We start from the raw sequence: 144179 nt of genomic DNA on the forward strand, positions 1-144179 counted from the left end.
TCTGTCTTTAAAGTCTACTTTTATAGTAGCCATTATTAGGATAGGTTCTTCAAATATTTCCAGGATACTATCATATCTAGAAACTCCTTTTTATTACAGGAAATTATTCCTTACGTCCCTGTAGTCTTTTAATCTAAATAGCTCCAAGCTCAAAGTCATTCATTACCTGGAACTTTCAAAGGTTTACCTTATAAAACTCTGTCCTGTTGATACAAGTCTTCTGCTAGTCTTTCACTCCTTTGTAGATTTTATTCCTTCATGCAATTTGTTGTTGTTTTCTCAGTATGCAATAGGGGTAGGTTATCTCCATGTGCAGACTGTATCTTCTTTTTCTTTTCTTCCTTTTTTTTTTTTTTCTTTTGAAACAGGGTCTCTGTATATGAAGCACTGGCTGTACTGGAACTCTTTATGAATCAGACTGGCATCAAACTCTCAGAGATCTACCTGCTTCTGGGCTCAAAGACATGCACCATTACCCCTGCTTCTTATTTTTTAAACATTTTCTTACTATGCATTCCATCCAACATCTCACTTTCTGAAAACACACACCCACCCATTATCTTTTGTTGAATGAGGTGTCTTAATTGTTTTTCTCTAATCTTATGCAAACAGTGCCTATATATTGACCTTACAGGCTATAAAACATGTTAAGTCTCTGACTTATGTTTATCCCTTCCATTTAGTTCAAAAAAACACCCAACCTCAGCTCTGTTGAGATTACTTGTGTGGTATCTGTGGCTTCTAACGCAAGCCAGGTTCTGCTATACAACAGTGGACAAAGAAACAGAGTTCTGACCTTCTAAACGAACTTTGTAGCAGATAAAGAAAATTAAGAATAAAAATAACGAATGTCCAGCATGATAGAGTCTGCAGCTGTAGCTTTCTGATTAGGCTCACAGCTTTTTGCTCAGACAGTGATGGGATCTTACAGTGTAACTTGGGAATTTTCCTGAATCCTACCTTCATTATGTTTCTTCTGCTCCCTTATGATTCTCTACAGTAACCTGTATTAAACATAATGTATGAAATTATTTTTATTTTCTGTAAAATCACTGCAGGTGAACTGGATTGTTGCAATATTAACAAAAACTGTAAAAGGGTTTATTTAAGTGGGAACCTCTTTGTGAGATTTCCTTCCCTGGAAATCAAACTGCAGGATCAATCCTCATCTGAAGTCTTCTGCACAGCTTCTATCAGTTTTTTATGTAATCACTGAAGTATTCCTAATACTTCCTATCTAGGGTAGAAAACTGAACTGATGGTTTAATTCCAGCATCATGGTACCAAGAAGGGTCAATGGCCTTGATGATAACAAATTTGAAAGCATCTCCAGCTTCAAGTTAATAAAACAATGCCCTTTCTAGAATCTTTCCTGGAATGAATATTTTGTGATCAAGTTATTGGTTTTTCTGACACTGCCCATTTCCATGTTTGCCCGGAGTACACAAAATCAAACTGTTTGTTTTGAATGATTAAAAAACTTGTTTGTAGAAAATGCAAAAACATACTATCTTGGCTCCAGCTGCAAAACAATAATACCACAGGTTAGATGGCTTAAACACTAGGTTTGTTTTCTCACAGATTTGACACATTCAAAATGTTATGGAGTGGAGAGAGAGCACAGAACTATGAAGAACATTAAGGGGCTCCCACCACCACAAATTGGGTGACAACTCCCAATTGCCAACAACTTCAGCTCCAGGGGAGTCCCACGCCCTCTTATGGTTTCTGTAGGCATCTACACTAATGTACTCATTCTGGCCCTGCTCATCCTGTGCATCAGTGATTTAAAAGTGTTCTTTTAAAAATAACATTAAATACAAACCAAAGTAAAATTGAAATCTGATGTACCCATTTTATTTTTCTGCAACTATTGAAAAGCAAAAATTCCTACAATATAAAATGAAGCCATAAAGGAAAAATGTATAATAGGACAATGGTATGAATATTAGAAGCATAATCTTATATGTTACAACACTGATGTAAAAAAAAAAAAAAAAAAAAAAAAAAAAAACACATCTTTCCTCTTAAAGGAAATAAGAGGAAATTTTTGAGGAGCTATTTTGAGTGGCCTGGGAACACAGATTTAAATGACCTCAAATTTCATGTTCCAATTGGAAGCAATTTTGTGAAGTTTTACAGAACAAAGAAATCAAGGAAATTCAAAATACACTGGTATGTTTTACTAAAGTACAGCAGAGAGGCAGGTATAGCAAGATGAGGGATGCTTCACTATAGTCTCAGGATGGTATCCTAGCTAATGGTCTTAGCATTCTTAGCTAGTGGTCTGCCAAGTTAATAGATTCCAAAAGGTATTTTATCTACTAGTCACAAGATGTTAGTTTACACATAGAGATGACCAAGTAATGGCTATTCTGTAATTCTAGAACTAGCGTTACAAGATAAAGTAATTAGTTTCTGGACCTGCAACATTCCAAGCTTTCCACTATTCTGCAGTTACAGTCTCTGCAGACACAGCTTCCTTCCAGAAACTCTCCTTCACAACTGCTAACACATTAAAAGTAAAATGAACTGCCATACTGCAATCATTCCAAAGAGGAGAAAGACATAGATTAAAAAAAAAAAAAAGAAAAAAAAGAAAAAAAAACTGGTGAATACATTTTTAGATATGGAATCCTAGAGGCAGGCTGACTTCTTTTTATTTTTATTTTATGAGACCGGGTCTCTCATAAAGCCCTGGATGTCCTATGTAGACCAGGCTGGACTTGAACTCATGGCGATTCACCTGCCTCTGCCTGCCCAGTGCTGGGATTAATGGCTTTGGCCACTATGCTCTGCAAGGATGATTCTCTTAAAAATATAGACTCCAACATTCTGAAAAATTTAGCGAGTAGTTCTTTCAAAGACATAAACATACCCGTGTTTTAACTCTCCCAAACAATGATGACTGTGAGGAGAAACATTGTCTACGAAGAGCAAGCAGGTACCGTCAACTATTTCTAAGGTGTTTACCCCCATCTTAACTTTGGACCACTACCAAATAGGACGCGCTCCCTATTCAGAATTTCCCAGCCTGCCAATGGAATCTCAGACACCTGGAAGGACTGAAAATATTTTCTGGCCCTGCCCCTTCCCCCAAATGTCTCTGCAGGGCTGAGGCCTTCGCCGCCCTGGGGAGTGTGGGGGCCGCGCTCTTTAAGGAGGGAGGCTGAAGGCGGCCAGGAGCAGCGGCAGGCATGCCGGCCGGAGCACCTGTGGTTTGCAGAGCTCTCAGGGTGACCGCGATGCGGGCGGGGGCCGAGGCCCGACGCACCCGAGGTAGTGCGAGGACGAGAGCTCAGGTGGGTTCCCCGGACAAGACTCTCTCGCAGGCCGGAGGGAGCAACCTCTTCTCTTCTGTTTTCCACCCCCCCCCCCTCCCCGGGCACAGACAGCGCGCGCCCACTCCAGGCCCGGACCATAGGCCTCGCGACGACCCGGCTCCCAGCGCCTCCGCCGTACGCATTCTCCCCGTGGGCCCGCCCCCGGCGCGGCGCTCATCACCGCGGCTCCACCAATCGGCGGCCTCGTCTACGCGCCGCACCTGGTGGGCGGAGCCGTGCGGCGCCGTCGCAGCGCCCGACCCCGACCCCGCCCCCGGCGCGGCGCTCATCACCCGCTGCGCCCGCCCTGCCGGCGGCGGGGAGGAGCGGAAGCCGCTGTGCGGGGACGGACTCCCGCGCCCGGTGCAGGCGAGGCGCGCGCCGGGACGAGCCTGAGACAGCCAGCCGGGAGGACCGCAGCCTCTCTCCATGCCTGTGTGGTGCTGCCGCTGCTCCCTGGCCGGTCATTTCAGGTGACTTTTCCCCTCCAACCCTCGGGACGGGTCGGAGCCCGCTCCGCCGCGTGTGCTCCTCGGCCGCCGCCCGCTGGGCCGGCGCTGCTCAGAGCTGGGGACCCCTCTTCTTGTCCCTGGACCACGAGAGTGGCTAGGCCAAAGTCGGAACATAAGTTACTGGCTTGAAGGGAAGTAGAGAAGAATGTGTCGTGTGTGGTGACCACGAATTGTGACTAAATTAATAAATTGTTAGCCTTTTTAAACTGTTGGGATGGAGAAAATTGGGAGGTGAACGTTTTATACTCAGATTATAATGAAAGTTTCTCAAGGTGAGGAGAATATTTTTTTTTAGAACTAGTGTGTGTTCTAGATCCATTATAGTTGACCAGCACTGCAGAGAATTACAGAAAAAAGTCACAAGTACTAGAAACTGAGTATCGACAGTGGGGTGAAGAAATGTTATGTTTAGTAAGAACTCCAGAACCCGGTTTTACATGTATGAACATTGCTGAATAAGGATGTGTAATACTTGGGTTTTGTTTTTTAATATTGTTTTGTCTTGTTTTTGCAAAAAAAAAAAAAGATTAAGAATTGTTTAATAGAGGCTCATAGAATTTAGGTGAACCATTAACTTGGGTGAAAGGGTTTTATTATCACTAACATAAAAATATTGACATTTCCTTCATTACAAATATGAGCCCCAAGTCCCAGTATTTGTCACTGTCATCAACACAAATCACAGAGCTTGTTATTTAATATAGGTAAGTACTATGTGTATTTAATAACAGTAATAGAAGAGGTTAGGTCTGTTTCAACTTAGTGAGTTTGTAATAAGTCTTTTAAGTTCTAGATAGATCCTAAAAGTCTTACGTTATAGGCTGCTGGATAACTAACTTCTAGACAGATTGCAACAAAGTATTCATTCTGAGTGTTGTACAAAGCAGGCTTAGTGAACATTTGAAACCCCTTGGGAAACTACATTCTTCTTAGAAAATATCCCTTTGGAAGCCTACTGACACCTTTGGTATAATGTTGAACTGGGAGGAGAAAGCTAGGGGAATTCACACTCTTATGGCTATGTGGTAAATACCACATGCTTTTCTCTGTGAAAAGAAACTTAGGGGAGAGAGTGGAAAGTATTTGCTGGAGACAACACAGCTTGCCTACTACTTTATCATTGTTAAATGTATCATTGTTAAAATACTTCTGTTAGGTCCAGGATTTTTTATTTTTTAAGATTGTTTGCCAGCTCCTTCAGGAATGTTTCTGGTCTTGTGTGTCATCATTCATTTATTTTTGTGTTGCTGGCTATGAAGTGCAGGGCCTTGCTAATGAAGCAAGTGTTGCACTGGGTTGACATCTTCAGCACAAATGCTGTCTTTTGGGACGCTTTTTAAAACAGTTTGTGATTATAACTACATTTGGGGGTTTCTCCAAAGTCTGCATTAATAGGCACTGTGATAGAATTTCACATGAATTTTTCAAGGGGGAAAACTTCACACTTCTATTATGGAAAATAAAATGTGAGACTGACTATTTGGCACATTAGAACCTTTTTTTAATGTGGGAGTTCAGATTTCCTTAGAATTGAGGCACAAAGGCATTTCATTTGTATTTGATTGATGAAAACATTGTTGCTGTAGTAAAAAGTCTTTTTATTACCAAATAGCTTCCAAAATCATAACAAATGATCTTTAATGTCTTGACAGTGTGGTAACATTTTTGCTTGCATGCAAAATGCTGTTTACTGGATTCTAAATGTAGTTTATATAATTTGCACTTTATTGGTGTTCTGAATAAAGAAACAGTCTTTCTTTTTTTTTCTTTACCTCAAAATAGTTTACATGACATAGAATATTCATCAAGTTGGAAATTTAAGTGCACATGAATACTGGTCATAGTCCTGAACTGCACATATGTACTGTAAAACATCTACCAACAGCAACTTCCTAACTTAGGTGGTGCATAGGTACTAATGCTTTTGGAAAATGTATTGCCTATAGTTTGCCACACAGAATGATTATAGTAGTGACTGTGAAATGAGAAGAAGTGTAATTCAGGTAAGCTAATGTACAGAAAATTAGAGCTGCTAAACCTTTGGTTCTTTTTATCTTCAAGTCTTAGGACATTTCTGAGTCAAACTTCTTGTGACACACACCAAATTCAGCAATATTTCAGAATGTAAGATTAATGTACAAGAGTGAATATTGGTATAAAGCAATACTAGGTAATCAGAAAGTGAAATTAACAAAGTATTTCCATAGGCCAGGTGGTGGTAGCATATGCCTTTAATCTCAGCACTTGGGAGGAAGAGGAAGGTGGTATCTTTGATGAGGCCTGGTCTACAGATAGTTGCAAGACAGCCAGGGCTACACAGTGAAACCCTACCAAAAATAAAATAAAATAAAATAAAATAAAATGATAAATAAATAAAATAAAAAAGAAAAACAACCCCAAACCAAAATAGTCCCACTCACACAATGAAACACTAAGAAAATAATTTAACCAAAAAATGCACAACTACACATTGAAAAGCAGGAAGCCTTAGAAGAAATTAGGATTTAATGTGCTGTGCTGCACGATGAAGTTACAGGCAGTGACAGATTGAATATAGGTGGGACTTCCCTCAAATCTTCATTTTGTAGTAGTGTAGCTGTCCTAATTTGCATATCATACACTCAATGTTATTGTAGGGATGGAAATACCTGGTGCATTTCTCAGACCATCTTCTCTCAGAGCATGACTGTACGTGGAAAGGCGTTTAATCTTCATAGATTGAAAACCTGCATATTCTTAAAATAATAATCCTATGGTTGATCTTCAGATCAGTGCAGTATCATAAAGATAAACTGCCTGTTTTGCACCAGTTGATATGTGGGGAATAAAGGGACCCAGAATAGTCTTACAAAGGTTAAAAAAGCAAACAGACCACTAACCTTTTTTGGTTTCAAAATTTACTACAAAGAAACAATAATCAAGAAAACTTGCTGCTGGCATAAACATAGCATAAATCGGGGGAATGAAATTGAAAGACCAGAAATGTTTCATTTTTGGTGAATTAAGTCTTTGATGCGTGCCCCCCAAAACAGGAAATGGACATTAGTTTCAGCAGTTGTAGTTCAGTCAGAGTCCCACAAAGATGTGCAAAATAGAAGAATGAACTTGCCTACTTGTTCACATTGCACAAAAATGAAATCAGAAAAGTCTTAAATGGAAGCATATAAATATTTGTAGTCATCTATTACATATGATATTAAAAGCACAGCAAGAGAAGAAAAAAATACATTGGGGGTGGTCAGAACTTAGAATAGCTGTAAAGGACACCAAGAAAGTGAAGAAATAAGAAATAGACCAACCATCAAGATGATAATGTGCTTGCTGTTGAGCCTGTTGATTGCAGGGATCCCACAAGGTAGAAGAAAATAGACTCTCAGAAATTGTTTTCAGATACACCCCCCCACACACACACATCATGACACACACAAAAGCAAAACAAAACCCTACAAAATAGGTCAAAATGTTCACAAACTATGTATCTGAAGAATTTGAATCCTGATTACCTATGCCAAATATAAAACCAGGCAAAGGATTTGGAGAAAGAGACAGACAGGTAAAGACAGAGACAATAAATGACAAATACATGGAATGATGGTTAATATTATTAGGGGAATATAAATTAAAGCTACCATGTGATGCTGCTGGGATAATGAAGAGCTAAGGGCTGTGTATTTAGTTGCTAGGGATGATAGTTTTCTGGAGGGTTGGAGAGATGGCTCAGTGGTTGAGTGCTTTCTATGCAATAATGAAGACTTGAGTGCAAATCTCCAGCAATCTTGTTAAAACCAATGTGTAAAAGACAAGTGTCTGTGTGTGCCTATAACCTTTGGATTTGGGGAGCAGAGATAGGACGGTTGCTGGGGCTTGCTGGCTGCCAGTGTAGCTCAAGATTCATGAATCCCTGAATCAGGGTAATAAGGCAGAGTGATAGAGCAGGATGTCTTCCTCTCTAACCTCCAAGCTGCACATGGGCATACCATCACACAGCAAGTATACATACACTTTGGACACATAAATAGTAAAAACTAATAATGAAATATTTTTCTGAAATTGAATATATTGGAAACCATGTATGCTAAGCATGCCATTGTGCACTGGTATGTGGGTGAGGACGCAGAGGAAGGGGAGTTCTCTGAGAGCAGTGAGGACATGGCTGCCTTAGAGAAGGATGATGAGGAAGCTGGTGTGGATTCTGTTGAGGGAGAGGGTGAGGAAGAAAGAGAAGAATACTAGATTAAATGTCACAAAAGTGCTGCTTTTACAGGGAAGATTATTCTGAACCAACATAGAAAGTTGTGATCTGATCAGTTAATTTGTATGTACAGTTACTGACTTATGCTTTAAAGATGATTTGTCATAGACCCAAGCCATCCATTTCACTGATAGATTTTAAATAAAACATTTCCCTGTCTTTAAAAAAAAAAAAAAATGGACTATAAGCATTTAGGGGCAATCTTTTCTTTTTAGAGCTCAGGAAAGCTTAGTATATCTAACTTTGTACTATCCTGGGCTAGTGTATTGGAGTTCTCTAAAGGAATAGAACTTATAAAATGGATATATTAAAAGGGGATTTAGTAGATTGACTTACATGGTTCAGGTAGTCCAACAATGGCTGTTTTAGACTGGATAGAATCAGCGGAGAATAGTTCAGTCCATGATGCTGGATATCTTAGCAGTCCCTCTCTGGCATTGAAGTCCTGGAAGATTCCTGGAGAGCTGCTGGACTTCAAACTGTTAGGACCCCAAGGAAGCTGGTGTAATATCAGTGAAGGAATGCGGTGACAAAGGATAGTAGATGAACTTGCCAGCACAATGTTAAAATGCAAGTTTCCATCATCTCCTTTTATCTGGGCTCCTTCTAGAAGGTGTGGCCCACATTTACAGTGGGTCATCATGCTTCAAATAATCTGATCAAGAAAACTTCCTCAGGTCCAGTCAGATTCCTAGTATAGATTAGTTATCACAAGTAGGATGAGGTCTCTGAAGGTTACAGGGAAGTGAAAAGTTCTGTCTGGAATTCTTCCATTTATCAAACCCTAGTGTATGTGTTACAGTTCTGAAGAAAAAGGTATCTTGGCAATCAGGAGCCAAGGAATACCACAGAGTCACAGAGGAAATTTGTTGAGAAGAAATGACCCAGGAGGGTGGCTGGGTTTTTGTATAGTTGCAGGGGGCAGATGAGGGTACTTTTCAGGATGCTTGAGATCAAGGTATTTATTTATTTATTTATGGCTTGATCTTGAGGGCCCCCCCCCCGTTGGGCTGTACCTGGCCACTGTCCTGCTTCCAGGGGCTGGGAACACAGCTAGTGGAGCAGGGAGAGGGCCTTTGCAGTTCCTCAGCCTGGGGCCTGGCCCCTCTGGTTCCTAGTTGTCTCAAGGGAGGAGGTAAGTAGGCCATAGTAGTCTTGGGTGAAGCTTGATCTTAGTGGCCTGAGGTCTCAAGGGATGGGGCTTACAAGGAATCTCTGAGTGGGCAGGTACAGCCATCCTGCTGCCCAAGTTGGTGTGAGCAGCCAACATCTAGGATTAACAATTTTGTCTTAGTCCTGTGAAATAACAGCCATCATTTAGAAAGTCGTAATGACACAGCTAGTGTGTACTACATTAGCCCTTCCAAGACGAAACTGTTGATGACTAAAGATGAAAACCAATTCGATGATTTTATTTTGAAGTAAACTAAAAATAACTGCATTAACTGAGTTTATTGAATGAACATGTCAGTATACTGAAACTAATTTCTAGAGAGGCAATTGGGAAATAAAGATTGGAAGTCAATGTTAAGGTTTTTCCTTACTTGAAAACATGTAGACCTCATTTCTTTTACCAAAAGGCCCAGTTTTGTACAATAATATTTTCTTAACATGTCTGACTAGGGCAGGAGAGATGGCTCAGCTGTTAAGGGCAATGGCTGTTCTTCAGAGGACCCAGGTTCAATTCCCAGCACCTACTTGGCAGCTCACAACTCCAGTTCTGGGGGATCTGACACCCTCACACAGACATGAATGCAGGCAAAGCACCAATGCACATGAAATAAAAATAATAATAAAACTATGAGTAGTTCTGCTATACATGGTTTATCTGTGTAGCCCTGGACCACTCTGTACTTAAATTCAGAGATCTGCTTGCCTGTGCCTCCTGAGTGTTGGGATTGAGATTAAAGGTGTACAGCTGGCTGGGGGAGGGGAGGATATATGAGAAACTAGCCCTTCCTAGGCATCTCAAAAGAATTATAACATTTCAAGTATAATTCTGTGTGTTTGGTTGTCAGAAGAAGCTCTGTGTTTGTGTGTGTGTATATGTGTCTCGGTCAGATAGCCTTGGGTGTTACTTCTTAGAAACCATCAACCTATTTATTCTAGATGGGATCATCCACTGGGATGGAGCTTGCCAATTAGACTAGACTGGCTTGCCATTGAGCCCCAGAGATCTGACAGTGCTCATCCTTTTTATGTGGTTCTGGTAAATGAACTCAGGTCCTCATGCAGGCAGGCACTTTACTATTTCCCTAGCCTGGAAAAAAAGTTTACTCAAGTAGTTAACTTGCTTATAAGATATTTATATGAGATAAATAGCCACTTCAGATTTATGGATTTAAATGTTATACTATGGAAAGCATTATGCAACTGCTGGATATTTTATTGCCTAAATAAAATGTGACCAAAAAAATGGGTTTTATAAACCTAAATTAACTATACTTTTTTTTCTTTTTAAAGAGACTATAGTGATACTGAAACTGAAGGAGAGATTTTTAATTCTTTAGTGCAATATTTTGGTGATAATTTGGGGCCAAAAGTTAAAGGGATGCCATTGGTTGAAGAAACTTCTTTACTTGAAGATTCATCAGTGACTTTACCTGTGGTAATAATTGGTAAGTTACTGTATTTTATTTCTTTAAAGCTAGTTATTACTTTTATAATTCTAAGGTGTATATGTTTTTACATTGTATTGAAAAGGCTCCCCAGCTAAACATAGTAGCAGTTAGAATGTTCCTACCACAAATAATGGTATCTGAAGTGATGTATATGTTACCTTGATCTGATCACTATACATTGTATACATGCATTAAAATGCCAGGTTTTGCCTCACAAATATATTCAACTACCATGTGGCAATTAAGAAGTATCTTAAAAGGACAAAAATATAAGGAGATGATTCTGTGAATGGAGGCACATAATAAAGGACAAAATTATAAAGTATTAAGTTGTTTGATACATTAAAATAGTAATTACCAAACCTTGGGAGAAGGATTGGCTTATAGGATAGAGTCCATGTTGGAATGTGATAGCTTTTCATTGAATTACAGATATAGCCATTAATGATGACCAGTATTATTAGAGTTCTATGGAGATCATTCTGTGAATTATTAGATTTCAACCTCATATTGGTTAGACACCTGTAGGCATACTCATGAACTGAATGACAGCTGTCAATAACTCATGCTATTTTAGCAGTGGAATTATAGTGCTCTGCTGTAATATTTATAATTACTTAAAATATAATTTCACCCTATCCTTTGTACATTAACAGGATTTACAACTATTAAAATTAAGGTATTTAATAAATCACTTTTGCTTTTTGAGGCAGGGTTTTTCTGTATTGCTTTGAAGCCTGTCCTGGAACTCACTCTGTAGACCAGGTTGGGCTCAAACTCACAGTGATCCACATGCCTCTGTCTCCCGAGTGCTGGGATTAAAGACGAACACCACCAATGCCTGGCTAATAATTCACATTTTTAAAGCTTAATAAGTATATTCATTTAATTAACTGCTATTTATATTTTGTATTTAGTAGTCAAACTTGAGAAAGTCAGATCAGACAAGACTTGTATGGTGGCTGCTCTGAACCTTTTACTTTTCTAAATAGTTTTAGAATAGATATTGAAATATTTATCTTTATTAATAAGTCTATTGATAAGTCTATAGATCAAGTTAAAAATAACTTATAATAGCTTTGAGGTTTCTTATCTATGAACTTGGAATACATTCTCATCTATTTAGACCTTTTTAAAATTATTTTTTCTTTAAGTATATTTTGTGGTTTTCTTTATTAGTTCTTATACATATTTTGTTAAAATTATGCTAAAGATGTATCTCTTTTTATGTAAATGTAATTGACAGTGTGGTTTTTATTTCAACATCTTTTTTCTTTAGTTTAAGAAAGTACTTGACCTTTGTGTATTGACTTGTGTCCTACATTCTTGCCTTAATTGCTGTTCTGGGTCTTGTGGGGTCAATTTGAGGAATTTTCTATGTAGATAATCATGTCATTAGCAAACAATGTTTTTATTCCCTCCTGTTCCCCAATCTTTGTATCTTCTATTTCATTCCTTCAGGCCTTCCTTCATGGTGATGAATGTCTGTTTTGTTGTTTTAAACACATATGTTTGTTTTAAACACATTACCTTTATCATGTTGAAGTTTTCCTCTTTTGAATTGGTTTCATATTTTTAAACTCCTGGATACATGCTGGTTTTTGTCAAATGACTTTTCTTGTATTTGTGGATATTACCAGATATATTTTCTTGACTTTTAAAATGTCACTCATTTATTTATTTATTTATTTTTATTTTTAATGTGTGTGTGTGTCCCTGAATGTATGTGCAAGGACAACTTATAAGAATTGGTTCTCCTTCTACTGTGTGAGTTCCAGAGATTTAATTCAGATTGTTAAGGGTGGCAAGCATCTTTCCCTGCCGAGCCATCTCTCCTGCCCATTGTCTAACTACGCATCAGTTGTAATGAAGAAGTAACTATAAAAATGTTTATTTCTCAAGAACTAATTTTGGAAGTCAGTGGCACAGAGTTGAAGCCTTAACTAGATGAGATATACTGAAAGATACTGAGAGAGAAGCAGAGGTCAGAAGTTTGTGAGCACCAGCTTTTAGTTGATTAGAGAAGGAAGAACAGGTAAGGTTATGTACATGCCAAATCATAAAGGGGATCAACTTACATTATATTCCTTTTTTAAAAATAAAATAGGAAATGGACCTTCAGGAATATGCCTTTCGTATATGCTATCAGGCTACAGACCGTATTTATCATCTGAAGCAATACATCCAAATACAATCTTACATAGTAAACTAGAAGAAGCAAGACATCTCTCCATTGTCGACCAGGTATTGTTTGTTATACCAGTTTTAAAAAGTATTTTAATGCTCCAACCAGGTTAGCTTGTTGTAAATCCTTCGTTCTAAGTAATGCTATTTGTTTTAGCTTTATAAATATATTCGGATGTCCTATCTAAGTTATATTGAATATTTGAGCAAAAATTCCCAATTAATTTCCTAGTAGGGTTTTTAAAAAAAAAAATTATATGACTGTGGGTACAGCTTTATGTGGGAGCATGAGTGTTTATGCCTGCAATGTAGGCCACAATTTAACCTTGGGTGTTAATTCTTAATCTGTCCAACATGTTTTCTGAAGCCAGATGTCTCTCATTCCTTAATCTCACCTAGTAGACTAGGCTGCCTAGCCATGAGTGGGACAAATCCTCCTGTGGCCACCACCTGCACAGTGCTGTGTTTACAAGTATGGTCCACCATGGCTTTCTTTTAAGTGTCAGGCCCTCGTGCTTATGAGGACAGCCCTTTCCTGACTCAGCCATCTTTGCAGCCCTGCCGGTGAGGGTTTGGGAAGTGCTACCTTTTACACCCTGGTTGACATTTGTATGCCAAATGTATTTCAGATCTTATAAGGACTTTTTTTTAAAGCTTTGTTTATAATCTAAGTGTTGCCTACATTTATTTTGCCAGGGACTCTATTATGAATGAGCTCAAGGAAAACACATGTTCTCTAGCTCACTCTGTGGAGACTACTGAGTTGGCATATCCTTTCTTAACGTAATTGTGTTGACTTTTTTTAGGCTCACTTTTTTTTCTTTCATTCAGGACTTGGAATACTTGTCTGAGGGTCTGGAGGGCCGATCATCCAATCCAGTGGCAGTGCTTTTTGACACACTTCTTCATCCAGATGCTGACTTTGGGTATGAATATCCATCCATTCTGCACTGGAAATTGGAACAGCATCATTATATCCCCCACTTAGTTCTTGGTAAAGGCCCACCTGGTGGGGCATGGAATGTAAGTATGTTACTCATGTTTTAGTGTATATTAGATATTTGTTACATTTTGCCTTAATAAAACCAACTTGATATTTGTTTGTTTGTTTCCAGATAAGGTTTCTCTTGTGTATTTCTGGCTGTCTTGGAACTTATTCTGTAGATCAGGCTGGCCTGGAACGTAGAGATCCACGTGCCTCTTCCCAAATGCTGGGATTAAAGGCCTATGCCATCATGCCTGGCTTCCAACTTGAGTCTTTAGCATATACTGACTGTAGGTAGTTAAGCCAGAGTTTTATTAATGATATAGTCTTTGAATACCTATTACAGATTGTACAGAAAAAAATTAAAGGGGACAGTCTTCATAGTAAATTAAAATTCTTAATTTAGAGCTTAGAAAAATCTTGCAGTGTATTTTGAAAAACAATGTCTATTATTTCCATGTATTTTTTTTAAAGGAATATTTATTTTATTTTGTGTCTATGAGTATTTTGTCTGCATGTACAGCTGTGCACCATGCAGGTCTCAGGTGCCCACAGAAGCTAGAAGAGCACTTGCAGATAGTTGGAATCAAACCCAGGTCCTTTGGAAGAATATCTTGTGCTCTTAACCACTGAGCTGTGTCTTCAGCCACTATTTCCATATATTTGCAAGATTTTAAATGAGAAGTATTGTAAACAAAAGATTTAATGTGAACAAAAGACATTTCTCTCACTTCCAAAGTCTATAAAGCCGTGGCTTGAACCCCATTTCGTGATTGTCTTAGTGTTCTATGCTGTGAAGAGACACATGACTATTATCTTATTGGGGGCCTGCTTACAGTTTCAGAAGTTTTATATATTATGATCATGGTGAGGAGCATGACAGATTTGGGGTGGCATAGTGATAGAGAAATAGCTGAGAGCTATATCGGTATCCATAGGTTGCAGGCAGAAAGAGTGACATTGGGTCCACCGTGGACTTTTAAAACCTCAGAACCCAATCACAGTGATATACCTCCTTCAACCAGGCCATATCTCCTAATCCTTCCAAACTGTTAAGCCAGTTGACTACTAAGCATGCAAATGTGTGAGCCTATGGGGGCTATTCTCATGTAGACCAACACAGTGACATAGTTCTCCTACAGTTTAACCATGTGTTCTGTGCTGCTGCTCTGGCCCTTGAAATCTTGCTGTTTGCTGAAGATGTGTTGAAATCTCCCAATAGTGAATGGTAATGGTGTTTGAAAATCTTCAAGGAGAACTGTCTAGCAACAAAACTTGTTTATGCTTGGTATCCACATATAGATGGATAATCAGCCTAGGCTGGTCTTAAACTCCCAGTGTACCATAGATTTGAGCTTCCCTTCTTCCCACCTTTACCTCCCAAGTGTTGGAATTACAGGTGTGTTCCACCATGCCCAGTTTTTGAGGTGCTGGGAACAGAGCACAGCTCTGTGTATGTTAGGCAAGTACTTTATCAACTGGGCTAAAGCCCCAATCCCTATTTAGATTTTGTGTGTGTATGTGACAGCAAGCAATGTCTGACCTCAGCCCCCCAGACTTCTGTCTCAGGGGCACTAGTAATCACCATAAATCATATCGTTAGGATAAACTTACACAGTCACAAGGGTACAGCATTACTCAAGGCTTGGGTATGCAAATAATACCCTCATTAAGTAGAAGATACCCAAAGGCTTAGAGATCATCTAAGAGGCCTCTTTTAGAAATGTGAAACCTTGATGTAACCCCTTCTTGCTTCTTGGAGAGTCCCACACGTCTTATACAAGGTTCAGTTTAATTCCTTGAAGGACTTTTTTTTTTTTTTTTTTTTTTTTTTTCATTATTAGGCTGTCATATCAGTTTTTATTTTGCCTGGAATATTCTCCCTTTCTAATAGGTACACTCCTCAAAATTCATTTGCATCTTTGAAGAAGTACCATTTTACATTTGCTTGGATAATACTTCTGTCACTATTCCTCCTTTCAGAACAATATTATCCTAATAACAGCAGGCATTCGTGGTATATACGTTACATACGGAAGTTGGAGGTCAGAGTGGCAAATATAGGCGCTGGAGAAGTGGTTCAGCAGTTAAGAGCACTGGCTGTTCTTCCACAGGACATGAGTTCAGTTTCCAGCAATCACATGGTGACTCACACCTATCTGTAATGAGATCTGATTTGATCTTCGGGTATGCGTGAAGACAGTTTGCTCATATATATTAAATAAATAAATACTTAAAATTATGGATAATATCTCTAAAAAATACATAAGTAAACCAGTTATATGAGACCCTATCTCAAAAATTTTATGTGACTGAATAAAATGTACTATAATATGCACTTTCTCAGCCTGTCCTGTGTGATGAAAACAGAGCCATTGTCTACAAAAGCTTGTTGGTGATTGGATAGATAGGTACCTTGGCCCTTGGCTTTTTGCTTTGTTTTGATCGAAGCAGAAGTAGGTTGAGGAAGCTTGAGATGTTTGCTTCTTTGATGATAACACTAACCTCAGTGTGAAGTATGTTTCTTAGGCAACTGCTGCTTATTTTTCTATTTGTAGAAGTGATTATATTATATTCTGCCTAGTGCAGATTTCAAGATTATAACTGATAGAGAAAAGCCGTTCTTTAATTTAATAAAATCTATTAAAAAATACCAAAATGAAAAAACAAAATTTTGGAAATTAGTGACCATTTTTTTCTTTTGTTTAAAAAGTAAAAGAAAAGAAAAGAAAAATGCTGATCTGTTCTTTAACAACTATGTCTTAGTATATTGATCATAGACCAAAGCTAGTGATATAATTTGTTTCATAAATGTATAACTAAGGGTAGTACCAAATGGTGAAAATGTATAAAAGTCTTATTAGAAAGGAATTTCAGAGAAAATATGTAGAAAATAAGAAAACATAAGTTTTTTTTGTTTCTAAGTTTTTTTTTTTTTTCCTGGAAGTGGGTTAATTCACTTAATAGGATTCACTCCAGTTGCACCATTTTTCTGTGTGTAATTGCTATTATGTCTGAAAACAAAATCCATAGTGTTTATATATCACTCTTTTGGACTCTAGTGAACATATACATCTGAATTTGTATATAAATAAGGTGAATTTGGCTTCAAAAGGAAAATTGCTTCATTGTATTTTTTAACTGTACTTTCAAACTAGAATATGGAAGGCTCTATGTTGACAATCAGCTTTGGAAATTGGATGGAGCTACCTGGACTTAATTTTAAAGATTGGATGTCTAGCAAACGAAGGTAAAGATCAAATTGTTAAAATTCTTTGATGTGTGAAGAAAGGTGCCTGAGAAATTTTTGCAGTATTTGTGAATCCTGTGTTAGATGAATAGAAATACACTTGTTAAATAAAAGTTTTTTTGTGATACAATGATTATGAGCTAGTTTCCACTTGGGATGCTGTAAAGCTATGTGTACATAAAGGACTGTTTACAGGGGCCTTCCTGTAATCTTTTTTTTTATGAAGATTTATCTTTCATATTAAATCACTGTTACATTCAATCTATGAATTACTTCTACCTATTTATCTACCTATGCATTATTTCTCATACTCCTGTCAGTTTTTTAGTGGTATTTATTTATACTTAATGTTTACTATGGTTTGGTTTGGTATTTTGAGACAAAGACTCTCTACATACCCTTGGCTGATTGGAACTTACTATGTAGCCCAGGTTGGCCTGGACCCCACAGAAATTTGTCTGCCTCTGCCAGGATTAAATCCACTGGAATTAAAGGTGGACACCACCACATTAGCAAAGGGTTTGTTTTTGAGTAGTGTATTATGATTGATCATTTAGAATGATATTCTAAAACTTGGGATGTAGTTGGCTACTTGGACATGAAGGTAAATATTTAATTATAAATACTTTAAGTAGGACTGGGTTTCTTCTTGGAAGAATATAAGTCTTACTCATTTTTGGAGAAAGAACATAAAATTCAAAAGGAGGAATGTGAAAAGTCCTGTCATTTTGATGTGCATGTATAAACTAGATATATATTACTAATGCAGACAATCTAATTTTACTAATGGAAGTGAGTTAAAGCAGGAATTTACTTAATATTTGTTAGGATAGAGATGTAACATTTGAGTAATTTACTTCCTGCTAGGTAGCAACCATGGTAAATCTGTAGAAATAATTCTTAATTTTAAAAAATTTAAGGACATAAGTTTTAAATCTAGGTCATGATGATGGGGCTGGAGAGATGGCTCCATTATTAAGAGCATTTGCTGCTTTTACAGAGGACTCAGGTTCAGTTCCCAGCACATGGTGGCTCACAACCTTCCATTACTCAAGTTACAGAGGATCTGATACCCTTCTCTGACACTCATGTGCACTGTACATATTTGGTGTACATAGATACACACAGGTGAAACACTTATACATAGAAGATAAATAGATGGAGCAAAAGCTAAATCTTTAAACATTCGCTTTTGGCCTTTGTAAAATGGAAATATATAGAGGTTGAAAATTTGAGTTTGCAAAATCAGTCAAGTTGTTTGAATTCATTTGATAAGCAAGTGAAATTGTTCAGCATATTCTTAGATTTGTTAAAATGAGTAGCAAAATGGAAAGGTTTTCACTAACCAGAAGCATTTAATTTTCTAAATTACACAGAAGATTAAAGGTATGTGCCATTGTACCCAGCTGTGTGCTGGGATCTTAACCTAGGCACAATTAATTGCTGTCAAATGTCTAGTCTCTCTGAACAGTTAGTTAATGATGCAATCTAAATTATTACAGTTGCAAGGTAAAGTAAGCTGATTTTTCAAATATCTATATTTTAATCTATTTATTAATTTGAAGTTTATCAAGATGTTCCCTTTTCACTTGCTTCCTTTGATCCTCTAGATGTTTTCTTTTCATATACATATGCATAAATAACTTGTTTATTTAAGTAAAATCTAGAAACCACAAATGAGAGAAAACATTTGTACTTCTAAGATTGGCGTAGTTCACTTAATATGGTATTTCCATTGCATCTGTTTTCCTGTTGCATGACTTAACCCTTTATGTCTGGAGGCGGGGTTGGTGTTGTTTTAAAATGCTGTTTCCTTTACATGATTTCTGTGCTAGACACAGGTTGGTTCCATATTTTGAGAACCTTACATATGGATTTCCATGTGACTAGACTAGTTTGTATTCTTTACCACCAGTGATTCATTTTACCCAACCCTTGCTAGCATTTGGCTTATGTTTTGTTAATAACTGCTATTCTGGCTAGGATAAGAAAACATGGGAACAAATTTTATAAAACATGAGGGTAATTTTTAACTAAAACAACCTAAAAAAAAAAAAAAAAAAAAAAAAAAAAAAAAAAAAACTAAGATATAAAGGCTTACTAGCTAGGAAAGTAATCTGAAACTGAAAGTACTCTCCTCATAGGGTATTTTTCCTTTACATCTTATAGGAACTTAAAGGGGGACCGGGTTATGCCAGAGGAAATATCACGTTACTACAAACACTATGTAAACATCATGGGTCTTCAGAAGAATTTCAGAGAGAATACTTACATAACCTCTGTATCAAGACTCTACAGAGATCAAGGTGATAATGGTAGTCAAGACAAAGATATTTCAACAAAGCATTTACAGAACCAGAAGTCAAAATTTGTCAAAAGAAACTGGGAAATCAGAGGCTATCAGCGAATAGCAGGTGGTTCTCATGTTCCGTTTTGCCTCTTTGCTGAGAATGTAGCTCTTGCAACTGGAACATTGGATTCTCCCGCCCATCTGGAAGTTGAAGGGGAAGAGTTACCTTTTGTGTTTCATTCAATGCCTGAATTTGGAGCAGCTATAAACAAAAGAAAGCTGTGTGGCAGAGCAGATCCAGTGCTGATTGTAGGCTCTGGTCTTACTGCAGCCGATGCAGTACTGTGTGCTTACAACAATAATATCCCTGTGATCCACGTATTTCGCAGACGAGTAACTGATCCAAGCTTAATTTTCAAACAGCTTCCACAAAAGCTGTATCCTGAGTATCACAAAGTCTATCATATGATGTGTACTCAGACATACTCTGCAGACTCAGATTCTTTATCTGATTATACCAGCTTTCCTGAGCACCGTGTGCTTTCCTTTAAGTCAGACATGAAATGCATTCTTCAAAGTGTCTCTGGATTGAAGAAGATATTTAAGCTGTCTGCAGCTGTAGTCTTGATAGGTTCTCATCCTAACCTGTCTTTTCTGAAAGAACAAGGGTGTTACCTAGGCCATAACTCAAGCCAGCCAATAACATGCAAGGGGAACCCTGTGGAGGTTGATGCATACACCTATGAATGTGTTAAAGAAGCCAACCTTTTTGCTTTGGGTCCTTTGGTTGGAGACAATTTTGTTCGATTTTTAAAGGGAGGGGCATTAGGTATTACACGCTGTTTGGCCACAAGACAGAAGAAAAAGCAGCATTTGTTTGTTGAAAGAGGAGGAGGAGATGGGGTAGCTTAAAGAAAGTTTACAAGTAACTTAAATGGACACTTAACCATTAAAGATTTTTAACAGTGGTTTGCAGTGTATTGGCTTGAATTAACTGTGAGAGCCTCCAGCTGTTGTTACTTTTCAAGTTAACAAAGCTTGGTATCCCATCAAAGGTGTCACTCTTAGACAAATCCAAACACTGCCAACTTGGATACTTCATGCTTTCATTTAACTAGAATGCTTTTTTTCTAACTGGCATTTATAAAGCTAGTCATTAAGACAGAAATCATATTTAATTCATATTGGGTCACCTTACTGCTCAAGGGAGAGTCTGAGGGTCAGTAGCATCAGCTTCCTCTGTAGTTCATTAGGAGTTTAGGCTGACTGTACTACAAGATTCCCAAGGGTTATATGTGTATTCATTGAATGAAGTTTGAAGTACACTGGCCTTAATGAAAATGAGCTATTACGTATGTTTGCTGGGATAAGAGGAAGCATTTTCAACTCAGGTTTTTATTTATTTTGAAATTATCAGTTATATAAACCTAATTTATTACCAAATATGATGGTCCTTAAAAATATTTTTACTGTTGAGACTTAGGTAGGTATTTGATAGCCTTACTTCCTCATAATTTAACATTTCAATAATGCTGACATCCAAGAATCCAGATTTATTCTGTTTAGCCACCATAATATCTAATGAATCTGATTTGCAATTCAATAAATTGTGGACAGAACTACTTATCCTTGTGTGAACACTGAGTTTCTATTTCTATTAATGAAATGAAGATTTGGGAGCATGGTAAGTACTAAAATTAGAATACGGTTTGGGAATTGCCATATTAAAAGTTAGTATGGGAAATAAGATTGTGCCCTTTTCCATTCTCAAAGTGATTATTATAGGAAATGACACAGCAGCTCACATTGGTTATTAGATTTATCTCCTCTAATAGTTTTGATTGCATTTTCATACAAGTTGTGAAATGTGTTAGTGGTAAACAAAAAGTCTTTCAGAGTAGTTGGGGAATTGAATTTTCCAAAGTGCCCCCCCCCCTTTGAGGGGTATAATTTTGTCTAGAATGTTCTCACTGACTTTATTTTCAGTTTCTTAAAATAATGGACTACTACCATTGAGGGTGTCCTGCTGACTGGAACATTGAGTGTTAAGTTCATTGACCATAACTCACTTCCAGTGTTGTTTATATTAATTTCTTTCTAACAACTAATTGCTTCAGATGAGGTTTAGAGTCCTGATAAGTATTCACTGTTCTATATTTAGAACAGTTTCACGCCTTTTTGAAATAATGTATCTTCTGACTATACACCAGTAGTCTCTTACTATCCTGTGTTTGAGCTCTGCATTGGATTGGATGTTTTTCTTTAATGACTCTTACAAATTGAAAATGACAGTATTATAAATGTAATTTCTGAGGGAAAAAATAAGACCTGTTGGCATTTCCTTCTATCTCTAGAGACTGTTTTAAACTGAACCAATAGCAAGTGTGTGTGTGTGTGTGTGTGTGTGTGTGTGTGTGTGTGTGAGTGTGTGTGTAAACTTACACATTTTAAGAATAAAATACCAGAGAAACTCAGCAAGTCCTTAAATAAACCTGTTGTATGAACTCTGCCCAACTAAAAGTCCAGCTTCCCACACTCCTTCAGTACTAGCTGTCCTGTATGGAGTATCACATTCAAGCATTAACTCTGACATGCTATCTTCCTGTACTCTTAACAGTACAGGATCCTTATATTAATTATAAACTGCTTGGCCAATGGCTCAGGCTTCTTATTGGCTAGCTCTCTCTTAATTATTAACCCATTTCTATAATCTATGTATCTCTAGGTGGTCTTGGCTTTCCAGAGAATGCCCAGGTTCTTGCTTTTCTTGCTTCCTCTGAAGCTACATGGCATCTCCCTTTGTCAACTACCTTTCTCTATCCCTGTTTGGACTTCCCACCTGGCTAAAGCTTGCCTGTCCATTGGCCAAAACAGCTTTATTCATCAACCAATACAAGAAACACATTAACAGGATACAGAAGGACATGCTCATCTTTTTTTGTCTAAAAAGGAAGGTTTTAATTTTAATATAGTAAAGTTATATATAATGAAACAGTTATCAAGCAAGACTTACAGTTAACAATATTTAGTCTACTAACATTTGGAAAAATTGAAATAAAATTATCCCATCTTTATTAGTCTAAAGTTTTATGTGTAACTTTTATCATAACTAAGGAAAACCATAGCTTTCTTCAACTCCATCAAAGACCATAGAAGGATAACACATAAACTCTAGAATTGATAGAGACATCTCACTGCCTGTACAGTCACCCAAAGTTCCCCTATGATGGTGGGGCATCCCTCTTAAGCTTATATGCCGAAGTGTCTGGCATACTTTGAAAGACCATCCTGTCCTTTGGCAAGTTCAGAAGTCACTTTTCTTTGTACCTTGCTTGTCCAAATAGCTATATCTCTGCCATGTTTAAGGCAAACTCCATAATGGGCTTCTTAGATGCCCATCTGAAGATGAAGGTTTCTGTCCTACCTGGTTCCATAGCCACTTTTCCCCCAAATAAACTCACAGATGCTATATTAATTATAAAACTGTTGGCTGATGGCCAGGGTTTCTTATTGGCTGGCTCTGTCTTAATTATTAACCTGTAACTACTAATCTATGTATGTCTACATGGCCTTATCTTAACAGAATGTCTGGTGCATCCTATCTTCCTGGTCTCTACATGGCATCGCTTTGAGCCCTCTCTCCTCTCTTCCCAGCATTCTTGTCTCCTAGTCACGCCTATCTTTCTGCCTCTACTGACCAGTCAGTGTCTTATTCATCAACCAATAAGAGAAACATATACAGAAAGATATCCCCCATCAACCATCTTCCTCTCTGACATAATTGGTGTTTCCAGGAGATGTGATTCATTGTCATGAAAAGTCATAAGTTAACAAACCATTTTAAATGCCATATTCTGTAGGTCTTTGAAAGGTTTTGAAGAATACCTATCCATCTAAAATATAATTCTGTATATCTAGAAAAACTAATGTAAGTTTTGACTATTATAGATGATTATAATCTGTACACTTTAAAATGAGCTTAATGAACACAATATCTAAATAAGAGGAGAATATACATATAACAAAATTGACCTTAAATTTGTATGAATAAACTAAAATCCATGCTAATGCAAAGTATTCTTTTATATATAATATCCATCCTAATTTTTTTTCATTAGAAAGAGAATGACTGTCACCATTAAACATTTAGAGCAAGTCTTGTTTAAATGAAAACAAACATTTATAAACAATATTTGAGAATTTGGGCATTACTCTCTCTAAACTGCTTCCTGCTATTTGTGGGTGCTGTCAATACCATGGGGATCCTGAGAAAACCCAGAAACCTGGCCAAATCCTGGCTGTAGTCTGTGGGGTTACATCAGCTCAGCTGTTTTTGGGTGTTGGATCACCTGGAACACTGCTTCAAGGGGTCTTGATCAAACCACATTAGTCTGGGAGGAGTCGGCAGCTTTTCATCTTCTGTGGAAACAAAAGCAGAATCTTTTGCAAAGTAACATTTCCTTAGACTTAAAATTTGAAGTCAAGGCATTTTCAAAATATATAGGTTGAATGGTGCAACATTTATAATGAAATGTCTTTTAGCAGCTGTTGCTCCTTCAGCAAACAATCAATTCAAAGACAATACAATAACATCCAGACTATGTATTTTCCATCTTTGTGTGGCTTTTCTTTTTTTTAATTCTCTATATTTTTCATTTTATTTTATTTTTGAGGCAAGCTTTCTCTGTGTATCTTTGGCTGTCCAGGAACTCACTCTGTAGACCAGGCTGGCTTTGAAATCACAGAGATCTGCCTGCCTCTGCCTTCCAAGTGCTGGGATTAAATGCCTGTGACACCATACCCAGCTGCTCTATTTCTTTTTTAAGGACTTTATGCTTTTTCTTTTTTCTCCCAAGCCTATGTATGTATGTATACATACATAAACTATATATATGTATGTATATATAATACACATATATAATACATACATACATACATACACACACACACACACACACACACACACACACACACACACACATATATATATATAGTTTGACACACTGTAAAGCCTTTAGAGGTTTTTCTTAATCTGACTAAGTCTTTCCTGTATATCTTTTTCTGATCATCTGAGTCTTTAATCTGTTAAACAGCATGGCTAGGATTAAAGTGGTACTGACTCGACTCCATTACTTGGCTTTCTTCCTGAGAGTCTAGCTTCATGGCCCAGGTGCTGGAGGGAGCCCTGTTTATTGCTAAAACTGTGGAGTTTCTAGGCCCATGACACCACCAAGAGCATGGGGCTGCTCATAAGCCCCATTTAATTGTGCCTTGTGAATTTTGCTGCTAACACTGAGTTAGGAAGCCTCTCTCTTTTTTGTTATTTTTTTATTTAATTTTATATAACAAAGTCCAATTAAATGAAAACAAACATTTATACACAATATTTGGGAATTTGGGCGTCGTTCTTTCCAAACTACTTCCTGCTGGTAAGGGGCGCTGTCTTGGGGGATTCGAAGAAGATTCAGATATCCTAGCTGTAGTCTGTAGGGCTGTTTTGTCCAGCTGTTTGGAATGTAGGATCAGCTTGTACTCTGTTTCAGGCGGTCTGGCGTGATCAAACCACATTAGTCTGGAAGAAATCCACATCTTTTCATTTTCTGTGGAAACAAAAATAGAAATCCTTTTCCCCAGTAACTTGTTCTTCAACTTAAATTTTGGAGTCAAAGCGTTTTTTTTTTTTTTTTTTTAATTTATTATTTTACATGTCGATCCCAGTTCCCTCTCCCTCCCTCCCTCCCTCCCCTCTAGTCCTCCCTCCCTCCTTCCCTCCCTTTTGCCCTCTCTGCCCTCTCACATGCACTCTAAACACCCTCCCCTCCCATCCCCCCACCACAATACCATATGTAGGGGAATGCCATCCAGTTGGGGTCATGTAGATCTGACAAGTCCTGTGAAGTAGGGACTAGGGCTTCTCTCCTATCACTAGAATAAGGCAGTTATCCCTCCATGGGGGATATGTTTGCAAAGCCCTTTTGTGCACCAGGGATACATCCTGGCTCCACTGTCTGAGGTCTCTTAGACTGCTCAGGCCTTCTGGCTGAGACCCATATTCAGGGGGGTCCGAGTCAGTCCCCTGTTGGCTTCCCAGCTATCAGTCTAGTGGCCCTTAGCTCCTCCTTGTTCAGGTAAGCTGTCTTTATGTACTTCTACCACATGGTCTTGTCCTCTCCATGTGCTTCTGGGTTCTAGTTCGACTCAGTGTTTATGTATGGGTGTTTGCTCCTATTTTCAACAGGCATTAGTTGAGGACTCCATGGAGAAGTTAATTGTTGATCTCACTCTCCGGGAAGGGCATTTATGATAGTCTTTCCATGGGAGCTGAGATTGTTAGTTGGGAGCAGTCTTGTAGTTCCCTTGACCTTTCTTTGTGTTCAACTTTATCTTCAAACCAATATTGGCTCCCTCTTTTATGTTTTCTCTCTCTGTCTCTGTCTCTCTCTCTCTTTCTCTCTTTCCTATTTTCCATTCCTAACCAGGCTCAATCCTCCTGGTCGCACATGCCTTCCTCTCCTCCCCCTCATTTTCTCCTACTTCTCTCTCCATTAGCTGTCCTCCCCCACTTTACCTGAGGTCTGGGGGACTTGTCCCTTCCCAGTTCTGTGAGGGACTTTATATGAATCTCTTAGAAGCCTCTCTTAAAGGAGACGTGCCTCTGCTTACCTCTAGCAAACAGAACTCACCTGAGAAAATGTTGCTACCAAGAAGCCATTCTTGATTCTGTTCTTTTGTGTTTAGAATCCCTTTTTAAAGTTTTGTCAGGTTTTAAGTGGAAATTTTTGCCAAACATTTGGGTGCCACATGTGGAATGAAAATTTCTGAGTCTCACTGGATTGGTTTCTCTCCCATCCACCAGTCCACACAGCTGCTTACTAAATAACCACTCTGAAGCTTAATATTAATTATAAACTAGCTGATGGCTCAGGCTTCTTATTGGCTAGCTCTCTCTTAATTATTAAACCATTTCTACTAGTCTCATACTTCCTGCCTGGCCACATCTTGCCTGTCCATTGGCCAAAACAGCTTTATTCATCAACCAGTAAGAGGAACATATTCACAGCTTACAGAAGGACATCCCCCATCAGGGAGTACTTTTCTGTGAATAAACATACAAACATTAGTATTATGAAAAAGATTTTAAAATATGGATGTCTTAGTTATATTACTATTCTGTGCTAAAACATCATGACCAAGGCAAGTTACACAAGCAAGAATTTAGGGGTTACAGTCCAGAGCAATGAGTCCATCACTATCATGGTGGGGAACGTGGCAGTGGCAGATGAACTGTAGCAATAGCTGAAGGTGCACATCTTGATCCACAGACAGGAAGCACTGGCAGAGAGAGCTAAGTGATGCAAACTTTTGGAACATCAGTCATACTACAGAGCCACACTTTTTTTTTTATTTTATTATTTTATATAACAAAGTCCAATTAAATGAAAACAAACATTTATACACAATATTTGGGAATTTGGGCGTCGTTCTTTCCAAACTACTTCCTGCTAGTAAGGGGCGCTGTCATGGGGTATTCTAAGAAGATGCAGAAATCCTGGCTGTAGTCTGTCAGGCTGCTTTGTCCAGCTGTTTTGAATGTAGGATCAGCTTGTACTCTGTTTCAGGCGGTCTGGCTTGATCAAACCACATTAGTCTGGAAGAAATCCACATCTTTTCATTTTCTGTGGAAACAAAAATAGAAATCCTTTTCCCCAGTAACTTGTCCTTCAACTTAAATTTTGGAGTCAAAGCATTTTGTTTTTTTTTGTTTTTTTTTTTTTCCAATTTATTATTTTACATGTCGATCCCAGTTCCCTCTCCCTCCCTCCCTCCCTCCTTCCCTCCCTTTTACCCTCTCTGCCCTCTCACATGCACTCTAACCACCCTCCCCTCCCATCCCCCCATCACAATTCCATATGTAGGGGAATGCCATCCAGTTGGGGTCATGTAGATCTGACAGGTCATGTGAAGTAGGGACTAGGGCTTCTCTCCTATCTCTAGGTTAAGGCAGTTATCCCTCCATGGGGGATATGTTTGCAAAGCCCTTTTGTGCACCAGGGATACATCCTGGCTCCACTGTCTGAAGTCACTTAGACTGCTCAGTCCTTCTGGCTGAGACCCATATTCATGGGGGCCTGAGTCAGTCCCATGCTGGCTTCCCAGCTATCAGTCTAGTGGCCCTTAGCTCCTCATTGTTCAGGTAAGCTGTCTGTATGTACTTCTACCGCATGGTCTTGTCCTCTCCATCTGCATCTGGATTCTAGTTTGACTCAGTGTTTATGTATGGGTGTTTGATCCTGTTTTCAACAGGCATTAGTTGTGGGCTCCATGGAGAAGTTAGCTGTTGATCTCACTCTCCGGGAAGGGCATTTATGATAGTCTTTCCACGGAAGCTCAAATTGTTAGTTGGGAGCAGTCTTGTAGTTCTCTAGACTTTTCTGTGTGTTTAATTTTATCTTCAAACCAATATTGGCTCCCTCTTTTGTGTTCTCTCTCTCTGTCTCTGTCTCTGTCTCTCTCTCTTTCCTAGCTTCAATTCCTAACCAGGCTCAATCTTCCTGGTCGCACATGTTTTCCTTTCCTCCCCCTCATTTTCTCCTACTTCTCTCTCCATTCGCTGCCCCTCCCCACTTCACCTGAGCTCTGGGGGACTTGTCCCTTCCCAGTTCTGTGAGGGACTTTATATGAATCTCTTAGAATACACCTTGTATCCTAGTTCATCTGGTGGTGTGAATTATAGGCTGGTGATCCTTTGCTCTAGGTCTAAAATCCATATATATGAGTGAGTACATACTGTGTTCCTCTTTTTGTGACTGGGTTACCTCATTCAGGATGGTTTCTTCAAGTGCCATCCACTTGCCTGCGAATTTCAAGATACCATTATTTTTTTCTGCAGAGTAGTATTCCATTGTGTAGATGTGCCACATCTTCATTAACCATTCTTCAATTGAGGGGCATCTAGGTTGCTTCCAGGTTCTTGCTATTACAAATAGTGCTGCTATGAACATAGTTGAACAGATGTCTTTGTTGCATGGATGTGAATCCTTTGGGTATATGCCTAAGAGCCACACTTTCTAATTCACCCAAACAGCCACCAACTGGGGACCAAGAATTCAAATATCCACAACTTGCATGGGGTGGGAAGAATCTCATCAAACCACCACAATGGGTCAGTAGGAAGTGATGGAACTTTCTAAATTCATTTTTAAAAAAGAAAGTTTTGGTAACTCATTTGTCAAATAGGAGAGACTCAGACTGAAATATAAACTCAGACCGAATTTAAACTTTACATTGAAGGAGCATGAACCTAATGAGATGTGTTTACACAAATGAAAGCATAATAGAGTGGTAAAGGTTCTCTACAAGTATTTAAAATCTGGTTGTTGAGAGGCACATATTTAAAACCAAAACCTAAAAATTCAATGTTTAAGATAGAAGTAAATGAGTTAAAATACAAATAATAGGAAGACAGGTGGTAATATACTTTATAAAATATATACAGTATAAGTATATGTTGTTACTAATTAATAGTGGACTATTGTATATTTTTACAGCAACTAAAAATGATAAAAAATGATAAAGCTACAAAACCAACTCAGGAGATAAAATAATTTTTGTGTGTGTGTGTGGGGGGTGGTTGAGACAGGTTTTCTTTGTATTGTTTTGGAGCCTGGCCTTGAACTCACAAAGATCCACCTGCCTCTGTCTCCCGAGTGCTGGGATTAAAGGTGTGCACCACCAATGCCTGGCAAGAGATAAAATGAATTCTAAAGGGCTGAAAAGCAGAGCAAAAACTGAATACTGGAACAAAGCTGTCATAGTTAAAGGAGTGCAGACTGAAGTGGTTTCAGGTACTAACATTAAAACAGGTTTTAAGGACTGAAGAGATGGCTCAGTGGTTAAGACCCTGGTTCGATTCCCAGCACCCACATGGCAGCTCACAGTTAGTTGTCTGTAGCTCCTTTTCCAGGGGAACTGATGCCTTCTCCTGGATTCTGTATGTACATGCTGCATAGACATACATGAAAGCAAAACACCTATACACATAAAATACATATTTAAAACACACACACACACACACACACACACACACACACACACACAAAACACATGGTTTTAAATATGGGGCTAGACCAAAATAACCCCTGAGAATAAAGAAGGGAATAATGGAAATCAATAATCAATGAAGTAATAGGCAGTAAGTCAAATGGCCTTCAGAATCTTTTAATAGACTTGACATGGCCCTAGCCAGATGAAGGAAAGAGGAACGGAGCTCTGGTAGTGAGAGTGGAAAAGATACCACTACAGAACAGAAATAAAGAACTTAGGAAGGTGTAGAAGAACAGATACAGTCCCTGAAAGAGACATGGCCAGAACTGTTACAAGAGATGGCTCGTCTGAATAGTTATGATGAGGCAGAGCATTCAACACTGTTTTAATGGTCAGTCAATGTAATAAAGTGAGAGAAAAAGCAAAATTGGAAAAAAGCAAACAATTTATAAATGCCATGTACTTAAAAGTCTGAAATATTCTATAACAAATACTAGATTAAGGTGAATTTAGCTACTTACAGGGTTCCACATTCATTATACAAAAAATTTCCATATAAAGGCAATAAGTCATTGTAAGATGACTTTTTTATTGATTCTTTGGAGACTTCATTCATGTACCCCATGCCACCTATTTCCCCCTCTGTGTCTACCCCTCACCCTTGTAGTGTCCCCCACAAAGCAAAATTAAACAGGAAATAACAAACATAAGATAAAGATAAAGCAGAAAAAATAATTTAAAATTCATTAAAATTCAAAAATAAAAATACAAATAATATCAATTTCAGTTAAAAAAAAATAAATCAACAAAAACAAACAAAATACTTTGCTACTCCGTCTTTGCCTCTTCTTTCATCATGATGGCATTGGGAACTACTGTGCATGAGCACAGTTTACCCAAACAGCTTTCCTTGCAAATGTTACTATGGAAAGTGTTGTTGCTCAGCTTCAAGGATTCTGGTCTCAAGCATACCAATACTGGACCCCCAGGGAAACTCCCTGGACATCCCACTGTTGCCTTAGTCATGTGGTTTGCAGGACCAGTCCCTTCATGCACTTCAGCAGGCCATAGATAAGGTAGTTGTTGGGGTGTACCTGGCTGGCTATTGAGTTGGTCTGACTGGGCTGCTGGGACCACTCCCCTCTGGCAAGGCATGGGGCCTGCTCTCTCATACAGCTGGTGAGGGGCGGGGCCTCCCAAGTGTGGGAGGCTATGCTCCCATTAGGGACAGGCCAGCCCTCCAGTGTCAGTTTCATCAAATAAGGGGTCAGCTCTCCTGTGAGGGATGGAAAGGTGGGGGATATGGTAGTACTCCCTGGGTCAGTAAGGGGACAGGGGTGGGGGGAGCCAGGTCAGCAAGATACCACTATGGTTCAACATATGGTTCACATGGACCACTGAGGTAACATGGGCAGTGGACATCAACACAGGACCATGGACCCAGACGTGGTCAGCAGTTGAACATCTCCTGATGGCAACAGGAATCACAGACCTCAGCACAGACCATGGCTGGAGTATAAGGCCATGAATACAGACATGGCCCTTGGCAGCAGCATATTCCAACATGGTCACAGGAAGCGACCCGGAAGCCAGGCATCAGAGTGGACTTTGGTGAGAATGCTGACCACAGACATTAACAAAGATCTTGGCTGTGATAGGACCACAGACCCAGACAAAGTCCTGAGCACCCTCCCCAGGCCAGATATCACAGGGGCTTGGGTCACTACATAGGCCTCTTAGATTGGCATCACTCTGGCTGCAAGGTGGCCCTCAGACAACAACATGGCCCAAGGTGACAGCCCAGACCTGATGTATCCACACAGCCTTCAATGGTACCAGGAGCCATGGATATTAACACAGACCTTACAGTAGGACCACTGACCCAGACATCGACCCAGGCTACAGCCTGGGCCCAGATACTATTACCATGGCCCCAGAGTGGGGGAGGGGAAGTGCATTGGCAGCATGACATGGGGACTAATATGGCTTCTGGAGTCCACCCATTATCTGGGGCATCTGCACAGCCTTGGTGGTCACAGGAGTCACTAACCTATTGGCTGTAGTAAGTCCATGGACCCAGACATGGGCCATTCAGGCCTGGTTGACACCCTGGCCATGGGTGTCAAGGCAGTTCACTTAGGCCTGGCAGCAGCATGTCCTTCAGTCACCAGCATAGCCAGAGTTGGTGGGTCAGAGCCCCGATATCTGTGTGGCCTTTGGTGGTGGTGATACAGGTCATGGATGTCAACACAGACCCCTCCTGTGGCAGGATCATGGACTCAGATATGGTCCCCAGCAGCAGCCACGGTCTGGATGCTACCATCACCCTAGTGACAGCACAGGCCACTCAGATAGATGTCACTCCAGCTGTTGGGTGGCCCTCAGACATCAACATGACCCCGGGTGGGGACTTAGATCCCAGATACACACCCAATCCTTGATGGCAACAGGTGCCTTACATATCAACACAGACTGGGGCTGTGGCAGGACCATGAACCCAGACAGGGGCTTCAGCAGTAGCCCTGGGATGGTACCACCTTTACCTCTACAGATCCACCTCTCTGCACAAGGCTTGAACTTCTTTGCTCTTTCTCCCTCCCATACCTCTCCATAACATTTGTTCACCATAATGGTGACTGATTTGGCCCTGGATGGGCCCTTAGCTTCTTTCCACCCACCCAGAGCAAACTACCCCAGGCAGTGTGTGAGAGTTCGTCTCTGTTGGAGCAGGCCTTTAGGTTCTTCCCACCAACCCAGGACAAACTCTTACGATAAACTTTTTGAAAGACCTTTTACGGTGTCCACATACTAAAACATGCAAATCTCACAATAGAAGTACAGAAGTGTTGAAAGAAATGGGAGCTCTAATTGAGTAGATATACAGATTTGATCTTTTAAAGATAGCAGTTCTTAGCTGGGTGTGGTGGCACACACCTGTAGTCCTAGCACTTGGGAGGCAAGAGCCAGTCTGATCTACAAAAGTAGTTCCAGGACAGTCATGGCTATAGAGAAACCCTGTTTCAAGGAAAAAAAGAGAAAGAAAAAAAAAAAAAAAAAAAGGTATCAGTTTCTTTGTGTGTGTGTTTTTGAGACAGGGTTTCTCTTGTGTAATAGCCCTAGCCGTCCTAGAACTCATTATGTAGATCAGGCTGGCTTCAAACTCACAGATACCCACCTGCCTCCGCATCCCGAGCACTGGGATTAAAGGCATGTGCCATCACTGCCTGACCTTAAGATACCAGTTCTTACAACTGATTTCTAGTATAATTCCAGTTAAAATTCTAACAGATTCCTCGCTTGCTAGGAGGACTGAAGTGTTGGGTTTCAGGGACTGGGGAGATAGCTCAGAGATCCAAGCACTTGCCTCACAAATTGAGGACTGGAGTTCAGGGCCCCAGAAGGCAGAGATGGGAGTCCCTAAAACAAGATGGCTAGCCTTATCTGTGAGCTGTGGATTAGAGACTCCACCTCAGTGGATAAGATGGAATAGGCCTTTCAACATCAACTTCAAGCCTCCACACACCCGTGAACTTGTGTGCATGCACTTAAAACAGGAGTATGAGGATTTAAGGCTTACAAGAAAGAGTAGTTTGATGAAAGAATGGGTAAATGTAAATAATCCTAACTGATGTTTTATAAAGTTTCCGAGATGATTCAATGCAGAAAAAAAACACTTCTTCCAATAAACTGTTTGATATTCATACCAGGGAAAACTACCCCTGACATATACTTTATACCATACTCAAAAATTGAGGGATTTCCAATTTATTTATGGAAATAGTAAAATGTAACTTTATGGACTACCATTTAGTCTTGGAGTTAAACAATGTGTGCAATAGAAAACATTCAAAGAAAATAGGCAAATGTGACTTTATAAAAATGTAAATTTGGATTGGGGATGTAGCTCAGTTGCTAAGAGTGCTTGCTACCATGCACGAATCCTTGAGTTCTCTCCACCACAGCAAATGTTCTCTATTACTGGGCCACGCCCCCAGCACATAAATGTAATAAAAGCCCCGAATCTTGAGACTAGACCTTTCGTGCCTGTTCCTTTATTTCATTGAGGAAGAACAATGCTTTAGATATATGCTTACTATTTCATAAACAAAGAATTAGAAAGTATAATACAGGATGAGAATAAAATAAAAGCCCATGATATTTATAACTTATCTATATAAAATGAGTATATTCTGAAGTCTGGTCAAAGGTAGAAAGTAGCTTAAATGTAATTGTAAAGGAGACACACACAATATTCCAAAAAGATCTAGCAAGTATATGTGTGTGTGTGTGTGTGTGTGTGTGTGTGTGGTGGTTTGAAAGAAAATGGCTCCTAAAAGGTATAGCACTATTAGGAGGTATGGTCTATTGGAGTAGGTTGGGTATTGTTGGAGGAAGTGTGTCACTGTGGAGGAAGGCTTTGAGTTATCATAGATGTTCAAGATACCAACCAGTGTCTCAGTCCAATTCCTGTTGCCTGCAAGATGTAGGACACTCAGCTACTTCTCTAGCACCATGTCTGCCTGCGCGCTGCCACGTCCCACCATGATGATAATTGACTAAATCTATGAAAATGTAAGCCACACAATTAAATGTTTTCCTTTATAAGAATTGTTGTGGTCGCAGGAAGTAGTTTGGAAAGAACAACGCCCAAATTCCCAAATGTTGTGTATAAATGTTTGTTTTTATTTAATTGACTTTGTTATATAAAATTAAAAAAAAAAAAGGGGAAAAAAAAGAATTGCTGTGGTCATGGCGTCTCTTCAGAGCAATAGAAACCTGAAGAAACCCCCCTACACACACACACACACACACACACACACACACACACACACACACACACACACACGCCTTAACTACTCCTATATCATATTCTAACTAAAAAAGGTAATATTGTTAGTGATAGGAAGGCAAAATTTCCATGGACCAGAAAGGTTTCAACTTATAATACAACACTTATACTTTCTAGAATATAATGTACAATATACAATCAGAGTTGATATCCACTTGTCTGTACTAAAATATTTGGAAAAAAATTTCATTTCCTGTTATCATTTTCTGTTTTAGACAAAAGACAACCTAACTACCTCAACATTACACTCTAACTACCTAAACTTTACTTGAATCTTCTTTTTAATTCTTTTAATTTATTATTTTACATGTCAATCTCAGTTCCCCCCTCTCTCCCTCCTTTTTACCCTCTCTGCTCCCTCACATGCACCTTGACCACCCTCCCCTCCCATTCCCCCACCCCAGTTCCATATGTAGGGCAATGTGAGGCATACTTGAATCTTAAGAAGCTGAGACAAAGTCAATGTGCTCAGTAAAACCACCCAAAACAGGTCCATCTCTCTTTGGTGAGATATAACCACAGTGTGAAGCTGGCATACGACCTCAATCTCTTGTACTATGATTTGAGAGATGTTTCACCACTAAAGTCATTTTATTTTAGTCACATTAGTTTAGGGAAGCTAATAGAATAATGGAAAAGAAAAAGTTACAATGATATGTCTATTTTCTAATCTAAAGTGAAAACAAGTAATTCCTAAAAAATATTATGCACAGGAATTTGAATAAGAATAATTCAAAGGAAGTAAGTACCATATATAGATAGATATAGATATATCCCCACCAAGTAAACCAAGTAGCTAGTAGAAAGGCACTCTGGTTTTTACCCTTAATTCAGTTTCAGAATCTTGGGCACTATGACTGTTGTAATTACTAATAAGTAAGAAACACATTTAAAATGAAATATTTTAATAAATTTTTAATTTATTAATAAAGTCCCCAGAGGCAATATTACCACACAAAAGGAATGGAGTTTATTCACTTTATTTAATAAGTTGAAGCCTTAAAGCATTTATTATTTCTATGTATTACATTCATATATCCCAGTTGGCCTGAAATAAATGTTTGCTAAGAAATGTGTTTCTATAGCTTCCTTTACAAAGTTCAATTATCTTCTTTTTACATTAGGATTATATCTGCAAAAAAAAAAAAAAAAAAAAAAAAAAAGGGTTAAAGGACATGACATTTCACTAAGGGATCCCATTAAAGGGCTTTACTTTAGCAAGCACACAAGATTATCAATGTTGTCCTTAAAGTTGGATGATAAACAGTTTTGTTTCTGTTTATCCCTTGGTGTTGTTTAAATGAATACATGGTAAAAACATCATCATTAACAATAATCATATGAAGCACTACATTAAAACAATAGCATATACACAAGGAGTAAATGTAAAAAAAAAAAAAAAAAAAAAAAAAAAAAAGAAGAAAAAATTGAGAAAATATTATTCTGTCTTTGTCAGTGTCTACCTGATACAGGAGTTTACTACTATTTGAGAGATTTACAATGTTTATTAGTTTTTCAGAAATGTTCAAAATATATTAAATGATGATCACTGCTAACAACTCCCCTAAAATCTGCCACAAAGCAAATAAAACAAAACAAAACAAAACCAACCTTTCATTTTCATCCGCTTGTCAAATTAAAACTCAACAAATAGTCTGGATCCTTATTTTTCTGTTTCAAAATCTGTTCACTTAATTCTATTATAAGAAAAACCTCACATATATTGATAATCTAAATACTTTAGGAACCTTCCTTTGCCTGGATGACACCATGCACAATTTAAACATCTTATGATAAAATTTAATCAACCTTAACTCTATAGCCCAGAAATTCAACCAATATGTGCTAAAAGTAATAAAAATACACGAGTTAAAAACTTCTTTATGTGAAGAGATTAGGTCTGTCTTCTAAGAACAGAAGAAACAACTATTTGATTGTCATGAATATAACTGAATTAAATGGACATTTCTCAACAGTATTGACAGCAAAGTCAAATCTTACCTAAACAGATCATCAGCAAGACTATCTTCTTTTGCTTGCTGTCTTTGTACCTGTCAGAGTAAACAGAAGTGAATCATTTGCTCAGTGAAGTGCCTGTTCTATTGATTATACAGCCACCCTCCAGATTTCTGTATCCAACATGTCACTTGGAGGTTTTTTTCTCCTGTAATCTCTCCTACTCAGCTGACCCCGATATTTTAACTTCATGTTAAGATTACTGCTAAAGTGTTGTAATGAAACATCTGTCTACTCAATTTCAAAGACAACCTACGTAACACTGCTAGGTCAATGAGATTGTAAACATTCTTTCTGGCAGGAAGTTCAGTGCTCTGGTGTTAAGAATGATGATGGTACATGGGCTTCATTAAAACTAGGGATTTAGGAACAGCATGATGGCCCAATGAGAGAGGGTGTATGCCAACAAGCTTGATGACCTGAGTTCAATACCTAGGATCCACATGATAGAGGGAGAGAACAGACACCAAGCTGTCCTCTGGCCTCTGTACACATGCAATAGTATGGAAGTGTGTGCACATGAATGCACATGAACACACACACCACAAAGTAAGTTTTGAATTGTGGATTTAAGAGACACCAGTCATATGTTAACTCTATTCTGTCTAACTTGTTCTGAGTCATAGTCATTGCCTCATTCCAGTAAACGTGAGCTTGAAAAATGCAATAACCACGTTGTCTTCAAACTCAGCAGCATTACAGGCAAAAGATCTTCCTTTCTCTTACTTCTAAATAAGGACAGAGAAGTTTTTGGCTACAATCATTTTCAACAGACCTCACACCAAGCTCCTAAAGCACCATATAGAGTTAGGAACAAAAGCTCCTTTCTCAGGTTCAGTGTGATCCTATCACATGCCGTTCATTACCACTCCATGACTTCTATCATCCAAAGACAAAACAGCTCTTGAGTCTGACCCTTAGAATATGCAAACCTTAAATCTTGCTTCCCCAATCATCTCTTGCCTCTTTGTGGATACTGTGTGCTTGTTTTGTTAATCAAAACAGAGTCACAAATAGAATTTCCTCCATTCCTTCTGCTTTTATTTGTATTTCTCCCTCTACCCAGATAGAAGCCCCCATTCCTCTTTCCCCACAGCTAGTGACTTTCAAGGTCAGTTTATTCAGTATATCCTCAGTGCCTACTTCACAATGAGGAAGACAGTCTTTACTTCATTGACAATGACTCTGGACCTTTATTTAAATAGAACAGCTGCAACAAATCACCTCAAACCAGCTGCTACACAACTTCTACAACATGCACCAACCTCTGGCTCTTATAATTATTTATGTATTTATCCTATGCATGACTCTTGGGCCACATGGAAGAAGATAAGTACATTTTCCTGCAACTTATCCTCTGACCTACACTTGAGCACTGTAGCATGCCACATGTGTGTGAGAACACAAGTGCACATACATATACACATACAAGCAAACTAAAGAAAATGTAATAATAATAGTAGTAAAATACAGAACAGTGAATTTTTTATGCATATTGTGAAACATCAAAATGAAATCACATCTTTTGACATTTTCTACTACAGTAGTCAAATATAAAAAAGAAGATACAAAACACGCATATAATAATTGTTTTTAAAAAAGCTGCTTATATCATTTTTCTAAAAAAAAAATCTTAAAGCTTCAGGACAAAGGGTACTATTTTTTTTTTTTTTTTCAAGACAGGGTTTCTCTGTGTAACAGTTCCTGGCTGTCCTGGAACTTGTTCTGTAGACCAGGCTGTCCTCAAGCTCACAGAGATCTGCCTACCTCTGCCTCCTGAACCGAGTGCTGGGATTACAGGCATATTCCACTACCACCTGGCTGGGAATCCTGGATTTTAACAGCTGTGCTATGTGACTCTCTAGAGGACTGGTCTGTGTCCAGATTTAGAGCTGAGAAAGGGGCTTGAGAGGAACTACAAAGAGGGAGGAAAATAGAAACAGGAGGATACTGTAGCACTTCAGCAATGAAAGGATCCAAGTCCAAATTAAAACTCCATGGATGGATGTAAACAATTAGTGTTGAAGACAGAAACAGTAAACTTTATGATAGTATAAAGAAATTACTGAAATTATAGTCAAACAAAGTTAAAGTTGATAAAATTTTACTGGTGTTGCAGAAGAAACTATAGGGGAAACAGGAAAATGTTAGGTGTACTGGAAAACAGCGAGAAAGATCAGAACTGCTGGGAGGCAGCTCCCAGACTGAAAGGGCACTCGCTCCCACCCGGGTCTACATGGAAGCACTTCCAGGTGCCCTGACAGCCAGCCTTCTCAGTGCCATGCTTCCTTACTTACATTTTTGTGGTTTCAGTATTTCTTTGCCCTTTACAATAGGATTTACGATTACTCTATTTAGATCCCACTTGCTTTTCAAGCTGTAATTCTCTTAAGTATGGAAAATACAGGTTAATTGTAATGTTCTGTAATGGAATAACTTCTCTAAATGAATGAACTAAAGGCACTGAAGTTTGCTTATAAGAATTTCGTTGGGAAATGGGAGAGAGTTCTGTGGATAAAGGGCATGCTGTGCAAACATGACAGCCTGAGTTTAGAGGCCTAGAACCCACATAAAAGCTAGGCACACACAAATAACCTCTGCAGTAGGGGGCAGACATGGGAAGATTGACAGCTCACCAGCCAGCACTCCAGGTTCAGTATGAAACCCTTCCTCAAAAGTAAGTAAATACAAAAAAGTAGGTAATAATAAACACACACCCACACATATACTTAGACACGCATATACACCATCCATCCTAAAAAGAGAAAACAAGGGCTAAAGTGCAATTCAAAAGGTGAGGCTTGACCTTTTCTTACTAACCTCCATTTCATGTTTCAACCACTCTTCTAACTCTGTATTCTTTCGAGCTTGATGAGCTATTAGATCTGATCCTCCTATGATGTGTGGAAGCCTTCCTGCTCCAGGAAACATGACCTAGTAAATAGTAAGTAGTAAGGTTAGGTATATTAATAAACGGGAAACAAATACTTTTTAAAAGACCTAAAATGAAAGTTTAAGTCATGCATAAATATCAAAGGTGCATATATTCTATTAGTAGAAATGAGACACAGAAAACTTTGGCAGACCCATCTATTTTCACCTTTTCTTTTCTAGCTATTACTATATCTAGATTTAGACATACAACTAGGGCTTACACAAACACAAAAACAACAGTTTTTAACTTGTAGGCTTTATTTAAAAATCGCTTTAGTTTGTTTTCTAGCAATCAAAGCAACTCATGGAAAACAAACTATAGTTTAAAGCACTGTATGTTATTCTAAGATTTTCAAAGTTTAACCAACAATTCCAGCACTTGAGAGGCCAAGACAGAAGATATTGAACTCAAAACAAGCCTGGGTACATAGTGAATTCTAGGCTGGCTCATACTTCACGGAAGACTCATCTCAAAAGACAAAAATAGAACTGGCCTGGGGGTAAAGGTGCTTGCCACCAAGCCTGGAAACATGAGTTCAATACCCATGACTCATAGTGTTAGAAGAGGCACACAACTCCAACATTTTGTCCTCTGACTTCCAGACTTATGTTCTGTGGCATATGGATATCTTTACACGCAAAATAAATAAGTAAATAAAAAGCAGGAAAGTGTTCTAAAACAAAACAACAGCACTGGAGCCACAGCTGAACTGGCAGTGTCTGCCTAGTATAGGTGAAATCCTGAGTCTGATCCCAGCACTGGACATGGTGGTGAATACCTACAATTCCAATACTCCAGAGGTGGAGACAGGAGGGTTAGAAGTTCCAGGTATTGTGTGTATGTGTGTGTGTGTAGTGAGATATTCACTCTGTCTGAACCTGTTGCACAGACCAAGCCCATTAAGGGTGGGGACATCCCACTTCTGACACCAGATATCCTGGAGTAATAAGGATCGGGAAAAACAGATAAGCTGAATAGATGTTTACTCAGGGAGAACTAACTTACAACAGAGACAGATGAATATGTGTGTGTGTGTGTGTGTGTGTTTATTTTTTTAAAAAGTGAAGCTATACTTATTAGTGAAAATGTTCTCCCCAAGAGCCATTAACTTTAACAAAAAATCCAGTGCCTGGCATGAGAAATCTCTTTATGATTGGTCAGAGGAGTCCAAGCAACTCCCAAAATAATATAGACTACTGCCATTGCCCTTGGTTGCTTCCTAAAAGCTGAGGTTAAGTCTCTACTGCTGAAGATATCATGCACTTTGGACAGAGGAGTTGGAAGAATCAATCCTGTTTGAAAACTAATATTTAGTACCTAGTAGGAGTGCCACTAAATGGACTTAGTAGGTTGTAACGACATATTAATTTGTGTGTGTGAAACAATAATAACCAAAGAAAAGGAGGCCATGAATTTGAAAAGCAGTGGGGAGAAATGGGAGGAGTTGGAGGGGTAAAGGGAAGGGGAATGACGTAAATACAGTATACATATATCAGGCTGACATTAATAGAATACACAGTTCCACATATATTCTACCAACAATAAAAATGCTATAATTTCACTACTAAATTTGAAAAATTAACTTTAAACAACTCCCTTATCTTTTTAACTTTCTGAGTTGAAGAACCAGGAAGATCCTGTTGTTAGAGATAAAGCCTAATTGATTCTAACTTTGGGGAAATGGCAAGCTCAGAACAAAGTAATCTTTAAATAAATTTTTAAAGTGCTCTATATTTACAAATAGCTTGGGTTGTTTTTTCATAATTTTTTTTAACTGTTTGAAACAGAAGAAACATCATAAGTTTTCAAAATACTGCTTTTAGAGGCTGGTGAGATGGTTTGTAGGGAAAGGCACTTGCCATCAAGCCTGACAATCAGAGTTTATACCCCAAAACTTACCTACATCGTGGAAAGAACTGACTCCTGTATGTTTGTCCTCTAACATCAACATAACATAACAGTAAATTAATTTAAAGTGTAAAAAGAAACCCAAATATCAAATATTTTTATTTGTATTTAGTGCTAGTGTTGTGTTTTTGACAACAATCTGAACATTGCCCTTTTGAGACAGTCTGTGAAGACAACTTACCTTCTTGAATTTCTTGAAATTCTTCATTTGACCACAATCATTTAGTACGCACAGATTTCTGGAATTGTAGCTACTGACAACCAATGATCTAAATTCAGTTAGTAGCACTTTTCTTGGAAGCAGCTCACTGCTGTCTTGAAGTTCATCACTGTTCTTAAATGGGGATTAAATGGTTACATAAGGAAAAGAAAAGGGAAATAACTTGTCATTTAGAGATCTACAGGAAAAGTCCGAATACCCAAAAGAAAACTGAGAATTGCTCCTGGTATCTGAACTTTGTATTTGGGATCAAAACCAGAAAATTGCTTAGGAGAGCTATAGCACTAAAACCAGCCATAGCATGTCCACCTAGAAAAGAAGGCTAAAATTCATATGTATTTTTTTTTTTTTTAATCTAGTGGCTTGGGTAGTACGTCACAGCAAGCTTCCTTCTATCTGCTTCCTTCCCATTAACACTGTGCATCAGGATTATTAAATATTCTATTCTACAAGTTTCCACCTACAATATTTATATTTTTATGACATCTAGAAACCATTTCTGAATGAATACATATGGTTATTAATAACCTGTTCAATGAGATTCTTTGCTTATGTCATTTATTACTATTACATTGGTAATAAGTGCAGTTTTGCACTGTTAACATCTGCGGTTTCATATTACAAGACATTTTTACAAATGTAGTTACAGAATATAGAATTGTGATGCACATTTCCAACTTTTTAAGGTGAAACACTACCATGAGCAGAAATAAGCATGGACATACTTCAAGAGTTCCTTGAATCTTGAAACATAAGTTATGTTATAGAATTAAACTGATTTCTCACTGGCAAAAATGTATTCACAGTAATAGTTCCTATTAATAGTCATGACTATAATGACTTAAAATTCACAGCCTGGATCTGCAATTCATTTTACTTATAATATAATCCAAGATAATACTTACAAATCAAGACACAACCTAGTTCTTTTCTCTTGTATTGAGAAATGGTCTTACTACAGAATCCTGATTAACCTGAAACTTGCTATATAGACCAGGCTTGCTTAGAATTCAGAGTCCACCTCTGTTTTACTAGTGTTAGGATTAAAGGCAAAGGCCACACCCAGCTATTAATTTTTTTTAATTGATGAACTATATAATGTATATGTAAGGTAAGTGCAGTCAGAAAGAACTAAAAGAAAAAGCCACCCCAAAAGGCTCATCTAATAATAATGGAATGTAATCAGAACCTTAAGTAAATCTGGTCTGATTCTTTTGGAATTTGCAGGTATCACATATCCATTACCATATTTACTATAAACAACAACCCTGGTAGAAAAGCTTCAGTCATTGTATAAACAAATGACTCTTTTAAAGAATGATTTTAAAACTCCTTAAAAAAAGATGATTTGATTGAGACTGCATACCCATACAGTACAGAGAGAAGAGTTAAACCTAAGGTTTTCAATGCTCTTGACTACCTCATGGATATAACAATCTCTTTCCAGAAGAGGCAAAATCATGAATGGATCACAATTATATAAGGAAATACTTAATAAGAGTGTAACCTGACAAAAATCTGTATGGTGATAATCCTTTTAAGTCAAACATTTGTAAGAATAAGAATTTCCTTACAGCTGTTTCATCTTTTGTCGACCACAGTAATTCTCTCTTGAGTTCAACTCTCTTTTCTGTTTCATCTTCTTGCTTAAAATAAAATTAAAAAAACAAAACAAAACATTGTTTAAGGAGTGACAAATAATCTTTATAAAAACATTAAAAGCAAGGGCTGGAGACATGGCTGAGGGGTGAAGAGCACTGGCTGCTTTTCCAGAGGACCAGGGTTCAATTTCCAGCTTCCACATGGCAGCTCACAACTATCTGTAACTCCAGTTCTAGGGATCTGACACCTTCACACCAATGCACATAAAATAAATTTTTTTTTAAAAAAAAAAAATCAAAACAAGAAAACCCCTTAAAAACAACCATTCTGTGCCCCTGAAAGTATATGTTATATATAGAGAATATTTGACAAAATGTGAATACAACATAAAGTTATAAAATCATAGCCAGAAAAGTACATTAATAGTTGATCTATATTGCAAAAAAAAAAAAAAAAAAAAATTTTTTTTTTTTTTTAATAAAGAAGATACTATTTTTGGCTGGGATGGTAGAATATCAGTAAACTGTTGCTCCACAATCCTTTATTGTACACATTTACAAAGATAAATTCTCAAAACAGTTTAAGAAAATCAAATGAACAATAATCTCATACTGAGTAGGGTTGGTTGGTTAGCTGCAGTACTCTTATTTGTGATGCTATATTGTATCAAGCTGTTCAAGTAATTAGGAAAACAACTGAAGGGCACATGGATCCTCTCTATACTACTTCTTTCATATAAAGACAATCAGCAATTACCTTACAATAAAAGGGGTTTGTTTGTTTGAGTCAGGGTCTTATTGTACAGCCTTGGCTGGCTAGGAACTCACTCTGTAGACCAGTCTGGCCTCAAACTCACAGAGATCTGCCTCTGCCTCCTAGAAAAATAAAATATTCTTAATACTGTACAATGAAATCAGAAAGTTCTTTGGAATGAACAAGTTAGTACTAGAATATAGTGGTCTATTAAACAGATCCTAACTGTTGTCCACTCTCTCTTAACTCCTACATTGTATTTTTTATCTTTTTTTTTTTTTTTTTTTTTTTTTCATTTATAATGCCACTGTTAGGTCCAAGCAGAACCAATGCTACCCTCCACCCCAAACAAAGCAGCAGTATCTTAAGATGAAAATCTAGGCTCAGCTCCAGCCGGACTATAATATTCACAGGCAACATTCCTGTGAAACAGATTTCTTTTTGCCAAGAGGAGCCACTTATCATATCTTGTCCTACTGCAGTTGGGCAAATAGAGCATCTGGTTTCACATCAATGTGCCATGCTAACCTCCATGCTCCTCTGGTCCCTACTTATTTGTTCCTGTTATGTGTATCAAAGTGTCCACACTAGTATCCTGGCTTTTCACATCTCCGCTTCCACTCTAAACTCCCAGGCTACTCCAGTTTACAGGCTTCCCTCTCCCCAATTTTTCTCTGTTTCAAACAGAGATTCCTGTTTGCTAGGCTCCTCTCAGCTTCAGAGAGGTAGCCATAGCTGCTTTGGACTCCCTACAAGTGCCTTTGGTTATTCTCTTGCTCATACCTAAAACAAGGATCTTTCCCCACCTGTGGAGTGGTCAAGCCAGTGGTTTCACTGCACCCTTGCTTATATCAGTTTGTCACAAGTTTTAGAACAGTAACTGCTATAAAATCATATACCACAGTAAAATGTATTGTCTGATATCATTATCACACAACTCTTAAGTATTAAATGACAGGCCTTTGCTGCTGTACAAAACACTATTTTAGTGGTGTCAATGGGTACATAGTGCACAATTCTTGTCTTTTCCTATATGAATTCTAAAGACATGAGTGACAGAAACTCTGAACAAATGTATAACAAAAGTAGGCACTGAGGACTATGAAGTAAAGGCAAAGAGCAAAGATGTCTGTGACTGAAACTACAGCCACTTTTCTGTAGGTCTGTGTTCATGGTGAGCAATGGATCAATTTGGAACAGAATTTAAGGAAAAGAAGCAAAGCTATATAAAATCTGGACTGTCGGCAGGGCAGTGATGGTGCATGCTTTTAATTCCAGCACTTGGGAGGCAGAGGATGGCAGACCTCTGTGAGTACAAGGCCAGCCTGGTCTACAGAGTGAGTTCCAGGACAATCTCCAAAGCTAGAGAAACGATCTTGAAAAATAAAACAAACAAAATCTGGACTGTAGTCCCAGCATTTAGGACATAAAGGCAGGAGTTTAAGGTCATCCTTGGCTATACATTAAAATCTGAGATCAGCCTGGGGTACCTGAGATCTTGTCTCATAAAATAAACCATTACTTACAGTTATTTTGTTGCTTTCTGGTACCATGTCACCACTAAGGTGAGTACTCCTTCCAACATCTATTCTTGGCTTTTTTCTGATGCTGACATCCGTCTCTTGCTTTTCAACTTTCACTTGAACTGCCAGCTCTGGTTCTGCACTCTTGGGTAACTCTTCCAGTACTTCCTCTTCCATGGCCAAATCAATTGTTCTTTTTTTTGGTCTAAGATTTTCCATGGAAAGTGATTTACTGGCAGGACTCTTCCCATTTGGTTTTATGTCTCTATCACCCACAAATAACCTGTCTGTTTCCTCATCCACAGGCTCACTCTGAGATGGATGCTCCTTGCTTTTCCACACTGAGGGTATAGTAGGCTGTGTTTGTTCTAGAAGAGAACAAGACAGTTCCATTCTTGATGATTTGGATGAGGACATTGCTGGATTTTCTTCATCCCTTTCCCTTAGGTTTCAAAAGAAAACAAACCAGAGAGAGGAATTTTGTTTAATTTCTCAGTATTTACTACTCATTCACAACCTGCTTCTGACTATCAACAGTGTCACTGGAAATCAAACCTTTAGAATGGTGTGTACTTCATAATCTTTCTACAGTGTTGACAGGACTGATGGGGTCTATGGCTAAAACATATGGAGTGCCCTGTTGTTTCTGTTAATGTAGAATCAGCTGATAAATTAAGGTAAAGGAAAAGATAAATATATAAGACTACATGGGACCCATTGGCAGAAGGCAATAGCTTATTTAGCAGTGCAGGAAATTCATGGACAATTAAAATTATATCTGGGACAGTAACCTGATGGGTTAATGAGAGCTGGTGTCAAAAAATTAAGCCAAATAGGCTAAATCTAGAGTATAGCACCAACTGAATACTGTAAATACTATGTGCAATATCACTAACAGTACTCTATACAACAGCATGTCACTTACTCAGGAAGCACTAAATACTTTGTTTACACACTTTTACAACAGTCCAGGACTCACACTTGGTTCTCTGCTTTCTAGGTTGCCAAAGATTTAAGTACAGAGCTGGCTGCAAATGTATGCTAAGACAGAGAGAGAGAGAGAGAGAGACATCTGAACAGGCAGAGGGGAAGAAAATAAAGATTACAACAGAGTAAATTATTCTTTTTACCTTGCAAGACAGGTTATTATAAACAAAAATGAAAAAGATGATTCTGGAACTTAGGTTTGGCTAAGCTTTCTTAAATAGCCAGCACACAAAACAAAGGCTAAAGTAGGAGATAAAGAAAAATGAAGTACAGTCTGTATAATGAGCCTAGTGAATGAGATTAGTACAAAACAGAGACTGAATGAGCTCAGAAATAAAATCACCCGGCTGGTGAAATGGCTCAGCTGATAAAGGCCACTAATTTTGACAGTTTGTAGTAATTCAAGGGACCCACATGGTGCAGAGAACTCATTCCAACATGTTGTCTTCTGACCCTAAAAGAGTTCTCTCTCTCTCTCTCTCTCTCTCTCTCTCTCTCTCACACACACACACACACACACACACCACACACACAAACACACGAGAGAGAAAATATAATTTTTAAAGTGAGAAATACAGGCTTTCCACAGACACTATTTCTATTTCAACAGAACAGCTAAAAAAAATACTACTCTACAATTATCTATCTGAATATTTTCTTCAGAGGTACAGTTGAAGAATTACTGACAACATCTCTCTCTCTTTTTATTTTTTTAACAGAGTTTCTCAGTAGCTTTGGAGGCTGTCCTAGAACTCATCACTCAGTAGATCAGGCTGGCCTCACATAGATCCACCTGCCTCTGCCTCCTGAGTGCTGGGATTAAAGGCATGCGCCACCACCACCCGGCAACATACCTCTTTTTGGTGCATGGCTGGAAGTAGTTTTTGATGGAGTTCTGCTGCTGCTGCGAAGTGCAATCTTTACTTCTATTAGCAGCAGGGAATTTCACTGGGGAAAGCTGATAGTTTGAGCTCTTCTCCCTAACCAGGGTATGTGACACCACATTATTAGTCTTGGCGCTGGATTGGGGGGCCCCCTTCACACTATAAGTTTCCTGTGAAGGCTTCCTAATGCTTTGTTCCACTCCAGACATCTTCACTTCTTTTGGTCTTTCACTAAAAGACATACTATAGGATAAGAAAGGAAAGGCAAACAATTAGCAGCGATTCTTATTTAAAAACAAAGTTCTCTAAATTTTCTGATAAATACAGCTTTAGAAGATTAGATAATAGTTTAATTAATGATCCAGGAAAGGAACACACCTGCTATCTAAGGTCCTAAGTCTCCCCTCCTGGTAGCAAACACCTTCAGGCACATTCTCCTAGAAATAACTGCCAAGTACTTACAGCCTGAACCTAGTATCCTGCTCCAGACTAATCAAGGTGGTAGGCCTATATACTTATTTTATTTAAACATTTTAAAGTTATTTTCTTGTAAAACTGTTGTAATAAAATATAGAAAATCAGGAAAACTATTATTCCAGTATCACCCTGGACAGACTGACAGGAGTCTATCTAACCAGATAATAGTCTCTGCTACAGAACTCAGAAAACCAGGAAAACATTTAGATAGGCATTGTTTTGTAAAATATGATTGAACAGACCAAAAACCCAATAAAGCTGTCTTTCAAGCAACTAAAAATTAACTGATTTTTTTATAAGTTCTGCCCATCCAATATAATACTGAAAGTTAAACACAATCTAACAGTGTTATTAAATACTTTAATAGTAACACATTTTTGTGTAATGTTGAAAATAAGAATTAAGTGAAAACTATCACAGAATACAAAATGGCAATCCTTTCTCGTAAACAACAAAACAAAAAGTAACAGAATTCTTCAAATAAGAGAAACCACTGGAAAGCTACACATATAAATGATTATTAACTATTTGGATATCCAGGCTAACCTAATACTTAACCTCCCAAAATATGTAACAGGGCATGCCAGTGCAGAAGTTCCTCCTCTTGCTGAGACCATTTTGGGTTTAAACAGAATTTGATCTTCCTGATGAAGAATCCCATGGCAAATCGCTCAACTCTATTCTAAGATCCAAGGCTAAGAAGCCCTAGCTAGCTTATCTTAGTTTGTTAAACTGCCTGCTTGTGCAAACCTTGTCCTGTAGCTGCTGAGCGAGATACTAGGATGTGCTTTTTGCTTTCAGAAGCCCCTTGGTCTAAATGCTCAGGGTTACACTTAGGTCAAACTACTTAATACTTTCCAGCTGCCTGGAAAAGTCTTTCAGTTGGCTATAGGCTGTGTCTGAATGGTGATTTCTGGTGGGCTCCCTGTAACAATTCTACACAATGACATTTATAATAATATCCCCATATTCATGAGGGATACATCCCAAGACTTATCAGAGACCTGAGGACTGAAACCAATGAATAAATTTTTCTATAGATACATACTACTACTTTATAAATTAGGCATATATTAGAACTTAATAATAATAACTAATAAAAAAAATAATCACAGAGGCTGGAGAGATGGCTCAGTAGTTAAGAGAGTACTGGCTGCTCTTGCAGAGGATCCAGGTTCAATTCCCAGCACCCACATGGCAGCTCAACTGTTTGTAACTCCAATTCCAGTGGATCTGACACTCTTGCCCAGACATACATGTAGGCAAAAATGTAAATGCACATAAAAATAATTTTTAAAAAGAAGATAAAATAGAATTACAACATACTATAATAAAAGTTACAAGACTGTGGACTGTGGTGTTTCCAAAGTATCTTACTGTACTATATACCTTGTTATGATATAACATAAAATAATCACTATGTGGTTAAGATGAAGACAGATGAATGGTTTAGGTATTGTAATATAGCGTCAAATGACCATGTAAAAATTACATGAACATAAGAACTGAAACACTAATACACTCATTCAATAACCACAACAAGTAGTAGTGACAGCAGGTGTGTAGCATATACAGTACAGACCTGCTGGACAAAGGAATAATGCACACCTAGGTAAGATAACATGGCACCAGTTCTCTACCTGGGGGTCAAATGACTCTTTCACAGGGTCACGTAAGACCATCAGAAAACTGATATTTACATTATAATTCATACAGTTATGAAGTAGCACTGGAAATAATTTTATGGTTGAGGTTACCACACATGAAGAATTGTACCAAAGACTTGCAGCATTGGGAGGGCTGAAACCACTGTGCTACGAGACTTCATAATGTTATTCAGAAGCCTAAGTTAAAACTTAGGAATTTCTAATTTCTGTTCAGTATTTTTAGACAAAGGATTACTATGGGTAACTAGAAGTATATGTAAGCAGGAGCTACTATGTTTCAAAATTATTTTATCAGTCATAAACTTTTTTCTCTTTTTCAAATACATTTGAAGGAATAATAAAAAATTACCCTAAGGCAGTAAAAGTACCATTTTCAGACTAAATCAGATCTGTCACATTACCTCACTTACTCAGCCATATGCTGTCTATAGTGACTTCAATTCTATAAAAGCATACTTAAGTAATTACAACACAGACCAACGGTTCACGGTTCCTAAGATTTCCTTGCTGAAAGAACTACAGGGAATGAAGGAATGCTGAAGAGTGGGAGAAATAGTCTTCTCCAGGGAAGAGCACACCAATGGTTAACCAATACTAAGTAGTCAGCCCTGAAAATGTAAATCTAAGTAACATTATACAGACTGAGCAGGTTGTTCTTTACGTATTTAGGGACACACACATAGGCGCGCACACACACACATGCACACACACAAGTACATAACAACAATTAAAGGGAAATAAGGCTGTGAATTTGAAAGAGACTATACAGGAAGATTTAAAGGGAGGAAAAGGAAGAGGGAAATGATGTAATTATAATCTCAACAACAACAAACTACTAAAATTTGCTGATCCTTGTGAGATATCATTTTCTCTGGCATTCCCTATTCCCATGCTTTATCTCCGAAATGATGACTTGAAAAGGAGCAACTTTTTCTTGAATATGTTATTAATTAGTAAAATAACGACAATAACATTATAACAATGACATTTTACCATGTATCTGCTTGCTCTGATTCTGTGTCAGCTACATACGTTGTCATATTCATAGGAATACTCCGCATTATTTTTCCATTCACTGACAAGCCTTGGGAAAGGCTTGGTCCTGGAGTTGTTGTTTTTAATTCTGTACATCATGTAAGTGGAAAGAAAAAAAAAAGGTTACAACAATTACATATAATATGGAAATAGTCAAAAAAATCTCAAGCTATTTTGGGGGCAAAATAAACCAATATAGGGATAACAACCAGAAAACAGAGAAGCCAGTAGAACTATGTCGCTGTTGGCTGTTATCCTGATCATCTGCATACTCACTTCTTTATTGTTTACTCCTAGTGGTTAATATGATTATAGATATGTGAACAATTACCATAAATAATAACTAGTAACAAATAATTTCTTGAATACGAAGAGAAAAAAGAAGGGGAAGGAAGGAGACTATCTGGCACTATTGGCATGAAACATTCTAAACCAGAGTGGCACCAAGTCTACCTTGAGGACGAAAGTGCAGATAGCGGAGTGATTACAGTGCATACTTTTATTCTCTTCCATGGCCTTGTTTCTATATGAAATCACACTAGAGAAAGCCCTGATCTGCTGGTCAAAAGCCAAATGCAGGATCAGTTTTGTCCTGATTGTTACAAAATCTCAAGTTTTCTCAGCTTTGACATCTGCCACCCTCCTCCACCTTGGAGACAGAGTCTCATAGAGCCCATGCTGGTCTCGAACTGATGTGTAGCTACAGCTAGCTTTGAACTCCTATTCCTCCTGCCTCTGCCTTTGGAATGCTGCAATTTCAGACTGGCACCACCTTATTTGGTGGCTTCTTAAAAAATCTTATGATAAACTTTAATTTTAAGACGTTTTAGATTTATAGAAAAACTGAGCCACATACCCAATAATAGCATTTTATATTTATATAATATAGTGGTTCTCAACATGGAGGTTGTGACCCCTTTGGGTCACAGGGGTCACATCAGATATTTACATTATGATTCATAACAGTAGTAAAATTACAATCATAAAGTAGCAATGAAAATAACTTTATGGCTGGGGTCACTAAAACATGGGGAACTGCGTTAAGGGGTCAGCATAATACAACTGCTAAAATGAACAAACCAACACTAATAATAATTATACTATTACTAAATAAAGCTTCTGGTTTATTTAATTTTTATTTACTCTGGGTTTTTTTTTTTTTTTCCTACTACAGGATACTTGTTATTTTTACTTGCCAGCTTGTATAATGTTTCTGAGGATGGAGCCAGTACCTTACCCATGCTAGGCAAGCACTAACCCTTTGAGCTATAGTACCAGTTCTATCTTTTCAGTAGAAAGAGTCAATGACCTCAAAGGCCTTTTCACATATAAAAACATTAGATTAAAAAAAAAAAAGTTTTGTTGGTTCATACCGCCAAGAGAACCTTGTGAACTAGTAACCTGGCTCAATTACCCAAGTATTTATATCTACTACAACAAATTGCCTGATGCTGCCAGTGGGTACAAAACTGATATGAGCTTATAAACATGCTATGGGTCAAAAGAGGCATGCAAGCAGTTGGTTAACCTGATAAACCCTATAATTGGGGTGGGGGGAGAAGCCATTGGAGCAACTATTTATAGCTTGTATGAAAGCTGAAAGAGAAGAAAACATCTTGAAAAAGCTTCTTGAGAGGTAAACACATGTGAAATGAGTATGAATTGATGGGCAGTCCCGACATTATAGGAACTAAGTGTGAGCAACAAGGTATGAAGTGTAAGAGCTAAAAAATAAAAAAAGGCATGCAGTATTTTGTTGAAGCATCAGGAAGTGGTAAGACTTGAAGGAGAGGGGCCGCAGTAAAATTATTGAGGAGCCAGACTATGTTTAGACAAAGGGTTCCTTTCACAATGAGTGGTAAATAAACATGAACCATACTGAGGGCTCTCGTAGGAGGACCATTATCAGGAACCCACCAAGGGCTGTGGCTTCAGACAGGAAGGAGGAGAACCACAGCAGAAGCGCAACTGAGGGAGCATTTCCAATATGAGTAAAGCAACATGGAGGCAAGAATAAAGATTGACTCAAGTTTGCAGCCTGAATGTCTGATTCCTTGTACACTGAGCTCTCTAGTCCAGATCTTCCCCAGAAATTCAAATCAGTGGCTCTTGAGGTCTGTATAGACATGCAAACTTATACCAAACAAAACAATCAGCTGCTTCAGCGATGTCCCAGAACACTGTGAGCTAAAGAATTCAAATTTACAGTAAAAATTGTTTCTGCAGTGTACATAAAATTGAGAATCTGTGCTCTAAAGAGAAACAAAAGACTGCGGCCACAAATGGGAGCTAGGAAAGAGAAGCTGCTGACTTAAATGCAGCAATTTTCATGTTTGTGCTGTAAATTACTGATAAATTTGGTTCCTGCCTCCATAATAGAAACAAATGACATCTGCTATTTCTAAAAAGTTTGACTTTTGATTTTATTCTTTATTTTACGTGCATTGGTGTTTGACCTGTATGTGTATCTGTGTGAGGGTGTCGGATCCCCTGAAACTGGAATGGCACACAGTTGTGAGCTTCCATATGGGTGCTGGGAATTGAACCTGGGTCCTCTGAAAGAGCAAGAAGTGTTCTTAACCATTGAATCATCTCTCTAGCTCCCAGATTTCTAACAGATAGGATGGGATAGCCACTCCTAGAATGTGGTAATTGTAGCACTATAAATAAAAGACTCAGAAGACAGATATTGGGGTTCAAGCTTTCAAGTTGAAGATCAAAGAAGCAAAGCAGCCAAGCCAGAAGATCGTACGTACCTCTACCCAGCTGACGTGGCAATCCTGTCCCCACAAATCCTCAGAGGTAAAAGGCTCTGAATTCCTCTCCCGTCCTCCTTATATTCCTTTCTCTACCCAGCCATATTCTCCTGTCTCCACCTCACTAGTGCTGGGATTAAAAGCATGTGATCTCAGGTGCTGAGGTAACCTTTGTGTGAGCTATTTTTTTTAGGACTGGGTCAATTTCCTGAGGTCAGAGACCTCTTAATACTGAATCCTGAGATTAAAGGTGTGTGCCTAGTTTCTATGGCTAACTAGTACAGCTGCTTTACTATTTTTATTTTCAGTAGCTTTAATAAATCATAAACAATATAGCAGCATACATATTTAGGTATCTGTGTCAGTGTTCTTGTTAAAAGGATGAAGAGTTAGTCTCTAGCTTCTAATCTAAGGATAAACTCTGGATATTTTACCCATAATCCTTGGGAAAATATGAATCATAACTCGAGCAAAAGAACTTAAAACTTCCCAAGCAGTTCAAACTACATGTTCATGAAACTTAGTGGGAGAGAAAACAGACATACTTCACTTACACATCAGTAATCAAGCAGTGCAGTAGAATGTCACAACAGCTGTGACTTCAGTATCGGTTTGAATGGACTGTCTGGTTTGTGGACTTGGATTAATGCTCTAACTTCTCTACACATTGGTTCCCTTGCATATACAATGTATAAAATAACTTAAAACAAATATTTGTTTCAAATTAAATTGTAATGATACATGTAAAATTCTTACTTCAGCTTCTGCTATTGCAACAGGCAGCAGTAATTTATTGCTAATCAGTATTACTGAAAGTCTACATACCTAATTGATTCCTGGTCTTTAAGTTCTTAGTGATTCACTCCTTCCAAACTCTAATTTAAAATATTTTCTATCCACTTAAATCGGGCCATTACAGTGTTCAATTTCATGGGTATTGTTTAGTAGACTACAAATCAAGCAACAAGTATAAATGAGGAATACGTTCTCTACCTTGTCTATTAGCTGAAGTTCAATAACTGCTCATGAAAGTAGGGAAAGAAAAGCTATCAGGAAAAATCAGTGCAGAACTTTCCAAATATTCAGGGAAACATCTATACAACCCCTGGACCCAAGGCTCAGGGAAATATCTACACAACCCCTGGACCTAAGGCTCAGGGAAACATCTACATAACCCCTGAACCTAAGGCTCTGGGAACACTGCAGAAGAGAAGGCAGAAAGGCTGTAAAAGCTAGACGATCAGAGTTTGCGGTGGGATTGAATCTCCTAGTAACATAAGAAGCTACAACCACAAAGTCAAACCAATGTGATTGCCTAAACATGAGCCGAATAAGGTCAACAACAGACATGCTGATGTGGTCAGGAGAAAGCCCATGAGGCCTCAACCCAACACAAAGAACTACAGGCAACTAAGGAATACTGAGAGTAGGAGAAATAGCCTTCCCTAGGGAAGAGCACACCAATTGGTTATCCAGTACCAAGAGGTCAGCCCTGAAAGCATAGAAGTAACATTATTAGACTGAATAGGCTACATTTAAAAATATGTGTATATACACATATATGCATCTAACATTTAATGAAAAAAGAGGCCATTAATTTGAAAGAGTGCAAGGAGGGGTGTATGGGAGGGTTTAGAGGGAGGAAAGTGAAGAGAAAAATGATGTAATTGTAATGTAAAAAGGAAAGACAAAAATAATAATTATAAATGAATCAACATTTTCCTAGAAGTATAGGAACATACAGTAATCCTTAGGTGTCCAGTATTCCAAGACACTATTCCTCACAACAATACCAGGTGCTCAAGTCCATTCTGTTAAAAATGGCACAGTATTGATGTATCAGATCCTGATTACTTAATTATAAATGCTAATTCAGCTGTTGTCCAATGGTTGGAGAGTAATGTCTTGAAAAAGAAGTTGATACATATAGATGTTAAACTGTTTTTTTTTTTTTTTTTTTTTTTTTAACTTTTAACAAATGAGGTCTTGCTATCTAGACTAGACAAGCTTGGAATTCACATGTACCCTAAGCTGGCCTTGAATTTATGATTACCCTGCCTCCATTCTAAGTATCTTTAACTGAATAATTGGTAATTTGGTGGAACCTATGGACACCGACATCTAAATGAAACAAACGAAGTCTAGTGGCCCTCTCTGAGTGGCTCCACAGTAGTTTTCTACTGTGTGCACTCTGCTTGTTCACTGTCCTGAACTACAGGTGTGCACTCTGCTTGTTCACAGTTTGAATCCGGATCCTGCTCACTTTACTCACTAATGACTCTTCAGCAACTAGAGCTGCACCCAGTATTATGGCAGGATTATGTATGAAGTGAGTAAATGAACAAATGTATAAGTAGATGAGTTTCAAAGGTATGATCACACCTCACAAGTATAACAGTAAAGTACATATATAAATAAATATATATGTTTACAAAATTTCTAAATAATCAATAAAATGTCTTATTTACCTGTACAAGGCTGACCCTGAGGATTACAGTAATTCTCTGTAGTCATAAAAATAACAGCCAGTCCAATTTCTGCTTCAGGAATAGGTCTAAGACCATGCCTATGAGAATAAAATAGTTTAAATACAGTAATATACTAAAACTAACAACTTTTAAAATATAATATCAAGCCTGACAAATCTATTTTTCTTCCCAAAGAGATACTAAATTTTTTAAATTTATTGTTTATTAATTTTTTTTTTTACATTCCAATCCCAGTTCCCCCTCATTCCTCTCCTCCCGCTACCCTCCACTTCTCCCCTCCTCCCATCTGTCCCACAGAGAGGGTAAGGCCTCCCCTATGAAGTCTACTAAGTCTGTCTCATCATCTTGAGGCAGGACCAAAGCACCTCTCCACCTACCACACCCCTGTGCCTAGGCTGGGCAAGGTATCTCTCCATAAAGAATGGGCTCCACTAAGCCTGTGCATTAGTGTTAGATCTTAGACCCACCACCAATGGCCTCATATATTGTCCCAGTCATGCCATTGCCACCTATATTAAGGGAATCTAGTTCAGTCTTACGCAGGTTCCCCAGATGAGACACTAAAATTTTATGGACAGAGCTTGAAATGTGGAAACATTTTTAAATTCTTTTCTAGGGCAGTGCTGTGGACAAGTCATCATCTTCAGCAACCCAGTTAACATTATCAATAAGATCAGGGCTAAGCATCAGTTCTACCTATAATTCCGAGGATAAGCAAATAGTTCTATCTAGAGGGACAACGAAACAGACCTTCATATACAAATCTATGATTACACTGATCCCCAGCAGAAAGACAGTGAGGAGGTGAGAACTACAGTCACCATGTGTACACTTATGCACGCACAAACATAAGGTGAGTAAATTAAGTCTATACAAGTTTCATGTTTGTGGGGAACTGAGAGCAGGGTTTGGCTCTGCTGCAGTGACTCATCTCAAACTCATTAACTCAAGTGGCCCTCCCACCTCAGCACCCAGAGCTTTGGGATTATAGGTTGGCTCAAAGTACTTCATTCAAGAATCTTATGGGGACTCTATTTGCTATATTCTACAATTTTCTAAAACAGGATACTTAGTATAATTTTTTTTAAAAAACCATATAGAATCTATAACTTAAATTTGAAGTCACAAAGTACCTTTTAATATTCACTGAATAGCTGTTTTAAATGGCTGTGGTAGTCTGAATTATGTGACATGTTTTATTTGTTCTGAATTCAGAGTTTTACTGCATGCATACTTATAACAATATTGTGCCAAAAATAAGATTTGAGGGCTAGAAGAGATGTATCAGCAGTTAAGACTGACCTTCCTAGACTATATCCTCTACCCTCCCCATGCAATTAGGGTAGGATAAGCTACAACTGCCTGGGATACCTACCGGGTGGCTAGACACTCAGCTGTAAGGTCCAATGACCCTATCCATACCTCCTTCTATGAGGAAAGACTAGCAGTCAAAAAGTCTAACTATAGTAGGGTGGGGTGAGGTAGCACATGCCTTTAATCCCAGGACTCTGGAGACAGAGGCAAGAATATCTCTTTGAGTTTGAGTTTACACAGTGAGTTCCAGGACAGCCCGGGCTATACAGTGATATCTATCCCTATTCTCCCCAAAAGAAAGAAAGAAAGGCGGGAGGGGGGGAGGGAGGGGGGGAGGAAGGAAAGTCAGCTATGACAATCTTTTCTGATTGGCTGATCAGACTCTTGAAGATGGTAGCAGTCTGACTCCAAAGGCAGTCTTGTATATCACAGATGGAGAAGAGTTCAACTGGCAGAGTGTTTGCCTATACCTGAAACCCTATGTTTGATCCTTAGCATAAAACCAGTATGGTGGTTTAAGCTGTACTCCCAGCACTCAGGGGTAGAGACAAGATCAGAAGTACAAAGTCATCCCTTGGCTACACAGTAAGTTTGAGAAGAGCTCTGACTCCAAAACACAAACAAACCCAAAACCAAACCAAACAAAAAATAGCTGACATTCTCCCTACTTCCCCACATTAGACCATAAAGATATATATATATATATATGTATGTATTTTACCATATACATATAGAATCACATATTAGTATATGAAATGTGTAAGTACAAGTAATTATGAAGGGAAAGCTTTTAAATTCTAGGTACTTTTGGAAAGTATTTTACTTTTTAAGTTTTAACCCAACTTCAATATATTGTGCATAAAAACTACTAGTTCATTAAGTTTAAGAAATTGCTGGACATGGTGGCACACACCTTTAATTCTACCACTTGGCAGGTAGATCTTTGTGAGTTCAAAACCAGCTTGATCTACATAGTGAGTTCTAGGACAATCAGAGCTACATAGTGAGATCCTTTCTCAAAATAAAGCAAAATGCAAAAATCTGTAAAAGGAACAAGAGGTAGAAAATACCTACATACAATTATATAGATATCCTACCAGGTAGTCCCTGAAATAACAATTCTGAAGTACATGGCTCAGCAAATGGGTAGACACATTAACTGGGCTATATAAAATCCACTTGAAGGATTAACCAGTGAAGAATGATTTCATACCTTTGAAGAATATCCATTATCAAATGAATCCATGTTTTCTGGGAGTCAGTAATTATGATTTGTGTATTTGTTATTCCTATATCAACAACACAAGTTCCAGGAGCTGAAAAGAAACTCTCTTCTTCTTCATTTTCTTCTGTAATCAGCCTGGCTTCCCCTCCTCCGAAAACAATGGCTGAACTCAATTTCTTATGCTAGAAATGGAACAGAGCAGAACATCAGCTGCACCGAGGCTTTTGAGTGCATACTGGACTTGGGAATTAAAATAGAAGAATTCATCCTACTTTCCAGTGGGCAATTTGAGCTTCCATTTTGAAAAAAATCCCTAGTTCAACGGATACATCACTACACTGTTTGTTCATCACACTCCCACACAGTTCTCTAAGGACTGGTTCACTCACATGATTTTGCCACTAAAACATAAACTCCTGAAATCTTGTGTTTTGGAACACAAGACATTCCACAAATGTTCTGTTTGCTAAACCAGTTAGGACTGGTTTTCTCCCCCACTATGGTATTCACATAAAGTACACAGGTCAATTAGGCACTGTTAGAAGATACCATAATAAGATACACAAACACTGAGCAGCTTCTAGTGCATAAGCAGCTTTTTATCGTATTTCACACATCTATACAAAACACCAAAAGAGTAGCCCTGACAGCTGCCAATGAAAATACTAATGTGGAGGCTGGGCAGACCCTAAGAGACTAAGGGCACTGCATGCCCTTCCAGAGGACATGGGCTAAGTTTCCAGCACCCACATGCAGTGACTCATAACTGTCTAACTCTAGTCCCAGGGCATCTGATGCCCTTGTCCGACCTCTAAAAGTACTAGGCATGCATGAGATGCACATGCAAACAAAACACCCACACACAAAAAGTAAATGAATACAATTAAAAAAAAAAAAAGAAATAAAGATAAGAAAAAGAAAACTAATGTATCCTACTTTAAAATTACCTGTTTGGCATTTAAAAATACAAATGTTTTCCCTTTGAAGATTTGTCTCCTTTCTTGTCGTCCTGACAGATCAACACTTTTATTTCCAATAGCTGGTTCATCAATGGGTGGGTAAAAACTGTAAAAATAATTAAAATATAGTCTAATTATACTTTAATTATATACTTTTCTCTGTGTTTACTATTAAACTTGTGAATCAAGTGACTACCTTATACCAAAAGGTTGAATTTCATTATTACTTGAACCAGGTACAATGACATATCTCTATATCCCCAAGAGGCAGAAGCAGAGAATCAGTAAAAGCTACTTGGCTTACATTATGAACTAGAGTAACTGAAAAAATATGGTACAATGTGAGCAACCAGCCAGGGCAGCATAGTGAGATCCCATCACAACAAAACAAAACCAAGAAGAAGCAAACAAAACCCAGTATTTTGAGATATTTTGTTTGTCTTGTTTTTTATTTTCTCAGTAAAATTTTATCTGAAACAAAATTACCAAGTATCTAGATGCCTTTTCCTAAAATATGATACTGGTTTCATACATTGTAGCAAAATGCCTCTGTATTTTCTTAAAATAAATATGAAACTAGTTCCATACACTATAGCAAAAATTCTTCTATATTTTCTTAAAATAAATACACTAAGGGAGATGATTACAAGGCACATAATAAAGTTGGAAGGTTGTTTGTGGCAGATCTCTTCTCAACCAAGGCCCCTGGAGAATGTATAGTAGGCACATTATGACCTGCAGAGTAAGGAGCACTGCACTTGTGAATCCACAGCTAGCTGTCAGCAAGCATGTACTGTATCCCAGACAGAATACTACTTAACCTTCCAAGATTTCACACTGCAAACATCATATAGAAATAGCTGTGTAAAGGGCTAGCAGAGCTTTAAAGCCTTTTCATGGCCAACAAGCTATGAATGAATGTCAGAGATCTATGGCGATTCTCCCAGCAGTGAGAATTATTTAAAATAAAATAATTGAGAGGACAGGTTATGGCATGAGAGCTCTGTACAAACTGAAGGAGAATTCCCCCTCTTTCCTTACATTCAGACATACACAATGTAAACGTGCCTCTGTGAATATACCTGATACTCTACAATACCCAGTCTTCTAAAAATTAGTTCATCTACCCCAAGACTTTGGGACTCACAAGTCACATCAGGTACATGCAGTGGTGACTATCTTACCCTGTTTCTTGATGACTGGCCAAAATGCAGATGTGACTATACTAAACAGAATAGCACTTGCTGCATTATCAGAACACAGCATGCCCAGATTTAAATTTAGAGCTAGTCATACTTTTTCAGTCACTATAGTTTATTTGCTATTTCTTATATTCATTTCTATTAATAATCAATTGTTATAATACATTTATGTTATGAGTGTTTACACACATACACCATACATATACATGTTGGTGCACCATGTGTGGAGCTCAACTAGAGTTACAGACAGTTGTGAATTCACCATCTAGGTGTTGGGAACAAAACCCAGGGTCTTTTGAAAGAGCAGTCTGGACTATAAAATGAGACCCTGCTCAAATAAACAAATAAACAAATAGATAAATAAAAAGGAAAAAAGAATACTCAGTCTTAAATAGATGCAGACAGATATAACATATAAGGAATTACCACTTGGCAAATGACTATGCACTTTTTAAGTGTTTGCTCTTTTTCTACTATTTTCAGACGATAAAGGGGATGAGAAAGACATCAGAGAAACATCACCCTTTACAATAGCCACAGACAACATAAAATATCTTGGGGTGATGCTTACCAAACAAGTGAAAGACTTACATAACAACTTTGATTCTTTAAAAAAAGAAATTAAAGATACCAGAAAATGGAAAGATCTCCCATGCTCTTGGACAGGGAGGATCAACATAGTTAAAATGGAAATCTTGCCAAAAGCAATCTACAGATTCAATGTAATCCACATGAAATCCTGGCACAATTCTTCACAGATCTTGAAAGAACAATCCTCAACTTCATATGGAAAAACAAAAGACCCAGGATAGCCAAAACAATCCTGTACAATAAAGGAACTTCCGGGGACATCACCATCTCTGACTTCAAACTCTATTATAGAGCTATAGTACTGAAAACAGGTTGGAATTGGCACAAAATCAGACAGGTAGACCTGAAAGACTTAAACTAGCAAAGAAATGAAATGAAGCCCAAATAACTGAAATGCTGGGTGGAATTTGCTAACCAACCTGAGATAGCAGGACACCAAGAATTCACACTGCCCCTCCTTTCAGTGAGTCCTTTCAGTGAGTCAGCAGGTGGTAAATAGAGTCCTTAAGAAACAAAGAGATAGCTGCAACTCTGGTTTGCTCAGACAAGATTAATTAGCACACCTGGAGGCCCTAAGGTCTGCTGACCCTAACAGTGAGACCACCCAGCCTCAAAGGATCATGTACTCAATGGACAGGGGTCATACCCCCTCCCTAAGCTTGTGGGTTTTGCCTTTAAAAAGGCCTGTGCCTGGAGAATGATGCTTCTCTCTAGCCTGCCTGCTGAGGGAGCCCATTTGCGCAAATGTTTCCTGTTCATTAAAGCCTCTTGCATGTTGCATCAACTGGACTGGCCATTGAGTTCTTGGGGGCACTGACCGAAACTGGGTGACTTCTCATTCTGAGGGTCTTACAGACCAATGGAATCAAATTGAAAACCCAGATATTAATCCACACATCTCAGAACACCTGATTTTTGACAGAGAAGCTAAATATTTATACAATGGAAAAAATAAAAGTATCTTCAACAAATGGTGCTTACATAACTGGATGCTGGTATGTAGAAGACTTCAGATAGATCCATATCTATCACAATGCACAAAAGTTAAGTTCAAATGGATCAAAGACCTCAACATAAACCCAGCCACACTGATCCTCTTAGAAGAGCAAGTGGGAGCTACCCTTGAACAAATTGGTATGGGAGACTGATTCCTGAACATAAAGATCAGTAGCACAGATCAACAATTAAAAAATGGGACCTCCTGAAACTGAGAAGCTTCTCTAAGGCAAAGGACACAGTTGACAAGACCAAACAGCAGCCCACAGATTGGGAAAAGATCTTTACCAACCCCACATCTGACAGAGGGCGGATTTCCAAAATATGCAAAGAACTCAAGAAGCTAGTTACCAAAACACCAAATAATCCAATTAAAAATTGGGGTACAGAACTAAATAGAGAATGCTCAATGGAGGAATCTAAAATGCTGAATGACACTTAAGAAAGTACTCAACATCCTTAGCCATCAGAAAAATGCAAATCAAAACAACTCTGAGATACTATCTTACTCCTGTCAGAATGGCTAAAATCAGAAACACCAAAGAGAGTTTATGCTGGAGAGGATGTAGAGAAAGGGGCACTCTCTTCCACTGCTGTTAGGAGTACAAACTTGTACAGCCATTTTGGAAATTAGTATGGTGGCTTCTCAGGAAAATGGGAAGCAGTCAAGATCCAGTAATTCCACTCTTAGGCATATATACAAAAGATGCACATTCATACGACATGGATACCTGTTCAAATATGTTCACAGCAGCATTATTTTAATAGCCAGAACCTGGAAGCAATCTAGATGCCCCTCAACTTAAGAACAGATGGAGAAAATGTGGTATATTAACACAACAGAGTAGTACTCAGTGGAATCCTAAAATTTGCAGGGAAATGGATGGAACTAGAAGAAACCATCCTTAGAGAGGTAACCCAGTCACAAAAAGACACAGTATGTATTTACTCATATATGGATTTTAGACAGCAAAGGAATACCAGCCTGCAATTCATACCGCCTGAAAAGCTAGGAAACAAGGAGGACCCTAAGAGAGACATGCATAGTCCCCCAGAGAAGTAGAAAGGTACTGATCTCTGGAGCAAATTGGGAGCATGGAGTGAGGGGAGAGGGAGTTAGGAGAAAGAGAAGGAGAGAAGAGGGGAGAGATGGGCCTGAGGGAGCAGGAAGATTGAGACAGTGAAAGAATAGAGGTGAACAACAACAACAAAAAAAGATACCATAATAAAGGGAGCCATTATAGATTTAAGGATAAATCTGGCACTAGGGAAATGCCCAAAGATCTACAAGGATGACCCCAATTAACAATCTAAGCAATAGTGGAGAGGCTACCTTTAATGCCCTTCTATGATAGTAAGATTGAAGACTACCTTATATGCTATCCTAGAGCCTTCATCTAGTAGCTGATGGAAGCAGAAGCAGATACCCATAGCTAAACTCTGAGCTGAACTCCTGGAATCCAGTTACAGAGAGGGAGGAGTAATGAGCAAAGGGGTCAAGACCAGGCAGGAGAAACCCACAGAATCAGCTGACCTGAACAAGGTGGAGTTCATGCACCCAAGTCTGATAACTGGGAAACCAGCATAGGACTGACCCAGACCCCCTTAATGTAGATGTGAGTTAGGAGGACTGGGCAGTCTATGGAGTTTCTAGTAAGGGATCAGTATTTATCCCTAGTATACAAATGGACTTTGGGAGCCCATTCCACATAGAGAGATACTTTCTCAGTCTAGACCCATGGGGGAGGGACTAGGCCCTGCCCCAAATGACATGACAGACTTTAGAGAATCCCCATGGAAGGCCTCACCCTCCCTGTGGAGCAGAAAGGGGATGAGCTGAGGTTTGGTGGAGTGATAGGGGAGGATGGTAGGGTGAGGGAACTGGGATTAACGTGTAAAAAAAAACTTTGTTTCAAATTTAAATAAAAAATGAAAAAAAAAAATCTGTTTGGAAAAAATTGCCTGAACTGGGTAGTTTAAAATTGGTAATAAATTTACTGACTTGTAAAACCTTTTAATTAAAACTCTGTCATCATGGCTGAGGATATAGTTCAACTGGACAAGTGCTTGCCTAGTATACAAGAAGCTCTGTTCACTCTCCAGTGCCACATAAACCGAGTACTGTGGCACTCACCTGTCATCCTAGCAGTCAGGAGGTGGAAACAAGACATCACAAGTTCAAAGTCACCTTTTGACTACAAAGGTTAAGGCCAGCCTGAGACACAGGACTGTCTCAAAGACAACAATACCTTTCAGTTTCTGGAGGCTGTTTCTTAGACTCAACTGCTTTGAGAAATTCAGAAAAGTATTCTGGCTTTACAATGGGACGTCCACAAATGAGTGCACATATAGTCTAAAAAAGAAAATCACATGTAACTATAAATACATATATTCATACAGTAGTTCAATCAAATGAAGTTGCAGGCTATAAACTACAGAGGTGGTTCTACACAGTTTTTCCTTTCAAAGTCCTATACGTACAAAAGAGATACAATCTGCAGTAGACTTCAGTACTTAGTCACAGCTTAGGTTTAGAGCATAAACCACTAATGAACACTGACATTTGAGAAGACTCAATCACTATTATAAATGTAGGCTGCTGAGACTCACCAAGGTAATACTGAACTACAAGAACTTTGTAGTCTTTGTTAGTAGACTCTTCTATGTGAAACAGGAGTGTGAGTCATGAGATGGTGTGAGGACAGGAGAAAGGGGACTTGAGATTGGTGATGTAAGATGCTGACACTGAAGAGTGGCAAGCACTTTAACTCTAGTCTCTGTTTTAGACTGCAAACATCATCTATGCAATCAAATGAATTTCACAGTAAAGGATAATAGATAACCTTTTAAAGATGAATGCCAAATCAAAATCCGAGATACAAGTCAGTGTGCTTTTGCTTCTCTGAGACAATAAACAGTGAAAAGCCTCAATACAAATAATAGGTAGTCATCGGTGAATCTATAGCCATTCTGAACAGTTTCAAAGTAAATGGCTGTCAGAGTCTGTATATACCAAGTAAGTGAGCTTAAGCTGTCAGACCTGATCTCAACACACAAACTTCCAACCTACTTTAATGGTGACTTTGACTGACGACATGATAAGGTGAGTACATTCTTCTGTCCAGTTGTTGACAGTAAGTCCTCCAAGCTGTAGTACAGCTTGATTTAAAACAGTTTTCCCAGAGACATCTAAACAAGAAGAACAAACAACCAACGGCTCATATTCCACTCTGTAAATGAAAATAAATTACATAAAGTTAGATTGTAATTCTGGGGACAGCAACTACAGGATTTTAAAGTATCTCATTTTAATTTCAATGTGTTTTTCCTAAGAAAATTGTCATTTAAGTCTTGAGTCCTAATGAAGAAAAAGCAATGACCAAAAATTAGCATTACAGGCTACCCATGAGGATTCAAACACTTGACCTTCTCTTACAACTCTCAGGGTCCACTCCAACTTGTTCAGTCATGGCAGTTTCAATTCGTCATCCATAAAGCCTCATCTTCTAGAATTTCAGATAAAGCTGTGTATTTTACATCACTTTGAAACTTCTTACCTGAATTTACTTTCAAACACCCCAAAGGTAACTCTATCTCCTGTCTTCAAAGTGTAGGAAATGCCATTCTGTATTTTTTCCTCATTAATAAAGGTTCCATACTTAGAATTATCTTTTATTGTTAATGTAGGAATTTCATGTGTTTGACTCTGGAAAATAAAAATCAACAAATAATTTAAAGTCTTTAACCACTTAATAATAGGATGGATTTCATAAGATTAATAAATTTCTGTGTAAGCAAAAAATATATAGATGATGAGGCTGCCTTTGGGGAATGATTACTCAACTAGCAATTAATATTTTCCCCTAGAGACAAGAATTACCCTTCTTGGAATAGATTTCACTGCTAAGATAGTTGGATTTTCCTAACCACTCAATTCATTCTTCCTTGTTGTTTGTTTGGTACAGTCTCTTTTGTGTTGAACATATCAGATGTAGCCTCTCCTGCACATTATTTTATACTATCAAAATTGTACCATTAAAAACTAACTCAATGAGAATACAGGGTTAAAAGCTAGAGTTTCTGACTGAATATAAGTATTTTCCTTTTTCTAGAGGGAATAATAAACATTTTCCCTATTCTGAAAAGAACAGACCGAAAACCTAGATTCAGTGTTTGCATATATGCAGCCTGTGCAAAGCAATGGCTATTGTTATGCTACAAGTACTAATATAATCATCAATATTTAAATACTTTGTGACAAAACTTACCCAAAGCATGCAAGGGAGCTAAACAGCACAAACATTTCCCCAGTAAAATATGTCAACCCTACCCTAAAATGCCAGTGTCCACACAACTGCATAAAGTCCTTTAAGACTGTGGGTCGGGTAGTTTGCTGTTGCATTCTCAGAATTAGTACATGATTGACACACAAGTTTGGATCTGAGTGTCTTCCAAAGACGCATGTGTTAGAGACTTAGCTTTCAGCCTTGGGGGCTGAGGAAGTTAGGTCTGGAGAAGAGTGCCCTGGACAAAGTTCTCAGACCCCACTCTTTTCTCTGTTTGCTTCTTGTCTATCAGAAGAGAAGCAGCTTCCTAGTATGTGTTCCATGATGTATGGCATGGGCCACAGATCCAACACAGAACAGCAGAGATCACACATGGAAATCCAGAGCCAAAAAAGTGATGTTTATCTTAGCTATTTCATCACCAAAGCAAAAGAGTATCACAAAATGTTTTCTAACACTTTCTCTGAATTTCAAAATCACCTAAAAAAGTAATCTATTCAATAGAAGCACCCTATTCAAAATAAATACTAGAATCACTGCTAATTATGTTTGGATTCTTCTGCCATTGTTTGTTTTAGACAGAATGTCTACTCTGCTCATGAGATAGTAAAATAAAGTCAGCAGCATACCAAGTTGGTTACAGGAAGGTTTGCTGTTAATACAGCATGGTTTCGGCTGATTGACTGATCATTTTCTATTAGAATGGCACAGTTTTTCCTTCCAACAATGTACTCTATGCCAGCCAAAAGTCTGCATGGTTCTCCTAAAGGAAAACAAAAGTAAATAAATTTCAGGCACATACACACACACACACACACACACACACACATACATACATACATACATATTCATGGTATGGGAAATACTGTATAGGCATCACAAATAAATCACACTTCTGCTATTTAAATGCTAAGCAACTTGACATAATATATATTACATATACCTCAAATCTTTATTTTCTTCAAAAATTTTTTTTGCTGGATTTATTCATGTTTTTTGTCTGTTTGTATGTAAGTACATCATGTTGGGAGGGGGGTCTCTGCAAGCTCTATGGCTGACAGCAGAACAAGCCACAGAGAGCCAAGAATGAAATTCAGTGTAGATGACTTAGCCAGTGCTGGTCCAACTTCTGTGGCCTGACACCAGGCAGTTTATTGTAGCCATGTTTAAGCACAGCACCACTTTGGAAGAGTTTCTTGATGACAACTTAGTCCTGTATGTATCACAAAACTTAAGACATGCTTATATTGACACTCTTCACAAAGTGCATATGGCTTCTTCTATAAAGATGGGTTCTGTTGACACAGAAAGAATGTTCAAGATAAGGGTCTTGGGAGAATGACTAAGGTAAAACACAATGCCTCTCTGTGGGAGTCAGAATTGGCCTGGCCCAAAGATAATACAGGTGTTTCGTAGGCTGTTATAAAAGAGCATGTAGCATCTCTCATAAGGATGGGTTTTATGGACTGGGAAGCAATGATTAACACCTGGGGGGAAATTCTGGGATAAACAAATATAATATTCTGGGGGATTCAGTGAAGCCTGGTCCTATAAATAGCAAAAGGCCACTACTATATCCTTTCCCAGCATTTCGGATAAAGATAGGTAACCATCTCCTTCCTTTGAAGAGACAAGCCTCCATGTTTAACTTTGGTAGTTTCCCTAGTGCATATCTGTGTGTACAAGGATCTCATACCTGCTACAATTACATACATACCTGGTGCCCCTATAAATAATAAGAAGGCATCACTCTCCCCACCCCTGGAAAATTGTAGTTACAGATGGTTCTGAGCCACTAAATGGATGCTGGGAACTGAACCTGTATTCTTTACAAAAATGACAAATGGTCTTAACTGCTGAGCCATCTCTCTAGCCACACATGTTTTCTTCTTACAAAGCTTGCCTGAGTGGATACCACACTATAGCCTAAAAGTACATTTTTTTTTTTTAAACAGATAGCCAAGTATCAGTATCACAGCCTACTGACCTATCAGATGCTATCCCTATACTGTAAATGCCTCCTTGTACTATCCAAGTAGGGCTACTGCTGAAGTAAAATCCAAAGAAGGTGTTTCCGTTTTCTGTCTATAATTAATGCTTGACTAATGTGTTGTGTAGAGCTCTGTGACACTCTACCGGCTCAAAGTGACAAGCAATTCAGAAATCTTTAGTCTCTCAAACTTGAATTTGGCAGGTTGTTTATCTGTTTTGAGGCAGGTCTTGTAGCTCAGCTCAAGGGTAACCCTTTAGTTCCCTATCCTCCTCCCTCCGCCTCTGAAGTGTGAGATTACAGCCTGTGCCATTCCGTATAGAGAATTTCTGACATCTCACACAAACCCAGCGCCAGCTAGGCTCAGACTAAAGATTCAGTCCTACTTGCTCACCAACACCAATGTGTGCTCTACCTTTGCAGTGCGCCAACCCACACGGACCTTCCTGACTTTATATATTTCCTTTTATACCGTTGGAAAAAATGCCTCCCCACTAATTTCCCTGAACACAAGATCCAATCACAGGCATGTGTTTAACCTTCCATCAACTAGCAATGACTATATATGGAGACAACCACTTAGCACGTGATAACCTTTTCGCTGCAGAAAAATGGGTGGATGGGGGACTTTTTTTCCACTGTTCTGACAATATGGGGGAAAATGATGAAGTAAAAGTTTAAAGTGTCCTGTCATGTTGTGATTCTTCACGCTGGGTGTTCGGTCCCCTCCCTTGGGTTTTTCATGGTTCGCAGCCGAACTGGAGCAAGTCTAACCTGGGTCACGTACACTTCAGCACCTGGTTTACGGGGCTTCAAACATTGGGTCCAAACACCTAGTCTGCAGGAGCACTCTCCGTATCTCGGAAGCCTCCTCGCCGCCACCGGAAGGCGAGCAGGACGGACCGGAAGCGCGTTCCGCAGCTCTTCGCTCCTACCTCCCAGCAGCCGCTCTCAGGGAGAGCTGCCCACCGCCTCCCTAACGCGCCTACCTGGAGCCGCACCAGCGGCCGGGAGCAGCTTCCACATGGGTCCTGAGCCTCAGAACCCTGCGACGTGCCACGCCAACCGCGGATCCCCGGCGTGCGCGGCCACCCGGCAGCACTGACGACGGCTCCGAGACGTGCGCGCTCCCAGGACTCCACCTAGTTCCTCGGAAACGCGGGAAAGAGGCTAAAGCGCGCAGCCGGCGTCGCGCGCCACCTGATGGTCAAGTGGGAGCAGTGCAGAGCAGAAAACGCCATGTTAAAAGCGGCACTTTAATCCACAAACTATAATAGTGTCTTAAAAATCTCCGAAGTCATGTGAATTTTAAATTAAAGTACTGTCTGGTTATACTATTTCCACGTATTTAAAATGTCTTAATTTACATCATTTGTGGTAGTATCGGTTAAAATGAAGATCTCATGCCAAAGCCAACTTTAACTTTTTCCAGTGTGTCCTCAGTGCATAGTGCCAGAAACTTGTTTTTGTCTTTACACAATGTCATAATTTACTGAGTCACTTTTATGTAGCCCAAGGTGATCTTGGACTCACAGAGATCCATCTGTCCTAGTCTCCTGAATCCTGGGATGAAAGGTGTGTGCCACCCACCACTGCCCGGCTTCTACGGCTAACTAGTATGGCTGGCTTTACAGTCCGATCCCCAGGCATGCTTTATTAAGTCATAAACAATATATCACCACAGTACTCCATTTTTAAATTGGATCTTTTTTTTTTTTGATGTCTAGTTTCTTTATATATTTTTAGAGATCAGCCCTCTGTCAGATGTAAAGTTGCTGAAGATTTCTTCCCATTCTGGAGGCTGCCATTTTGTCTTATTGATACTGCCCTTTGCCTTACAAAAGCTTCTCAGTCTCCTGAGGTCCCATTTACTGATTGTAGTCCTTAGTATCTTTGCTACTGGCATTGTATTCAAGAGGTTGTCTCCTGTGCAAGTGTGCTCAAGGATATTTCCCACTTTCTCTTCTATCAGGTTCAGTGTAACTAGATTTGTGTTGACGTCTTTGATCCACTTGGGCTTTAATGTTGGGCAGGGTAATAGATATGGCTCTATCTGTATTCTTCTACATGTTGACATCCAGTTAAGCCAGTACCATTTGTTGAAAATGCTTTTTGTTTTTCATTGTGTAGTTTGACTTTCTTTTTCAAAAAAAATTGTGTCTATAGGTGTTTGATTCAGTTCCATTGATCAATATGTCTGCTTTTATGCCAATACCATGGGGTTTTTTTTTCTATAATTATTCTGTAGTAGAGCTTGAGATCGGGGATGGTAATAAGTCAGGAAGTTCTTTTATTGTACAGGATTGTTTTAGCTATCCTGGTTTTTTTTTTTTTTTTTTTTTTTTTTTTCATATGAAATTGAGTATTGCTCCATTATGAGCAGTTTCCCGCCAGCCTGGTCCCAGAGCTGCGTCAGCCCCAAATATCTCTTCTCTCATGTCCTACATTGCTCTTTTATGCTCAGTAAGGAATTGTGTTGGAATTTTGATGGGAATTGTGTTGAATCTGTAGATTGCTTTTGGCAGGATAGCCATTTTTACTATGTTAATACTACTGATTGATCCATGAGCACGGGAAATCTTTCCATCTTCTGATAACTTCCCCAATTTCTTTCTTCAAAGACTTGATGTTCGTGTCATACAGGTCTTTCATTTAATTGATTAGAGTTACCCCAAGATATTTTATATTGTTTGTGGCTATTGTGAAGGTTGTTGTTTCACTGATTTCTTTCTTAGTCCCTTTATCATTTGTATATAAGAGGGCTACAGACTTTTTTTATTTAGTCAATCTTGTATCCAACCACTTTGCTAAAGGTGTTTATCAACTGTAGGAATTCCCTGATAGAATTTTGTAGTCACTTATTATATCATATCATCTGCAAATAGTGATACTTTGACTTCTTCCTTTCCAAATTGTATCTCCTTAACTCCTTTTATTGTCTTATTGCTCTAGCTAGAACTTCAAGTACTATTTTGAGAGTGGACAGCCTTGTCTTATTCCTGATTTAACTGTAATACCTTTGAGTTTCTCTCCATTTAATTTGATGTTTGATGTATATTTAGGTATGTTCTTTATATTCCTGATCTCTCGAAAACTTTTATCATGAAGTGGTATTTGAAGGCCTTTTTTTTTGCATCTAATGAGATATCATGTGGTTTTTCTTCCTTTAGTTTGTTTATATGGTGGATTACACTGACAGATTTTCTTTTGTTTAATTATTCTTGCATCTCTGGGGACAAGCTGACTTGATCTTGATGGTAGGTGATCTCTTTGATGTGTTCTTGGATTTAGTTTGTCAGTATTTTATTGAGTATTTTTTTTTGCATCAATGTTTATGAGTGAAATTTGTCTATAATTCTCTTTCTTTATTGAGTCTTTGTGTGGTTTGAATATCAAGGTAACTTTAGCCTCATAAAAAGAATTTGGTTCCTTCTGTCCTTCTGTTTCTGTTTTTTAGATTAATTTGAGGAGTACTGGACTTAGTTCTTCTTTGAAAGTCTGGTAGAACTCTGAGCTGAAACTATCCAGCACTAAGGCTTTTTTTTTTTTTTTTTTTATTGAGAGACTTTTAATGATTGCTTCTATTTAGGGGTTATAGGTCTGTTTATATTGTTTATCTGGTCTTGAACTCCAACCTTAATCTATGATGATCTGATAAGACACAGGGGTTATTTAATTTTTTTTCTTTTTTTCTTTTTGTATCTGTTCCAACTTGCTTTGTGACTGAGTATGTGGTCAGTTTTGGAGATGGTTCCATGAGGTGTTGAGAAGAAGTTATATTCTTTGATGTTTGAATAAAATATTCTGCTAGGTTCATTTGAGTCATAACATCTGTTAGTTCTGAACTTTGTTTAGTTCCTGTCTGGACAACCTGTCCATTGGTGAGAGTGAGTTGTTAAAAGTTTCCCACAATTAATGTGTGGGTTTTGATGTATAATTTTAGATTTATAATTTTTTTTAATGTAGGAGCCATTGTATTTGGGGCATAGATATTTTGAATTGAAACATCACCTTGATGGATTTTTCATTTGATGAGTATGAATGTCCTCCTCTATCTCTTTTGATTAATTCTGGTCAAATTAGACATTAGGATATATAGCTAGACCAGCTTGATTCTTAGGTCTCTTTGATTAGAAAATATTTTTCCAACTCTTTACTTTGAGGTAATGTCTATCTTTGACACTAAAGTGTGTTTCTTGTATACAGCAGAAGGATGGATCCTGCTTTCATATCCATTCTGTGTCTTTTTATTGGCAAATTGAAGCCACTGATATTGAGAGATACTAATGACTACTGCTTATTAATTTCTGTTATTTTTGTTGTGTTATTATTGTTGTTGGTGATGGTGGTCATGATGGTGGTGGTGGTGGTGGTGGTGGTGTGTGTGTGTGTGTGTGTTTCCCTCAGCTGTGGGATTATCTATTGTTTGTTTTCATAGGTACAGCTAACTTCCTTGAGTTGGAGTTTTCCTTTTAGTACCTTCCATAGGGTAGGGTTTGTGGATAGATATTGATGAAATTCGACTTTGTCATGAGATAATCTTGTTTTCTCCATTCGTAGTGATTAAAAGTTTTGCTGGGTATAGTAGTCTGGGCTAGCATCCATGTTTTCTTAGAGTCTGTAAGAGGTCGGTTTATCCAGGCTCTTCAAGTCTCAATTGAGTTGGGTATAATTCTGATAGGTCTGTTTTCATTCTATTTTGAAACTTGTAATATTTGGCTTGGCTTCCAGTAAAGCTTGTGTCTTCTTCTGGTGTTCCTAGGACCAGCCTGGCCTACCTATGGTGGAGCTGCTGGGGCTGTTTTTTTTTTTAAATGATTGGACTGTATATGTGATGATAACCTGTTTGTCCAACTGCTATGGATTGTGTCTGGGCCTATGGAATCTGCTAGACACCAGTGAGGGTAGTTTTAGCTGGTGTGGCATGCATCTCAGTGACTGAGTTGGGGTTGGAAGCAAGGCCCAACAGCAGCAAGCCCAGGCACAAGCTTGGATGGCCTTGGCCTGGTGAAGGGTTGTGGGGGACAGACTCCAGAGAAGAGTACAGTTCCATTGGAAGGCAGATCACTCACATAGTTTGACTTGTGTGGCCTAGGCCTGCTTAGTAGAAGTCTTCGGAGGGTTTGTGAGAAGGTCCCAGCCACAGGACTGGGGACTAGTTGGGACAGCATGGGCATGGGAAAGGGTCACCAGGGGCAGAATTTAGGGAGGGGTGCTGCTGGTGGGCGGGTCACTTACCCATTCTGGCTAGTGTGGTCTATGTCTCAGTGATGACATCTGCTGGGATTGGAGATTGGAACCCAGCAGCAGCAGCAGCAGTAGAACTAAGGACATGTTGGTCTGGTATTGGCCTGGTGAATGGTTGAGGTGGACAGAATCAGGGAAATTGGGGGTAGGTCTATTTCTGTTGCTAGGCAGGTTATTCAGTCATTCTGGTTGTGTGACATGGACGTGCTTGGTGGAAATCTTCTGGGGTTGGGAGTAGGGCCTAGATGTAGGCCTGGGGTATAGCTGGGATGGCATGGGCTTGGGGGAATCAGCAACCATTTTGTACATGCAGGAAACAGTATTTGTTGTCTATCAATAGATTAAGGCATGCTCTAAGCTCTTTAAATATATTGGAAGTTGAAGGAAACTTGAGGTGAGTAATAGATTTTCTGTCCTCTGATAATTTTCTCCTCTGATACACTACGCCCGATGAAGCAGAACTGAAAAGTTTAACAAGGTATTTTGAGGGCAAAGCAACTTCTGGGCAGGTTCACTGGTCTCAGAGATGGAGACCAGAGAAGTTTTGCACCAGAGCCAGGGCAGAAACGTTTTAGAAAACTCAGCTTGTGTCCAAGTGTGGTTAAAAAAAAAAAAAAAAAAAAAATCTGAGCGCTCACACAGAGGCATGGATGACCATTGACATCAGGGAGGAAACTGACATAGCTTCTAAGGATGCAGAACTGGGCTTTTGGTGCCTTTCCTTTGTTTGGAGACTCTCTGAGCTGGCAGAGTTTGGAGAGAAGGAGGGAGCGTCCTGGACCATGCAGGAGAAAGCTAATTGAACAGTGAGTCCTACTTGGAGGAAGAGGAAGCAGGTACTTAACAGACATGTTCTCACTTCCAAAAAGAACAAAAGATACTATAATTTTGTTTGTTTTTTGTTTTTATTTGCTTGTTTGTTTGTTTCTTGAGACAGAGCTTCTCTGTGTAGCTTTGGAGCCTGTCCTGGCACTCTCTCTGTAGACCAGGCTGGCTTTGAACTCACAGGAATCTGCCTGCCTCTGCCTTCTGTGTGCTGGAATTAAATGTGTGCACCACCATCACCTGGCTAAGATACTATATTCTTATGCCAAATATGGGTGATCATAGCCTCAGGATTTGCATTCAGGTTGTCCCAGATAACCTATTCCAATGTGGAAATATTTTCTTGGATTTTTTTTTATAGTGACAGAAGTAAAGAAAGTCACAAATCAACATACTTTCCAAATAACTTAATGGAAACACCAGGTAAGCAGATTACAACAAAGAGAAATGTACAATAGATCCATATGATATCTGATGACATCCTTAGCCTTTTCATTAGAGGAAGCTAGTTGTCTGTTAATACATGTAAAAAGGATTTAACTGATACTCACAAGGCTGTTGGCTCAGACACAAAAGTAGGTGCATTGAGAGCCTTTGGTTTGCAGTATCCCAATTCTTCATAATCACAGCCATTCAATCAACTACTCTGTCAGCAGAGGAGCAGGATGAGGCAGCCTGGACCTGGTGCCAGAAGCGATGCACTGTCTTGTCCTTAGGTGCTTCTATTCAGACCAAGCTGGATCCTTAACTTCCCTGCAGAAGAGAATTTCATAAAGCAAAACTGGAGTTTGTTGATAAGAGGATTTTTAAAATATAGACTTAAGTGCAGGGGTTGACACCTAGGTGCTCTGGGAAAGACTAACACATATCCAAGAGCATGGGTGTGGGCTCCTGAAGAGAGTTGCACTTCTGAAGTGTCTTCTAGTGATTGTGTATACAGTTACATACGTCTGTATATACATATGTATACTGATCTTAAGCTACACCTGAAAAGCTGTTAAGAATTTTTTTCCATCAGGTGGTGGTGATACACACCTTTAATCCCAGCACTCAGGAGGCAGAGGTGGGTGGATCTCTGTGAATTCAAGGACAGCTTGGGCTGGTCTACAGAAACCCTGTCTCAAAATGAAAAAAACAAAACAAAACCTAGAAGAATTCTCAATTGGGCATGGTAGTACACACATTTAATCCTAGTACTCTGGAGGCAGAGGCAGGTGGATTCCTGTGAGTTGAAGGTCTGGTCTACATAGTGAGTTCCAGGACTTCAGGTCAACCAGGGTTATGTAGGAAGACCCTGTCTCAAAAAAATAAATAAAATAAAAAAAAATCATTTTGTGTGTGTGTGCGTTGTAGGAAGGATGTACATGCATATCTAAGAAGTCCTTCCTTTCCATTTTTACATGGACTCCAGTGATCAAATTCAGGTCATAAGGCCTCTATGACATGGTATGCAAACACTATTGCTAGCGGAGTTTGGGGGGGGTTCGGCAAACACATTAGGTCAGCAGAGTGTCAATCTGTGTGAGGCAAGAAGGTAGTCTGGTTCAACACAATTCAGTAGATCAAATTGGTTCAAACTTCTAGAGTCTGACACCAAACAGTTTATTTCAGGCATATTTAAGCACAGCACAATTTGGAAAAGTTTCTTGATGATAATTAACTCAATCACAAGAGTCCAACAAAGCTTGAGGTGTGACTACATCAAAACTTTTTGCAAAGTATGTGTAACATCTTCCATAAAGACGGGTTCTATAAATGTCCAGAGACCTATAAGGATGCTCCCAACTAACAATATGAATGACAGTGGAAAGGCTACATTAAATTCCCTTCCCTGATAATGAGATTGATAACTAACTTATGCCATCATAGAGCCCTCATCTAGTAGCTGATGGAAACAGAAGCCATTGCTAAACACTGAGCTGAACTCCTGGAATCCAGTTGCAGAGAGGTAGGAGTGATAAGAAAAGGGGTCAAGAGCAGGCTACAGAAACCCACAGAGACAGCTGACCTGAACAAGGAGGGCCCCCAAACTGATAGGTGGGAAACCAGCATTGGACCAACTCAGATCCCCTGAACATGGGTCTCAGTTAGAAGGCCTGGACAGTCTAAGGGACTTCTGACAGTGAAACCAGGATGTATCTCTAGTGCAAGAAAGGACTTTGGGAACACATTCCCCATGGAGGGATACTCCCTTAGCCTAGAGGCAGGAGGGAGGGCCTAGACCCTACTCCAAATAACTTGACAGATTTTGATGATCCCTCCTGGACGGCATCACCCTCCCTGTGGAGTGTGTGTGTGTGTGTGGTAGGATGGGAGGCGGGCATGGGAGGGAGAGGGATCCATATGTAAAATAAGAAAACAAACAAATAAAAGAATTGCTTGGTCATGGTGTCTTTCTACAGCAATAGAAACTCTAAATAAGACTGCCCCCACAAAGGACCCAATAACCCACAGATTGAGAACTGCTGCCCTAAGATTTATCTATGAACACAAGGACCTCATGCCCTCTACAACATGGCATATGGGTTAGCATCCATGAACACCTGGTCCCACCCCTGGGGGACCTGGCAGAGCGTGTCATCACTGTGCACATGGTAGGCAATATCCTGGCCTTTGTGGCCTTATATGTGCTGCACCCCATCCCTTTAAAAGGCAGAAATCTGCCTATTCTTCCTCTTTCTCTTCTTTTTCTCTCCCACCTGCCTCTCTCTCTGTCTCTCCCTTCCTCCATCTCTCTCTTTCTCTCTCTCTCTAGTTCTCTGCCTCTGCACCTCTTTCTGTTTTTCTCTCTTCTCTTCCCAGGAGGCCACTTTGAACTCCCTTTCTCTCCCTCCCCAACCCCCAATAAAATTTCTATATGAGATTTTGCATGGTGTGTCTGCCTCTCACCTGCTTGTGGTTTGGATCCAACCTGCTGCCAAGGTCCCTCCTACTCCATATCATGACACTATAGTCATCTTATTTTTCTTTCTTTTAAAAACACACATACACACACACACACACACACACACACACACACACACACACACGAACCAAATGTTCAAATCTTCTGGGGCATTACTCAATGTCACCACATTTCATTACATTGTATGCCCAGATTCCAGTCACAAAGCTGAAGGATTTGGTTCTTGCCCTGTTGGATTTTGGCTTTGTTCTGGTCTGATTATTCATTGTCAGATTTGTTAGGTTCCAAAGAAACTCAGGACAAATAGCTAATTGTGGTGCCTACTTAACACGAAAAACCTTCCTCTGGCCACCAGGCTCTATCAGCATTGCAAGTACCTGCTACAGAGTCCTAGCTTCTCTCAGAAATCCTTAACCCTGGCCTACACTAAGCCTGTGAGGTCTCTGAACTTCCTTTCCCTCCCCGAAGCTTCTCTTTATTATATAACCTAACCATTGTGTTCATTCACTCTCTTTGGCCATGCCCTTTCTTGATTCTCTTGGATTTTCTCCCTATCCTGTCTCTTCTCTTGTCCTTCTATTGTCTTTTCCTCCTGCAATTCCCCCCAGCACATCCCTCAGGGCTTGGTCTATTCTGCTGGCCATTTTTAGTCTGGGCTCTTCCAGATGTCCCAGGCTGTTTTCTTTCTCATATCAACAATAAAAACCTTCTCCTCAACCAACCTAGGAGTGGTCATGTCTTCATTTTCATTCAATATTATATATTGGTTTTTCTTATTATGTGTCTGTCTTATATTTTGAGCGTTTATAACTTGGATTTGATCTGAGTCTTTGGATTTTTGAAGTGTCATAATTGTTAAAGACCATGGGGACATTTAAATTTAAACTGAACACAATTTGCAATATAACCTGGCCATGAGTCTATGGGGACAAAAGTTATGACTTCAAATTAATGAGTTTAGGTGTCAGGTTGACAAACAGTGGATTTATGATTGTTAATTGTGAACTTGAAAGAATCACATATGGCAGGACTTTTGAGGAGTGGCAGTTATCTTGATTGTGTTAATTTAAATGGAAAGCATCTTCATTTTTGACAGGACTACTTCTTCAGCTGGGGATACTGGACTGTACAAAACAGAAAGAGGCCGGATTACTAGCGAGTTGAATTTCTCCTGACACAGCTTCAGGCTCCTGATGTTTTGACTTCTCATGATGATGGATCTTGATCTGCCAGCTCAAATAAACACACACACACACACACTCTCTCTCAAATGTTTAAAACATCTAAATGTATTTATTTGTGCAGAGCTCAGATGAAAACTTGCTGGAGTTGGTTCTCTCCTTCTAGAACTATGTGGGTTATAGGGATGGAGCTTAGGCCTGGCAGCAAGTTACTTCACCTGCTGAGCCAGCTCACTCTTCACAGTCAGTATCAGAGTATTTTATCCCAGCTATGGGAAAATAAAATAAAACTCTTACCTTTAAGAATTTTTTTTCTGAGCTGGGCAATGGGGGTGCACATCTTTACTAAATCTCAGCACTTGGGAGACAGAGCCCAGCTTGGTCTTGGTCTGTTTAGTGAGTTCCAGGACAGCTAGAGCTGTTATACAGAGAAACCCTGTCTCGAAAAACAAAACAACAATAAAAATTGCAAAAAAAATTTTTTTTGGATAAGGTTGCACTGTCTGCTAAGTTGCTTTTTTTTTTTTTTTTTTTTAGATTTCAAGTCTGAAAAACCATCCTCTTTTATAGTGGCGTGCACATTTCAAACCTGTTGTTCCAAGTCATTTATATTTTAATCGTGTATGCTTTTAAAGTGTACTTTAGTTCCAGGGAGAGAAAAGCAAAGGCTTGGCGGCTAGCCAAGCTTTTCGTGATAGGTGGTGTTGTGCTCACCCCTCCATCCCCCACCCCGATAATTCATGGTTTGCTTGGCTTTAGGAATGAGGCCACGCTTTAAATCCAAACTATTATTTTGACAGTGCGTGATGGGACTTTCCATGGCACATAGATTTACACACTTGAGGAAGAAACACAAACGACCGAAAGGCATTCGGTAGACTAAGTGTGTAGGTTGCGTGTTTCGGAAAACTTCTGTATTGAGCAGGGGTTGGTCCTGAGCCCATTCCCTGGGAGACAAAACTCTTCATGAAAATAATGGAGGAGAGTGAACACCGATGGGACTTGCACCCTCCGCCTTAGCCTGCCGGAGGTCGCAGCTGGGTCCCAGGCCCTGAAGCCAGACTTCCGGCAGGGCGGGGCGGGGGGGGGGGTGGAGCGAGGGCGGGGCGGTCAGGGTAGTTCTGCTGGAGACATGGCGCAGCTGGGTCGCGCGTTCTTGGCTCGGGTGCCCCTCCTACCCTGCGAAACCGGGCCTCTGAGGGTAAGGCAGTGCGGGGTGGGTGAGCGCCAGGCTCGCTTCCATAGGCGAAGGGTCCCGGGCCCAAGGAAGTGGGAAGACCCGGCCTCCTGGGAGAAGGGAGATGTAAAAGAACACGGGTGCTCCAGTGCAGGGAAGTGGGGAACGCCAGGGATTCCCGGGCACTGGCAGGTGAAACAGGCCTGGGGCCTTGGGGTTCAGGGTCAAGGCAGGCAAGGAGAGGTGTGAGGGGACAGAGGTTCCAGGACCTGGGGGGAATGTGAGGGAGAGGAGGGGGCTCCAGGGGCTCAGTGAAGGGAAAGAGACCCAGGGTTCCCAGAACTCAGGGAGATGAGAGGGTGGAAAAAAAAAAAAAAAAAAAAAAAAAAAAAGATGCGACTCTGCTGTAAAGGGACTTTCATTTGTAAATAAGCAGGGAATGGGACACAAGAAGGCTGAGTGAACTCTGCTTTGTCCAATGTTGGGATGAGAAGTCAGATATTATTTTGGAAGAAGTCCCTTGACCTTTTACCTACTTTTAGCACTGGCAAGCTCTTCCTCAAAGCTAGCCTGAAGGGCATAGGTCTCAGTTCTGTGGGTAGGAAAGACAAAGAGTAGGTTAGCAGGTAGGTTCCTTTGCCTCCTCACTCACAGTGCCTTGTTTTTGTGGGATGTGACAGGATTGACTTCATTTTGTATAATGAATTTTCACAAAGCAAATGCACACAAAAATGAAATAAACCAAAAGTCAAAACCTTGTGGAAGTTGGGTCTCACCTTCTACCAATGATTCCCAGGATCCAACCCTGTTTGTCAGTTTTAGGCCTTTCTCCCACAAGTAAACAAGCACAGTGTAATAAAGTGATTTGAAAGAGTCAAAACCTAAGGCACATTGAGATTCACTTTCTAAAGGGTCATCTCATGGTGGGATCCATTTGTTTCCCAACAAGTCCCAATGGAAATAAAATATGCAAGTGAAGAAACAAGACAGGGAAAGGCGGAGAAAGAAACAAGCAGTATTTCAAGGCAATCCTTGCCCCTGACTAGCTTAAAAATCTTAAGCTAAAAAGTAGAATTTCCTTATCCAAGTAGAAAAGTCAGGCCATCAGTTGATACCCTCACACTCCCTTCAAGTTTGATAGACTGGCCATGTAGTGTTCACGTAAGAAGAATGTGGGATGGTGTGAAAAAACAGGGTACTGGGAGGCAGCAAGATGGGAAAGGCCAGGGGTCCCAGGGGTTCATAGAAGCATAAGAGGGAGAATAGGGGTCAGACATAGGCTAGAAGGGGTCAGACATAGGCTAGAAGGGGCTCCAGATGTAAAGGCAGGAGTAGGTGTGGTGATTCTTTCAAGACGGAGAACCTTCTGGAAAGTGGTCTGTTCATTTCTAGAGTTGTGTTGACACTGTTTAAAGACAACACAGTATTGTACATACAGACAAAACCTCCATGTTATTTTCTTGAGAACTTGTCCTTTCATACTGGCAGCACCTCTGTGACCTATCGATGCTGTTAGGATGGTGGTGCCAGAGTCACAGACCAGAATCCCACTCTTCCGATACCACTGGATAATTCACTTCAAGAAGGAAATTCATTTGCTTAAGAAAAATATTACGGCATAGTGGTGCACACCTTTAGTCCCAGCATGTACACGATGGGGGTGGGGTGGGGGGGTAGAGGCAGGTGGATCTCTGTGAGTCTGAGGCCATCCTGGTCCACATGGCAAGTTCCAGGACAGCCAGAGGCCATCCTGGTCCACATGGCAAGTTCCAGGACAGCCAGGGCTATATTCAGAGACCATGTCTCAAAAAAAAAAAAAAAAAAAAAAAAAAAAAAAGTTGTGAAGTAATAGAGGTGCCTGTCTCCTTGACACATGAAGTTTGAATTCTCTGGGGAAAGAACGACATCTGTGAACTAGGAGCTGCCAAGAAACATTATGCTTTTGAGAGTAAATAGAAGATGTTATAACTGAAACCTCTTGTGTGAGAGAAATGCTTCAATTCCTATAAGCACTATCTGTGAATGCTGTTTTAGACTGAACCTTGACATAGGTAGGCCTCAGTTCAATCCAGTGAAATAGCTAGGACTCCTGCTTAAGTGCCAAGAAAAAAGAAAAAGGAAGGAAAGAAGGAAGGAAGGAAGAAAGAAAAAAGATCTTGCCCTTAGTTTTTGTTTTATTCTCCTGGGAAAACATTTAATGTAATCAGTTCTTTATCATGAGAAGTAATTGTTGGGCTTTCTTTAGAGACTCCCTGGTTGAAAAGATAGATGGAAGTGTGGAAATAGATACAATTATGTTTCTGGAGCAATGGTTAATCACTCATGATAAGCTTTGAAATAAATTTAGTGCCACGAAAGTATGTGTATCAAAGAAATAGAATAAAAAGTCAGTGCTGTTGTATCTTGTAGTGAGGTTAAATTTCTGTAGGGGAAAGTGTACAAATCACTCGTGTTTGTAGACTTGTTCCTCGTTGTTCACCACATGTCCTTTGGTTTTCATTTCAAGCAACCACTTTATTATTTTTATAAAAGTGATACCTGGTTGGTATTCATTTAAGCAATTTATATAGTTAAATAAAGTGCAGAGTAACAATTCTGTAAAAAATGAAGTTTTTCTTTATCATACTTAAAATTCTATTATTCCATCTATAATTCTGTCACATCTGGTTAGCTCACTGATTGTCCCCAGCACAGGGTCTGACACAGAGTAAACATGGAAGAAGCATTAACATGAGTGACTGTGCGCATCATGTTGTAGAGTTGGAGAATTTATTACTGTGGTTCACATAAAAATGTGTGAAATATGATAATGAGTTACTACCAGCTCCAACAGACTAAAAACATGGTATATTATAATGCACAGATGAACAAAACTGTGTACAAGGCCAAGCACACCTCCTAATCCTTGTAATCCTTTCAAGTAGTACCACCCCCTGATGACTAAGCATTCAAATATATGAGCCTATGGGGCCATTCCTTTTCAAACTATTCAAGCACATATACACAGCTGTACATACACACACACACACACACACACACACACACATACACACACATAAATTAAAAAGTAAAAAAAGGTAGTTTCATCCTGGAGAATAACATGTATCAGCAAAGCAAAGGTCATTTCCCATTTCTGCAAGTTGAAATGATTTGATGTAGTGGTGTTTGTGTCTTAGATCATGGAAAGAAGTGCTGGAGGTTCCTGATCTAAGAATGTCGTGGTAAAATCCATCCTTGTCTGCTTGGTGACCTTGATGTTGGAGAGCTTCAGAAGAAATGCTGTCTCTTTCTTCCATTCTGAAGAAGGGAGATAACCCCAAAGTGTCACTGTTTTAATTTTATTCTTTTTAAAAATATTTACTTATCTTTATTTCATGTGTATGGTTGTTTTGGCCTTATCTATGTCTGTGCCCCAGATGTATGTCTATGTCCCTATGATTACAGATGATTTCAATCACCACATAAGTGCTGGGAACCAAACCCAGGCCTTATAAGAGTAGTATAGCATCTCTCCAGCCCTCATTTTTAATAACTTTTTTGGGGTCAGGCTTTTGCTGTGTAATCCCAGGTATTGTTTTAATATTAGGATAAAGTTTGGGGGGCTCCCACATGGGGGACCATCTTGGGCTCCATAGCAAGTGAGGGTGATGTGGCCAAGCTGGGCATGTGTGTCCTGCCCATCCTTAGGGGGCGGGCAAGCAGATTGCCAGTTTCCAACATCAAGTAGCTTCAGATTCATAGGTTCTTCTGCCTCACACTGCAGAGTGTTATAGTCCCTTGCATCTCCTGTCTTCTAGTATCTCTTTTTGGAGTTTGCTCTAAGATCAGCTGTGTCTGCTGCCTAGGCTTCCTGAATCATGCTTACTTACCACCTCAGGGTGGGCTTCCAGTGCTGCCCAACAGGGAAGCTAGGTCCCAAGAGGAGGTAGGTCATAGAAGTTTCTACCCAGTGATTGTCATATGGTTTACCAGACAAATACAGCACTTCTACAGAAACTACCTGCCTAAGAGCAGAAGGGAGTTTCAATACAGCCCCTGAGATGTCCTAAAGTTGTAGACAAGAGTTTAGCCTGTATGATCGTTCAGAATGGAGGTAACTGGTGTAGTGTGAAGAGGCAGGTGGTGGTACCTAGGTTACTGGGCAACCTTTGAAGGACTTAGAGCTTCTCTGGAAGGCAGTGGAAGAGTGGAGGCCAATTATCAATCTTGCCTAATCTTCCCAGAAGAGAGGTGATGCAGGGTCAGGTAGCGACGGATACAGAGACTAGAAGTAGAGTGGTGTTCAGGAGGTTTACTGAGAGGCCTAGGTGAGTGGTTAGGGTTGGGGATAAGGAAGATGGGGCTGCTCTGAGGGGGACTTCAGGTTGGCAGCAACATTGTCAACAGGAAGGTAATGTCACTGAAGTAAAATGAGATAGGAGGATATCAGAAGTCAGAGTAGAAGGGATGAACTGAAGGCAACATTAGTTATAGAGTGTTGATGGTATGAACCTGAAGATTTGAATATGTGGTGATGATGAAGTCCAGTTTTCTCTTTGGCCCCTGAGGTAATGCAAGCAATGAAAACACCAGTCTCCAGTGAGGACATTGGAGGGTGGATAAGAGTTAAGAGTCATTCCTGAAAAGTGAATACACTCCCTGGACTCTAGGTAGTTAAGGTACCTACTTGGAGGGGAGGTGTTAGTTCAGTCTGGGGAGGTACCAACACTGTGGGAGCTGGGTTTGAATAATGGTAGGAAGCCATTCATGAAACAAAAGGAGGCAGTAGACAGTTTGTTTTGCAAGGCTCAGCACTTTCCCTGAGTGTCAGTTTAAAAGGGAGATAAGGCACAGGGAGGGCCCAGAGGACTGACAGTGCTGAGTCTATCCACTTCCTACAGCCTGGGGAGCCATTGTAGAACCCCAAGGAAAAAAGGATGGTCTTCTCTTTAGATCCCAGGAGAGCCACACTGAGTGGGTTGGGGTGAGCAGATGCTGGAGGTTGGAGACTGTAAAGGTGACACAGAGATAGCCATCAGTATCTGAACAATTTGGAATATGAGCCTTTGATATTAGGTAGTGGATAGAGGAGAGGCAGTATGAGTTCAAACGCCTTCTCCATTGCTGGGACGAGGAAACAGTGCTGCCCTTTACCTTTTGACCTGACAGTGACTCTCCTATCGAAAACTCTTCCTTGCTGTGGCTTAGATAGCCCCACTGCACATTTCACAGCCACCCTGAGTATAGCCCTGGCCCCTTCTACCTGTGGCAATGTCCTACCTCCATTCTGTGTTATCCTATAACATGCACCAACGTTTAATATACTGTATTTGTTAATCTTAATTTGTTTATCCCATTCCCCAAAAAATCTAATCTAACCAAGGGTAGACTAGTGTATCTTTTTTCGTTATTGTTGTTCACTGTTATATTGTCATTGCCTAGAATATTGTTTGGGGCATAGTAGGTACTCAATTAAAAACTTGCTAAAAATAAGTAAGCAATGAACTTTACCATAATGTCTGTTTTCTGTCTAATAATTTTCCACATAAGCAAATTCTGTAATCCAAGCAAACCTTTTTTTAAGAACCAAGATTGTTGGTTCAAAAATGAGAGTCATGTTACTCTTGGCTGATATAATATGGAGTCAAGAAGACATATGTCAAGGGCAAACAGGAATGAAGACTCCGTTGGAGCACCTCTGACCACTCCCTAACACGTCTTTGTTTCATCTCCCTTTACTGTGCAGCGCTGGGAGATACCTTGATCTGCATCTAACTGCAGGCAGATAAGAACTGTAGTAAGGATGGGAAGTATGCCCCCTAGCACAGAGCAATAACTTCTTCAAGGACTTTGGTTCATTGCCATGAAATGTGTCATTACTCAGAAATGAAATTTCTGCCTTGCTCCTGGCAACTGCAAGATTCAGCCTAGCCTTTGGAGTCTGGTGTCTAGCAATGTGTTTTCTTTTACATCCAGGCTAGTTGCAATGGCGACAAGATCTAAGCTCCTCAGAAGTTCAGAATCCCAGCACTCTGCAGTACTGTTGTAAGGTTTAGAATGGGTAGGGATGCTCAGGTGGTACACACAGTTACAGAGTGTGCTTTATCTAGCTGTGGAGATCTGGGGGTGTGGGGGACACAGAGTTTGAACAATTCAGTTCTTTAAGTTTGTAGGGTCATGGTTGGCATATGGGGTGCCGGGGCAGTTCTTACTGTCTAAGAACCTTGCTTTCTACATTGGAACATGCAGAAGAGCCGATCCTATGTTACCACATATCTCCTGCTAAGAACTGTAGGTGCTATACTGAAAAGGCAGTGTCTGGACACAAAAGGACATGTGCTTGCATACAGGATTCAACTTTGTGTTGGACATTTCAAATGAAATGGCATCTAATGAATGTGGGATACTCAACCAGTGTTAAGATGTGTCTATCTCCGCAGTCTTTTTCTGATACTTTACTACAATGAGTAGTTTCTTGTGGATTGTTCCAGAATCTTTTGTGTTTGTGCCAACACAGAGGAAGATAACCTCTTCTGAAAAACACATGGTAGAGATTATGCATCACTTTCTTTGCATCTTCCTCTTAACACATAAGGCTTCACATTGTTGGCATTCAAGAAATGTTGCTGAGAAGCTGGACAACTCCAGCATGTGAGTTGTGTCCATGTTTTATGAATAGCTTTGGCTATTTTGAGCTTGTTGTAGTTCCATATCAAATTAGGATAGTCTCATCAACTTTTGTAAAAAGTGAAATAGGATTTTGATAAGGATATAATTTGTTTTCAATGTTAGCAGTAGAACCCAGGGCCTTGTACATGCTAGGCAAATCCTCTGCCACTGAACTACACCTCTTGTTCTTTGAAGAGAATGCCCCTTCTCCACTGTCTACTTAATAAGGGGGCATATTTTTGAATGTCAGGTAACTCAATCTAAGGATATTACATGTAACATTTTGATAAGTGTTGCCAAATTGATCTCCAGAGAAATAGGCACCGATGTGGGGTGGGGGTGGATGTTTACACTTTCTCCTGGTTTTGACAGGTGATTCTACTGAGTTGAAAAAGAGTAGTTCAGGCCATTGAGAAAAATAGAGCAAAGGTTAGGAGGGGAAGGTTCTTGACAAGCTTTAGGAATGCTGCAGCAACAGTAACTCTAGGTTTTATTGTTGGAACTGGTATGAAGTAGTTTTAGAAAAGCAAGCTGAGGCCACACTAGGTGGGTGGCTTTGAAGACCTGAGTACAGTCTCCAGAACCCATATAAATCCAGGTCAAGTAGTATATACAATTCCAGTATTGGGGAGGCAGAGGTAGGAAGACTCCTGGAACATGCTGGCCCACTAGTATAGCCCAAGCAGCCATTTCCAGGCCAATGATGGACTCAGTTCCAAAGAACATGGAGGACAGCCACTGAATAATGATATTCATGGTTGATCTGTGGCAGTTGTATGCACACACTGTCATATTCACACACACACATAGAGAGGAGAGAGAGAAATGAGGTGTGTGGTTTTGTCTTTTTGGGTCTGGATGTGCCCATGGTTCTAAGGTATCCAATTTGATTGTGGAGGCCTGGTCAACAGCCTCAGTGTTAGTGGTGGAATAGCTGAGCCAATAGTTATTAATTATAATGAATACATAATTAATTATTATTATTGATCTGTTTAACCCCAGAACTTCCCTGGGAAAATCCATTGCTTAATGAATTTTACAGATTTGAAACTGAGTTTTCTTAAAATATAATCTAGCATGTTTAGGTACTATTTTTAAAAGATAATTATTTTACATGAACTGTCAGAACCAAATTTGTGGTGCAAAAAGCAGAATAACACCAACAGTGTCCTCAACAAAAATCCCAACCCGTCTCACCTGTTTTTGTACTGATGCTTAGGTTTTGTGTAGACAAGGGCTCATCACAGGCCTTCAGGGCCCTGTAAATGAAGAAGCACCCCCAGTGAAAGGGGCATACTTACACTGTATGACTGGATGTGGGGTGGGCAGCAAAACTTACCTCAGGTGAGCATGGCTCAGGGTTGTACTGACTCATGTAGTCTTTGTATGACTTCTGAGTTTTATGTGAATTCTCCCAGCATCTTAATATTGAGTCAAATTTCAAGACTTTGTGGTAGCTGTTAGGGTCCTTGAGAAGCCCCATAGAAGACTACCAGTCAGTCATGTATGCAGAAAGAATGTTTATTAAGATCCCAACATGTTGGGATGACAATTGGTGATGATGAGAGAAGCCCACAAACTCCTTTTAAGTAAGATTAGGGGAATTTCAGGGAGGGGAAGTTAGTCTGGGGGCTGGTTGGTGGGTTTAAACAAAAAGTTTATAGGTTGCTATAGAATTGGTTGGTGGCTTAGTTCTCTTAAGCTTGCACAAGGCTGTGGGACACCCACTCGATTGCTTGCTCCTGGGTTGCGACTTTCCCAAGAACTGCTTGTTCTATCAGTGGGTTCCAGTAAACTGAAACTAAGGCCTTGTCTGTGGAAGGGTTACTAGCAGGGTCTGTCATGACTCCTTGGTTCTTTCAGTAGCCTCATAATATACATTTGGCCTAAGATGACCACTGTGTGTATATTTTAGTTAACCTACTTACCTTAGGCTAGCAAAAAAAAAAAAAAAAAAAAAAAAAAATCTTTACATTATTTAGGAATGAATCTCATCTATGGTTTTTAATGCCCTAGGGAAAGAACAAAGACAAATACTTTTGCAATTTTGAGGATAAGTGTGATCACTCCTGGTGCACATGCTGGGTATGATATGGGAGGCTGCTGAGTACAGAAGTGGAGGGGGTGAAAGCCAGTCTTCCTAAGGCAGATTTAGAGCTCAACATGTAATAAGTAGACATTTCCAAAATATGAAGACTTTAGAAAAATTTTCAAAGTTCAGGACACCAAAGACCTACAGGGAAACCAGTGCTTATGAGAAAGGCATTATTTCTAATTGAAGAAAAAAAAAAAACTCACTTCTAAATGTAGAAAAATCACAATGTAAAATTTGAAGATCATTTAATTAAGGCTTATTATTGTTGCATCCATTTCTCATAATTCAGAAGGACATGGGAAGATAAAGTTTTGAATTATTCAGAATTTTTCCTTGTAGAAAGAGGCATGGTCAAACCTTGGTCCTGTGAGATCCAGTTACTTTGTGAGTCTTCATAGACAACTTGTGACCAAGCAAAGAGATGGATGACTTCATGCTCACACATGTGCTGTGAGTTACAGAGGATGGTATCAATTACAATAGGAAGTCAGGGCTTTCCCTTGCAGTGGTAGGAAAGGCATTCATAAAAGTATTCTCAATCAGATCACATGAACTTACTAAGACATATATTGATGCTTCATTAACACAGTAGCGTTGCTATTATCAAATACACTTTTCCCTTTGTATGCTTCCTTTGTCAGTTAGATGGATGATAAAATGTTTTTAAATATATTTTAAATGTTTTTATTTAAGTAATTAATTATCCTTCACAAAGCATCATATTTCCTGCACAAATTAACCACAAATAAATAAAAATTCATGGCAGAGCCTTTTGAACATTGCAGTACATTTTTTTCATTATTCACAGATAGTGACAAATTTGCCAGCCCACATGTGCAGATTTTCTGATTCATCATCTTAATGGAGTCATTGTGGAGGTGGGTCTTAAGCAGATCTGCCATTTATGAAGAAAAAGATGATTGTAGGTTGCTTGGATTGTTGTGTCATAGCAAAAGGATACAGGGAAAAAAAACAAGCCTTGTCTATTGAATTCTATAGAATTATGATGAAGAAGATGATACATAACCAGATTTGCAAATCTTGACCTTTGGTGATGATTTTTCCTGATTATGAAATAAGATCATGCTGCTCAGTAGATCTTGGAAAGGAAAAGAAGTTATCTGTAACCCCATCACTTAGCAATAATAACCAAGTACAGGGAGACTCTGAAGCCAGAGTCATTTTCATCATTTGAGTCATCTTCACTTCTTACTATTATTTTATTTACAGACTTATTATTTTTAAAAGTTTTATTTATGCATCTATGTGAGTATATGTCATGTGTTAGGGGTGCTCACAAGGCCAAGCAAAGATTGCTGGAGGCTGAAGTTACAGGTGGTTATGAGCCTAATGATGTTGGATGGGGAAACTGAACTCAGGTCCTTTGCAAGTGCATGGGCAGGTGGTTCATGGTGTGTAGCTGTTGTCTACAAGTGGCATGGGCAGATAGCACCCAGTTCACTACTTATTGTTGTTCCCTTCTTATCTTTGTCCTAACTGTATTTTTATGGAGACTAGGTAGCCTCAGACTTGCTATGTATTTGAAGATGATCTCTTTGGTACTCTATGTATGCACTACCAAGCCTTATTTTCTGTACAGTACTGGACATTAAATCCAGGGTTTGTACATGCTAGGCAGTACTCTTGCCAACTGAGCTAATCCCCACCCCTAAGCATAGCGTCTTATTTATAATTAAGAAAATAATGTGTGTGTGTGTGTGTGTGTGTGTATAGACTTAACATCATAACATCATATCATAAATGCTGTTTTGCATAAATGCAGCTAGACATCCTTATTGTAGTCTGCTCACAATTCTAATTATTTCTTTGGGGATAAATTTGAAGATACCATGGATTATCTGATTACAGCTATGTGGCACACAGAAAAACTCTGGTAGGCAATGATAGGTCTAGAATTTTGATCTTTCCACCATGACCTACCTGGTGGAAATGTCACATCCCTCCCTTGTGTATGAATAAAACTTAAGAGAAACTTAGAAGAAAGCCAGTGACAGAGTGCCAGGGTGTTATAGGAACAGGCACCAAAGTTGGTAAACCTGTATTTGAATTTGGTTCTGCAACTTTGTTAGTAATCATAATGTCTATGAGCCTCTGCTAGGCAATGGGGTAAAAATTAACTATTTCAAGCCTGTGGTGATTAGATGGTTTGTTATCTAATCTTAGCCCATAATAACCACCACATGAATGTTGGTTTATTCTCTGTGTGTGTTTTAAATTTATTTTTATTTTATGTTCATTGATGTTTTGCCTGCATGTATGTCTCTGTTGAGGGTGTCAGACTGGAGTTACAGATAGGAGCTGCCATGTGGGTACTGGGAATTGAACCCAAGTCCATTTGGAAGAGAATGTAACCTCAGGGCTGTAACCACTGAGCTATCTCTTCAGCTCCTTCAGTGTATGTTTTGTCCCATACTTAAAGCTTGTTTTTATAATGAAAATGTGTGAGAATAGCAGTGCTTTTCACAATTCATTTTAAATTGTGAAATATAAAACTAAGTAAAATAAATATGTTTTAGGTTAATTTGAATTATTTACCCTTCATTTCAAACATAGCAGGAATAAGAATTTTAAAATAACTGTCTTCAGTAATTTAAAGGCAGAATGTGGTTTTCATCTAAATTATTATTTTCCTTTTGTTAATGGGCTGGCCTTGAACTTGTGATCCACCTGCTTCAGCCTCCTGAATGGCCATGGTTACACTCTGAAGACCAGGCTGACCTTGAACTGAGATATCAGCCTGCCTCTGTTTCCCAAGTGCTGGGATTCTGCCTGGCAAGCTGCATTGCTTTTTATACCTGAATGTAAACATAACTTCTGCAAGTGATAATGCCATTATTTACACTGGAGTACTATGTGCTGTGAACGACATTTTTTCTTTTTCCCTCTAAGTACTACTGTACTCATTTTACTTTACGACAACTAGTGAAATCCTTACAATGTCCCATGAAGATGCTTTTGTTGATCTCATTTTATGAATGAAGAAACTGAGACAAAAAGAAGTTTAAGAACTTGATTATGATTATAGGCTGTGGAGGGATTTCTTTAACTGTGTTGTCTCAGTCCCGGAACCCATGATTTTTAAACCACCTCAGTATAGTACTTAATAATTATATTCATTTAACATATTTAATTATTCAGAAAAATTACTTAAGTGCAATAATTATGGACAGTTAGAAGATTTCATCTCATTTGTAAGTATACAGCTGTACAAGTCTCAACTCACTTTTTTTTTTCCTTTTAGTTTTTCAGTCATGGAACAAAAACACTGTATCAAAGCATCGATGCTCCACAGTCTAAATTCTTCCCTCCCCTTTTAAAGCCTATGTTACCACCTAATACTTTTCAAGGAAAAGTGGCTTTTATTACTGGAGGAGGTACGGGCCTTGGCAAGGCAATGACAACTTTCCTGTCCAGCCTGGGTGCCCATTGTGTGATAGCTAGCAGGTAAGTGTCACTTGACAGTCTGTGAAGAAACTAACAGTGGTGTTCCAAAGCTATTTGATTGCATTTTGTATAAAACATTCTGTAGATTGATGAAATAAATCTCCTTGGAAAAATTCAGTTGCAATTTGAGATGTAAAAATAGTAAAAATTATGAAACTGCTTGTGTTAACGGTTTTTGTTTCCTGAATATAAAGGTGGAGTTCAAAAGGACTACATTGAGGTGGTTTTGATTTCTGTTGGGCTCCTTATCCTTATTACTAGTTCAACTGATAATTTACATTTGCCAGAGTAATGGATGCATCCCTTAGGTTTGCTTTAAGGTGGACAAGAGTTTCAAAATACATATTATGATGGACATAAAGCCAGAGGCAGAAGTTCTTATATAGGTGTTACATTTGTTTATGCTGCATTTGTTTAATTATGTAAAAATGTGTTGCTGTTTGACCTTGCCTGCCTAAGGCACCTGACTGGTCTAATAAAGAGCTGAATGTTCAATGGATAGGCAGGGATGGCAGGCAGAGAGCATAAGTAGGAGGAAAAATCTAGGCTTGAGAGTAAAAGAAGGAGAGAATGAGGGAGAAACTGAGGGACACATCCTGGGCCTAGAAGCCAGGCAGCTGCCAGCCAGACATGGAGACAGTAGGAAAATAAGATATACAGAAAGAAAGGAAGGAAGGAAGAAAGAAAGAAAGGTAAAAAGCCTTGAGGCAAAATGCAGATATAGAGAAGCAGGTTAAATTATAAGAGCTAGCAAGAAACTAGCCTAAGCTAAGGCTGAGCATTCATACCCAATAATGTTTCTATGTCATGCTTTGGGAGCTGGTTAGTGGCCAAAAAGAACACTCCTGGTACATTTGGCATTCCAATGTGGGGATGGAATTTCCACACAGAGCCTGAATCAAAAAAAAAAAAAAAAAAAAAAAAAAAAGAAAAAAAAAAAAAGGCTTGGGTGTTCAGTAGAAACAGTGTGCTGGGTAGGGATACCTGCTGCAATGGGCATAGGCATCCCAAAGCTAGGGAGAATTGAATGCAGTTCCCATTTGAACGCAGCTCTTGACCAGGCTACTGGGCATAAACCTGATTTCTCATGGACCCGAGGAGGGGATGGGGCTACCCCCTTCCTGGACCTTAACAGTTTAAAGTTTGGTGTAGGTGTCAGAGAATGCTGCAAGTGAGCAGCTGTGGGCACTTAGTAAAGCAGGTCCAGATGGACAAAAAACCTCTAAACAGGTTCTGGTATGTTTAAAATGTGTGTAAGTTTAAGAAAGAAAAGAAAATGGGTACATACAGTCATAGAAAAAATAGTTTAAAAGTAATGAAGTCTTTAAAGAAAGAGTAAACTAATATAAAAAAGAATAAAGGTGAAAAATACACAGGGAGTCTGACCATGTGTGGTGGTATGTTGACTTTGAAGTTTTTGAATGCTGATGAGCCAACAACAGCTGCCTAGAGACATGGGATTGTAAGAGGGACTGCTGAATTAAACCAGCCTAGCTACTTTAGGGATGTCTTAACTTTAAAATGGAAGTAAAAAAAAAAAAAATGTATTGCATTGGGGAAGTGGTTATGCTTTTGTTTCCAGAAACAAGAGGCCGTGGATTCATTCAAAGTTATTCATTCATTCAAAGAAAGTCATTCAAAGTTAATAGAGATCAGGTTTGATGGGGGGGGGGAGCTCCTTGAAAATCCTGGCTACAGACATAAAGAAATAAACATAGAAAAAGCTACAAGATAGGTGATGCATATTTTTCCTGCTCAAATATAAAACAAAAAAAAAAAATCATCTTTGGCTAGCTTCTGTACAACACACAGTTCATACTTGTATTAATGTAGAATATGTATGTTACCTTTGAAAGTTTATGTTTTCAGAATGAGGAGACCAGGCATCAATGAAACAGGTGGCCCAGGTGATCCAGCATCTCAGAGTGCCTCTGTTGAGTTTTTTTAGAGCTCTGCATCCAGAACAAATTCAAGGCTGCTGGCTGAGAATAGGTCTAGCCTATTCTAGACAGGACTGCAGTGGCATAGGCATCCCAGAGCTAGGGAGAATTGAATGCAGTTCCCAATTGAACGAAGCTCTTGACCAGGCTCCTGAGCATAAAGCTGATTTCTCATGGACCCGAGGAGGGGATGGGTCCCATTGTACAGAGAATGGACAACGAATGTTACAGCTAGTTTTCTGGGGACTTGGCAATTATCTCAATTTTCTCAGATTACCTAAAGATGTCTTCACCCACAGAAAACAGGAAACAGTCTAGAGAATACAACACCCCAAGAGGTGTTTTTGTTATTTCTTGGGTTTTGGGTGATTGCCATCATTTTGGGGGGATATAGGAATATAGGACAAAAGGACAACTATTAGTATCAAATATTTGACATTGATATGGATTTTGGCACATTGATACAAATTTTAAGTTATTTTGTTATACCGTATATATATTTTTCCTCTTATTTGGGCTATTGTGCTTATGCAGCTCATTTAAAAATGCAATGTAATAATTAAGAAATGCAGGTAAGTAGTTAGTCATATATAATAATCAAACTTGTAGTCATATATGGTATGTTTTCAAGGTTAATCAGATATATTTAGATAGATGGTCTTCAAACACTTCAAAGACTTACAGAATATGACATTTAAGATGTTTAATAACCTAAGGCTTTTCATAACAGTGAGACATTTCTGCTTCTGGCAGCACTAATCTATTTCATAAAATAATCATGGGCATTGAAGAACCTCCATATGGAGTTTGCTTTCATTGGCAAAGCTAACCATTTGGGTAAGAAACTGCTCTTGTCTTGGCTGCTGACAATATGTTGTACAAACTGGATAAGCAAGATACAAAGGAAAAAGACTGTCGACTTTTGCCAAGAAAAGGCAGGACAGTCCTTCAAAAGTCCTGTTTCATAGAAGAGTTTGCCAGATATTCTAGGCCCCAATATTGGGATGCCCCAATATTGAAGAGGAACTTTGGGTGACTGTCCAGACAGCCAGATATCTCTGTTGTTTTGGAAGTGGCTTGCATTGCACTTCCTGTTTGCTTAGGTAATATTACATCCTTCTGGGGTCTTTGATGGAGTTGAAGACTAGATAGTTTTCCTAAGTTATGATAGAAGGTAAATTAGGTACAAAACTTTGGACTCACCAAGAAAGGATAAATAATGGAGTATTTTCACTGAATTTGCCAAATACAAATGGACTTGTTATTGTAAATCTAATTTTTACTTGATAACTGTTCTTATTGTATTTAGTTTTACTATGTTAAAGTTAAAATCCCTTTTTTATTTAGACAGAATAGGGAAACGTGAAATATTTGATTGGTCTAATAAAGAGCTGAACAGCCAGTAGCTAGGCTGAGAATAGATAGGCAGGGCTGGCAGGCAGAGTGGATAAACAGAAGAAATCTAGGCTTGAGAGAGAAGAAGAGAATGGGGGAAAATAGGGATGCACCCTGGGCCAAAAGCCAGGAATTTGCCAGCCAGTCAGCCAGCCAGCCAGCCATAGAGATAGCAGGAAAGGAAAAAAATACAGAAAGAAAGAAAAATAAAAAGCCCTGAGGTAAAATATAGATGAAGGGAAACAGGATAAGTTATAAGAGCTAGAATGAGAGAAGTTGCAAACATGTGTTGTGATATACATACCCAAGAGCTGAGCATTATGGCATATACCTTAACCCTGATGCTGGGAAGGCTGAAGCATGAAGACAATGCCAGCCTGAGCTACAGGGTGAGGCCTGGTCACAAAACAAGGGCTGGAGAGATAGCTCAGTGGTTAAGAGTGTTTGCTGCTCTCACAGAGTACCTGGGTTCAATTCCCGGCACTCACATCAGGTTGCTCACAACAGCCTTTAATTCAAGCTCCAGGAGATCTAGTGCCATCTTCTGGCCTCCAAGGACACCCACACTTATGTACACATAGCCACACACATAGACATAATTAAATATAAATGTTTAGAAAAACAACATGCCTAAGAAGGTACAGATGGTCAAGGGGAGTTTTTTAAAAAGTGTTGTTAAGGAAATGGGTGATGCTGGGGATCTGAACTAGGCAGAGTTTGATTGATGGATATCAGGGTCAGGTTGCCTGGCCATCTCTCTTTGGCAGGGACATTGCGGCTGGAAACAGTCTTCTAACTGGAGACTGAAGAAGGGGTGTGAACCCATCAAATGGAGAGAAAGCCATCTTATCCTAGCTGGGGCAAAGCTACCAGAAAGAGCACCCAGAAACCGTTCAGACGTGGGCTGGATATACAGTACCGGAATCAGTCCATCCAATTGACTTGGGGACTTAATATATCAAAATATACCAGGGAGGAAGAAAGGTTAGATCTGCAGGGACTTCCAGACACCTGGATTGGAGGAGCAAAGCATGTCACAGACATTAGATAATTCCTCTTGTGACGTGATGGTTGAGGTCTCTTGGTGACCAAGTAGAGGAGAGTGTAGGGAAGAAGACCAGAAGAAGCTGCAACTTTGGGAAGATAACACAGTATGTCTCCAGAGGAAGTTGTAGCTAGTCATCCTAGGGGCCAGGAGAGAGTGGGTTGAAGACAAGGCCTGGAGGTCAGCCTTGTCCACTTCTCTGTGTTGCCATGGAGCCAAGTGCCTATGCTCTGAAACCTTACAGTTGCAGATGTTGTACCTTCCGTTTCTCAATAAAGTTCTCTGGAACAAACAAACAAACAAACAAAAAACAGTTGTAAGAGCTAGCAAGAAACTAGCCTAAGCATTCATAACTAATAACAAGTTCCCATGTCATGATTTTGGAGCTGGATGGCTCAAAAGCAAAAGCTTGGTAGACCATCTTACTATGAAGTCTGGGTCTTTAGAGTCTTGTTAAAAACTTTGCCCAAGGCAATCAGCATGTCGTTCACAAATGCACATTTATTATTTTCTTAATGTAATGTTTTTTTTAACAATTTTAAAATATTATTTTCACTTTAATGCTATACAGTTCCCCTTCATGGATTGTGTTTTATGTTTCTTTCATGGATGTAAGACTGGACACAGTGTTATTCAAACTCAAATTTAATCTGAACCTCCTGGGGATTATAACAACAATATATTTCTTTGGTTGAAGAATGAATATAATGATTCCAATCAAGGAATCAATTGAAATTAGTAAGTAAGTCAGGTGTGGCTGCACACACCTTAACTGCAGCACATGGGAGGTAGAGGCAGGAAGATGAGGAGGAATTCAAGGCCATTGTCTAAATGCATGGAGAGTTGAAGACCAATATGGACCCCTTGAGTTCCTGTTTCCAAAACAAAATCCTTCAAATAATTTGATATGTAGATAATTCTAAAGTTGCTCATATAAAAGTGACTAATTCAGTGAATTAGTTTCAGATATATGAAAATTGTTTAAATTTAACTTTTAAAAGTGATATTGACTTGGTTTTCCTGTAAGTGTAAATTTCATACTTTAACAGAAATGGTTTTCTTTAAACTGTCAGCTTTCTATGTTTTTTAGCTTAGGAAATTAAAAAGAAACGTGTGAGAGCATTTTAAAACTCATAAGTTCCCTGTGTTTATTTCTAGGAATATTGATGTTTTGAAAGCTACGGCAGAAGAGATTTCTTCTAAAACTGGAAATAAGGTATATTGAAAAGCAGCTCTTTGAATCTGATGTGGGGATTATAATATTTATATAGTTTAATTGTACTTTTGGTTTAGGAAATCTGGAAATGGCTGACTTCTTCTCTTTCTTGTTTTGAAGGTTCATGCTATTCGGTGTGATATACGGGATCCTGATATGGTACATAACACAGTGCTGGAGCTGGTCAAAGTGGCAGGGCATCCTGATGTAAGTGTGATGGAATGAAGCCTTTCAAAGCCCCTGGGAACTCCACCAGGACACACACAGGGAATGAGCTATCAGTGAGAGCCAGGAAAATGCCGGCTCTGCTTGAAACAGAGAAAAGATTAGATGGACTCTTCTGCCATTACCCTGCAGGGATACTTAAAAAACACATTTATAATTGTAGAAAAAACTTGATTTCACTTTATTTAATGAAATTATACAAAAAAATGCGAGCACAGTAGTTAGTTTCAGTGATTGGGTTTGCTTTTCCTAATAAATGTCAGCATCTCTCAGCCGATGGGAAATCATCAGAAATCCTACTGTGCTGCTTTCCACACCTGAGAGGTAATGATGCTTTGCTGTTACTTAGTTCATCTATTAGAGACAAGCTGTTTCTTCTAGCTGTCTCAGAGAGAAGACTTTTCTCTGATGAAAACTATTTTAGACAGACCTGTAATACTGAAGCTGTTTAAGAGCCCAGCAGATCCCTCACTGGGAGTGAAGAAAGGGCAACCAGTGAAGAAGTTCACTTCTTAAAATTAAAGGATGGTGTAACTGAAAACACTTCATTCTGGTGATTTGTGTATGTGTGTGGCGGTTGGGATAGGGGTTTCCTTTCCATGTAGCCCACTGTTTCAAGCACTTTCACACCAGCCTGGTCTCAGAGCCATGTCAACCCCAAATAACACACAGAGACACTATATTAGTTATGAAGCTGTTGGACTGTTATTAGCATTTCTTATTGGTTAGTCTTAAATACTAACTCATAATTACCAATATATGTATTTCTACATTGTCTTATCTTACTGAGGACACCAAACTTGTGTCCTCTCCTCCTAATATCACATTGCAACTCCTCTCTACTACATCTCCCAGAATCCTCCTTGTCTCCCAGTCCCACTTATCTTGCTTCCCTATAGGCCAACAGTGCTTTACTCATTAACTGATAAGAAGAAACATATTTACAGAATGACATCTCCCATCAGCCATGCTGGCCTGAACTTCCCGTGTACCCCCAGGCTGGCTTTTAATGTTTTCAGCCCATGTCTCAGCCTTCCTAATGCTGTCATTATAGGTCTGCACCAACACAGCTGGCTGAAAGGCATCTTACAATTATTGAAGTAAAGTGTAGTTACATGGTACATACTTTTACCTATATTTGTTGTCTCTATAGTCTACATTAATTTAAAGACAGGACTCAGTTCTCAGATTGGAAAATTACAGGTTTTTTTTTTTTTTTTTTTTTTTTTTTTACAGACTCAAGAAACATAAAAACCAACCTCATGGTATTGCTTCGTAGCTGCCTGGTATATTCAGATATGCTTTCTAATACCTCAGCTTATTTCTTTTAGGTGGTGATAAACAATGCAGCAGGGAATTTCGTTTCTCCCAGTGAAAGACTGTCTCCTAATGCTTGGAAGACCATAACTGACATAGTTCTCAATGGCACAGCCTATGTGACTCTAGAAATCGGAAAGCAGCTAATTAAAGCACAGAAAGGTATATCTATCTGTTCATTCCTACTGTGTTTATTGGGTACGTTCTCAGCTGAGCCTGGGCCAAGCCCTGGCAAATGTCAAGGTGTAAATAAGACAGTTTGCACTTACACATCTCACAGTTGTAAAGACCCATGTTTGCCAGAGTTTGTAGTGTAAGTGCTTACTATTAAGCACAGTTTTTCCAGGGCTTTACTATGACAATTTCTTCCTGTAGCCAGTGATTAGATTCAGAAATAAGATGCAGTTGAGATTAACTTTCAAAACAGTAGGAGTCGAGAAAGAGGACAAGGAATCAGGAGCATCCCTGGGTAGAGGCCTGGTAGAGGGAAGGGTAGGTGTGTTTAGAAAATTAGAGAATTTGATATGGATAGAGAAGGGGAGAGAGGAGACAGGAAACAGTTGTGGGGAAGTGGCTTGATATGTAATGGAGAAAGTTCCCACAACTAAAATATGAAGTTAGTTGTCCATCAAATTATCTTTTGAAGAATACTGATTTAATGGAAAGTAGCACTGACTTCATTGTGGGGCTGGGAAGTCTGATGTTTTTCTCTTTGTCATATGAAAAGATGGTATGTGTGGGTAGTAAGGCAGGAGAAGTTTCAAAGCTCATAGAAGCACAACTTCCTCACTAGAGGAAGATTTTTAACTGGGGTGAATAGATGAAAGTGACACCTTTGAGATTGCATACATTGGAGAGATTGAGAACACTACAAAGAGACTAGATTTAAATGGATGTCACTAAAACATTTTTGTCAGAACTGTGAACCAACTTCTTTATTAAAATGTATGCCCATATAAATAGAAAATGTGTAATGCCTGTATATATACTTAAGCAAACACAAACATTTCAAGGAGGGGGAGAAAGAAATGCTAATGCTAGATAGGATGCTTTGTTTTCTAGAGCCTCACTGTGACTTTATGTAGCAGACCTTAGGCCATGTTCCATCTGAAGCAGAGGTGTACAAGATTGTACATCTGAATAATTTGGGGTCAGGACTTGAAGCTTGGGCATTTTCTCGGAGTAGGTTGAGCACAGGGCCAAGGGCCAAGACTCTCAGTGACTGGTGTGGAGGGAGGAAGATATTATACATGACCTTTTCCTCCTCTCTGGTTCAGAAACTTTTATCTAAGAAATTCAATAACTTCTCCCCAGTGTGGGTAACTCCCAAACTGGCTTGAGTAGTGATGATCAAAGGAATGCAAGAGTAAACAGGATATTGGAAAGGCACAGCTTTTTAAAAGTTGTTAATAAACTCCGTCCTTCCCCAGCACCCAGAACAATGCTCGTTACCCATTTCCCCCATAACAAAATGGACGGTGATTGGGATCAGGACTTTGTGACACTGTTACTTTAGTCACTGGTTTATTTCTTCCTGATGATAGATAGACTTGGGAAGGGAGATGGGATTGTGGGCTGACTCTACCTGTCTGCTGTTATTTTTTGTCTCCTTTGTCTCATTGGCTCTGTGTGTTTCTTTCTCTCTACTTTCTGGTCCTGTCTCTGTTTCTTTCTCACTCACATCTCTTTATTTATTTACTCTTATTTTACATACCGATCCCAGTGATCCCAGTTCCCTTTCCCTCTTTCCCTCTCTCCCTCCCTCCCATCCCCCTTCCCATCCCATCCCACCCCTACTCTACAAGAAGGGTGGTGCCTTCCAGGAGGGGTCAACAAAATCTGTCAAGTCATTTGGAGTAGGGACTAGGCCCTCCCTCCTGTCTCTAGGTTAAGGGAGTATCCCTCCATGGGGAATGTGCTCCCAAAGTCCTTTTGTACACCAGGGATACATCCTGGTTCCACTGTTCGAGGTCACTTAGACTGCCCAGGTCTTCTAACTGAGACCCATGTTCAGGGGATCTGAGTTGGTCCAATGCTGGTTTCCCACCTATCAGTTTGGGGGCCCATTAGCTCCTCCTTGTTCAGGTTAGCTGTCTCTGTGGGTTTCTGTATCCTGTTCTTCTCCTCCCTCTCTGCATCTGGATTCCAGTTCGGCTCAGTGTTTAGCTATGGGTGTCTGCTTCTGTTTCCATTAGCTACTAGATGAGGTCTCTATGATGGTGGATAAGTTAGTTATGAATCTCATTATCAGGGAACGACATTTATGGTAGCCTTTTTACTGTTGCTCAAGTTGTTAGTTGAGGTCAGTCTTGTAGGTCTCTGAACATTTCTCTAGAGTCAGTTTTCTCTTCAAACCTATAATGGCTCCCTCTTTTATGGTCTCTCTCTCTCTTTCTTTCTCTCTCTCTTTCTCTCATCGATTCCTCCCCTGACTCAATATTCCTAGTCCCACATGCTTTCCTCTCCTCCCCTGCTCTTTCTCCTAGCCCCCTCTCCACTCACTCAGGAGATCTTGTCCCTTCTCCCTTCTGCGAGGGACCCTGTATGGATTTCTTAGATTCCTCCTTGTATCCTAGTTTCTCTGGTGGTGTGAATTATAGGCTGGTGATCCTTTGCTCTATATCTAAAATCCATATATGAGTGTCACTCACATCTCCTTACATAGGTTCTTCACATTTGGTTCTCCGTTGATCTCCTTTTTTTTCCCCTGACTCATCTTTGGCACCCTTAGTTTTCTGACTGACTCACTTCTCATTATTGTCTTTCATTTTAACACAGACTTCAGTCTATTTTTATTCATCACACTGGATTAAAATTCTATGGGCTTCATTATAAATGTATTAGGTAAGACTTTTTAAAAGATGGAAGCCTTGTGTCTATTCTTCCAAGATTCCTGTCAGTTGAGGCTGTGCCCTGACAGTTTGTGTTCTGGGACGGAGAAGCTGGGTACTATGGGTCTAACCTTGGACTGGATTAGCAGTTGAGGCTTTCAAGTGCTCATGATCTTTTAAGCACTGGGTAAGCCTGGATGTTAGTTCTGGGGGAAGCAATGCATGTAATCCTTCATCAAAACTATGTAGGCAATCCAAAACCTAGGAAGTCAGACTAGGAATGTCATGGGGTAGTCACCTAATGAAGATGAAACACCAGCTTTGGGTGCACTGTTACTTCTTAAGGGGCAGAGGAGGGCACAACAGGTGGTTGAGGGTCAAGGGCAGAGTAGCTACAGTTGGAGGCACAGCTGGTGGCAGTGCAAAGTTAACAGCTAGAAATAAAAATGCGTATGACATTGCTTGTCCCTGTATTGTACTGGGGCCACGACATCTCCACACTCTTTGTCTTTTACACAAGGAGATTTTTGGAGGCAAAGCTGTTTTCAGAGATCTAAAAGGCTGAGTCTGATATGTAGGAGTTTGAGAATGGCTAACATAACCATGCTTATTTATATATCCTCAAAGAGATACTCCCCTACCCTCCTCCACCACATGCTCTCTGGGCTGAGCTACATCTTGTTTCTGTCCTCAGATATGTTGACAGAAAGAAACTTTGTGTGGAGGAGAACTTAGGGACGTGCACGTCAACATGCTTTCTTTGCAGTCCTTCAAGTCTAAGCCTCCTCCTTCCTTCTTTCCTCCTGTTGTTTTGAGACAGTGTCTTATTATGTAGCTCAGCCTGTCCTTCAAATCTTGCTCAGCCTTGAAAGTTTGGGGATTACAGGTGTATCACCATAGCCCATTTTCAGGTAAAGAGTAATTAAAATGTCTTGTAAGACTATATTTTATTCTTTTATAGTTTTTCACATCTAGTGTTATATGTAAGAAGTAGACAAATCTGTGTTTTCACAATCTAGAATACTTTCCCATCTTTTAATTCATTTACTTTACTGGGACTCTACTATGTCCCAGATACTGTTGCTACTTACTTGTAGTGTCACTTTTTACTCCAACTTTATACAATCAATTTAAGCAATAAAGAAACAAACAAACAAAAAACTAAAAAAAAAACAAAAACAAAAACAAAAACAAAAAACCCATGCCTTCTGTTTACCTACATACTTACCCACTTCTGATATGTTATTCTTTAGACCATCTGGATTTCTGTCTAGTATTAATTTTGTTTAGCCTCAAGGCTGTCTTTAAATTCATTCTGATGCAGATTAGGGGCTAGGAATTCTCTCTGCATTGGTGTATCCGAAGACAGCACGTTCAATTTAAGTACATTTTTTTTTTTGTTGGTTATGAAATTCAAAATTGACAAGATTTTTGATTTGGAATCTTAGAGGTGTCACTGCCTTCCATGTGGTCCCTGACAAGGACAAGGGCTGGGTGAGGATGGTTACTTGTGTGACCTTACTTGCCCTCTCCTAGTTTCTGCCTTTTATTTAGCCCTCTTGGCATTTGTTTGCCTCCTAGGAAATTTATAGCTTTACCAGATTTGATTTTTTTCAGTCTATAGTTCTTCCTTTCAGAACTACAATTACACATATGCAATGCTAGAATATTTCATAGCCACTTGATGTTCTGGCTTTTTGTTTGTTTTTAACAATTTTTCCTGTGAACTTTGTATTGGATAGTTTTTATTGTCTTATCTTCATGGATGATCTTCTATAGCTAAGTTTATTGATTTAATTTCAAAATTTCAGATGTACATTTTTTTGCCATAGGTGTTATTTGTTTCTATTTTTAATTATTTTTAGAATTTCATTTATTTATTTGTGTTTGAGTATGGACATTTTTGCACGTGTGTGTGAAGTATACTGCAGTGAATACATGAAGTCAGAGGTCAACATTTAGGGCAGTTTCCCTCTTTCCTCTGTGTGGGTCCAGGGCTCAAACTCCAGTTCTCAGGCTTGACGATGGACTCCTTTTCCCAGAGGCCCACATTTAGCTTTCTTTGAACTCCTTTTACGTGTTATAAAGGTGCTTATATGCCAATTGTATCTTTAGGTCATTTTTTGTACTCTTTCTATTGCTTTTTCTCCCATTCCTAACTCAGTATAAGTCTTGAAGTTTCCTTGGAAGTGTGTTGAGCCTTACCTTAGGAAGCAGTTACTCTAAATACAGGATCATTTTATGACTCATCCTTTAAGTTTAATGGGTGGGCAGTGTAGCTTTTCCCTTGAATATTCATTAAGTTGCTTGTCATCCTGGTGTCTCCCACCCCTCTGTGAAGTCTCCAGATGCTATTGAGCTCACAGCTGCAATGACAGTTGCTCTATGTCAGATCCCATGGATGCTTAACCTCAGGTGCGTAGTGGGGCATCATTGCATGCTCAGGAAGAGTTATCAAAAGTAATTGGGCCCTGCTGTGTCTCAGAGATGCTTTTAACTTTGAAAATCTAAGATGACGTTAGGCTTCTCATCTGTGGATGACTCCTTGTCTACTGGCCGTCAGGTATCTGGCAATGACAGTATCAGTATCATGTCTTTTGTACAGTTTTTATGATATTAATAGCAGTTCACCATGTCTAGAGGCAGAAGTCGTTGATCATTTTATTTTAGTTCTGATTTCTTCATATTGAGGTAATGCTTGGGTACGGATGAGTCTCTGTACTGACTTGCCAGGAACAGGAGGGTGCAGACTGGCCATCCCAAAGACAGTAAGATTAGGAGCAAGATGTCACACTTCTCTTAGATTACTCTTTCAGTGATAAGGACCAGTAACTTAAAAAGAAGAATAAGTCCTCCTTTTTTGCACAGGATTCCATTTTTATCAACCATGTTTCTTTGATAGGAACTGATGTGGCTGTTTTGTTGATAAAGTGCCCTTTCACTTCCCAGGAGCTGCATTTCTTGCTATCACTACTGTCTATGCTGAGAGTGGATCAGGCTTCGTAATGCCAAGTTCTTCAGCTAAATCAGGCGTGGAAGCCATGAATAAGTGAGCATTACCGTGTTAATTGTGTTGCTGAAAATAGATAAAGTTCTCTGGTCTCCATCCAGAGAAAGGTAAAAAAGACTGATTTGGAGTCGACTATGTTTGATCACATGCCACAGGACTGCTTTTAATGACCTGGACTTTGATTAATGCTTTCAAACTATCTTACTAGGTACCCTGTAGTCTTATGAAACTTGATGAATCTTATCTGTTGCAAAGTTACAGTGTATTAAGGTTATAATGTACAAAACTTTTCCTTTTATAAACCTCTCAGGAGGAATATTTTCCTGGGTTTTATACTAAAATCAGTTGCACTTGTGAACAATTAGTATGCTATTTCTCATGGGCACTGCAAACTCCATGACTGACTAGGCTTATCATTTTCACAAAGTCATGGTAAGAGTATGCAAATCTGTTATTATATAAAACACGTTAGGGTGTGTGTGTGTGTTGAAACTTGTTTCTTTACATAGCCACCTATCCTGAAACTCATTCTGTAGACCAGGCTGGCAATACACTCACAGAGATCCACCTGCCTCTTGAGAGCTGGGACATAAGGTGTGCACTACCACTGCTTGGCTACATAAAACACATTAATGCATTACTCTTAGCTGCCTTTTTAGCTTCATATGTTTCCTCGTCTGCTTTGCCCCTCCTTTCTTACCTTCCTTATTTGCATTATTTGTATCTTTTAAGGTAACTTAAATCTCCCTTTGCAACTATGTTAAGTACATATTTGTGCAAATATACACAGGTGCCAGTGCCATCTATTAAATATGATCGTGTTGAAAAATAGACCATTGAATGTGTTTCTAAACAGGTTGCTACAAGGTTCCATTGTCACTTTTAGGGTTGTATTTTGGTTTAAGACATTCAGAATTTTCAGTCTGATTTCTTTTGAAGCCCAGTTTAACAATTATGGTAAAGCCTAGTTAAACAAGGCTGTGTTAATAATTTAAACCTGTGCAATCCATGTCTTGCTTAGTTGATAAATTTGTGATGCTACCTGAAGACATTTTGATGTAGTTCATAGGCTATAAGAAAAAGTAATAACCTTTCTAAATGTAAGCTGGGGATGAGCCCAAAGTTCTTATGTAAACCCACCCGGCTGGCTTTGAACTCAGAGAAATCCACCTACCTGTGTCTCCTGAGTGCTGGGATTAAAGGCATGTGTCACTATGCCTGGCATATTAGATTTCTTGTAAACTGTAGATAGTAGGTGTAGGACTCAAGACACTAAAATGTAAGTGTTAAGTTTCATAATAGAGGAGGTAAAGATGCAGCCATGTCCTAGACCCCCTTGACAAATTAGCACCATGATCTTGAGGAAATGGTTTCATTTTTCTGTGCCTCAGTTACCTGCCTATTTGAAACATAGAGAGAAATACTAGCACTTACCTGTGGGCATGACTCCTGGCAGGCAGTGAATGTGCAGCGAACACTGGTTAGTCGTGCTTGAACATGCAGTACAATATTTTACAATGTTCTTTGTTTAGTTTTTAGGAGTCTTTAGCAGCTGAATGGGGGTAAATATAGAATGCAATTTAGTATGTTATCTCCTTTGATTTATTTTTAGGTCCCTTGCAGCTGAGTGGGGTAGATATGGAATGCGATTCAATATAATTCAGCCGGGGCCTATAAAAACCAAAGTAAGTTTTGACATATTAATAACACTTTGAATGGTTAAGGAATCAAAGAGTGGTGGATACATTCTGCTGTGTGGGGACTTTCCAGGGATGCCTAGAAAGAGTAGGTGAAACTGGAATGAATATATACATACATGTAAATATATATTAATAAAGTATAATAAAACTAATGCAGAACTAACTGAAGGCTGAAGCACATAGTTGGAGTGATGTCTTCTGCACACTGTCCCAGAAGAACTATAGTCACAGAAGCCTCTTTTCTGTATTCCAGTGACTAGGAGACTTCGTCTGCTTCATGTATTTATTTGCCTTGTGTTTCTTTATTTTTTTCAAAGTTTTTAAAATTACTCAGTTTTATTTTATGTGTGAGTGTTTTGTCTGCATGTACCTCTGTGTACCATGTGCATGTTTGGTGCCACAGAGGTCAAAAGAGGTCAGTAAATGCTGTGAACCATCATGTAGGAGCCCAGAATTGAACTGGGTCCTCTTTAGGTGTAACAAGTGCACTTGACATCTGAGCCATCTCTTTGGTCCCCACATTGAATTCTTTGTGTGCCCACAAAGGTATTGGGAAAGACGTGAGAGCTTTTGTGTCAGAGTACTTCCTAAGAAGGGGACCTATAGTGGAGAAGTGGGGATATGCTTGTACCTAAGTAATAGATATTTCATGTGGGAGAGAGAAAAAGGAAGCTGAAGGCCAGAACTTTCCTGGCCTTTAGTCTGTGCTGCTTTGAATCTGCCATGGGAGAACTGCAGGCTTACCGGGCACCTCCAGGGGGAGCACTCTCACCTGTGTTAGAAGGAACTCCATCACCTCTGCTTAAAGGTCTAGAAGAGAAGGAACTCATTTTCATGAGTTCATGGCCATTGAGCTTACCTTCTCACCTTGCTGTGTTCCACACATCAGACACAAAGCACAGACTGGCCAGTGTGATTACTTCTCTTTCTCAGATAGAGTTGGAATTAATAGACCTGTTTTCCCTTTTCTATTTTTATTTTTGAAGACAAGAGGAAAAAGGAAGTTCTCTTAAGCATTTCATATTTGAATAAGTTTATTCAATGAAATGATAATCCCACTATCTCCATTTTACAATGTAATCTCTTTTGAATGTATTGTTTGTTCATCCTTTTTTTTTTTTTTTTTAATAATTTATCCCAGCACTTGTGAGGCAGAGGCAGGTGGATCTCTGTGAGTTCGAGACCAGCCTGTTCTAGAGAAGCTAGTTCCAGGAACTGGAGTTACAGACAGTTGTGTGCTGCCATGTGGGTTCTGGGAATTGAACCCAGGTTTTCTGGAAGAACAGTCAGTGCTCTTAACCACTCAGCCATCTCTCTAGCTCTGTTCATTTGATCTTTAAAACTGACTTGTTGAGATAGGAGAAATGAAAAACTAAGATAACAGCAATCTTGATGGATATTTTTCTTTTAAAGGGTACATGTAGGTAAAATGACCTAGTTTGGCTGACAGTGAATGTGAAAAATTTGGTGACATTCTTTTTATAGTGTCTAAGGGGTGAACAGCATACTATAGTACAAGTAGTATTTTAGGTAAAATTGAGAAATTAAATATATCTACACACACACACACACACACACACACACACGCCTGCACACACACACACATGTGCACACACGCGCACACACACACAATCTTATACATACAGACAAACACTAACTTAATTTTTCATTTTTCATTGCTAAGGGTGCCTTTAGCCGTTTGGACCCAACTGGAAATTTTGAGAAAGAAATGATTGAAAGGATTCCCTGTGGTCGGCTGGGGACTGTGGAGGAACTTGCAAATCTAGCCACTTTTCTTTGTAGTGATTATGCCTCTTGGATTAATGGGGCGGTAAGCCTTGCTGTGTGTCTTCACTTTGGGGGGTTGCTGTGGGATCTCCTATTTTGGAATCAGTCCTAATAATGTTAAATATAAATATGATTTAAAATATTTAGTTAGCTGCAAATAACATATTTATGTGTTATTCTCTTAAACATTTATTCCTTGATAAGTTAATTTTATTAAGTTCAAGTTGCCTTGGTAGACATTGTTTAAGATGATCTTTAAGGGTAGAATGTTGTTGAAAAGAACATTCTAACCAGAACACATTAATTTAGATTATACCTCAGATTTATCCTCTGAAATTTGAGCTTTGATCGAAGCTACCAAGGAGACTCCATTCATTTAGGTTGTGAAGGTGGATGATGGTTGAGAGACTTTTCAAAAGGAGTGCAAGGGTTTGTGCTATCTTTTTCAGGTCATTAGATTTGATGGTGGAGAGGAAGTATTTCTGTCGGGTGAATTCAACTCTCTAAAGAAGGTAATGTATTTGTTCCATACACTACTACTACAAGCCATGATTGTGGGCTTTAAACCGTGTGTTTAACAATTGACATCGTTTCCCTTTCTCAGGTCACCAAGGAGGAGTGGGACATAATGGAAGGACTCATCAGGAAGACAAAAGGCTCCTAAGATCATTTAGTCTTCATCTGGAGCAAAAGGGACTAGAGTCAATACAGATGGACTGTGGTCTGCTTGTTTTCAGGGTTAATAAATGTTTGCTTTGATTATTTCTGAAGTGCCTGGAATCAAACTCAGGTGTCTGGTATGATAGTCTGTTACCTCTGAGCTGCTCCTCAGCCCTAATAAATGGTTAGTCAGTGGTCGAGTGCATACAACATGCCAGATCAAGAGTGGCTACTGTGTACTGAAGAATAAATTGGGCAGGATATCTTGCCTTCAAAACATGGTAGAACTAAAAAGGAGTAAAGATTTTTAAAAAATTATTCTTATGTCAGTGAGGTGGCTCAGTAGGTAAAGGCAGGTGCTGCTAAACCTGATGACCTGAGACCAATCTCGGGGACCAACGTGGTAGGAAAGCACCAACTCCCCAGAGTTGTCCTGTGACTGCTACACATTACACATGCACTGTTACATGTGCATTCCCCCAAGCATTCTTATACACACACACACACACACACACACACACACACACACACACACACACAGAGTAAAATTATTTTCCACAGCCTCATCCATATATACAAATGGTTTGTTTATATTCACACTCTCCCATTATTCTCTTTGGTCCCTCTTACTCTCTCTCTCTGAACCTTTTTTTTTTTTTTTTTTTCTGTCTACTCTTACTTTCATGGCTGTTTCCATTAGCATGGATGGCAGGTTATTTACTGACATAAGGCGGGCTTATCAATGGCCATATCACTGAGGAAAATGACCCTCTTCCCCCATCAACCATTAACTGCCTGAACTGGCTGAGTTTGAGTCAACTTGACATAAGCTAGAGTCATTAGACAGGAAGGAGTCTCAGTTGAGGAAATGTCTCTATGAGATCTAGCTGAAAGGTATGGTGTATCCCTGGGTTGATGGTTCTGGATTCTATAAGCAAGCAGACTGAGCAAGCCAGGAGAAGATAGTAAGCAGCTTCCCTCCATGGCTTCTGTATCAGTTCCTGCCTCCTGAATCTTGTCCCATTTGGGTTCCCGTCTAGACTTCCATGTAATCCAAATAAACCCTTTTCTCCATAACTTGTTTTCTAAACTAATTGTGTCTGATACATTGCTAGATGTTATTACACAGGATTTAGATGTGGGAGAAGTAATTAATATTGCTTTCAGAGTTAGCAAGTATAGTGATTAATAATATGAGAGAGCATTCAAAGATTTCTGTGGGTAGAGAAAAACAAAAGCTATAAAACATTTTTGCAAACAAACAAAAAAGCCAGGTGTGGTGGCCCATGGTTTTAATCTCAGGGCTTGGGAGGCAGAGGCTGGTGGATCTTCGTGAGTTCGAGGCCAGCCTGATCTACAGAATGAATTTTAGCACAGCCAGGGCTATTACACAGAGAAATCCTGTTTCAAAACAAAACAATACAAAAATATTAATATAAGTTTCTTATTTGGGCTGACTAACTTATTACAAATATTATTATTATTTGATTAGAATCAAATAAAAAGAAATTCACAGTCTTAAGCACACAGAGTTAGAATTTTGACCCAGTGTTTTTAAAAGTACATTCTGCTTTCATAGCAACTGCTATGACTGATTGCCTCCATTGTCCTCCTTGCTAAAGAAGGAAACAGCTTTTATCATGAATAGATCTGTGGAAGACTCCAGAATTTCTTCTTGTTATGTGTAAGACCTGTATGGGAAGTCTATGTGCTGACAGTTAATTATGTCCAGAAATGATGTTTATCATTCAGTAAGTACAGACACAGGATTCTTGTTTGGTTTGGAGTAAGGCCCTGGATGGTTGCTGCTGCATTGTCAACCACTGAGCTTATGTAAGATGCCAGTAAGATGCCTGCACACACTCTTAGTGCACACAGCTAGCCTTCCCTCCTCTAACATCTGGCTCTTCTTACCTCTCTCTTATCTATATTTTCTGCTTTAAAATCCTCAATTCTTCTCAAAGTTTTGCTAGTCCTTGCTTACGAGGGAACAACAGCAGCATCTCTGTGCCATGCCTTGTGGCTGGGGTGGCCAGGATTCAACCAGGAGCCTCCCATGCTGAGGGCCATGCTATCATGGAGGCCATGCCCATCTGCGGTCATGGTGACATACAAATCTGGGTTGCTGCTGAAGACCATGTCTGTGACTGTGGTTCTACCACACCCAGGGGTTCTGTTGATGTCTAGTGGCCCATGTTGCCACCAAAGGCCACAGGAATGCTCAGGGTCAAGGCTATAATCTGTGGCCATGTGGGTGTCTGAGGGTTATGCTGCTGACAGGGCCATGTTGATCTGAGTGTTTGCGCTGGCACCTGGACCATGGTGTCATCAGGACTGTTGCATATCTGGGTCCATGACCCTGGCCTGTGTTGCCACTCTGGCCCTGATTGGTGTCTGGGCCCAAGTTGCTGTCAAGGGCCATGTCTGGGTCTGTGGTCCTGCTGTACCTGGGATCTTTGTTGATGTTCATGGCCCGTGTTACCACATAGGAACCATGTGTATTGAAATCTGAGGATCATGCTAAGCTGGCACTGCCCCTCACTGGTTGTGTGATAGCTATTCCTGCCCTTCACTGAATACTGCAGCAAGAGAGCTGGTCCCCACATTAAGTAATGATGGCCCCATCCCTCACCATGGGTGTGCACCTCACCTGGCCATCACACAAGAACTGACCCTGTTGCAGGGGATATAGGTGAGCCAGCCCTGGGGGTATAAGAGCAGGATAGCTCACCCCACCTTTTCCCCTACAGCAATCAGGGGAGAGGGCCCTACATCTCGCCTGGACAAGAAAATGGAGCTGGCTCTGGTGGTGTGAGTGCAGGTGAGCTGGATGTGAGGGTCTGAGAGCAGGCTGTGGCAGATGGGCTGGCCAAGAAGAGTTGCAGAGCTCACCTTGGTGTTGACGACGGGAAAATCTGGTGAGCGGACCAGCCTAGCCATTACTCAGGCCCAGAACTAGGGCTATGAATTAGCCCACTCCAATCACCATCTTATCTATGAACTGTTGGAACATATGAAGGGGACGAACCTGCAGATCCAAAACTGGAGGATCTCCGTAACAGGACGACAGGATATCCAAGAGGAGTCTCAGTGAGAGCCCATTATTATTGGTGTCAGCAGAAGCCAGAGGTCTTGAGCTGGACCAGTGGCTCATGGCAATAAACACAAGTACAGATGAAAAAACTAAGGGGTAAACTGTGGCACAGTGGGCCACACTACAACTTCCCTTTTTTTAACCTTTTAAATTTTGTTTTGTTTTTTGGGGAGGAGATTGCAATGACAGAAGTGGGATGTTGGGGGGGATGGGGAGATGGGTGGGATCAGGATACATGTATACTGTGATATCTGAAAAAAAATTTAAAAATAAAAATTTCTTTTTTGCAGTATATAACCTTGTTCAGGTTTCATTTTCTTTCTTTTTTTTTAAAGATTTATTTATGTATGTGTGTCTGTACACATGTGTGGGTACACAAAGGAGCCAGGAGAGGAATCAAATCTCCTGGGGTTGTTAAGTTCAAGGTGGTTGAGAGCTATAGTTCTCACATGTGGGTGAACTGGGATCTTCTATAAGAGCAGTATGTACTCCCAGCCATTGAGGCATTTCTTTAGGCCCTACTTTCTTCATCAGCAAAATACTAGATTATGATATCTTCTTCATGGGGTTATTATGAAGTGAAGGAAGATAAAATTTCAAAATATGAAACACGTGAATGAGAAATTGGCCTTCCCACCTTTTATTGGCCTTCCCCCTTTTTTCTGTTTAATTATATCTTATTTTTGATATTTAAAATGATTTTTAAATTTAAATGTATTTTGATCGTATTCTTCCCCTCCAAGTCCTTCCCCACTCTTCCTCCCTTCTCTCCCTCCCCAACTTTAAGTTTTTTCTCAAAAAAAAAAAAAAAACCCAAAACCTCAACACAACAACAAAATCTTCTGAAACAAAGAAAACACACCCACAAAACCCAAAACAACAAGTAAAAACATACCAAATAAAAACACACTAAAAGTCTGTGGCGTTCATTATATGTTTGTCAACTACTGAATGTCAGGTTTGTCCTAGGGTGGTTGACACACCCAGTGTCACTCTATTGGAGAAAACTGAATTTTTCCTCTCCCAGCAGGCATAAGTGACAGTTCAGTTGTTAACTTTTACTCTAGTTAGGTTAGGTTTTCATTCATTTAAAAAAATACGACAAAATAATACATAATTAGATGAAACAAAAACTATCACATTGAAGCTGGACAAGACAAAGCAACAGAAGATAAAGAACTTACTGGAAGGCATAAGAATTAGAGACCCATTGTTTTTTCTTACCCAGGGAATACTACACAAGAAGCCATAATATTTACACAGACGATCTGCTGCAGCCCTGTGCAAGCCCTGTCCATGCTATTCTAGTCTCTGTGAGTTCATTTGAGCTTTGTTCATATTGATTTAGGGGCCTTGTTTCCTTGGTGTCCTTCATCCCCTCTGCTCTCACACTCTTTCCACTTCCTCTTCCTTGGGCTTCCCTGAGATCTGAGGGGAGGGATTTGATGGATACATCCTTTTTATAGCTGTGTGTTTTGAGGTCTCTCTTTGAGTAATGTCTGACTGCGAGTCTCTATATTTGTTCCCATCTGCTACAGGAGGAAGATTTTCTGATGAGTAAGGCACTGATCTATGAGTACAGCAGAATTATTATTAGGTGCCTATATTCTCCTCTTTTCTTTATACCAACACCATTTGGTTTTCACCTAGCTCCCTGGGCTATATAGTCTCATGTCCTTGGTTACCAAATCAGTATTGGGTATGGGTTCTATCTTGTGTAGTGGGCCTTAAGTCAAATCAGTTAATGGGTTGGTCACCCCCTCAAAACTTTGTGGCACCATTACCCTAGTCTATCTTGCAGACAGTACACCATTGCAGATTAAGAGTTTGTAGCTGCCTTGGTGTTTAGGTTTCTCCTTTGAGAGTGTGATCTAAATGAAATCACCAAATAATGGGGGAGACAGAGTTCCAACTGGACATCTCTTGCAACCAAACAGAGCTTCCAGGACAGAGATTGGGTTACATTTAATTGAATGGTTGTCCAAAGGGGTCCCATGGGAATCTTCAAACAACCCAGGCTGTTGCCAAGACTATAGGTTGTTTTCCACAAACTGACACCCCAGGTCCCATTGCTGAAAATAACACCTACATAATTCATTGAAGATAGGGGTGTTGATCAGGTGCCTACATAGAACCTTTGCTCCTACTCTAGCATCTTTGGTATGGGAAGGTACTTGCTTATTTTAAAGACACATTTACCATAAAAACACTAATAACACCAAAGAATAGAGAAAGAATTTTTTTTTAATTTCCTCAAGAAAACATGTTAATATCTGAGAATGTTTGTTCTTGGCCCTTCCTTTTTTATTTAGTTGTTTTTATAAAAGCATAACGTAATTTACCCAAAAAGTCTATTTCAGCCCCTACTCTACAGCTAACTACCCCTAACAATTATCTTTAATAGCTTTTTTTGCCCCCAGAATACACTTTTGTTTCTTAAAACAACAACTTTGTTATCATTATTTTTTATTTTCCTAGTTTTTTCAAACATGTTGACTTTCTTCCATGGATGATGACTTAGTTTCAGTCTATTCCATATTGTTCTTCCTCTCTCCATTAACCAAATACACACACATGCACACACACACACACACACACACACACACACACACACACACACACACACACACACTCCCCTCTTCTGATCCATTAATTCTACCAATATATCCACAACCCTGTTTTTGTTAGATGGATATTGTACTTACCTTTTTGTGATTTACAAAATATTTCTTCCTTCCAATGTTTTCTTAATTACCTCCCTTTATTTTCATAGTTCAGATTATATTGTAACCTAGGAAAAACTTAAAATCTAGCTTTACTTGGCTTCTTTTTTACTTTAAAAATCACTGAAATAGGGGGATGGTAAGTTGGTTCATTTAGTAAAGTGCCTGTCATGTGACTGTGAAGACCTGAATTTGTCCCTCCAGTACCCACCCCACCTTTGAAAACTAGGTATCACAGCATGAACCTGTAATTACAGCACTAGGGCAGTGGAGACAGGAAGATGCCTGGGGTTTTGCTGGCCAGCCAGATTAATCAATTGATGAACTTCAGGTTCAACGAGAGACCCTGTCTTGGAAAATAAGGTTAAGAGCAATGGAGAAAGACACCCAACATCAACTTCTGCCTTTCATGTACACAAACACACATGTCCATTTGCACACACAAATGATGAACCTGTTTCTAACTTACTGTTTGGGTAATATTTCCACTTAATTCTGTAGGTAGTCATGTTAAACATTTATGAAATTTTGTATGAGACATTAATAAGAGATTGACTTCTTCCAAAGTGACCTAATTCCTTCCTTTTTCCAAGACTGAAGACACCCAATGTTAAAATATGTCCAGGATTTAGAGGGACATCTACAGATAAACAGCTAGTAGATTTCACAGGTCTAGCAATGCCTAGAAGCTTTTAGTTATTGGTACTTCCCTAACCTAAGCCTGCCTTCTGTCCTGTATACAGGGATATAAAGAGCTTGAAGTCTCAAATGAATGAAGATAGCATTTGTTAACCATAGCCTTCCATTTTTGGGGGGAGGGTTGCTGGTTTTCCTAATCATTCTTTTTTGGAAAGAGCTCAGGCTGGCCTCAAACTTGCTATGTAGCCAAGGAAGACTTCAGACTTCTGATCCTCCTATCTCCACATCCCTAGTGCAGGAATAGCTGGGAGGTAACACCATACTCCATGTTTATCATCCAGGGCTTGCTGCTTATTAGACAAGCCCTATATGGAGTTGTATTCCCAGTCCCCAAATTAATCTTTTTCCCCTGTCCCGACAATTTGTTCTCAAGTCTTTACCATTTTTGTTGTTTCGCTTTATTTTTTGAGACAGGGTCTCACTATATAGCTCTGGCTATCCTAGAACTCACCATGATGACCAAGTTGGTCTAGAGCATTGGGATTTACAGGTATGTATCACCACACCCAGTTCCTTAGCCTGTTTTGAGTGGCAAGGTGTTAAACCTAACCAGTGACAACACAAAAAGTCAGATTCTGCTTCTTAAAAATATAAATATGATATGTATTCTGAGGTTCATATGTATCAATGTATTTTTAGAACTGCTTTCTTTTGTAATTAAAATATTTTTCCTCAAGATACTTGGTGGTTATTCCTTATCTAATGGGTTTTAAATCATTCGTATTTTCATTGATAAACTACAAATGGATGTTTAAGAGAGACAATTTGATATCTTGATGTATTTGTACAATGTGGAATTGTTTAAATCCAACAAACATCCAACAAACAACTTATCTATTGTCTGGTGACCTATAGAATTTTTATGGTAAGATTTTTGAAGTTTACTTATTTTGAAATGTGCTATCCTTTATCAGGACTGTGGCCATTTTGCTGTGTAGTAGATCTTAAAATGCTCCCCCTGTCCATCTGAAATCCTATGGTCAACTGTACATCTCCCTGCATCCTGTCCAAACACCTAGAAGTCAACGTTTTACTCTCAATTTCATTACTTCACCTGTTACACTACACATATAACCATGATCATATAATACATTTCTTTTCCAGTATTGTAAACAAAGGTGGACCTTTTAAATATATAAATTATTTTTAGAATTTGTTCTTCATAATGGATTATTAGAGATTGTGTGTGTGTGTGTGTGTGTGTGTGTGTGTGTGTGTGGTCATGGGCTCAGGTGTGGGTGCACCCTGCGTATGAATAAATATGTGTTGGTGGAGTTCAGAAGGTGGCTTCAAACATGCCTCAAGAATGACCCACCTTGTTTTTGGGACAGGGCCTCTTACTTGAACCGGTACATTTTAATCTAGGCTGGCTGGCCAGCAAGCTGCAGGGATATGGCTGATTCTGCCTTGCCATGCTGGATTGTAAGGGCATACCATGTTCTTTGATTCTTATGTAGGTGCTGAGGATAGAGCTCAGGTCCTTTTGATTTGGTGGAAATTACTTTATTATCTGCACCAACTCCCCAGCTTCTCCATATTGAACAAAGAGTAAGAATCTTTAGCACAGTATAATATTTACACAAATTTGTTCTAAAAATATGTATGGATTTATAATCCTTGAGCAGTGAAATGCCTGCTATCAATGAAAACTATTTACCTATTTGATAAAGAACAAATCATAGTTAACTTAAGAATGCGTTTAGTGATTTGGTTCAGTGTTAAAGTGCTTAGATAGCATATGAATTTGACTACATTTTTATAGCTGAGAATTTTGTGTTTTACTTGTTGACAATAATATATTTGAGATTTTTAATTTACATGAGTTTGCATACTTTTTACAAATCATTGAGTTTTCTAATTATTACAGGTGACTATGAGAGATGGGCAAAGGACTAAAAGTTACAAGTATGGAAGAAGTGATCCAAAGACAGATCATGGAGATTCCCATGCTAAGATATTTTCATGAATGAAAGAGAGAAAACTATTCATGGATAATCAGACTGGCCACCCTTGAGCTGTAACTACATGTTTGTCACCTTAAGAATTATTATAGTCACTCTTCTTGGTTCTTTTGGTAAGAATCATTTTATTGAACCAATGGAAATGTTAATACTGCCTATTAAAGCAGGATTATTGGTAGCAATGTCACTCAAAATTGCCATGTGAAAATCTTAGAAATGATAGAGTGAAAGTCATTGTTTCTTTAATGTTATTGTAGAACCTGATGCAGTAAAAGCACAAGCTACTGTGCATAGAACTGTGTAGCTAAAGTCTTAGAACATAGCCTCACACTCTTTGTTTTATGGAGGAGGCTATTGCCAAGACCTAGGCAAGTTATGTGGCTTGTACCATGTCACATAGTCAAGCTCACACCTGTGATACAGTTAGACCTCTCATGAGTTCCTAACTTAAAGATATCAATGGGGTCTAAGATATACTTATAAAATCTTTAAAATGGAAAAGGCCCAGTTTTATAAACTTTTTAATTTAAGAAGAATATAAACAATGAGTCATCACAAAATCAACATGCACACACAGTGTTCTGAGATAAAATATTACCAAGATTCCGGAAACCCCTCCTCAGTTCCTCATGAGGAATTGCTACCTCCTCTTTGTGACTAACCACTATCTTGACATTTGGTATAATAGTTACACAGCTTTTGAAACATATAGCTCAGTTTGTGCTGGTCTGTTTCTGACCTTATTCCTGACCTTATTCTGATCTATAACATTCCTTTTAATGTATGGAGTGTGTATGTACCACAGTTTGCCAGTTCAATTGTTGATGGATGTCTCATTTGTTTCTAGTTGAGTCCCTGCTTAATACAATGTAGTTTTGAGCATGTCTGTTGGGTGAAAATACACGTTTCTCCAATAGCTTGATAATGTGTAAGTGTAATTTCTGGGCTATGGAATTTTAGTGAACTATGTCCAAATTTAGTAGATATTGCCAAATAGTTTTCCAAAGTGTTTATACTCTAAGCTTCTTCCATTATGTAATGGGGGAATTTCCACCATACCACAACCTCATAACCATCTTAGGAGCAGGAGGTAGAATTCCTTTATTTATTTATTTTTAATTTTTTTTCTTTTCTTTTTTCTTTTTTCTTTTTTTTGGTTTTTTGAGACAGAGTTTCTCTGTATTGCAGAGTTTCTCTGTAGTGCTTTGGAGCCTGTCCTGGAACTCATTCTATAGACCAGGCTGGCCTAGAACTCATAGAAATCCACCTGCCTCTACCTCCCAGGTGCTGGGATTAAAGATATGCTACTAACACCCAGCAGGATCCCATTTTAAAGTTTGTGTTTCTTATGATTAATAAAATTGGTTAGTTTTTGTTTGTTGGATGATGAAATGTTCTCTTGTGAGATACCTACTCAGCTATATTAGCAAGCTCTCAATTTTTTATACTTTAATACTGATATTTATGAATAACCTGTATTTTGGCTATATTCTTTTGCCTGTTACTTTTGTTGTATTTTTTTTCACTCTTTGTAGTGTGTGTGTGTGTGTGTGTGTGTGTGTGTGCATATGTGCACTCGCATGTGTGAACAGATGCGCTTCACTTATTAATAGGATATGGCTTTTTAGTGTTTCCTCTAAATGGCTAAAAACTATTTCTGTGTCCAGAGTATTGAAGGTACTGTCAGTGTTATCTGCATACCATTTATATTTAGTTTGGAATGAAGCTTGGAATGCATTTCATTCAAGGCTTTGAAGCAGACATTGTGCCACTGGTTTTATATTCACACTTCTAGATTTATATTCTTTTTTTTTTCTTCTTCATGTTCTCTGCCCAATAGAAGGGTCTGTTGCATATGTGTAAGTTGAGTTACTATGGTGTTAGAATTTTAACAGTTTTCAGGAACATGAGTACACCATGATGGTCTTGCTACCAGAGTTGTGATCGTTGTTGGTGTCAACATTTGGAGTGTCTTTTGAGAAATGCTACTTCCAGTGTTGGGTATGTGGCCCACATCTGTAATCCTGTCACTAAGGTAATGAAGGAAGAGGATCAGAGTTCAAAGCCAGCATATACTACATGGTGAGACCCTGCCTCAAAAAAACAAAACAAAACAAAACAAAACAAAACAAAAAAACACAGATGAATGAGGAAACACAATCCCTCCCAAAACATAAAAACAATGCCAGAAGAGCTACTACAATCATATTTTTCTATTGTAAGTTTTGTTCTATCATTATCATAAGATACCAAACTTGATATCATTTTAATGTCTATTTTGTTGACTAGTCATTTTTCATAAATGAAATTTAAAACATCTTTGTATGTTTCTATTTCCTTTAAGATCTTGCATGAAAAAAATATGTGACTAAATCACTTAAGGAAAAAGAAATCTTTAAATATTTGGATCTTCTGGTATTTCTTTGTTGGTTAATCTTAAAATTTCCCCATTCCTCTAAGTCATATAGTCATTCACTGGACAAAGTTTGTATTAGAGACCTTAGACAATGATGATTCAAAATATCTACATTTCTACCCTAATCAATAACAGATCACATGCCAACTAACACCTTGGGGCAGAAACAAATCTGAAAGAGTAATGTAATTTTCTTTATTCTTAGTAGTTATATTCAGTCTAATGTCACTGCTTCCAAATATAGCAAAGCAAATCTATTGCTCCCTCCCATTCTGGGATATGGTGATTTTGTTTGTTTTTTGTTTCTTTTTGATGTGTGGCAGATCTCTTTTTATTCATTCTTGAGGGAAAAACTCCACACATTTTTTTTGTTGTCATTTTTATGAACTGGGAAAAAAGTTCTTAATAGGAAAAGTCAAGTTGACCTAAGCCTTCATTAATTCCTTAGTGTCAACTATAAATTTCATAGACTCTATCCCTCTTTTCTGCTTCACAATAAGCAACCCAAGGTCATTAATCATTATTTTTAACCTATAACACACACACACACACACACATATATATATATATATATACACATACATATATATATATATATATCTGAGCTACATGTGGGTCAGTGAAGGTTTTAGAATATCATTTGCTGGATAAGATAAAGTATTATATACTAGAATTTCTCTTCTGATCCTGTCTTGAACTCTTCTGAAACTCTGCAGATAGAAATAGAACTACTTTGAATGCTGATCTCAATATGAAATATAGAATCCACAGAATATACAAAAGTTTTGATGAAATAACATTCAATAATCAGGTTGCTATGAATCTTACATTAAAATTCAATTACATAGTAAAAATAGAGTAGTTATAACTAGAAAAAAATATTTTCAGAGGCAGCAGACACCTTTGTTGGAAATGAAGAGTTCTACATAGAAAATCCATGAAGTATGCAAGCTAGACACCAGGATACTCAGTACATTGAATTTAATCAGAGAGTACACACAGAATATTACATAAAACAGCAGTTTTCTAGAATAATTGTCATCTGGAAACACATGAAAATAATTTAGAAAATGGACTAGTCATATTCTCTGGCAATAGACTTCTTGGAAATATAGACATAGAATCAGACAGATTTCTTTGTCATCTGGCTCCGTTCCCTTGTCACCAAGCCATCTTGAGTCAATAGTGTGGTTTCTATTCAAGCAGTAGACATGTCACTGTTCAGGAAACTAAATCTCTATGGAGACTGCTTTGTATTAAAGGCATAATTAACTAACTATTGATATTTGGTGCTTCAGATTCAGAAGCACATCCCTCTACTAGATGGAGACAGCATAGAAGTACTTTGTGGGATAGTCCTATGATTGTCTAAAATAAAAACGCTTGGATTGTCATGAGTTATTCTTCTACTTAGTGACAGATATATATTTACACATCTGACACTAGAATATTTTAGATGAATCCTGGTAGAATTTTTAGGGAAATCCAAATATTCAGCTGCATTTGTGAAAGCAAAACCATGTTAGATTCATTTTTAATGGATTGTACTGACTGGCCTAAGCATGGACTTTCTTCTTTTCAATTATATGATTACAAAAACTGTACATTACAAACAGTATAGAAACAAGCAGAAAAGAATGTGTCTCGCATCCTGGATAATTCTCTATATGCAGTAGAATTTACAGATATAAAAGAAAATACAGCCTACTCTTTTATAGCGCAGCACAGTTATGTTTTAGATACAATGTATCACTAGCAAGTGGTTGTGGCCACCAACTCTAGTTGTCCCCAGCAGAGAGAATAAGGGCAAGATCTGTTCGGTACAGCTTCCCTCCATCCGACAAGGCCATTATGTTCTTCTTGTATGTAGTAATATTATTAATATCCAGTTCCTGTATAGGACATAGATAGGATTGTAATCCAATTAAATATAGAAGTTAGTTCACTGGCCAGTAATAAAATGTGAGAAACTGTTTGTTCCATCAACCCATTAAGAAAAGATAAGGATTAAGTTCCCTTCTAAATGTGAATAATTGCTAGGTTGTTTCTAACCCAAATCTGTTTGTCACAGTTTACTGATTTATGCTGAACTCAGTGTGAGTTCAGGATTAAAGTCTGCTCCTGCTCCTTTGTAAATTCTTTGAGTGTAGTCTTCTGGGTAGCTCCCTAAAGTCTGTTTGGGAAGTGAGTTGTATGGCAACCAAATTACCTGTTTGTTCTTCTCACACAGATCCTTCAGTAAAGCATCCAGTTCATTTTCATCTATGTATCCGTTGCCATCCTGAGGGAGGAGGAATAAAACAGTACACATTGGAAGAAACTGCAGTCCAGTAAAGCTCTGTTGGCAAGTGTCCTAACCAAGTGTGTCTTGCCCCTAACACGGTGTGTTTTGCTCTATCATAGTTGCAAAATAGGTGAGCACTTTCACTGATGAATAGATTGAAATTTTCAAAGCACCTTTACATTAAGTATTTTGCTTTATGCTAGAGGTATTTTCAATTGAAATAAGAAGATAAAACTAAATACATTTTTGTGACAAAGCAAAACACTGTAGCTTTCAGAAGCTGTGGCCGGCTTACTGACACACCATCAGGCAGCTGTTATATAGAGTCTTGGTCCAGGAATAAAGAAAATAGAAGCCCAAAGCAGGAACTATCAAACTCATGAACAGCTTTTCCTTCCCCACAATTTCCCCCACTTTAATGTGGGAAACTTGTGTGGAGTGCTCCCCTTACTTAATTTCCATTCAACTCTACCAGGGAATATCATTATTGTCTCCTATTTTCAAACAAGTTCGTGGCTTGGAGGATTTGGTCCTTTTTCACAGCTCAGATGTCGTAGGCTGGCATCTGATTAAAGTCGTGTGATGTGAGATATGATACAAATTTTCTGTGGAATGAATGAGTTGGTTGTATAATTTCAGTTGCCCATGGTTTTTAATAACCATGAACCCTGACTTTGAGGCTTTTATTATTTCTTAATTTTTATTTTCTTATTATGAGCACTTTCCAGGTTCTCCTCACGAGTGAAATTATAGATCACAAGAGAACTGAGAAGGAAGATAGAGTAATATGATTTTTTTTTGTTTTTTCAAGACAGGGTTTCTCTGTATTGCTTTGGAGACTGTCCTGATGATATGATTTTTAAATATAGAAAATTATCAAGATAAAAAGATGTTGGCATTAATATGTCAATTAGGTAAAGGCATAAAATATAAAAACCAGTTCCACTTCTAGACATTACCAATAAACTATATGAAAAGGAAATAAAATCCTTTTGCAATATTCTAAAATTTGAATAAACTGCTTAAGAGTAAACTTAGCAACAGAAGTAAAACACATGTACACTGATGGTTGTAAAGCTCTGATGAGAGAAATCAAAGATGTAAGCCAATGCAGAAGTACCAGTGCTTACATGTCAGAAGACTTAATACTGTTATAGCGTTCATACCATTTAATTGTAAAGATCAATGTGCTCCCTTCCAAAACCCCAGTGGTATTTTAAGAAGAAATATGAAATACACAATTAAAATTCACACAAAACCACAAATGGTCCAAAGCTGAAATCGTTTACAGGAAAAAAAAAAAAAAAAAAAAAAAAAAAAGATGAAGATGAAGGCATTGGGCTGGTAAGATGGCTCAGGGGCTCAGACAGGCTATGGCATGATTTCCTTCCCCAAACAAACAAATAAAACAAGCAAACATGAAGAAGGCAGAAGTTTCCAATTTCAAAATATAGTACTCAAGTACTCAGTTGCAATGAGCAAAGCATCATGGTAATTACTTAGAGACTTGTATATAGACTTATGGAATGGTACAGGGGGTTCAGGAACTGGTCCACATGCAGAGAATCAGCTGACCTTTCAATGGGGAGCTGTGTATAAGGACAAGGACATTTTCTTCAACAAAAATATGGGAAAACTGTGTATCCACATGCAGTAGGGGAATAAACTGGACTCCTGTCTTTCATGTGGACAAAATTAACTCAAGGCAAATATTTAAATCATGAAGTTACAAAACTCCTAGAGCCAGGAGTGGTGGTACACATCTTTAATCTTAGCTCTTGGGAGGCATAAGCAATAGATCTCTACACAAGGCCATTGTCTTTTATATATCCAGGTCAGCCATCATGGGACCCTGTGTCAAAACCAAAACCCAAACCAGACAATGTTAACAGAAACTTCCCCTAAATATAAAATAGGGGAGACCTTTATGACATTGGTGTTAGCACTGAGCTTGTGGGCTATGAGCCCAGAGCACAGACAACAGGAAGACAGTAGAGCTCATCATGAAAGCTGAAAGAGGCATTCAGAATGAAAGCCAACCTGCCAACTTGGAGAAGATAGCTGTAAACCATATATCAGGTAAAGGTGCTACCTTGTCTTACCTAAAGGGAATGTGATATTAAAATATGTAAGGAATATCTATAATTAACTAGCATAAAACAAATTTGATTAAAAAATGAGCTAAAATGTGAATAGATACTCCTTCATGGAAGACATATTTGTCTAACCAGTTTATGAAAAGGTGACCAGTGTTACTGACCATCATAGAAATGCAAATTAAAACAAATCATCTCACAGCTGCAAGAATCATTCTTACTAGACAAATAGAGGAAGTAGGTGTTGGTGAGGATATGAAGAAATTGGAAATATTTGTATACTGTTGATGGAAAGCCAAAATGATATAGCAAGATGGTATGGTGCAGCAAAAAATTAAAAATAGAACTAACATATGATATAAAGCAAAACACCATGATTCTGCCTTTCCCCCCAAAAGACCAGGATCTTGAAGAGATAGCACATTCCATGTTTATTGCAGTGGTTTCCCAATAGCTAAGATGTAAAAACAACCTAATGTCCATGGGTGAATAACTAAAGTATATGTATAAGGAGATTGTAAATATACATACAGCACAATATTATCCAGCCACTCTTCAACATACTATTATATAGGCAAACCTTGAGAACATGCAAGGTGAAATAAGCTTGTCAGAGGAGGGCAGTTACATGAACCCACTGATGAAACTCATGGGAGCAGTAGAAGAGCTGATATCAGGGAAGGGGTTGTGGAAGCACACAATCATCCATGGGTGTAAGGTGAGGCAAATCATTTCTACAGAATGGTTACACAGCCTTGCTTCTATAGTTAATAAATATATCTTATACTTAAGATCTTAAGAGGACATATTTCATGGTAAGATTTTTTTAAGGAAAAAAGGAAAGAAAATACTATTACCTGATCATATAACTCAAAAGCCTTATTGAACTCTTTCCCACACATTTTGATTCCCTAGGAGGCAGAAGAGAGAGGCTCAGTTAAAATGAGATTATTTCAGCTTGTTTTTCTTGACAAATCTCACCCTTTTGACTTCTTAAGAAAAACATTACTTTTTTTGTATAGAAAAGCCAACTACCTGGAATTTAAGAAGGAAATTTTCCTGCACTGGTAGTAACCTTTTGAGAGAAAAATATCGTATTAATAGTTTGGACTTTTAGATGAGGGCCCGTTTATTCTGATAACACATATGCAGTTCAGAAACTTACCTGGCCATTTCTGTCAGTTCCAGCTTTCCATCATTATTTGAATCAAATAGTTTCAGCTGAAAGACATTGCCAATGTTTGGGCCATTGAGTTATGAATTATTGAATGAAGGGAACAAATAATTAAAAAATCAAACATCTTGAATGACTGCAGTTCAAGCTCTCACACTGAATTATGTCCTCAGTCTGCTTTATTTTTAAAGCAAAAAATTCAGCAAAGCAGTAAGTAGGTAATAAGTCTAAGTTATTTTGATAATTTCAAATTGTTTAATTTTCCACTGGGAAATTTAACAATACTTAACAATATTGTACTTACATATCACATACTGAGGTACACGCACACATAAATAGCATCTAGGAAGCAGTCACAATTTTAGAAAGCAATAATGAAGTTAATGTTAATACTAAATATGCCAAATGTAGCATACACACACACACACACACACACACACACACACACACACACACAAACGTGTGTGTATGAGAAAAGGGTTAAGGTAAAGACTATACCTAGAGATTTAAAGAGGTCTTTCCAAGGGAAAAAGAAAGACTATTCTATGGTTTGAGATGGTCTAAGAAATCTTTGTTGGAAGTATATCCGTTTTCATGGGTCTGTATTGAGACAGTATTTTATAATCTATTGACCATAAATTCTAATATTGTTGTACTGTCTACCAAGATACTGGACAACTAGATCACAGAGTTTCATGCCCATAGGGAAATAAGTTTCTTCACCTATATACTTAAATTTTAATTAGTTTTTCATTAATTTGCTTCCTGGATTGGAATTGGTTTATGACATTTAATCAGATCTACTGGGCCAGTCCAACAGGGGGAAGCTCCCTTCTGAGTTGTTTTTGAAAGGCAGCTTCAAATTTCTACCTGGAAAGGCGACTTTGCTTTAAATAGAATCCCTTAAGATTGAGACAAATCAGAAAATTAATAAATGTAGGTTATTGTCTACTTCTCAAAGACAGGGACAGAGAGAGCTTAGGTCTTGCCTTCATGACACAGCAAGAGCATCCTACTTGTTTGCTGCAGCCACTGCAGATGGAACTGTATTGGGGAGTAAAAGACTGAAAGTAGACCTCAGCAGCACTGAATAGAACAGAAATGCTAGAAGATTGTTCCTCAGGATACCTCAAAATCTAATACAGCGCAGCAGTAATGTTTTATGATTTATTCACTTAACCCATGGGGTAAGAACTCATAATCACTTTACAGTATATATAGAAAATATAAACACATATATGTACACACACACACACACACAGTTTGTTTTCCTTAACTCATTCCTAACAATGAGTTAAGATTTGCAAACTACCTACTTGAGACAAAATACCTTTATAAATGTTTATTTTATCTCCAACCTCATTAATTGATTTGCATTATGTACTTTTGTATAAAGAGGTTTTTGGCTATATTACTCATATTTTATAACAAATCTTGTTTATACAATTATCAAAACATCAGGCTTAAGGTGTGTTCAGATCTCATCCATAGCACTGATACATTCATTATTCCAAAAGTCAAAGGAAAAGAAACTCATTTTAAGCAATTTAATGAACAAAATAACTAGCAGTTTTCATTAAACTCTAGAAAAGTCTATGATTTTCTAAACAGTGGTAAAAACAAGTTCAGAATTTCTATGAACACAGGGCAATGTCACTTATCTTTTCAAGTTCAGTCTTACCATGAGGTCTGTGTACTCAGCTAGTTTTGTATCATCCACGGTCTTGTTTGCTTTCTCTAGCAGGTCTTTTAGAAAGTTCTGTCGAGAAAAAGAGTTCTCAGGAAATTTCATGTCATTGATAATGTGCAGTCTGCAACAGAATATACCTGGATGAATTTAAATAAACCCTCTTTGGTAGAACCAGGTGAGGAAAGGACTTTGGAAGTCAGGTGGGCCTTGTGGCATCCCAGTAATGGAACTACCTTTGCTAGGCACAATACCTGCCTCTTATGAGACCCAATTTGTTATAGTCAGAGCTGTGTTGGCTTTTATGATTGCAGTTAAAGGGTGATGTGAATTGTGTGAGAAAATCTGAATTAAAACATTAAAAAAAACAAAACAAAACAGCCCAATGGTTGCTTCTCTTCAGCTGTAGTCATGTGATCTTCCTGATAGAAGACCACTCTAACTTGTGTGAAAATGTTCAGAAAGCTAGTTGGAAATATATCTTCAATTTAACATGTATTTTCTGCTGCACCCCAGGCCATGTTTTACTATTTGCAGTTATGCTGGTCTCCAAATGTCCTGATGGTTAGCTTTCGGGCATCACAGGGTCTACACGATCTTTGTTCAAATGTTTCTACTGACTGTACAAACTACACAGTTGGTAACACTGAATCCTTGAGAGACATAAGACTCATATTAAAACAGAGATTAATGTAGGAAGGGTGAAAATAATGATTATCAACTCAACATTTGGAACTTGGGAGTGAGTTTAATTTTTGTTTTACATCAATAAATGCTTTACAAAGTCTTGCCATAGAAATGTCAGTGTAATGGTGAGGGCTGTAATAGCCTTTCATTTTCTCCACTGATGTTCATTTGTAACTCTTTCATTTACTCAGAAAACAAATTAATGCAGATATGGGAACTGAGAATATTCCATGCCCAGAAAGTCTTGGAGGGCTATTTTTGACAGTGCTCTGTCTTCTTTAAAGAGAACTAGCTCTGCTAGCATGACTGGGCTTCACATTTTTCAAGGAAGGGCCCTTTCTTGGTTTGATACATTTATTTCCACTGTGAACACTCTGCTTCAGATCCAAAGTGAAGCATGGAAAATTCAAAGTTATCTGGTGGGGATGAGTTTTATTTTTGAGCCTTCTGAGTTTTTTTTTTTTTTTTTGTCAGAGATTAATTGGGTTAAAAAGCCTCATCAGACACTGAAATGGTGGTCACAAAAATAGCCTTGGAGAAACCTTGGGACACTAGGATTCAAAGTCATGTCTGAGAGCAAGTGATGTTTTACTCTATTATGGATCTTAAAATTAGCTTTCTTTCCTTAAAATTAGCTTTCTTGAAAGATCCATTAAAAAAAGAATGCCAACTTATCTTGAAAATTCTCTAGGGGGGAGGACTGCTATTTAGAATTTCCTTTTTGAGAATAGAATTTAGAACAAAGAGGGAGACTTTGAGAATATTTTGAGGTCAGTATTGAAGTGAGCTAAGGTTTCCATTATGTACTGTGATGTTGTTTTACAAATCATTCTTTTAGTCTAAAAGAATAAAACCACAATGGCTACCCTGTCACCATGTAGTATCTAGGTGTGGAGCAGTTTCTAAAAGACATTGTTTTCAGAAACTTTATATCAAAAATGTTGGCATTTTAAAGAGGCTGCAGTTGAATCTGTTACAGGAGTTTCACAGTGGCACATCCCTAAAATGCTATCTTTCTTAAACCATGTTGAACTCTGATTAGGAAAACAATGTCTCCATTTCCTCACAACGCAGCCAGAAGCGGCTCCTAGTGACTGAAGCTTGAGGCACACACAGTGCTGTAGAAAAAGAACATTATTGATGTTAACAGACACTCTAGGGCCAAGCCTAGCTTCTCTTCCTAGGCAACTGTGTGATTTTCAAAACTTCCCCGGCCATTCTGACCTTCTGTCTCTCCATGTATCTGGAGTCTTAGTAAACGGCCTTGCAGATTCCTGAAGAATAAATGGTGAGATGCATACCAAATGCAGTACTATTCTGTGTCATAGAAGGCACATATTCAGAAGCTGAACAAATATTAACTTGCTTTCCTTTTAAAACTGATTTTGTGTGTATGTGACAGTGTGAGTGTGCACAGATGCTATGGCATGCATGTGCAGGTCAGGGAATAGATCTCCTTCCACCCTGTGGAGTCCAGTGAAGCAAACTCAAGTTGTCAGGCTTGCTAGTGGGTGCATTAACCCACAGAGCCATCTTACTAGCCTTTGCTTCCATTTAAGCACTCTGTATTTTGAAGTTAGAGGAAATAGGGCCTTTCTGACTAAGAGATCTTCTGGTTGGCTGGAGGAAATGAGGTGGACGATTAGTTCCCACTCCTGAATTGAGTGTAATATCCTTTGTGATGCTTTGCACTTCACAGAACGCTGTGCAGCATCTTAGACTCCACAGTGCATCGGACACCACAGTATCATTACCCCTGCTTTAGAGATGACAAATATGTCCTGCCCTTACTTTAATTCAGATTTCTTTTCCTTATAAGCCTCTCCCCCATGACCTCCTCATTACTTCTGTGAGATATGAACTGATAGATTCATTTTCAAAATTTCAGTTTTCCACAGTCTAGTTGTATAATTATGTTGTCAAGAGGCAGCTGGTCATATATTATGTCTAAGGTCTTGGATATGGATGAATCTGGGATTAAACATTACAGCCCTGTTTCTTATTTCTGTATGGCCTTCAGTAGACCTCTTAACTTTTTTTTCAGGCTTTTTGTCAGTAGGGTAATGCTTATCTCATATAATATATGCAAATATGAAATAAATATGCATAAGATACAACACATGTCTCTGTCATTTGTTTTGAAAGAAAAATGTATTTAGGCATTCAATTTATAAAATACAATTTCAAATTTCAGCAGAGAGTGGAAAACTATTTACTTGGCATAGTTAGCCATTTCTCTCTATCTGTCTCTGTGTGAACATACATCTTTCATCCATCTATCTTATGTAACAGCTTAGGTACACCACAGAAAATGCTAATTTATTGCACTGATGAGCAGAATCTCAAAAAGCACTTGAAGTCTGTCTTTCGATCTGGTGTTTCTTTAATGATGTGAAGAGTGGGTGCAAATGTGCCATTGCTCAATGTAAGTTTCTTTTGTGGGAGGTTTTTTAAAAAAGCTATGAATCCTTAGCAGTTCATGATTGCATCTGCAAAGAGCATGCCTCGATTCTCTCACCTTCAGTTCCTCAGTTTCTATGAAGCCACTGTGGTCAGTGTCATACTTTCTCCAAGTCTGCAAGAAATTTGGAGACAGAAAACCAGATTCAAATAAATAAACCAAAAGAACCCACCAACTAACTTACTTTTACCTTTCTTACAGGATGGATGAGTTTTACCTTCATGAATTCCTCACAGGACTTCAGTTGCTGGCATCGGAAAAGCAGCAGAAAATTCTCTTCTGTGGGTAAGACATGAGCCAACTGGAAAAGATGGAAAAGCAGAGATGAGGAGCCTGAAAAGGAGCCAGGCCATCACCTGCTGCTTCAGTTTTGCCTCAACATGCTCTGTGAGCAGTGGCATTGGCTGAGAAAGTGGGAGCAGATAAGCATCAACTGACTAATAGAATAGGAGAAGATATAGTTCTCTTTCCCTTTCTGATGCTTTGCTTCTGCAAAATGCTGAGGCACTTTCTAATACCTATACCTGAGGATCTGGCTTCCCAGTTGAAGACATGACTGTAGTGGACCACTTTTCACGTGCTGCACATACGTGCACCTACATGCTGCATAAGATCCATGCCACCCTTCAGGTCTTGGCTCTTTCAGCATGTACAGGATGTCATACACTATGTATGACTCTAAATTTCATGTGAAATGAGAAATTGTGAGGAACATGCATACAGGTGGAAGGAAGGAAGAAAAAAATATACGTGGCTAGTTCTGGAGAGAAACACAATGGAGATTAACCAAAGACAACTGCAAAACATTAGAAAGAGGTAGAAAAACACATTGCCACAAACAGGGTGACTTCGACAGTAATAGGGACACTCTTAAATTGTGATCTCCTCTCAGGGAACATGTAGCTGCTTAAATCCTTGAATCCAGGGCTCAGATAAATTTTTTTTCTTCCTTGCGTGACTCCGTGACATTTCACCTTAGATCTCCTTCTGTAACTTCAACACCTCTCCCTCCTTTTATTTCCCCATCTCTTTCTCTTTCCTTGCCTCCCTCTTCTGCCCCCTCTTTTGAGGAATAAAGAGCCACAGATCCCATTTTAAGACTAATGTAATCTATTGCATGTGGAGAAGGAGGAGCGGGATTGATGGCTCCACTGCTGATGTGACTACTATTTCTGGCTCTGCTGCTAATGAGCTGTGGTACCCAGCAACTTCCCCAGCTGTACTGGCCCTCAGTATCTTCATCACTAGGAAAAGGAAATGAAGGAGAATGAATGTCCCCAGCTCAAAATGTGTGCTGTTGGAATTACTGACTCTTCACCATTAAGGAATGAATCTTCATATGCAACATTTGACTAATTTTCAGCAGTATCTCAATTCCCTGAAGTATAGACCTAAACCTTCATCCTTGGTTCATACACTTTAAACCTGTCTAGACCAGAGCTACTTAAATTTCTCCCAGTTATCACCTCATTTCTCCCGAGAAAATTTTATGTGACCCCAGGCATATATAATATAGACATAAAAAACAAAAACAAAAAATATTTAGTGATAATAAACCATAACAATTTAGTTTAAAATAATTCTTTTATATAATTTTACCATTTATTAAAGATGAACTCGTTTTTTTTTAATAAAAACAAAGATTAAATCTTGGCTGGATGCTTGATACTGCAGGATGCAGAACATCTTCAATCTTTCAGAATTGATCTATCTGTGACAATTCCATGAAGTACAGTAAAATTGTCACTGCTCTGAACAATATTTCACATAAGTGCATAATATAAAATGGCAGTGCCATGTTTTTACACCATTATAGAAAATGTTGAAAATTCTGTCCTAATCACAAACTAAAATTAATTTAACAAATTTTTGTGAAATTCAATTTGACATATCTAACAGAAAAAGTTAAAAATCAAGTATTGTAACACAATGCAAAGATATAATAATTTGTTGCATGCAATGGAATGACAGTAGGAAAATATTAGAAGACTCTGTTTTCCATAATTAAAGTATCATGCCTCTCTAAGAGCAGAAAAGTTCATATGTACAGTAAAAGAGACTGCAATTCACAGCATATACCAGTCCTAGCTGGGGTGTTTTTGGTAGTGCTTGTTGGTGTTGCATGGTGTGACAAATGTTCAGTGCCAGATGAACATGTGTGTTGAGCACCAAGGTCACAGTGAAGTTGTGCAAGGTGAGTGCTGCCAGGAACACCTTGGGTTCACTACACTTTCAAGTTTGAATTAATTTTTGTTTCTTTGTGTGCTCAGAAGCCTTCTACTGTGATCATATTGTTTGTGACCATATTTAGGTCACTATCCTCAATTTAAGAAGCTGGAGATGGAATTAACATTAAGGTCAAAAGATGTCCCAAACAGTCATATAAATCATTGGAAAGATCATCACATGTACTTAAAATTTTTCCAATCTTTTAAGCCCATCAAAGTTTGAAGGTTAATGTAAGCCATCATTGGGTTGCTTGTACCCTATGTGCAAGCAACATCATCTTCCTTATAGCTGTGTAATATGTTCTTTAAAGCATCTTGCTTTTAGATCTTTGAAAAAATACCTCAAATTATAACAGTTATGTTCATAGTCTTTATGTATGGGGTTAGATTAAAGTAAAAGACAAAATAAATAAACCTTGCTAGAATATTTAGTATGATTCAGTTAGAAAACATCTTGGGTAGATTATATTGAATCTAAAACTTGAAAACAGGGCTTTTGGAATTTTAGAAATTAAATGAGGTTTTGGTCTATAAATATACTTATATCACTGTAGTGTGAGATAATGTATATACTTCAGGTATCTTAGTACTACATTCAAGTATTGTCTGTATACTTACTTTCTTTACCCATAAAATTCTGCCCCACAGAAATAAGACAGGTGAATGTAATTCTAAGCACAAACTTTTGAGTTGAGGATGCTAAGATATAGATTGAGTCATCTGCTCTGGTGACTTGCAGACTCTGAAACTCAGTTAAAATTGATGAATATTAATAACAAGTCTGCACCCTATGCTCCTTGATTGTAGTAGTAGGATGAATTGGTTGTTCCTTTCCTCTTGGAATGCAAACATAGCATTTGTTGGTGATTGCTACCAGTGGTTAGGAGAAGCCATGCTTCATTTTACTCATTGAAATCTAGAATTCATCTTCCTTGTGAGTTTTTCTTTCCTTTGCATCTGTATGTGGGCCCCTTGTAGAAAGTTGATATAAATGATTTTCATTATTAAAGAATCATACGTTAGGCCCAGAGAGCAGATCTCTAATGAAGCTAAGGGTGAATAGGAGAAAGGGAGAACTGGACACAGAGATGGTCATCAGAGAGAGGAGAAACAGCCATGCCCCTAAAACCCAGTGTAGAAGACTGAAGACATTTTAGAGAATGTTTCTTTCAGGACTTCAAGAGATGTGAAGAAGGAGGAAAGCTTTATCCAGGAAAGGGGGTGAGAACAAAGAAGTAACAAAATAGAAATTCTAGGTTTTAGAGAATGTGGAAACATGTCAGTGATGAGACAAGTTGACCAATAGAACTTGATGGTAATGGTATATGTTGGAAGATTTTGTGTGATTCTCAAAGTCTATTCGTTTCATGTCACAGCTGTGATTAACAAAAGCACCCGTTTAGGACTGGAATAGCCAATCTCAACTCTTCCTTAGCTTATTGGTGTGCTTTAATGCTTGGAGTGAAATCTCCCCCAGGCCATTTCAAGAGCTCAGAGAATTCCTTGTCTGCACCATGTACCCATCTAGAGTCAACTCAGCATGTCAGGTGCCTAGAACACATGTTTGTGATTTCTTGATGAAAATTAGAAATACTTCACCGACATGATAGAGTCAACAACCCTTACTAATATCATTTTCTGAATTTTATGAAATATCTGTTGCCTTAAACTAAGAAATAATGACTTCTTTTAAAAAGTATACTTCTGAAAAATCCACCTACTATTTACAAATAGAAAAAGAAAAGGAATATACTACTAAGTAATGATTATATGTAAGATTAGGGAAATTTACCCACCTTTGTTCTGTAAAGTTTATGTAACTCACATACAGATCAGAGATTTCTAGGGTGTTAAATATAAATAGAGTCATACTCTCCTCCTTTTTGTTTTGTTTTGGTTTTTTTCAAGACAAGGTTTCTCTGTGTAGCTCAGGCTGTCCTAGAATTCACTGTGTAGACCAAGCTAGCCTCAACTCAGAGATCTATTTGCCTCTGTCTCCTGAGTACTGGAATTAAAGAAGTGTACCACCATGCTCACAGTTCTTTATGGATGATACAGATGCATATTTCTTTGTGCATGCTGTTTTGTTACTAATTATAAAAATATTGATTGTATCTATATATAAAATGTTCTTTATAAATCTTATTAAACTGTTAATTTTATACTCATTATAGCACTATCTTATTTAAAAACAAATGAATTTTACATACATAAAATATCATTGAAAGACAAAAATAGCCATTTAAAAAGCAATGCATATGTATTGATGATATGTCTCCGAAGTGAATAGAATGACTTCCTTTTCTAGGTGAATTATACAATGTGGTGGTTCTAGGTTGTCTGTTGGTCCTTTTGTCAATGCATAGGAATAATTATTCAAATCATTACTCAGATCATAGTTCAAATCATTATTCACATGAATGTGGAGATTCTCCATCTGTAGCAATTAAGACAAGGGCTAGAATGTGCCAAAGGTCTTTGGCTTTATTCTTAGATTTGCTAAGTCACTGATTTTCACAGAAGTTCCCAGTTCTGGTTTCAAGATTGTTGGTGACCTTTTTAGTCACTGTGTCACCTGTTTTCCTTTCTTGAACTCCCCAATGTTTAATGCTGGAAAAGTAGAGTGAAAAAACCATATGTGTCAGTTGGAAGGAAGGAGGTAGACAAGGGGAAGGGTAGTTATTTAAAAATTAATATTGGATTTCTTCTAGGTCCGTCCCTTTGAAAATGTCAGGCTATTACTTTGAAAAGAAATTTTAAAAATAAAATAAAAATTACTGGCTCTCAAAGAAAGAAAAAGTGGATTGAATTAAGGGAGTGAATGGAAGGCAAGATAGATAGCTATGGGTACAGACAGAATTCCATAGGTCTTTATTTATGGAATTGGTTGCTTGGCATTGAAAATGGAGAAGAAACATCTTTCTACACGTCTGTGTCCTTGAGGATACCATTAACATTTTGCTACTATTTCCTTGCCTAGCAACCGGCATCAATAAATATTTTACTGATGCAATGAATGGTGGTAACTGTATCTGGAGTCAGCTGCAATCACATACAAGTAAAGCTCCTTTGGACATAATTCAGTTTATTACTGGGCTATGGATAGGGGCTCTTGTAGATATTGGGCAATCCTACCCAGATCTGTTTCTGGGGCCAGGAGTATTGCTGTGCAGGCAGTTTCCCCTTTGAGGAATTGTCTGGGCTGAAGATGCCTGTCTGTCCAAAGAGACTGTGTCTCATGATTAATCCACATAGGACCCTAAAAACCTCACAGTCTTAGTCAAAACTTGGGAAATCTCTGAAGGGGCACACCCACTTCAGAGATCATTACAGAGATAGTCTCAAATAAAACTTGGTGGGGGCCAGCATCCCTCAGGGTCCAGGCCCTCTGTCTTTACTCTCCTTCAGGAAGTGATGCCCAAGTACTTACTTCCTAATGAAATTGAGGTCTGCTTCCAGGGAACTCAACTATAAAGGATTTTCCCATGCATTTTTTTCTATTTCCTTTCCTTCCCTAGGATAATAGAGAGCCCCTGCCTTATGCTTTTGAAAGGGTTGTGTTAGATAGGATGACTGGGCAGTCTATGGGAACTCTAGTAATGATTCAGTATTTATCACTAGTATAGCAATGGACTTTGGGAGCCCATCCAACAAAGAGGGATACTTTCTCAGCCTAGACACATGGGGGAGGGCCTAGGCCCTGTCTCAAAGGATATGACAGACTTTGAAGACTCTCCATGGAGAGCCTCACTCTCCCTGGGGAGCAGAAAGGGGATGGGCTGGGATTTGGTGGGAGTGGTAGGGGAGGGTGGGAGTGTAAAGGAACTGGGATTAACAAGTAAATCACCCTTGTTTCAAATTTAAATTAAGAGAGAAAGAGAGAGAGAGAGAAAGAAAAAAGAAAGGGTTGAAATCCTGGCCATGCTTTATCGACTATTGAATTCTAGGCCACTGTGTTTATTGCTGGTACCTAGTAAGACTCTTACAGGAAGATGGATGATTTCAACAAACTTTTCCCTTAACAATATCTAAGCAAAGGATAGAAACAAAAATAAAGCAAAATGCTACATGTCAGATTACCAATGGAGGGTGACTTGATGGAAAGAGAAATAACTAAAACAGACATGCCAACATGCACAGGAGCAGAATTCATCACATTTAAAGGCAACTATGTGACACATCACACTTCCTGAGCACATTAGACAAGGATTTGTCTTTATATTTGGAAACCAAAGAAATATTTTACATCCCCCCCCCCCCCGCCAATGAGAAGTGAATCCAGGGAATGTGGAGGGTAAATAGTCATGAACTTAAAAGTATTTTATTTAATAACTTGAATTTAATAAATTATGTAAGAAGAAGAAAAGTTTTTGGCATTTAGAACAATAGAGTAGGGTTTTCAGTAACTCATTTCTGTATTTAGTAAAATTGTCAAACAAGTGTAGTAGGTTTATGCAGTGGTTTGTTTGTTTGACATGAATTATTTCATTAGATGGTAATGCTCATAACAGTCATACTAAGTTAGAACATAGTCATGTTTCTTCATAGTCGAGGAAACATATGTTCTAAGACTATTTTTATGTAACTTGTAGTTTGAGGCAGTTTTGAAGTCAGATGATCTAACCAGTTTTGATTTTGAGACATCGATCCCTTACCATCAGCATCCTTTACTTAAAATAGTGTTTCTAATAACTCATTTAAAAAGTCTATCCAGAACAAAATTTCAAATCCTATTTTACCATTAATCACTTTCCCCAATTCTAAAGTAGATAAGTATTCTGCCAAAAATAATAACCTTCCCTTAAGCTAAGTGTATACACTTAAAGTTCACTATGGAACAAACAGAGGAGGAAATGGCCAGAGAATTGTCTGCTTCCCTTCGATGGTTGTTACAGTTTTTTAGGTTCAAATAGCTTTTAGATCTATTTTTTTTTCTGTACATGCATTGACCTGGACAGATAGAACACTAAGTCTAGAGAGGTTGGTAGGCTGATATACATTGCCCAAGGGAGCAGAGAGAAAGCTTCAGGATTTGACTTTTAGCAAAAGGAGGCATCTGTGTGTACTTCACATGAGACCCAGAGAAAGGAATTCCATGACCTACTAAATCATTTAGTCTTCCTTCTTAATTATTTTATGGACCTTCTTTACAACAGAACTATATTAGTCTGAATAAATTTAGAACATTTCTGACTGTCATGGTATTTATTAAGTTATTTCAGATTTTCAATGATCCTATGTTGAATTTGTATTAACAATCTTGTTATAACTGAACTGTCTTCATGTGAATTTTAAAGTCTATTAATATTATTAAATTACCAAATTCAGAATATTAGACACATCAACATTTCTTTCCTTTGAATAAATTTAGGTAAAAATTCATGCTATGGAAATTGTCAGTTTACTGGATCAGGTCAGAACACTGAAAATTAAGTACTGAGTTTTCCTTTCTTTTAATTCAGTTGGGTGGTCCCCACAGGGAAGGAGATTACTGCATGCATATTAGTTTCCTTTGATTAGATTTCAGTGAGTCCTAGAGTCTAACTATTAAGTGAGCATAGCACACAAGCCAATTCAACCCCTTTCTGTTTTGAACACTAATGTATAGTGTACTTGCTAAGAGGAAGGAGACTGTAATACATTTGGAAAACATGGGGTTTTGTATTCTGTTATAGCTAGCTAGGCTTTTATATTGGAGTGCCATATTACAGGCAGGATGTCTAAGCAAGTAATATCACATATCAAATTTACACGGATGAAAACTGCATTTAGTCCAATTTCTGGGTGACATTAGAAGGGACTGTGAGTTTCCACATTCCCCACTATCTCCCTGTTTTCTGTAACATTTTGCTTCTTTTCCTTAGGAATGCATCAAGATTGATATTTTCTTATCTGTTACTTAGCTGCCCTGGACATTCATTATAGCCACTCCTTCCACTTTTAAAAATTCTTTTCTCTTTAGAGAATCTAATTCAGCTGCCTCCTCCAAAATCTTGGCTAATAACTGTTATGAGGACTCACAACTGTACAATGTACCATGCACAGTGTCTTTAAGATATGCTGTTTGGGAAGTTTGCTATTCTCTCTCACTTTTTATCCATCTTCTTTTACTTACATTTTGCTTTATGCATATAAAACCCCTTCCTTCCTAATAGTTCTTTCTCAAACTTGTGGATACCATGTTTCACCTAATCTTAAGACAATGCATCTGCCCAGTACAGGCTTCTCATGAACATAAAAATTAAAATGTTACATCTGAAATGGTTAGACTCTATCCAGGTTATCCATCCATTTTTACCTATTAAAAAACTTAACACTTTGTGAATAAGCTCCATGCTTTTACTAAGTAACTTTGTAACACCAAATAAGTGACTTATGATAAATAACCAGGTCCACTGGAGGGCTTTAAGGTAAAATTGCTAAATACAAGATGGTGATCTTTTTTTCAACTAGAATTATAAAGTATTCCAAACTGTGATATTAGATTTTCAAAATAGTTTTGTGTAATTATTTATCTTCTTTCACTTACATTCATAAGCATAATTTTATTATTTTTGTCTTGACTAGTCTGCCTCTATATCAACTGTAAGTTCAATAACTATTATCTATTTATATAGTAATGAGTTACACACAGGTAAAGGGGGAAGTGTAAGCTCAAGGGAGAAATTTTAATTACGAAGATAATAATAGTATGTTCTCCCTTCACTCTGTCTGTAGTAGGTTCTTCAAAATATATATATTTCATACTGGCACCATAAGATCAATTATTTGAAAACCAGACTAAGTCTCTGAATCAAAAGTGAATTATAATAAATATTTTGAAGGCCAAGCAACTCACAATTGAAAGGGCAAAGAATGTTTTATGGACATAATTGTGATTATGATATTTTATATTTCAAAATATGATTTTATTTATTTTTCTAGATAAATATTTATACCAAGTTTTTAAAAAAAGGTGGCAGAGCTAAACACAACTGAGATATCACCAGTAAAAATAAAGGAAGCAGCAACTATTTTGTGAACTTAGAATTTGATGGATAAATAATTTATTTCTATTCCTTAATTTATAGGCATAATAAGATGTTCTTAAGGGGAAAAGTTATCGTCAAAAGGCAAGATTTCACATTCACTTTTTATCTTCTAGAAATTCAAATGAGTATAGGTATAGGTATACCAGACTGTGGAGGGTTTATCCATTGTAGAAAAGTTCTTGGGCTTTTGATAAAGCTATCTGTCAATCTGAAATGGAATTTCAGAAACCATGATGCAGCCTTTGGCTATGATGTCTTTACAGGGCTGTAAACATTTGGTTTTAAAATATCCTAGAAGATTTTACACTGAAAAATGTTAACAAATTAATCGTGTACTGGGCCTGTGTACTGAGGACAGTGTGGGTGAGCAGTGCAGAGCATGGTCACCCAGAAGATGGGATTTGCTTGTTACATTGGTGTTAGGGACACGAGTGTAAGAGATACTTAACATTTCACTTCTCAGCCTGTCTTATAATGCTTTTACTTTAGGACTGAGGCTACATTAAACTCTTTACTCTCTTTTCAAGTTTGTTCCATTAATTTAATTTGATGTGTTGAAACAGAAGATGCTATATTGACTCTGAATGGCCTCTATGAATAAGTTATGTTTGACTTAAGATCAAAGTTGATGCTTGTTCATTTAATCAGACAAACACATAGGTTACTTACCTCTACAATTCCTATTTTCCCATCATCTCTCTGCCCATACTGATCCACAAAGGTTTTCATCTCAGGTGATAACTCCTAAAATTATATAAAAAAAATTAGGTAAGTTGTTCGTGAAAACAGTTCTTGTAGTGATGTTAATAAATTACTGCAAATAAAAATGAAAATTGAGATAGAATAGCTTTTAGGACACTTTACAATGGTTGCTTTGTGGAAGATTACTTTATTTTGCTGCAAGTCGTGTCTTGTAACATCTCCTTATTTTAACATAATATCTTGCGTATGGGACAATTTGGCTTGGACAAGCAGAATGTGGTATATGTGGAAGGGTAGCCAGTTTGCAGGCAATGGGTCTTTCTGGCTTGAAATAGGAGCATGCTCATTAGAACATTAAATGGGATAAGAGCGTGAGAGGAGAAAATGACAAATTTGTGTTTCACTAGGAACTGACAATACTGAAGACTACATTTCTGGACACAAATTAAATGTGTCTGATCTTTATCTCTCCCAGGACCATAGGGAAAATTTTTCTAAGCTGCCCTTGTTTCCACTTTCCTCAAGATATTTCCCCCACATATTTTGTATAATAAACAGTGCTTTGGAATGATACATGCTATCTGGTCATTTGACATTCTCCATCTCCAATATGCTTATTCCTTTTTATAATCTCTTTACATATTGGCATATTAGAAAGTTATGAACTGTAAGCTATTTTAGTTTTTAACACTTGTGTCTCAAGCAAAGCCCAGTTAAAATACCTCTGCGACATGAACTGGTCTATTTAAAATAGGTCAGTTGTTACTAATACCTTGTTCCATCTCCTTGGGAAAGCAAATTAAGGTTTTGATTTTTCACCATAATGAACAAGATGGCAGTACCAATCACACAAGTTGACTTAGATAGCTGGTCTAATATAACCTAAGGGTCAAACTGAAGCTTGAAAGCATTCATGCCAGCATTTACCCTTTAGAAATCATTATAAATATGTAGTAGAACTAAGGTATCAAGAAATAATAAATTAATTTAAGTACATTATTGCCTAAAAAAACCTGTCTACTATGGGTAAGTTTTAATTTGGCTTATTAAATTTTGTTACAGAAGCAACTATAAGAAAATGAAAGTGCCTAGCTCAATAGTGTCAAGCATGAGGATTTCAGGCCCAGATTTTTCACAGGTATCTTCAAGTGAACAAAAACAAAGTCTTCATTATTAAATATTGAAATTACATAATATTACTAGTTCAAGAAACACACTTGATATTTAGCTTGGGAAGTTTCTGGGTAGCAACTGGGTTGTAATATATGTTTTGAATAGTGAGGAGCATGTATAATTGGCATCATCAATTGAAGACTTGTAAGGATGAGCATACGTGTAATGATGAAGCATATTTAATGCAGAAGAACAGTGGTTTCAGAAATGGTACATTTGGTGAAACGTGAAACCTCACATTATTATGATGAGTCAAAATAAATGTTTCTCTCTGTCCTTCTATTCCAGGAAAAGGGAAAAAGTCTGTTTTTTTCAGATCAGCATGCATAAAGAAGTACATAAAAGTAGGTTTATAGCAGTAGACCACTCGTATAAATGAAATGTTCCCAATATATATGAATTTTAATCTAGAGCTTAAATTTTTAGCTATCTAACCAAAGCTTATTACATAATCCATAATAGTACTTAGGTTCCAAGCAACTTGATATGACCATATATATGTGTGAAATATGAGTTTTTAAAATTATAATCTAATTACAGTTGTCGACCAAAAATAAGTTCTAGGCAGCAGAAAAAATAAATAAGCTTTAAATTCTATAACTCCTACCTGAACTCTGTTTTGTTTTTTGATTTTTATATTTTAATTATATGTATATTTTACAAGAAGTAAAAGTGTTAAAATGAGGAGAAAAAAATCTATGAAAAAAAAACAGAGCTCATGTATTTATAGGATGGAAGCAAATCTCAACATTAAAGTTACTTCTGGAAAATTAAAATATGTTCATTTAGCTGTTAGAAGCACCATCCAAGTTGTAAATTACAGTTCCTCTGAAAAATAAGACTTTACATATATATTGATATATTTTAATTGAGGAAGAATATTACTTTAGCATTATCAGCTAAAGAACCATAGAACTAACTATAGTGATAGTATTACATGGTAATACTATGTAATGTATGGTAGTGCACACGGTGGAAATAGGGCAAAGTGCATAGAACTCATTATTATTTGATCTTATTCTACACTTTTAGATTACACTGTATTAAATCCAAGTAAAAGTATCTGAAGAGCATGATCTAGTTTAAAGTCAGGCTGATATGATGTTAGCAACTTCATAGTCTGCTTATAATACATTAAAATACATTTACAGCCCTGTGGGGTTCCTTCTAATATGTTGTAGAGGGATACCTACCACACAAATTTCATCATAGACACAACAACAAAAACAACAACAACAAAAGTCTTAGTATATTACACCCCTTGCCCCCAGAGCACTAGAAATGTTGGCATGCTGTGTGATGTTTAGGGATGATATGGATATCGTCTTTAGTGTAAAAATGTCTTTGTAATTGTCATCTAAAAGATCAAAGACCATTAGCATTTAACTACTCCAAATCCAACATTGCTTTCTGAGAGGGAGTCTTACATAAATGCCAACAGACCTGCAGGTTTTTCCTTTATGCAAACATCTCACTTGCTTAAAAGCTGGCCGGATACATTTTATTTTTATGTTAACATCATCCTTTCCCAACAAATACATTTGGCCCAAAGGAATTAATTTATAATCACTAACTATCAGTTGTTTAACCAATGGCTTAATTTAAAACCACAGCTTATTTTAAAATCATCACTAATAGTTTCTCATCAGCATTTTTTTTTTTTTTTACAATACATGAAATTCTTAAAATGCTTTGTTTTATTGCTTTCTTAAGTTTGGGGTTTCTCTCCAACAAAAAAATGAAAAATGTTTCCTGCCACATTCTCACTCACACTTTTGTTACACTTCTGTTGGTTATCTTTTTTCAGGGATAAGGGTGAAGGCAAGCTGTTTTCTCAACCTCCACCTACTAGCTACATCAACATCGCAGCAATAATTGGCACTAGAATCTGCAAATCTGCTTCTGGCCACCAAGGGGCAGAAACGTATTTCTACCCCTAACTTAGCATCTAGAAAAGAGAAGTCAGAAAATCACTTAACCAACTGATAAAGGGTTTCTCACATCAATGCTTCATCTTAAGACCTATTAAGGAAAGGACGAGTATAGACTATATATGCCAGATTTAAGACAATAGTTTTTTTTTTTTTTTTCTGGTTTTAGATTACCCGCCTCCCCGTCCCCGCTTTTGGAAAGGTGTTCTTTCTCGCCTTTCTCAGTAAATCTTTATTTTCATTTTCGCCCTCGAAACCACTTTCATGAAACAAAAAAAGGTATGTTTTAAGGTTGAAGGGTCCTTCAAAAACCCAAGCCTACCAATCCAGCCTTCTTTCGCGCCTGCAGGAGCTCCTGGATCAAGTTCTGCAGCTCCTTTCCTTCCAGGTAACCACTTCCTGCAAAGAGAAAGAGGCACCCAGGTGTCAGATGTCTCTTTCTAAGTTTCTTCTTGGTTCTTTTCAGGACAGCTGTAGCCTGAGCACTGATTAATCAGCAGTGGGTTCAGCCGCTGCACAGCTTCCCTTCCGAGGTGTCAAACTTCAAAGGCACCGAGGGCAAAGGAGGAGAGTGGGGATGCGGGGCACAGTCTTTGAAACTTTTGGGGGACAGGGCTTCCCAATTTTTGCTCTCTGTTCTACCACTGCTGTTCCTAGAAAAGTGAACGCTTATAGCGTGGGGGTGCCATACAAGCTATGTAAACTTCCAGGCTGACGGGGTCGGCAGCCCGGGGTGGGGGGGAGTGAGATAGAATTAGGCAGGGTGATGGGAGAAGAAAAGGATGGTTGAGATGAAGAGGGTCAGTGGAGGGAAAGGGTAAAGAAGGAATGGGGATGGATCTTGAAAGGGTTAAAAAGAAAATATTCACCATCAGCGTCGAAATGAAGCCAGATCTCGAAAAACTGTGAGGCTGTGATCAGGGATGATTGCAGGTGGGATTCTGCCATGGTGCAGCAGGGAATAGCAGAGTGATGAACGCGAACCTCAGAGCGAGAGGGCTGAGCAGGTTGAGCTGGGCGCTGCGCGGCAGGCGCTG

General features: G+C 38.6%; 4 protein-coding genes across 4 annotated transcripts in view; 2 read left to right on the top strand and 2 right to left on the bottom strand.

The window, feature by feature from the left end:
* The first annotated feature begins 3665 nt into the window (after window positions 1–3665).
* On the top strand, window positions 3666–20385 carry Osgin2 (oxidative stress induced growth inhibitor family member 2). Its single transcript, XM_051198609.1, has 6 exons — window positions 3666–3796; window positions 10551–10705; window positions 12816–12952; window positions 13724–13915; window positions 17036–17127; window positions 19297–20385. Exons 1-6 carry the CDS (start codon window positions 3753–3755, stop codon window positions 20327–20329), a joined length of 1653 nt encoding a protein of 550 aa, XP_051054566.1. The 5' UTR covers window positions 3666–3752; the 3' UTR covers window positions 20330–20385.
* A 14889-nt stretch (window positions 20386–35274) lies between these two features.
* Window positions 35275–69261, bottom strand: Nbn (nibrin). The gene is made up of 16 exons (XM_051198608.1): window positions 69115–69261; window positions 66765–66898; window positions 65407–65555; window positions 64920–65079; window positions 64099–64202; window positions 59049–59166; window positions 58090–58283; window positions 55542–55639; window positions 50276–50405; window positions 47109–47381; window positions 45271–45709; window positions 42964–43035; window positions 41351–41503; window positions 39147–39260; window positions 36312–36361; window positions 35275–35442 (listed from the first exon to the last, which is right to left on the bottom strand). Exons 1-16 carry the CDS (start codon window positions 69149–69151, stop codon window positions 35415–35417), a joined length of 2253 nt encoding a protein of 750 aa, XP_051054565.1. The 5' UTR covers window positions 69152–69261; the 3' UTR covers window positions 35275–35414.
* A 10123-nt stretch (window positions 69262–79384) lies between these two features.
* Decr1 (2,4-dienoyl-CoA reductase 1) lies at window positions 79385–108905 on the top strand. The gene is made up of 10 exons (XM_051198612.1): window positions 79385–79484; window positions 91466–91668; window positions 97207–97264; window positions 97385–97471; window positions 98821–98968; window positions 104587–104686; window positions 106260–106332; window positions 108032–108178; window positions 108585–108647; window positions 108740–108905. Exons 1-10 carry the CDS (start codon window positions 79416–79418, stop codon window positions 108797–108799), a joined length of 1008 nt encoding a protein of 335 aa, XP_051054569.1. The 5' UTR covers window positions 79385–79415; the 3' UTR covers window positions 108800–108905.
* Window positions 108906–120652: 11747 nt separating this feature from the next.
* Window positions 120653–144179, bottom strand: part of Calb1 (calbindin 1) — a 23601-nt gene continuing 74 nt past the window's right edge. The window contains exons 1-11 of the mRNA XM_051198613.1: window positions 144012–144179; window positions 143465–143541; window positions 140006–140080; window positions 130295–130378; window positions 130135–130191; window positions 126924–127001; window positions 125234–125289; window positions 125104–125143; window positions 124926–124979; window positions 121898–121969; window positions 120653–121580 (exon numbers count right to left, since the gene is read on the bottom strand). The exon at window positions 144012–144179 is cut by the window's right edge and continues 74 nt beyond it. Coding sequence (XP_051054570.1) covers window positions 121467–121580; window positions 121898–121969; window positions 124926–124979; window positions 125104–125143; window positions 125234–125289; window positions 126924–127001; window positions 130135–130191; window positions 130295–130378; window positions 140006–140080; window positions 143465–143541; window positions 144012–144090 — 786 coding nt within the window. The 5' untranslated portion in view covers window positions 144091–144179 and the 3' untranslated portion in view covers window positions 120653–121466. The remainder of the gene's footprint in view (window positions 121581–121897; window positions 121970–124925; window positions 124980–125103; window positions 125144–125233; window positions 125290–126923; window positions 127002–130134; window positions 130192–130294; window positions 130379–140005; window positions 140081–143464; window positions 143542–144011) is intronic.

Source organism: Phodopus roborovskii, unplaced genomic scaffold (assembly GCF_943737965.1).
Source record: "Phodopus roborovskii unplaced genomic scaffold, PHOROB, whole genome shotgun sequence".
NCBI lineage: Eukaryota > Metazoa > Chordata > Mammalia > Rodentia > Cricetidae > Phodopus > Phodopus roborovskii.

Coding starts and splice junctions, on each gene's coding strand:
- Osgin2 (XM_051198609.1), top strand. CDS start 3,753: ATGCCTGTGTGGTGCTGCCGCTGCTCCCTGGCCGGTCATTTCAG. Junction 3,797..10,550: donor TCCCTGGCCGGTCATTTCAG/GTGACTTTTCCC, acceptor TTCTTTTTAAAG/AGACTATAGTGATACTGAAA. Junction 13,916..17,035: donor CACCTGGTGGGGCATGGAAT/GTAAGTATGTTA, acceptor CTTTCAAACTAG/AATATGGAAGGCTCTATGTT.
- Nbn (XM_051198608.1), bottom strand. CDS start 69,151: ATGTGGAAGCTGCTCCCGGCCGCTGGTGCGGCTCCAG. Junction 55,640..58,089: donor ATAATGGATATTCTTCAAAG/GTATGAAATCAT, acceptor TTATTCTCATAG/GCATGGTCTTAGACCTATTC. Junction 45,710..47,108: donor CAGCCATGCACCAAAAAGAG/GTATGTTGCCGG, acceptor TTGAAACCTAAG/GGAAAGGGATGAAGAAAATC.
- Decr1 (XM_051198612.1), top strand. CDS start 79,416: ATGGCGCAGCTGGGTCGCGCGTTCTTGGCTCGGGTGCCCCTCCTACCC. Junction 97,472..98,820: donor AAGTGGCAGGGCATCCTGAT/GTAAGTGTGATG, acceptor TATTTCTTTTAG/GTGGTGATAAACAATGCAGC. Junction 98,969..104,586: donor GCTAATTAAAGCACAGAAAG/GTATATCTATCT, acceptor TTCACTTCCCAG/GAGCTGCATTTCTTGCTATC.